We start from the raw sequence: 144179 nt of genomic DNA, 5'->3' as shown, positions 1-144179 counted from the left end.
GACTACACTGCAATGACATGCAAGGAGGAAAGCTGTCAGACTCATTTCAAGTGAAGATTGTTGTCAAAAAATGCCGCTCGCTCTCTTCGTCTTCTGGTCGTTGACAGGATTATGAAGACCTCCACATATCAGGGAAGGAGCTGTATACTGTGGACAATTTGCATAGAATTAGAGGATTTTTACTTCGCAGATGATCTAGCTCTTCTATTCCATACACGCCAACAATTCTGGGCAGCGTCAGCCTCTATTATATCTAGAACTTGAAATTTCACCATGCCGCGTAAAATCTGAGCACTCGGATGCTTGAACACTTCAAATCTCAAGCTAGAAGATAGAAGTCAAATGGAAAAAGTTTTTATTTCAAAGAGTGTTATGTATGGTACACTTAATGAAGGATCTCTGAAAGAGGTGGAAACTTTTACATGTCTGGGTAGCATAATAAATAAAAAGGAGGATTGTGTGCAGAATTAAAGGCGAGGATCGGCAAAGAAAGAACAACAGTCCTATAATTGAAGAGCATATGGGACTCAAAACAACTTTCAACCAATATCACAGTCAGAATTTTCAATACGAACGTCAAGACAGTTCCACTGTACGGAGCTGAAACTTGGAGAACTACCATAACCATCCTCAAGAAGGTACAAGTATATATAAATAGTTGTCTACGCAAGATACTCAACATCCGTTGACCGGATACCATCAGCAACAACCAACTGTGGGAGAGAACAAATCAGCTTCGAGTTTAGGAGGAAATTAGGAAAAGACGTTGCAAGTGGATAGGACATATATTGCGGAAATCACCAAACTGCACCACGAGGAAATCGCTAACTTGGAATCTTGAAGGGAGACGAAAAAGAGGAAAGGCAAAGAATACATTACTTCGGGAAATGGAAGTATATATGAAAAGGATGAATAGCAACTGCAAAGGATTTTTCCAGACAGAGTGAGATGGAGAATGCTGGTGGGTGGGCTGTGCTACTCCAAGATTAGTAACAGGCAAAAACAAGTAAGTATTTACCGATCTAAAAAAATATGTACCTTCAATTAGTTAAGAACAAATGGATAGATTATAATGACGTTTTTCCTATTTGCAACAGACCCTAAATCGAATTATCAGTTCAGGGATTGTGGAGATTGTTAAGTTCTTGATTGAGATCATGAACCGATTGATGTTAGACCACCATTGAAAGCCTGAAAGCAGTGGACGGCCGTTTCGTCCTACTGTGGAACTCTTCAGCAGTTCGCATCCACGAACCCGCTCGCGGGATTCGAACCCGGGGCCTTCAGTCTTGCTTAACCAACTGAGCCGGCATCCAATGGTGTTAATGTCTAACCTCAACCAATCCACCACCTTCCATTGTACTGAGGTAGATACCCGTTTCTACCCGACACGGATTAGCTCCACTGGTCATGGCTTCTCCCCAGAACGAAGCTAGTCACTAGTGAGCACATAGTAATTATCAGTTTTGGCGTTGTGGAATTAAGTAAAAATAATTTCATACATATATGTAAGTAAATTACGATATGTACCTAAGAATTTTATGCTGTTTTTTTAAAAAATATGCATCAATGTAAAAATTTTCATATTTCTAGATGAAAACAATTAGAATGATTTTATTTTAGTACAGTTTGATAGTGGAAATGTTACGATAATATATATAGTCGTTACTATAATTTATTGAACATACTATTAGTCACTAATTTCATAATTTTCGTATCCATCCATTAAACATTTCATAAATGGTGGTTATAATTTGAAGTAATAAATTGGAAATTAATATACAAAGAAAGTTAATTTAATGTTCATGATTTATCTACATCTGATCAATCGAATTTAATATTTTTCACCATTTAGTTATATACAGTCTTGTATGTTACTTGTTATTGGAATTTATGTAATAGCTAGTCTAATATTAATCTAATCTTTTTTTATATTCATTTACTTATAATTAATTTTATAAGTCCAATAAAACTTAGCATGAGCATTATACGTAACCAGTTAAGTTCTGTTCATTATAAATGTATGCTATTCAATTAAAAACTCTTAACACAGAGATATGAATTTATAGGCCAGTTTTTCATTTGGAATAAGACGTTACTATCACCAATGTATATGGGTTTTTTTAATGATATTAATTAACTGAAATAAAATGCGACAGAATAAAGATTTACCAAAAGGAAATAAATGTTCATGTGTTTTCAAATATATAAGATGATTATGACAACAATAATATATTGTAATTCGTGTCTAGCCAGAAGTAACTTTGTGTATTAGAGAATAATACAGGATAGAGTAAGAAGATCTGAATAAAGCAAAGAACAAAAAAAGGTGAGTCAACAACCCAATAAGCGCACAGAATGTACTTACAAATGCCCTGGTACGACCGAGGGTGGGGCGAGTCAGCTCTCCCTCTCGAAGTGCTCCCACATAGCCACGCGTATACAATAACTGACAGGGAAGTTCTATTCACTGCATTCTCGTGGCGGGGGTGTTGTTTATGAGATTCAGAGGACGAAAACCGAATGTCCAGTGCTTTAACCGGGTTGGTGGACACAGAGGGTTCACCTAGAGGAGTTGGAAAATCCTGATTCCAAATCAATGATGCACACAGGCTCCAGTACCCTGAGGGAACAAGTGGTGTATAAACTTATCGTTGGTCGCCAGCTACCATGAGACTGCGTCTCCCGACGTTGCTCCATTACGCTGTGGATTAGACCTTTAGGTCGAAGGTTCCGGGTGTGGCTCCCTAAGGAAAACACCTACTTTAGTTTGGGCACCCAGGTAGTATCACAGCCCTCACACAAATCAGTGGTAACTAATACTGGCCAAATTGTTACTGTGTGGCGCATATGTATTTGGTGCCCACTTGTACCAATATTTATGTGTTCAAATAGATAAACAAATAAGTAAACAATAAATAAGGAAGATAATAGACAATAATCAGTAGTAACACAAGACTCAGATTAAGGTAATCTGGAAACCGAAACTAGAATCATATAATATGAAACTTTTAACACTACAAATGATCATGATCGAAGAAAAGACATTTTATCATGTTGATTTGAATAAATAGATGGTATTTCAAAAAAACTACTTCAACATGGTTTTGTCAATATTAACATTAAGAATAAAATGTCAGTGATATATATAATATAATTACAAAGAGCAAATTTATTGTAATAAAAAATTTTAAAACGAATCTGGAGAAACTGAACTTCATTTAGCTAGAAACGGGTAAATTCGTAATAAACAGACAATGTGGATAACAAAATAGAGAAAATTTTGATGCTAAGTAAACAAAATTAGGCAAACAAAGAGTACAAACATTGTTATTGTTGAATGAATTTATAAACTAAGCTACAAAGTTATTAATTATTGAGTAGAGTGTATATCATTTTGATTTGGCCTAACATTGTTGCCTGTTTTTAGTTCAGCGAATGATCGATTAAAGTTTTGATTTCCCTAGATTGTGTAATAAACATATTAAAACTGGTCAAAAAATATCCATTATTTTACCAAAATTGGGATAATTTAATCACTCTATCCATTCACTAGATATACTCCCTTACTATTTTTTGATCTAGAAATATAAAATGATCATGTGGAGGCAATATTGCGATGACATAGAGATGATAAATTCTGAAAAGCTCTGATTTTCAGGATTTTCAAAGATTAATTTATTAATGATAAATTTATGTAGATTGCGAATTTAATATTCGTCTATAAAGAATTAGAATTCAGGGAAAACTGAAGAAGTGATTACTACTGTTTTTAAACTTTAGTGTTCTTAACTAAAAATGACGAACCACAGTATGTTTAAACATTATTTCTGTATGAATCCCATAATTAATTGATACATAGGAGTATAAATTAGTAATTCTATAGACGACATTTTACTCTGTACAAATTTGATTGTTTCAGTATTAAGATCTCATACAATAAAGCTGTATGTCGATAATCAATACATTGTCTCTTGTTTCAACCGTATATTTGATTTTTGTGCAGTACATTTGCATACTGCTTCACCTTTATTTCCTGTCATACTGTCTGTAGATAAACTAATGCCTTGTGAAATTAACTGCATCGAATATATGTGTATCTGTTGATCGTAACTCACTTGATAAGAAAAGCTATGTGACGATTTTTATTTATTTAAACACAGCAGCCGAACATATGATCTTGAAAGCTGAATTTAAGTATGTTTTAGTGCTAATAGCACTATTTCTATGGTTAACAAGTTTGTTTTGGATTCTGTGAGTTTTGTACCATACCACAGGTATTCATTGAGTAACCTTAAACTAATTAGATGTTCATTTGATTTCAGAAATACTTTGTTTTTAAATCTCTAAGGAATTCTATGATTGTTTTTGTTAGTAATTACTTCCAGTTCTATATATCTTCATAGAATTCTCTGTCGTATAAAGATTTCAAATTATCTCAAACTATTCAAATTCTTATTTATGGTTGATTTAGTGTGTAATGGTTATCAGCTTATAAAAAATAGTAGACTACAAATTATTCAGCCATATCACATCAACATATAAATTATTTCAATAGTTAAGATCATGAGTCAATTGAAGCTAGATCACCATGAAAAACCTGGATGTGTCGCTCAATTTCGTAGATGAGTTGAATCTAGACATTAACACCGTTGCATTTCGGCTCAGTGGTCTAGTGATTAGGTGATCACACGCGGGACCAGTAGGTCCTGGGTTCACATCCCGCGAGACGGGGTCGTGGATGCACAACTCTGAGGGGTTCCACAATAGGACGAAACGGACGTCCAGTGCTTCCAGGTTTTCCATGGTGGTCTAGCTTCAACTGACTCATGATCTTAACCATTGAAATTACTATAATATCCACAAAAAAACCATCTGAAAATAATTAATCATTGAAAGAAAACAAGAATAATTTTTAATAAAATAATACAATGTATTTCAATCAATTGTTTATTATTATTATTACACCCCCCCCCTCGAAAAAAGAAATCTAATCAATGGATGTACTTGTTTAGGTACTACTAATTATAGAGTGATAAGAAAAATATATTTCAAAAAAACTATTTGGTTAACTTAGTATTATGTCTTAAATTTAATTGGTTTTCTATATTTATACTATTTGCACTTGATTAATTTTTTATTTTTTAATAATAAATATAAAAAGAATGATTGTTTTCAGTGTATGTTTTATTTTTTTCCCTCATTTTATAATCAATATTTTAATGGTTATTTAATATCAGAAGGAGTTTTGTGGAGATTTTAGTAATTTCAATAGTTGAAATCATGAGTCAGATTGAAGCTTGAGCACCACGGGAAACCTGGAAGCACTGGACAACCGTTTCGTCCTATTGTGGGACTCCTCAGAAGTGCGCATTCACGATCGCACCTCATGAAATTCAAACCCAGGACCTATCAGTCTCGCGCTTAACCTCTAAACCACTGAGCCGGTATCCAGTGGTGTTAGTGTCTAACTTCAATCAATCCACAAAATGGCGCCACCGTCCACCATTGTCATCAGTGAGTTACTATCTTACAACAGACCCGGTTGCACTCTACTGGTCACTGCTTCTCGCTAGAACTCCAGGATATACCTCTTGAAGCTAGTCACTAGTGAGCATATGCTTTTGTGAGATAGTAACTCACTGAAGACAATGTTGTATGTGTCACTCAATTTCATGAACTAGTTGAGGTTAGATATTACCACGGTTCAATGGATGGTCTAGTGGTCAAGCGTTTACACACGAGACTGATAGGTCCTGGGTTCGAGTCTCGCGTGGTGGGATCATGGATGCCAACTGCTGAGGAGTCCTGTACTAGGACAAAACGGCCGTCCAGTGCCTCTAGGCTTTTCATGGAGGTCTATCTTCAGTTAAATCATTTTGATGGAGTTTTGTTCTTGGTGGTGTTTTGTTCTCTGAGCTGGATGGTTTTGTTCTTTAAGGTGGATGGTTTGGTCGTGAGGCTTTCATCGTTCTTCTGAACGACATCATCTCCACCGTCACAGTTAACTGATGATCTCAACTATTGAAATTACTTAATAAATAATATTTAAAACATAATTGTTTATTTATTTAAATAGAATGAATTCTATCCTACCTGATTAAATTACCTTTTTATTGTAAAACATACAAATTTTTTAAAAATTGATTTACAAAGTACATATTGGATATTTTGATTAAATACTTACTTTTAAATACAAAATATATTTTAAAGTAGTTGTTTAAATGAATTCCTAAATAATATAACACAATAACGCCTTTTTAATGAAAAATCAATAAGTTCACTATTGTAACTACATTTATCAAGAAAATTTAAATAAAGGTTAATAAAGAATGAATACATTTTATATTTATTGGTTACCTATAGTAATATTTAATTAGATATATGAATTTGTTCTGTCTTGTTGAATGATATAGAGATGAATTTGTACTCAATATCATCATGTTTTAAATGAAACATTTTGATGTGTGAACAATTTAGTTATTAAAGTTATCTAGCTGGGAAACTGTGCTTAGTGGAGTGCCCCAGAGTACAGTTTTGGGGCCAGTGCTATTCCTCTTATATGTAAATGACATTCCTCGTCTCCTATCATCATCGGTCTTGCTATATGCTGACGATGTCAAGATATGGAGAACGATACGATGTAAGGATGATAGCTTAGATCTCCAAAATGACCTGAAGAAATTATCTGAATGGTTTCAAACCTGGCAGTTGCCGATAAATACTTCCAAGTGTGTTGTGATGCATATCGGTCATCAAGGTACAGATACATACACGATGAATAACACTGAGCTACCTGTCATCCAGACACATAATGACTTAGCAGTCATCGTTAGCCAAAACTTAAAGACTACTGCACACTACCGTGCAATAGCCGTCAAAGGTTTTAGAACCTTGCGGTCAATACGTAGAGTCTTTAGTCATGTCGATGCTAAAAGTTTATTGACTTTGTATATGGTGTTCGTATGTCCTAAACTTGAGTACTGTATACAAGCGGCTAGCCCCTGCTTTAAAAAAGACAGTGAGCTTCTGGAAAAGGTTCAGAGATCAGCAACTAAGCTGATTCCCGGAATAGCGAAGCTTCCGTATGATGCTCGACTGGCCAATCTATAACTACAGGCGACTTGATTACAGTTTTCAAATTGCTTAGTTATAAATTTGCACGTGATTTGCCCTCATTTTTCTTATCTTCCAAAACAGAGAATTTACAAGGATACTCCAAAAATGTTCACAAGCCCAGAACAAACTGCTTGTCAGCTGACTATCGACTTTCCCATCGAATCATCAACGAGTGGAATTCATTACCTCAGCACGTGGTTGAGGCTCCATCCGTCAGCTCTTTCTAAAGAAAGTTGGATCAACTGAGAGACCACCATTGCCAGGACTAACACAGGCCATCAAGTCTCCCGTCCTTTCCAAACTGAAACTTTTACTAAAGTTTCTTTGCATTTCTAATAAACTATTGTAAAAGTATACTTCGAAACTCCCTGGTACGGCTGAGAGTGAGGAGAGTTAGTTCTCTCTCTTTCTCTCTCGAAATGCTCTCATATGGCCACGTGTATACAATCACTGCCAAGGAAGTCCTACTCACTGCCTTCTCACGGCCGAGGTGTTGTCTATGAAGTTCAGAGGACGAAAGGTGAATGTCTGGCACATTAGCCGGGTTGGTGGGTATGGAGGACCCACCTAGGGAAGTTGGAAAACTTTGACTCCAAATCAATGGTGCACACAAGCTCCAGGATCATTAAGGAACAAATGGCGTATGAACCAATCGTTGGTCACCGGCTACCATGAAACTGCATCTCCTTACGTTGCTCCACTGTTTTGTGAAGTAGACTTTCAGGACAAAGGCTCCGAGTGTGGCCCCTCATGAAAATCAACTGCTTCGGCTTGGGCACACAGGTAGTATCTTAGCCTACACACGTATCGAATGATCTATGTGGCTCATATATTTTCTGTGCCTCCTTGTACCAATGTTTATGTGTTTGAATAAATAATAATGGTAAACTTATAAGAAGACAAGATATCAGTACATCTATTGATCTATACAGTATTATTAGTTAAATTCATTCATTATATCTGAAACAGTTGTTTAATCGTGATAGTTACATTTTTGTAAAAGTCAGCATTCTCTTGAGTTAAATGGATTTCATCAGTTTGGACAGATAGAAATTGAACGCGATCACATATCCCATTTAAAATGGATATTGAAGTTTATTTGTTTTATAAGCGAAAACGAAGACAGCTTCAAGATCAAAGCACCTCTCGAAATATGTTTAGTCATTTCAAAACTTTATAAATTTCTAATAAATATATTTTTCTGTCGTATTCTAATTAGTAGAAATTTTATTTCTAGTGTTCTGTGATATTGTTTTACAGAGTTTCATACTTATAATATCAATCATAATGAAATCACCGTTTCTCAACATTCTCAACCAATAAACACTTTCTTTGAACACAATTTCTACTTATTAGGATGTCACAAAATTATATCTGTTAAAAACTTTCTATTCAATGTTCAATTTATTTAAAACTACAAAGCTCAGTCTTGGTATTTATAATTTTCTGTTCTATTTATTTCTATAGCTATTTGATAGCTCACTACTCTGGTGCACATTATCAAAACTTTCATTTGAATAATTCTTGTCTATCATTTATTAATTCGTAGATTACATCTGATGGATTTCTTTATTGATTTTCAAATAAGTCCAGTTTACATTATTTCAACTTTTGTATCATAACAACCGATATATTAGATTATCTATCGGTCTAATTGTCATACTTTACATATTTGGTAGTCACTTTTATTTTGTGTAAAACAATAATTGTAGATATTTTGTATATGTAATTGAACGGCTTGAAAAGGTGTAATATTTCCAAATAATATTTGACCGTATAAAAATCATGGTGAGACTATAGTTTATGGACGACCTGTAGTGACCTACTTTTATCAAGAGAACGTGATTGGTTTAATGGAAACAATTATTGTTATAACCAATCGTACCAGTGTTTGTTTTACTGTACTTGTTTGTTTAACTGTACTAAAGACATTCATTCTTCCGTTGATTGTGACCTTGCACGAATTCGGTTACGCTCAGTAACCACACTTGTAACCTGGCACGATCTCGGTATTCTTTTGATACCACGAGATCGCCAACAAATACATCTCGACTACAGCCATCAACTGTCTTCTGATACTTGGCTTACAGGGGATCTTATCGGTTAACTGGCACGTAGTCTTTCTGTAGTGGTGATCATAGTCAACCGCGACTCGACGCCACACTACAGAACTTTGAGCGACGCCAAAAAAATCCTTGAGAATATCTACATACTACAGCTAAATCAGAGTTATGAACCAGTGTGAGGAATTATAATTAATATTTACAGTTCATAGTTAGGGTTAGGAATTAGATTTAAGGTTCTCATAACGAACTGACATCAGCTACAATGCCAAAACTTTATTTAGCCAAATAGACATGTTAAATTTGCGCCAAAATTCAATACCTTTTATGGTAAATCCGGTTGGTTAGTTCATAAATTTTAGTCTCGCCAAAATCTTTTTATGAAAAAAATTTCATGAATGAATAATTAGTGCATATATGACAGCCACTTTCATTACATAAGCGTCATTTAGAGTAAACTGATTAGTTAGATGGTGGTTGGAGGTAGTCAACAGGAAACCCTGGACCCGGGTTTCATGCTACTTGGCACTCGTCAGCAAGGTGTACCTGTAATCTTGAAGGGACTGGTGCTCCCTGGCGGATTCGATCTCGTGTCACCCAGCTTCACAGTCAGAGATGTTACCACTGAGCTATCCGAGCCGTGACTAACCTCCTGTAGGACTGAGATGTAATCACAATTGATTGATCACTGGGTGGTGATTAATCTCATGCTTGTCTAGTCCTTATTAGTGCAGATCGAATGCTGACGAGTGCCAAGTAGCACGAAACCCGGGTCCAGGGTTTCCTGTTGACTACCTCCAACCACCATCTAATCTCAATACATAGTGTCCGCAGTGTCGAGTCACCTAGACTGGTGGCCACATTGCAACATGATCGATAGCATTCGATCTGCACTAATAAGGACTAGACAAGCATGAGATTGATCACCACCCAGTGATCAATCAATTGTAAACTGATTAGTATTTAAGACAGGTATTTTTTAAAAAAAAACAATATCTCTGCTTTTACTTTCAATATGCATCCATTTTTAAGAAACTTCTTGGATGAAAAAAATCGCATTACATTTTCGTCTATCATTCCTCTCTTCTTCACTGAATTTATGTTAAACTACATCCATAGGACTAGCATTCATTTCTGAATCATTTTAATGGTTTATTGAAATAAAAAAATAGAATTTAGTTCTGATGTGAACAGAGAAACAAGAAGCCTTAACAAACTACATAAGCTATTTTTCCGGAACCAGATAGGAATTGGGAATAAATCGTATCGTGTTCCAGTTGACTTGTCTTCTCTTATTCGCATACCTGTCAGCCAATCAGGTGATAGAATAGTTTTCGTCTCGCCACCCCAAGCAATTGGTCTCACTTCCAACTCACGCATACTAGCCTCAATGTTAAGCCACTCAGTCTATCGCATCAAGGTCTTAATCTAGATTAGACAAGTTATCCTCTATACAAAAATGGATAGACAGGTCAAGGATGTAACAAGTTCGGTATTCATACGAAACATTCTAAAAGGTTTAAACAATTTAGTTTCCTGTTATATGACACCGCATTTGAAGTGTCTACAAATCAATAAACAATGTTTTCTGTGTATACAGAAATAAATGACATACTAATAAGTTATTCAGGCAAGATAAAATGCATTTTAACTTAAATTTGTATAGTTTTATTTACTATCTCTACCCCACTTCAATTTGTCCACATGTTATTTGTTACATATTTAAAAATTAAAAATAATTAAAACTTTAATATAATTTCATGACTAGGTATTTAAAATTAACTTGGCCAATTAAAAGTTACAAAGGTCATTCAAATATCAACTAAAAATTATTGATTAAATTTGATTGATGAACTACTTATATTTAATTTTTATATAATTTAACGATTATTGTATATAAAGAAAATAAGAACAATTTGAACTGACTTATTCATTTTGTACAGTGAATAGATTGGTAACTTCAGAGAACTGGTCAATTTAAAATTATAATCATCATTTATTGAGAACCAAGAGACTATTTGTAACTGTTTTCTTTAAATTTTTTTCTTACTCTTCTGTAATAACTAAAATCGGTTTCATTCAATATTTCCAATTAGTGTTATACAGTTAGATTAATTGGTTAGAATTATCGAAATCCACTATATTAGTAATAAAAAACATTCGTAAAAGGAAATGCAGATTCATTCAGTCCCTCTTAGCTTCTATGTGGTTTTAATGTTTTAGTTATTTTTATATCAAATCAGAAGAGAATATTGAGTAGTACAACACAAACTACTTATGTATTTATAAGTTGTTCGTCCCTGAGTTAACTGTGTTTAAAGAGATTGTGAAGTACGTGTTTGCTTGACCTTTCCTAGAAAATTCCAAACAACTATGATACATTTTAATAGTTGAGATCATCGAGTCAATTGAAGCTACACCACCATGGAAAATCTGGAAGCACTTGACGGTCGTTTCGACCTAGCATGAGGCTTTACACCAAAGCGCATTCATGATCCCGCCTAGCGAGATCCGAACACAGGACCTATAGGTCTCCCACAATAGGACGAAACGGTCGTCCAGTGCTTCCAGGTTTTCCATGGTGGTCGAGCTTCAATATGACTCATGATTTCAAATATTGAAATTACTAAAATCTCCACAAAACCCCTTCTGATATTAAATAACCATTAAAATATTGATTATAAAATGAGGAAAAAAAATAAAACACTGAAAAAAATCATTCTCCTTACCGCACAAATTCCATAAAATAACTGGACTAATGGTACATAGTGGTCTCTACGTTTAAATAAGAGGTTAGGCATGAATTATGTCTAAAGTTTCACTTGATTTGAAGTATTAGTAGAGATTCTCATTTTTCTGCTGTTGATGTTGGGGAGTACAGTTGATCAGTTTCTGTTGCCATACAAAAAACTTCTGCGAATGTCACAATATTGCCTTTCAATCAAAATTTTTAGTATTTTTGTACTGCGCCTATTATCAGAACTAAAGACACACGTCCCTTCCCGTTTCGGACTCGTCTGATGGATGTATTATTATTTATTTCAACACATAAATACTGGTACAAGAGAGCACCAAATATATATGCGCCACACCATATTTGTGTGTGTGGGTTGTGATACTGCCCTTGTGCCCAGACCGAAGCAGGTGGTTTTCTTAGGGGGCCACACCCCGAGCCTTTGACCTAAAGGTCTGACCCACAAGGCAGTGGAGCATCATGAGGAGATGAAGTCCCATGGTAGCAGGTGACCAGCGACTGGTTCATATGCCATTTGTTCCCGCAGGATACTGGAGCCCATGTGCACCATTGGTTTGGGATCCGGTTATAGCGCCGGACATTCGCTTTTCGTCCTCTCATTTTCGTAAACAACACCCCCGCCACGAGAAGGCAGTAAGTAGGACTTCCCTGGCAGATTATCTATGTTTATACTGCGACTCGAACCCAGTACCTATTGCTTCAAACACCAATGCGTCTGTGTGAGCATCAAAACTGGGGCACAGGCATATCTAGTAGATGAGTCCCAAAGAAGAGAAAATTTGTCTTGAATTCCACTACCAATAATAATCCGAACATAACAAAAAACCATGTAAAGTGCGTCAGAAGGCTAAATTAACACCATAACACTTTATCATCTCCTACATTATGATGAGATAATGGTCTTGAAGGATTGAAACAAGACGTGATGAAAAAATTCAAATAAGCTCTAAACAGCGAATAGGATGAGTGAGAAACTTCAGCTACAAAAGGGCAATAAAGTGTGCACAAATAAAATATACACTCAACAAATAATATTAGCTTTCGTTGAATAATTCATGGAGGATTATTTCGATAGTGAGCTACGCAAACCTTTAAAAAATTTTCAGGTCACTAGTTCATGCGGATATTTTGAAAGCTCTAGCAGTAGTAACTACAACACACTAAGTAAACCAGGGATTAAGAACAAGAGAATCACACCAAATAACCATCACTCGTTACGTACTATAGTTTAAATTCCATCCAGCTCTAACTTCCAAGGCAATCAGCTCTGTTCAATGACTACTGCAATTTAATAAGGTGAAAGCGGAAAATGTATTGCTCAGTAAATAATCTGAACTCTTATTCTGACGCTCACGTAGTCGAGTGACTTTCTCGACGTGCTATGTTCAATGGTATAGGAGTAGGTTGGAAGAAAGCTAGAGGCGGACAAACCAAAACATGGCACAAGTCCATGAAGTCACTGACAAGTGAACTGAGTCATGTTGGTAGGTGTAGACTACCTGGTTGGGGACCACGAGATGATAGCAACCGATGGTTAGAGACCTAGAATGACATGGCTCAAAATCGTTTGCAATGGCGAAGGTGCATCCACTCTTTGTGTTCTCCCAGATTCTAATCTTCTGAATTCTCCATGTCCCTTTTTTCCTCTTTCCAAATTTATTTCACTGGATTATACCCTTTAAATAACATCTCCAAACCCTAATCTTCCCGATTACTGCTTATACTCTTGCTACCTCTACCACTACGGGATTCGAATCGACAACTGCATCTCTGTGCTAAGGTGGTGTGGCAACTCGAAATGATGTACATACGTACGAAGTTCTACGTTGTTACTGACTGACTGACTATTTATCAGGATAAAAGTTTGAGTGCTTGCTTTATCACTACCCACTCCAGACAATATATCAAGTCAGGGTATGTGAACACTGGCAAAATCTATGTCATCGGAAGTTCATAACCTTACTAACTTTAGTTTGATTTCACTTGTACGCCAAGCTACAATCATTGTCACTTGGAGGCAATGCAACACATCTTTTTATAACGTAAAATGAGATACTTCTGTAAGCCATGTTGCAATCATAGAAGCTTATTACATATGGTGGTCTTGACTTATAGTAACATCCGATAAGCTCAAAACCTATATAAATATCTCCAAGTACGTCTTCAATGTTCTAAGATGATTTTACATAGCTAGGATAGGTCACCTTGAATGTAACATGAATGAGTTAGTTTTAAACGTCAGAATTAGACAAGTGCATACGTGAGAAAGGCAGACGGCAATACTGGTTGCAATTTTGACTTTTCTAGAAGTCAAACAAAAATTTTTCTCCGAACGACTAGAAAGTAATCATGATCTCGAAGGCAAACTGGCCACATAAATAGATTACCAAGGACACAGATACCGATCAGTTTACAGTCAATGATAGTCTTACTACTTTACTTTTCAGCTCTTTTACTTTATAGACTATGTATGACGGGGACCATGCTTGGCTATTTAATAAAAATATAACTACTAAAAAATTAGTGCGGATTATTTTTATTTTACAAGGTAGTTTACATAAGTGTTCCCGCATAATTTGATTCGGGCGTTCCCCGGAATGTCAGAAGAGCTATCAGTATTTTAAATGCGCCATCACAAAGTGATTAATAAGATGTTGCGAATTTATAGTAAAGTTAACCACAGTTACAAACTCAGAGGATTAAGCATAACGATGGAGCGAAGTAGCATTTTCGGTTTCTCAAACTTTACATACAGCGTGCATCGAGTTTCAAATTTGGGCAATAGGTCTCAATACATGAGATAATTGTATACAAGATGAACGACAAGTATATTTAATATTCAATAAGATAAGATTGATAACAATGACATACTTTATTGATCAAACTGGGTCAAACTGTTTACCTGACAAGAACATTACAGTTCGAAAAGTGATAATGCTGAACACAAGAATCATATTACAAAATAATGGACATTATGAGACAAAAAGAAAGACAAAGCCGACGACCGAATCTTGATTCTAGTATCTGACGGTTATTAAATCCCAAGTGATACAATACACTAGTAAATATGGAACTTGATTAATACGGTTTGTATAAGGATAATGGAATGAAAAAAACAAAAATAGGATAACAACAAAGTAGGCACTTGTAGAAATCACAGGGGATATGTACACTTCGTATGTATGGAGACCTCATTGTTTCACCGTCTTGCGCCCCTTCCTTGAGGGTCGAACCTCATGCCAATCACCATCAGATTCGAAAACAGCCGACTTATAAGTCGGAATTTGTGGAACAAGTGGCAATTTTTTTGATGCCTTTAGAGGTACAGGATCGACACCACTTTCTGCACTCGCAAACTGATGCTTTCCACCATTTTCGCCTTTCGAAGTGATGACCTCTGAGATAATTGTTTTAGGCTCTTTAATAGTTTCCTTATATTTTGGACGCTGATCTGAAATCTTCTTTCCTTTTTTAATAGTAACCCAATCATCGCTCTTTTCATCGTTTCCAGGATCATCCTACAGCATTATTTAGCAACACAACACTATTACTTTTGCAAGATTTTGTAACATGGGCGACACTTCAACGGTTGTACTCACAGGAATACGTGATTTTTGAGCATTCACGATACTTGTGTTGCATGGTGGGATCATAGGTTTTTTAATTTCTGCGTGATCACAATCCTGAAATCGAAGTTATATTATGAACTTAAAATACCGATGACGATGTTCTACCATCAGACGATTTCGTCTTGCTTTTCTTGATGCGTGTTTTAGACTTTTTCGTGTTGATTAAGACTGGGTCTTTTCCGAGGCTTCTTCGTAACAAGTAGAAAGACGTAGATGTCACCAGAAGAGCAGTTATAGCATATTTTATAAAGGATATCTGAACATCCGTAAAATACGAATATAACTCAGCGACCACATTGTTCACACCGTCTAGCATTGTAAATGCTGCCATGTGACGCTAAGCTCAAGTCACGCGCTGATTCAAATGGTTCGAATGGTTTTAGACGGAATAGAAGAAGCTTTCGCTTAACGACCTTCCGTGTCTTGTAGCAGTGGATCACCAATACCTCCAGGCGTGAGCCTAGGTATATTAACGATAAAAGAGGAAAAGGAAATTAGTAAATCATAGTAAGATACTATCCTTAGTCCTTAAGTGAACGTTCAAATGGTTCAAATGGTTGTGGACGGAATAGAAGAAGCTTTCGCTTAACGGGCTTCCGTGTCTAGTAGCAGGGGATCACCAAATCCTCCAGGCAGGAACCTAGGTATGTTAACAATAAAAGAGGAAAAGAAACTGGTAAATCATAGTGTGATGCTGTTCTTGGTCCTTAAGAATAGGTCAAGTTGCCTCTTGAAGGACTCCTGAGAAGTCGCTTGGACTAGCTCGGCCGGCAGCGAATTCCAGCTTTTGACAACTCTTAAAGAGTAGAAGTTGTGTCTACATTCTGTCTTGCTATGTTGTGTTTCCAGTTTCTGGGTGTTACCCCTTAGGTTATTATTCGAACTAAGCTTAAGTAGGTGTTTAAGAGGATGTCCAGAAGTGTTGAGAATACTACAAGCCATTAATAGGTCACCTCTAAGACGCCTATACTCTAATGAGTAAAGGTTAAGTGATTGGAGGCGCTCTCCATAAGGTTTAAATTTGAGTCCTCGAACTGATTTCGTGGCTCGCCGTTGGATACGTTCCAGGGTGTCCTTATCCTTTTGAAGTGAGAGAGGAAATACCATTTTTCTGTACTCTAAATGGGGACGGATAAACTATTGAAGATTACATGGAAAGTTCTTCCGTCAACCTGGCCAAAAATGTGCTTCAATGTTACCAGTGCAAGGTTTGCTCGGAAGGCATTTTTGTCACAGTTAGCGTAAGACTTTAAATCGTAGGGCACCAAGACTCCTAAATATTTTTCGACTTGGGATACTACTATAGAGGAGTTACCTAAGTTATAACTGTAGTCTGCAACATGTCGCAGATGGACTACTTTACACTTTGAAGTGTTAAAAGTAAGTCCGTTATCGTCTGCCCAACTTTGAAGTCCAGTCAGATCCTCCTGAAGTGCCTGTATATCCTCTTGGTTGCGTACCTCTTCCCAAAGTTTCACGTCGTCGGCAAAAAGTAATAAGTCTGACGTTACCTGTTGAGGAAGATCATTTATGTAGATCAAGAAGAGAAGCGGCCCTAGTACTGAGCCCCGAGGGACCCCACTAGGACATTCCATAGCCTGAGATAAAGTGAAATTAACCCTGACCTTAAAATGTTGATTTTTCAGATATGAAGTGAGTCAATCGATTAGAGGTGGTCTGATGCCCAATCGTATGAGCTTATTGATAAGACATGTATGGTTAACCTTATCAAAAGCTTTCGAGAAATCTAGGTAGATGATGTCAACCTTTCCCTTGTGATCAAGGATGCTTGTCCATCTGTCCACCGCAGTCAGCAGGCTGTTAATACAAGAGTAACCCTTCCTGAAACCATGTTGTTGGGGTGAGAGGAAATTTAAGGACAGTAGGTAGTCGTTTAAACCGTCGCATATCAGGGACTCCATGAGTTTTGAAGGTAATGACAGAAGAGCCACCGGCCGATAACTTGAAGGTTCATTGCGTCGAACTCCTTTGAAAATTAGTGTGATGTGAGACAGCCTCCAATTTTCCGGTAGTTTTCCTCGACTTAGAGAGTGCGAGAACATCACGTTAAGAGGCGTTGCCAAGATTGAGGCTGCTTCCCTCAGTATAGCGGAATGGACCATGTCCGGGCCAGGAGAAGTGTCTAGTCTTAAGTGCTGCAGTTTCCGGAACACCGAGTCAGCGCTTAGGCTCACTTCGGAAAGTCCTGTGGAATTGCAAACGAAACTGTCATCAGTAAAGTTAATGTCGGTCGGTTGAAATGTCCGGGAGTAATGTTCAGCCAGATGATTAGCAGCGTCGCCATCGTTGTTGGTCGGGCCGTTAAGACCCACCAGTTGGGAAACTCCAGTTTTGGCTTGAAGATGAGAGGCTGCATACCGGAATAAGCTTTTAGGATTAGAGGCAAATTCGTCCATAAGCTTTGTCTGGTACTGAAGCCTGTCTTCTCTTATAGCCTTCGTGCATATGTTCCTGATATGCTTATATTGCCTGTACGCTCCGTCGTTGTCAGTTCATTTGTATTCCGCCCAACAGTGCCGTTTGCGGCTTAGCAGGCGAAGGGTAAGGTTCTTGATTATTGTAGGTGACTTGCAGCTTTTGGGAACCGTTTGAGGAACTGAATGGTTTGTAGCACGTAAGAGCATGTGCAGTAAGAAGTCCCAATGACCGTCCACATCGAGTTGAGGGTAAACATCCCAAACCATCTGTTGTAGATAGTCGTGTAGAGCTGGCACATTCAACCGTTTAAAATTCCAATGCAAGTTATTGATGGGGTATCTTAGCTTAGTTTTGCTGACAAAACTGAAGGCTATGACGGCATGATCGCTTTTTCCCAAGAGAGCCAGGATTGGGAGGTTGTCAACTAGAAATTCTTCGTTTTTGAATACACAGTCTAAGCGCGATGGTGTCTGATCGTTTCTCCAAGGAGTTGCCAACCTCACATTTTCGTATAATCCCAAGTCATCGATGAGGTTGAAGAACCGAGCTTCATTTGAGTTGTCGCCTCCAGTACACGTGTGTTCCGCGAAGTTGACTCTAGGGAGATTAAAGTCCCCTAGAATCAGGATGTGTGTGAAACCGAGACGAATAGAGCGGGATAGTCCTTCCAGCATACGACTATAGTACTCAATGTCGGCAGTTGGCTTCCTGTAAATGACTCCGACTAGACACCTCGAAGTACTTGACAGTCTTACAGAGCACCATATAGATTCCTCAAGATTGTTAAACTCGAGGTTATGAACTTGATGCACCTCCAAGCAAGAACGTATGTAAACAGCTACTCCGCCCCCAATTCCTGGTTTTCTGTCGTTGCGGAACAAAGACATCCCAGGTAATGCTAACTCTTGGTCCGAGAACTGAGAAGATATCCAGGTTTCAGATATTCCTAGCATTGCTAAGTTCACGTAGTTCATCCAATTTGCTTGGTAGACTCGCGGCGTTCATATATAAGCAGTTTATGCTTTCAATTTGGAACGCGTGAGCTTCTTCCTGTTTGTCTGTATGAGCCTTACGTGAATGGACAGGTAGCCCACCTATATGAGCTTTGCCGAGGTGGTAGGCCCTATCCTTTACACGTTTTTGTATCGTCTATACAGTCCACAAGTGGAATGGTCAGCTCCAACGTGCCTTTGTGTTTGGTCCTAGCTTCGTATGGCCTATCCGGGTGCATGTGGATTCCAGGTGGCAGTCGACGTCTGTTGTCACGAAATGCTTCCAGGGTTGCAGCCGCCATATGTGAAGATGGGAAGGTTATCTTCATTAGACGGGGTCTAGAATCACCATCCTTCTTGGCTAGTCTCGTCACATGCTGAGTCAGTATGTTTTTGAGCCTCAAGGACTGTTTGATGAATTTCCATTCCCCGATGTCAGTCTTTGATTGAGTAGGGTCCGTATTTTCCGGTATACCTTGCACGATTATATTCCACCCGCGGAAAAACTGATCGCGAGTTTCTTTGGGGATGTTCCAGATGAAATCGCACTCAGAATACGGTATGTCAGGCAGTATTCTTACATTCCCATCTGACTTCAGTAAATGACTCGCTAGTAAGACATCCTCTACGTCGGTAGCATTCTTAAGTGTTACTCGAAGAAGCCTCGGGTGATTTTGATGCTTAGATTCCTTTCCCCGAGTGAGCCGTATAACTGTCAAAATTTCCCTTAAAATATTCCTGGGAAGTCGTTTGGACTAGCTCAGCCGAAATCGATTTCCAGAATGACTTCTCTCAGGGAGTAGATGTTTTGTACATAGTCCGTTCTGCGAGCTGTGATTCTAATTTATGGGGTGTTTCCTCCCAGGTTTTTGTTGGGACTGAGCGTAAGTAGGTATACAAGGGGAGGTTCAGAAGTGTTCACAGTACTATAATTCAATAGGAGATAACCTCTGATACTCTTATTCATCAAAGGATAAAGATTCAGTGATATGAGGTTCTTGTCAAAAAGCTTGAATTTTAGTCCATGGACTGATATTGTTGCTTGCCGTTGGATACGTTCAAGAGTAATCTTAACCTTTTTCAGTGAGAGCTGAAACACTATATTCTCATGCTCTGAACAGGATGAAACAAAACGTTTGAAGGTTAAATGGAAAGTTCCACCGGTGAACTGGCCAAAAATGCGATTCAACATCACCAGTAAAAGGTTTTCTCGAAGGATACTTTTATCTCAGCGTAAGACTTCAGATGATAGAGTACCAACACTCTTAGATATTTTTCAACTCGTGGCACTCTCGTAGGAAAGCTACGTAATTTGTATGCGTAATCTGAAACATGTCTCAAATGGACACTTTGAAGTGTTAAATGCAAGCACTTTATCATCTGCCCAACTTCGAATTCCAAATCAGATCCTCCTAAAGTTTCAGCTTATCATCTTCGTTGCAAACTTCTCTCCGAATTTTCACATCGTCAGCAAAAGTTGATAAATCAGACCAAACTTGTTGAGGGAGGTCATTTATATAAAATAGGTCCTAATAATGAACCTTGAGGGACCTCACTATGACATTCTGTAGCCTGGAAAAAGGTTTTGTTTACCTTGACCTTAAATGGTCAATTATTTAAATATGAAACAAGCCGATCAATTAAAATTGACTTCATAACTAATCGCCTGAGCATAGTGAAGATAGATACGTGATCGACCCTAACAAACGCTTTTGAGAAGTCAAGATATATAACACCAACATTCCCCTGCATGACGGAATTAGCTTTTAGAATTGCAGACAACTTTGTCGATTAGCTTGATCCGATATTGGAGCTTATCTTCTCTTATCGCCTTCGTGTATTAGTTCTCTGCTTGCTCGAAATGTCTATATGAGCTGTCATCACTAATTCATTTGTATTTCTCTTACTAGTGATTCTGTGTCTTATCAATCGGAGACTGCGACCCTTTAGGGCTATACGTTGCCTACAATTCTTGAAGACTGTTTACGATATATACTAGTTTTCAGAACGTACGATCTTGTGAAGTGGAATGTATAAATGACGGTTTACGTTAAGTTGAGGATGGCCCCCCAGGTTGCTGTTTAAATTGCAACGCTCGTTGTCGTTAGCGTGTTTTTAGCTCAGTACTGCCGATAAAATCAAGGGCTATGATGACATGGTCTCTTCTATACAAAGGAGTAAGAACCGAAAGGTTATCAATTAGTAATTCCCCGTCTGCAAATATGTAATCTAAACCTGACGGCGTCTGCCCGTTTTTCCACCGAGTTGCTGACTTCACATCTTCGTATGGTCCCAAATTTTTAACGATGTTGAAGAATCGAATTTCAAAAGAGTTAACGCCTCGAGTGTAGAAAAAATGACCCTAGGAAGAAAAAGGTTATCTAGGGTCTGGATATGAGCGAATCCCAGACCATAAGAACGCGACAATCTCTTAAGTGTATGGCCGTCGTACTAGGTGTTAGCAATAGGTTTCCTGTAGATTTTTCTAACAAGGACCCCTGACGTCTTGGACAATCTTAATGGGCGTGATACAGATCCATCAAGACCGATTAACTTTTGCGTTTACAACAGACGTGCTGTCAAGCAAACTCATAGGTACAGGGCTACTCAGTCCCTGTGTATTCTGTAGTTGTGAAACAAAGACGTACTGAGTACTGCCAGCTCCTGGTACGCAGTTTGTCAAGAAACCGACGTTTCATATATTCTTATCAAAGGAGTATTATTGGCATCCACACAACTCACCCGTTTTGTTCGGCAAACTCCTAGCGTTCGTATATAGGCAGTTTCACATTTCTACTTAGAACGCATGAGCTTACTCGTCTTGTTTAACACATATGTGAATGTTCATACGAAGGGTTTTCCGAGTTAGTAGTGCCTTTGTTTTCTCCTTGTTCTTTACAATCCACGAATGAAACAGTCAGTTCAAATTCGCTTTCGTGCAGATTCTTGCACCATATGGCCCATCCGGATGTGTGTGAATTTCAGTTACTAACGGGCGTCTTCTGCCAAGACTGTCTTGAGAGTGGCAGCCGGCATTTAGGAGGATCGGAATATCATCTTCACTACCCGGGGTCTAGAATCTTAGACCTTCCCAGGTAATTTCACCACTTTTTGGGGCAAAATTTTCTCAAACTTCTAAGAGTTCCTGAACTTCCACTCCAAACTATCGTATTTTCTGTAACCATGGTTTGTGTTTTCTGGGACATTTAGAACATTGATGATTCTTCCGAGAAAGAACGACTCTTGGGATTCTCTGGTATGGTTCTGAGGGAATCGCGCTATTAATACTGTGTATCAGGCAGTACCCTAACATCCTCTATTGATTTAAGCAAGTGACTATCCAGTTGAATACCTTCTATGTCATCTGTGCTAGTGTGTAGTTGTACTGGTTTCTAACAATACGATGCTTGAAGCTGAAAATACTTTCACATTCGACATTTTACACCATAGGAATGGTCAGATATGGTGAGCGCGGGAACACTTAGCTGGTATAGTATGGCTCGGCTATGCGGGCGTGGTCACCATATGTAACTTCTTCCCTTTTTCATGAAAAATATATCATTATATATCCAGCCCAAAATCGTTCTTCAGATGTGCTAAACATCATATTGCCAGCTATCACGGTAGGACGAGTTAGTATAGAATATGATGTCACTTCCATGTAAGGTCAGATAGATTAGATGGTAAGTTCACAGTTTTGATGAGGTCCATTAACCCAGTAGCATGGATAATTGCACTAATATCGAATAAGGCCATAATCCCACAAATGAATGTCATCAGTGTCTCGGATTATTTTGTGGACAACCGCGTATACAGCGCCTATTCTAGAAGACACAAGTTTTCTGAGAGTCTGCAGAATTATGGTCTACTTCGTTATTAGTACTTCTCTAGTAATAGACCTAATCCCAAGATTGTAGGCTTGTCATTATTAACTGCCTAATCTATAAGATCTGACGTGGAAGTCACATAATTGTCTAGACTGAATCATCGTACTGCAACAATCATCAATATATGATGAAGAACACACTTAGGCTAGTGATAGAACATTATATTTAATGCGAATAAGTGATGAGTTACATAAGAATGACGACGACTGTAAGGCCGAGCCATGCCATCTGATTAATTGAATTTCGAGTGAATGTTTACGCGTTCACCATTGTTGACCTCTCAGTGACATATGTTGAATGTCTAATTTCCCAATTATCTCACGTTCAGCTTTGAGGATTGTGGTTAGGACCAATACCACCGTAAGTCTAACAGCTTCGGTGATATGGCGGTGTTGATTTTCAGCATATCGTCGATGGTGTTGGTGCATGTTCTACTGAAGATGCCTCAGTTATTTGGAGTTTGACGACACTTTAACCAGTAACGCCTTCTAATATGAATCGTACCTACCAAGTGAAATCAAAAGACAGGAGCGAGGAGGTTCGAAGATATATTTGATAGGTTATCAATATATCGAGGATCGACTGATCTAATCTGGCTAGTGATTGCAGGGGTTGTTGAACGCGGCGTTCCCACTCGTGATCTGGTGAGGATGCATAACCGAGCGCCTTCAGCTAGGTAAGTCCATTAAAATTAATGTGGTCAACATCCAATATCTAAAACTTACAGAGCTATTTATTTTGGGGATTCATTTACCGCCACAATGCCACAGGTATTCGGAGTTCGACACGTCTACAATTTAAGGATACCAACCCGATCTGATCAGAAGTCAGAAACAAAGTGGTCGAAAGATATATTTTGAAGGCCATCGAAGCGTTTGATCTAAGCTGGCTGACAGTTGTAAAGGATGTGCAGCACCCACTCGTGATCTGGTGCGAATGCGTGTCTGAATGATTTTAGCTAGTGTGTCTGGTAAAACTAAATAGGTCAGCGTCAATACTTAAGACTAACAGAACTATTTATTTTAGGGATTTATTTACCGCTACATATTCATAAAACAATTTACATCAATACTGCAGAATAGCGGTGGAGCGAAATGTTGGAATTTCTAGCTTATGGAAGGTAGAAATGACAAACATACAAAAAATACTTATCAATATGTCTAATTTTCATTTTCTTGACCAGCCTCAACATAAAATTCCTAATACTGCATTTGTCAAATCATTTCCATTACTTAAGTGACGTGAAACTGACGTCTACTTAAACTAAAGTATAATTATCTAAGCGTTTTTCCTCGCCTTGTAATTACTCCCCAAAGTTCTCTTCTAGCTAGTAGCAAAATCCTCAGCAAAAAGAATATATGCATATTACTAATCTGGTTTACTATGTTCATTACGATCAAATTTTGTGCAAAAAAAGTATTTGCAAACTTCCTCTTAGGGGATCGATAAAAGTACGACATGACGATTACTACGTATTAATATCTTTGACTTTTTAAATTACAGCGACTTCATTCTACATATTAATCACCACACTAACAAATATTTTTTCAGTAACTTAAACTTGACTGAGATGTGATGTACGATAGGCCACCGGAATTTTATACACGATTACAGACCGGAAGAATTTCATTGGTTTGAAAGATAAAATGGCGTATACCTCGACGATGATGACGGGATTAAGTGACAAAATCACATTTCTAACTCATTGATTTCTTTTTAACACTACTTCCGCTTTTAATTCAATATAATGGTCACTCAATGTAATATTTGTTTTATTTCCAGTGAGATAATCTGTTCAGTACAACATTGACATATTTTAGTATGATGCTTATTCAAGATAACATTCTTTGCATGAATTCAGGTTAGAATTCTAAGCTTGGGATTTCGAAGTAATACTGTGTATTTCCCCTATACATGATAATTGTTAAGAAATCACCAAGTATGAGTAAAATCAATGCTGAGGTCAATACAGCTACTTTAACACTTACGGCGAGATTCCGACCGTAAATCCGCCTTGTTGGCGACCAGTAAAATCAAGAATTGGACGTTCGACGACCAACTATGGATTACATACCAACTCATATATTTATAAGCTTCCACTTATAATACTATCGTAGGGATATCGAATCACTATGCCTAAAATCTTAATTGACTTATGCTCTGAAATGGAAGTATTTCAAAATACTAGGTGCACAGTGCATGCATTTCTAAATCACAATATTCTTGACTTCAAATCCTAATGTAATTTTCAGCTAATATGAAACTAGATAAATTTGTTTCGTATAACAATTAAAAATGTAATAATTCCGAACATCAACCTGTCCTCCACTATACATGGTTATTGAGACGGTAACTGACATTCTTGTGGCTACTTTTAGACAGTAAATATCGTGATACACAATATGACCGTTGTCGTATTCAGCAATCACATGATTTCTTGTTGACAATGTATAGAAAAACACTTCCTAAGATAGATTTTATTAGTGTTATCGACCGACACACACGTTCGACGATCATTACAAATCATAGCAGAGCAAAAAAAACTTGCAGAATATAAAGAATTGTATTGCTTAGTTATACACAAAGTAGCAAAAACTAGCTCCTAAAAACTGAAATATTTCGAATTTACTGGTGAGTGGTGAAACAGCTACATAACACAAAGTCTCCATGTAGGAAGAGTCATAATATTAGCGTTGGAAAAAATAATGCATATGTGAGACAGTAGAAAGGTACTTAGGTGCAAATAGATTTAACTATCATGGTTGGACAGATAACAAGAGAAAAACATGGTTAGTTATATTTTATTAAGAGATAACTTCGTTCAATAAAAAGTTAAAATGTGACTTTTATGAACGAGGTCGACGACCGAAAATATTCTCCAAAGCATCTGCTAAATCAGGATAAGTGAACTCGAACCCTGCATTGAGGAGCTTCTTAGGAATCACACGCTGACCGTCTACAGCTAAGGAAGCACGATCACGACCAAGGAGATAAGTAAAAAGAAACGATGGGACTGGAACATTGGAAAGGATATTACTCGGAGCACCAAGTGACTCAGACATGGCTTTAGCAAAAGTAACCTGTTGAACAGATTTAGGTGATGTACAATTGACAGGTCCGCTTGAAAAAACTCGTTTAGAGTCAGCAACGTATTCAATTATTCTAACCATATCATCTAAATGAATCCAAGATATCCATTGACGACCAGTACCAATCGGATTACAAAACCCCAGGAGATAAATGCGGTGAAAAGTACGAATGAAACTCGAGTCTTGGCTAAGAACTACACCTAAAGCGAAGGAAAGAAATGAAAACTTAGGAAAATACTTCATGTAATGAATAAGAATGGTGGTCAGTAAAATTACTAATGAAGAATTTCAAAAAAAAGAATCTAGAGAGTTGGACACTTTCCAAGACAATCATACCGGTATCGTTTAGTGGGTCCGTTAAAATAGTTAAAACCAAACCTAATTTTAAGAAGCATTCTCGTTCCAGTTATTTACCTTCATGTGTTGTTAGTTATTCACGTAACTAGAGGAATCAACCAAATCTTACTGTAAACATCAAGCCACTTTGTATCAGTTTTATCTGAGAGTGGTCTGCATCTACTTTACTATCAATCATCAAAATTGTACTCTCCTCATAAGTATGGCTATTTCGAAAAAGTAGAAATTGTTGGACTCCCCATTGCCGTGTGCATTACCCTCGTTTTTTCACAGACGATATTTACTAAATATATGAATTTACGTTTTAGAAACACATAAAGTATCGATGATAAAATACAGTTTGTTTCGACCATAGTTACCACCCAAATTCTGACTCGACAGTTATGCAAATCGTAACTAAGATATATGCAGGCGAAATAAGTCCTGCATGCACTATTTTTGCTTCAATGCTATCCTTAGTCATTATTTTTTTGTCAGCAACTAGTCGTAACATAACATTTGAACCTACTTGTAATTTGAAATAACTAATCTAGTAACATTTAGTTTTACTAATTTTCGAACGACATCTAAACTAGCGGTCTAGATTTCCCAAATCATCCAATTGTGAAAAGCCAGTCTTCTATAAATTAGTTAGCTAGTCACAATCAACGCAGAGTCTGAGACAAATGTGTCGGCTTAAGGTGCTATACTATAGCAAGGTGTAATGAAGTTAACAAGGTGAATGGCTAAGGCGTCGAGATAGTAGTAATATTAATGATAATGAGATGGACAAAACATTAGGAAATATCTCGAAAGAAAAGAATGGATTTCAGGGATAAAAAGTACGGGATAATATTGAAACTTAAGAGCTAGGAGAAAATAGGGAGTGAGTATATCCACACCAATGTGACACACTCTCAGTTATATCACCTAGCTCCTCGAACCACTAATTACCATTAATTACCTGATCAAGTAGTGTGAAGCAGCCAGTAGATGGTGGAGACGGAACTTGAATATTTAGAACCGTTGACTTGCCCAAACTACATACTTAGTATAATTGGCTTTTTCGATGACAAATTTAGCCTATATTTAACAACACCAATAAAAACAGATATGAGCGTAAATCATTAGTGTTATATTCATTTCCTGATGATGGATCACATGACGATAGTAAAAAAATAATGGTAATCAGAAATATCGGCCATGAGCTAAATGATAAGAAAACGACCTTGTTTTCAGATAAACCTAATAAACAATTGGGTAACTACCCCTCAGACCATTAACGTTTACCTAAATTGCGGTACATCAGTGTTAACACCGAAATGATTTTAAATGCTACCATTTGATGAATTCCATGAATTAACCGCTTACTCAGTGAACAGAGAATGTGTAACTTGGAGTAATCTACAGTGATAAACCATGGCGGTCAATCATTCACAAATTTATAAAGTGGAGCAAGACATTTGTTAGTGTACTTGGTGAACTCCTCTGAAAGACAACGATGTTTGCCGTTTAAAAAGTATTGTTAAGTAATAACCTCACGGAAGCAGGTTAGAAAAAACAATGTCCCTACGAGGTAGCAAAGAAAATATGAAATAGGTAGTTATGAAACCTGACAACTTATGTAAACGAATGCTAAACTGACCAAGTCTCCCAGAGTTGATCATATATTGAAAACTAACTCCCCATGAGCAGTAAAACGCTTAGTAAGAAAACAAACTACGCTTACTCGACTGTAAAGTAGAGGAAAGATTGAGTCGGCTAAGGAATTTGTTTTTATTTAAAAGTGTAAAAATTGGTGGATCGACAAACACCAGAAAAGAACCTGGCATACATATGCTGTCACTATTTTATTAGCACAACAGGACTAAAATAACAAAAGAAATCCGAATAGTCAATCGGCAAAGGTAAAAAGAAAGACTAAGTCTTAGGGAGTATGATTTAAAAGGGTGGAGAGGTATGTAATAAAGGGATACTGAAAATCAAAATCGAAAAGAACATAAAGCGTGAATGCAGCTACGCCAGTGCGATTGATTGTAAAAACTATATCACTTAGTTTCCAAGTACTGATCACAGTGATCACGCGGGCTCCAACCAAGTAGATTAGGTTTACCGAAATGGTTTAGACCAACAGTCAATGACTTCATGAACTGATGCCACATTTTAGTTTGACTACCCCTAGCCTTCATAAAAACTTCTGGACTAGCATTCAACATTCGTCAGATTAGGCAAGAAGTACTAGGAAACTTCAAAACTCACCTATTCGCAGTTGAATTTGACGAATATCAGGTCTAGAGGGTATTTGAGCCGCATCTTCCCATCGTTTAACAAGATTTGTAATAAAGCCACAGTCTCTGAATGGAGCAGATTCATCATATGTGATTTGCGGATCAGGAGGGTAGAAACCTACCAAAAATATAATAGAAATAAGCACAAATGTACCACAGTGGAATATTGTGCGTACATAAACTATCAGGATGGTTAGATCGAAAAAATTCACAGGATGCTCATATATGAACAGTGATTAGTTCTCCAAAAGTGTCAGTATTACTATTCTATTTGTGAATGTTTTACTATTTATTTGAAGGAAGTTCAGTAAGAATTATAACTACAAAAAGGCTAACGCATAACTAATTCGAACAAATAAAAGATGGAGAATGAAATGTCTAACACTTTTCAAATTAGGTAGGATATATCTATTGAGGAAATAAAGGTAATTTTAGATCTTCGGTTTATTTAAAAATCATCAATGAAACCTGGTATCAACCAACATTTGTTTTTAACAAAGAACATTGATATCGGGTATGTGGAAGACGACGTATTGATAGTAAAATTGATGTCTATGAACCAATGTGATAGACACTTAACGCCAGTTAGAACACTCTTCAGTGATGCTTTGAAAGGTAATTTCACTTGTTGGTCATTTTAGAAACAGTTCAGAACCACCATAGACATTAAAATTATATTAAGTTATTTTAAGGAGCCAATATCAATACCACACAATGAAGTACAATGTTATCACCTATGAATGTAAAATCCGTTGTGGTTATAACCTGAAAGAAACTCTAAAATCGCTTGAATTGAAAATCAACTCAATGAATCAGCTCCATACGTTAAGTGCGAAACTAATCCAGTCATTTCTCGACTAATTAGTAATTGTGAAGTTTTCAGAGGAAGGCAGGAATTCTACATATAATTCTTATCTAAACGCTTACGTCATAGCTTCTACAAAAGTGTCTTGATCGTTGTCTCGAAATATGTATTATGTACAGATTCCCTTGTATTCTTAATGGTATAGAACGGTGCTGGTTGGAAAGTTGTGGATAATGCAAACAAAACCATCGCTCATCAAGATTCTTTCCTTTTGTTTTATGACAATAATTTGATGTTAGCTGACATTGAGAGCCACAAAAAATGTACAGTACTGGACTTACAGCCTATTCTAAACTTGGTCACTTACTGAACTCGACCATCGATCATTACACAAAACCATTATGTGATTTGGAACTTACCAACTAATATAACTGTCTTACAGTTCACTCAAAACATGATGTGACCATCATTAAATGTCGTATCCGGGAGCTTATTGTTTACAAAGTAAGCAAACTAATTAATTCAACTTTTACAAAAGTGAGTAGTTAGGGTGTGAATAATCGCACATTTGTAAGTTGTCATATGGCACAATTTTTAAATTCATAGTGAAAATCAATAACGGCATGAGCAAAGATGTATGTCCGTTTGCATGCGTAATAATTACAAAATGTGCAAAACAATAATTTGTAGAGGGCTATTCATTCGCTGAGAGAATACCTTGATATGTTGAATACTGACCAGTTTTTTAAGACAATATTAATGGTGAATGTATAATACAGTACACTTGATTCTCTCTTGGTATATTTATTACTTCAATAAAACTGTAACACAAAGCATATCATAACTTGGAATCCTGAGGACAAAAGGAAAAAAGGCAAACCGAAGAAAGGATTGTGTCGGGAATTTTAGGCAGACACCAGAAGAAAGAATAACAGTTGGGAACAGCTGGAAAGGACAGCCCAGAGCAGAGTTAATTGAAGAATCCTGGTAGACGCTGTATGCTACTTACCGTTTGTTCATATAGTTACACAGTCTTCCTTATAATTATTCTTAAAAAGTTTAATAGAATTACTAGAAGCTGATGATCCCTGTAAATATAACATTGTTATATACGCAAAACAGAAGTTGTGTTTATGGCTTATTGAACTCACCAATCGCTGATGCATTTATGAATGCTTTAATTGGGGCAGATTTTGATAAATCAACAAGAAGCTTGGTTGTATCTAAACGACTGGAAAAAACTTCGTCAATATATTTATCATAATTCCTGCGATTCATGAAAATAAATGTAAGTGTAAGTAAAGTTAGCTGACTGTTTAATAAGAAATAGTGGGTTAACTTCACCAACGTTTCGACCGCTCAAATTTACAATAACATCTACATCTTTTGGTAAACCATTCTTCTTGATAGAATCCTAATACGTAAGCCCTTTATATTTTAAAAAGGAGTCTACCCAGCTCAAATCATTTCTTTCCTTTGGTCTGCGTGTGATAACTTGTACATTATGTCCAGTTGATCGAAGTGATGAAACAAGGGATCGACCTATTAATCCCGTGCCACCACCTGAAAAATAAAGGTATTGACTTTAGAAGGGCTATGAGATTTAATGAGACAAATGACTAAACACTAATTGAAAACAACGGGAGTATGACCAAAATGATCCGGAGATATTGAATGGTTCCAAGTTGTTCGATAACCGGATATCTAAGAGCTGCTACGATACCTTTGGACCAGAAACTGTACTGCAGTTACATTCCCTAATAATTAAAGGTTAAATATGATATAAGTTGGATCACAGAGCAATAAAATCCGTTACATATAAGACATACAGATAGCTGATCTGTAGGTGTACTAGGTTAGCAGAAATTATGAACAATATCCCCATTAATTACGAAGTCATCTCTCAGACATTCTATCAGTGAGGTTTTGGAAGTAAATCTTCTTAACGTAAGATAGTTCTGTAATCTGGGTTGAGTACTTTTTGAAAACTGAAAACAGTCCAGCCGTTTAGAAAGAAATCTGTTTACGACTGCTCCAAAATGCCAAACCAATTGATTGATCACTGGGTGGTGATCAATGTTAAGCTTGTCTAGTCCTTATTAGTGCAGATCGAATGCTATTGACCACGTTGCAATGTGGCCACCAGTCTAGGTGACTCGACACTGCGGGCACTATATATTGAGCCGCTGCGGCTCGGATAGCTCAGTGGTAACGTCTCTGACTGTGAAGCTGGGTGACACGAGATCGAATCCGCCAGTTCCCTCGAGATTACAGGTACACCTTGCTGACGAGTGCCAAGTAGCACGAAACCCGAGTCCAGGGTTTCCTGTTGACTACCTCCAACCACCATCTAAATACCGAACCAAGTCCGATGGTCCATATAAACTTCGTTGTAACGTAATTTCAGTAGTAGAAGACAACATATTACATAATTTATTGCATTATTAACCACTGGATCACTTAAAAGTTCTCGGGCTGGATATCACCCTTATTTTATCACTAGGTATTAGTATAAAGAAAAACCTTGATAAGTTACCTCCAGAAATTTCAAAGAATGGTGATTCAGTTTAACGACCACATTGATTAACGTATTAATTATAGCCTAGGGTTACGATGCTGATCCATTAAACTAGGAATGACCACTGAATATTTGAGTTTGTAAAAAAAGTAATAAACAGAGAACGAGTCTGTCACAATTTTGCATTATTTCCCATAATTACTCGATACTTAACTGGAAATTGAAAACAGCAAACCAGTTATGAAATAAATTATGTGTTATGGTTAATTCGTGAAGCCTCAAAATGCCTTAATGATGAAATGTCTCGAATGGTATATCTTGCCCACGTAGGATCTCATCTAGGTTACTGAAACCAAGCGGTTGGTCCATGACTAATTTAATTGTGCTCTTTAATGTCCAGAGTAGATATTAAGTTGGTACAAAGACTTCCCGACTTGTCAAATGAGGGGTAACTGAAACATCTGGATTCGTTTCGCCTATTTAGTCGTTTTTATTTCATTTGAACACATAAATATGGTACAAAAGGGCACCGAATACATATGCAACACACAAGTCACTTGATTTGTGAGTGGGCTGTGATACTGCCCGGATGTCCAAACCGAAGTAGGCGGTATTCTTAAGGAGCCACTCCCCAAACCTTTGACCTAAAGGTCTAATCCACAAGGCAGTAGGGCAACGTAAGGAGATGCAGTCCCACAGTAGCCAGTGACCAACAATTGGTTCATACGCCGTTTGTTTCCTTAGGATCCTAAAGACCATGTGCACCATTGGTTTGGGATCTATCGGTGATGTCTGCTGTACATGTATCTCCGATAACTGTGTAGACAAATTAATAAATGTCTTTCATAGACTCGGTACCCAATTATTATCAAACTGTTCGTTCAAATATTCGTAGAAAAGTAGTAATCCTTTCGTTGGTACATAAATTTCCGTAAACTGTCCATTCTCTAACGAATGTTAGGAATTTGAGATTAGTAAAGCGGGAATAAGATTTCCTGCACAACTCCATTGACTCGGATTTTGCCGGAATCCATACTGGATGCAGTCGTATACAATATTCGCAGTTCAGAATGCTCCCATATTCCTTATTTCAAAGTAAACCTGTTATCAAGATATAAATAAACCCAATCAATGTTAAACCGGTCTTATACTTCAAAGTCAACGCTTGACAGTAGTAGCATTGGAATTGAGTAGCTTGTATTTGAGATTTGCAAAAGTACGTGCAGTTTTCCAAAACCTAACCTTAGCCGTGTCTTATTTGACTGGTAACTTTCTCTAGCTTGTCACACTAAAAACGAAATGTACGTGATAATTATCCCTAAAAGTTTAGCATGAGACTACCAACTGTACAATTCACTGTTAACTGAAGGGGAATCAGGAGAGTTGTACAGATATCTCCAACAAGATATGAAGGATAAATTTGTACGCTTTTTCACTTAATGATTATCAAAAATTTCGTATAGCAATGATGACAAGAGTGGTGAGTGATGATTCGAAATCGTTATAAAACCTGAAGTAGTCATCTACTTCACACTAATGGGCACTAATCAAAATAGCTCTTCAAAGGTGAGAATTTTAAACGAGCACACAAAGTAATACTTTTATTGTCATTCTTAATCACAAGGCGCATTAGCATTACGACTCAAATTTATTTCCATGACATGAAGGATAAGCTCGGTATGCATTATCATAGAAGGAAAGATAATGCATGTGAAATTTCTCTACGATAGCTTTTTGTTTCCATTCTTTAGGTGCATGGTACCATTTTAACATTACTTACCTTTTGTGGTAACGTACTAATATTGCACATATTGAAATATAACTCCACTATACGGGCTGACTTTATTTTAGAAATCATCCAATGATATGTACGGTTCGTAATGAGGTTTTGTAACAATTTACGAGCAATTCAGTTAACAGTTTATTGTACATGCGTTTACTTTTCCACTTGGATGTTTTATAGAAACAAAGTAGACATAAGTAAGAAAGGCCTACACGTCATTATCTCCTGGTAATTTATTTTATAAACCATGGACTTATTGGTAGCTTTTCTATCATTCCCAGATTTCAATTTACAACAATCAAACTCGCGGCTTACATCGCAGATGTTATTATTACTTCCGTGCTGTGAATATTCTTATGAAATCTGATTATTCAGTAAACACGGCCTTTTAACACATGCGGCGTAATTCTAAGTCTTGTAAATTGTGTTGAAAGTTGTCTCTTTGTAAAAGGCTAACAGTGAATAATTTCGCATGCACTGAGTAGTCGGAAAATCAGGCGAAATCTGGACCAGTCGATGTAAATTTCGAGACATTTTCCCTACAGAGAAATAATTGGGGCTGTTTCACTAGTCCCACCATGCAACAAAGACATTTTGACGCGTTTCACCATTATCATCACCAAACTTTATAAAGTAATGACGCATTTATTTTCTCATTTAGGTTAACACGGACGAAGACTGGATTCAAAACCTCCCACTAAACCTAATCTTGGAGCGTAGCTAACTTAAAGGAAGGATAATGAGAGTTCATAAGTATATAGGGAAAAAAGTATATACTTGTAAGAACCTATACAGAATACGGTTTTATTATACAATTATCTGGTTTCACTAAGTAAATTATTTTTAACGTAAGGTGAACAAGTTTACAACGGGTCGATTGGGATCACAGCTATTTCAAAAGTTAACATATTACACGAAAATTGCTTTGTAATGAAAATGATCCTCCAAGACTGAAACCGACAAGACAACAGATGTCTGGGGACAAACTCCAGGTCAACATATTGGTCAGTAATTACGGTTATGTCTTCGTTTATTTAGTCACTCAATTGTAAACAATTTGGAGTACCTTCTATTGTAGAATTAATTGAAGGTACGACTTTTGTTATATTGTAACTTATGTTCTATCACGAATGACTACAAAACACTTTACACGTCTACAGCATGATGGAGTGTTGCTTTTGTCGTAGAAAACGTCTTTCACGTAAGGCAGCAAAAACGACAGAGAACGAAAAAAATCCTCGCATCATGGTTTATGATAGTGCATATATTTAACTCCGCTTCATTCTGGTTGCTTGGCAGGTGCAGAGTCGAAACTGAGAACAAGAATGAAACCTATCGCCTTTCGCCTTACTCAAATTTACCAATTAAAAAGTTCATTTTCAAATTAAATCTTACTAACGATTCAAACAACTTTTAATTAGTAAGTCACTCAATATATTAAAATTGATGTGAAATTATATTGCTTCTTATAATATACTCTCTGTTTTTAACCTTATGCAAACTTTAAGAACAAGGTTTGCATCTCTCAACGTTTTACTGAGTCTAAACTCAAAAAAAGTGCCACTTGTGACTTCCTGTGATTAAAGTTTAGTAGACTACTTTTCATTTCGAGTTTTGTTCAAGTTAATAACTAAGCGTAATTTTGTCTCAAATAACCGTTCGGCTTTTTAAGTTTATTCTCACCATGAGGCTAGGTTTAGTAAATCCTAACTTTTATACTACCCGTTTGTTTCCATTTCATCTGTTTTAAGCATACTATTATTTCATTGTCATAAGAGTTTTAGAATTTGTGTAATAACCTATACATCACCGTGGTGACTAAGATCATACGTATGCAACCTATATGCCCTTGTGGTATGCAGTGTGATAAATGCGAAGGTTGATTTCACCAGACATGGACAGATCTCACAACAACTACTTACAACAAAGTAAGTCAGGTCTATAGTGACATGTATATTTAATGATATTTGCGAAGACAAAATGGAGACATTTTTTCTTTATTTCTGGAACCTTCAAATGGTTCAAATGGTTCAAATGGTTGTGGACGGAATAGAAGAAGCTTTCGCTTAACAGGCTTCCGTGTCTAGTAGCAGGGGATCACCAAATCCTCCAGGCAGGAACCTAGGTATGTTAACAATAAAAGAGGAAAAGAAATTGGTAAATCATAGTGCGATGCTGTCCTTGGTCCTTAAGAATAGGTCAAGTTGCCTCTTGAAGGACTCCTGAGAAGTCGCTTGGACTAGCTCGGCCGGCAGCGAATTCCAGCTTTTGACAACTCTTAAGGAGTAGAAGTTGTGTCTACATTCCGTCTTGCTATGTTGTGTTTCCAGTTTCTGCATAGTCACATTTATATTCAGTATCTATTGTTTTCTGTCTCAATTGTAAAAACGAACACAACTGTGATTGCACTAACACATACTACTGCCTTTATAAAAATAAACATTATCTCTATCATTTGTTCTTTTACTTTACTGGACACAGCCTTCGAATGAAGGTCATAACGGGGTTATTACATCTTTTTAAGTCATTGTACAACACGGGATTTAGGCCCGAGCTACTATTGGATGACACTGCTGCATTCAAGTTTTCTCATCAGACAGTTGACACCAACACGTGTAAAGAAACATTCGTCAACCAAGTGAACTCATTTGTGGTTGTTGCCTCAAAAGTTCACAAGTAACTTTTATTTTATATCAATTTTAATCACTTTGTTATTTAATATACAATATTTTGTGTGTTCGATTTGTTACCATTTTGCTTTATTCATAAACATACACGTCATTTTATTGTGTAATATTTTAGTAGCTTTTCCTATAGTGATCTTTTGAGTACACTTTTACTGAGGTCCACCACAAATCCCAAGTGGGCATGTGGCACGCGAAAAATGAATACTGACAATTTGCTGAGCAACACATCATTCTACTGACAAGTCTATGTAAACATATTCGACAATCCTGTAATAGGACGGTACCGAAACGGAAAAACAAGCAAAAAAGTGCAGTAATTTGAAGATAGGGGTCTCATAAAATATTAGTATTATTAATGTAGCGGTAAATAACTCCCCAAAATAAATAGCTCTGTAAGTTTTAGATATTGGATGTTGACCACATTAATTTTAATGGACTTACCTAGCTGAAGGCGCTCGGTTATGCATCCTCACCAGATCACGAGTGGGAACGCCGCGTTCAACAACCCCTGCAATCACTAGCCAGATTAGATCAGTCGATCCTCGATATATTGATAACCTATCAAATATATCTTCGAACCTCCTCGCTCCTGTCTTTTGATTTCACTTGGTAGGTACGATTCATATTAGAAGGCGTTACTGGTTAAAGTGTCGTCAAACTCCAAATAACTGAGGCATCTTCAGTAGAACATGCACCAACACCATCGACGATATGCTGAAAATCAACACCGCCATATCACCGAAGCTGTTAGACTTACGGTGGTATTGGTCCTAACCACAATCCTCAAAGCTGAACGTGAGATAATTGGGAAATTAGACATTCAACATATGTCACTGAGAGGTCAACAATGGTGAACGCGTAAACATTCACTCGAAATTCAATTAATCAGATGGCATGGCTCGGCCTTACAGTCGTCGTCATTCTTATGTAACTCATCACTTATTCGCATTAAATATAATGTTCTATCACTAGCCTAAGTGTGTTCTTCATCATATATTGATGATTGTTGCAGTACGATGATTCAGTCTAGACAATTATGTGACTTCCACGTCAGATCTTATAGATTAGGCAGTTAATAATGACAAGCCTACAATCTTGGGATTAGGTCTATTACTAGAGAAGTACTAATAACGAAGTAGACCATAATTCTGCAGACTCTCAGAAAACTTGTGTCTTCTAGAATAGGCGCTGTATACGCGGTTGTCCACAAAATAATCCGAGACACTGATGACATTCATTTGTGGGATTATGGCCTTATTCGATATTAGTGCAATTATCCATGCTACTGGGTTAATGGACCTCATCAAAACTGTGAACTTACCATCTAATCTATCTGACCTTACATGGAAGTGACATCATATTCTATACTAACTCGTCCTACCGTGATAGCTGGCAATATGATGTTTAGCACATCTGAAGAACGATTTTGGGCTGGATATATAATGATATATTTTTCATGAAAAAGGGAAGAAGTTACATATGGTGACCACGCCCGCATAGCCGAGCCATACTATACCAGCTAAGTGTTCCCGCGCTCACCATATCTGACCATTCCTATGGTGTAAAATGTCGAATGTGAAAGTATTTTCAGCTTCAAGCATCGTATTGTTAGAAACCAGTACAACTACACACTAGCACAGATGACATAGAAGGTATTCAACTGGATAGTCACTTGCTTAAATCAATAGAGGATGTTAGGGTACTGCCTGATACACAGTATTAATAGCGCGATTCCCTCAGAACCATACCAGAGAATCCCAAGAGTCGTTCTTTCTCGGAAGAATCATCAATGTTCTAAATGTCCCAGAAAACACAAACCATGGTTACAGAAAATACGATAGTTTGGAGTGGAAGTTCAGGAACTCTTAGAAGTTTGAGAAAATTTTGCCCCAAAAAGTGGTGAAATTACCTGGGAAGGTCTAAGATTCTAGACCCCGGGTAGTGAAGATGATATTCCGATCCTCCTAAATGCCGGCTGCCACTCTCAAGACAGTCTTGGCAGAAGACGCCCGTTAGTAACTGAAATTCACATACATTCGTATCTCACTTGGCATGTACGATTCATATTAGAAAATGTTACTGGTTAAGGCGTTGTCGAACTCCGAATGCCTGTGGAATCTCCATTGGTGAATTCAACGTGATCTGGTACACCAAATTGCAAACTGTGAGTCTGTTGCTTTTGGAATTCTGTATATGGTTGCCTTATATTAATTTTTATATATTGTGATATATTTTCCCGTGTTTTTGATATATTTTTTCACTCGTTCATTCTCGTACTTGACGTTACTTGATGACGTATTCGACACCCAATGTACTTATTTTGAAGACTATGTCCCCACCTCGCTCCGACTAATGCCCTTCTGGCCAGTCAACATCGAAGCCTGGTTCTGCTACGCAGAAGCCGGCTTCTATGAGTACGGCGTGAACGACACACGTGGACAATTCCTCACAGTAGCCAAGGCACTACCGCGCGAATTCAACAGGTACGTAACACCTAGTATGTTTACTAGTGATGTTTCGAAATCCTACGAAACACTGAAACGATCTGTCCTTAAACACGGAGACATAACCGATCGACAAAGGTTAGACCAACTCCTTAATAACATCGACCTTCAACGCGGTTCTGTGACAGACATGTTGCAAATACCGAGAGGTTATTGGCCAAAGAACCTTCGATGATGATCTATTCAAACAACTTTTCTTATCCAAACTTCCTCAACAAGTGCAGGCTGTGTTGGTCTCGTTTGAAAGCAACGCCATAAACGAGCTGGCTGCATCTGTCGACCGCATCTTAGAAATCACCAAATCTTCTAGCATCAAGGGTTTTCAGTCAGAGAAAAGCCTCAAGGGACACATAATGGCATTACGGAATTGTGTCATACACTTACACCTTATCTTAAATTTTGTAACGACCGTAAATGATCACATACCCCTCGAAGAAGCACTTCACCTAAGCGATCTGTCTTTAGACCACGAGAGACTGATAACCCCGACTAGTGCTGGTATCATAACCAATACGGGTAATCTTCTGGAAATTGCAGAAAACACTGCAAGTTTCCAGACTCAAAATTGACTGACACGAAAGACAATTCGGGAAACATCTAAGCCGACACGCGTTAACGGCAACCGTAGCCAGAGAACATAGCCATTATTATATGTCACAGATGTGACAACGAGAGTTCGCTACCTCGTCACTACTGACGCAGGAGTTAGCGTTCTTCCAGAAAATTCTAACTATCAGATTCACGAATCGATTTTAACCTTACAGACGGCAAACTGAAAGGTACGTTCACCTTAACGCGTGTTTACGCAAACCCATACACTGGGTTTTCGTTGTTGCAGATGTTTCTGTGCCAATCATTAGTATAGACATCCTACAGCACCACCATCTACTCATCGACACGCTCAAATACAGGCTAATAGACGGAAACACCAATCCATCTATTTGCATAATTTCTTTTTCCGTTTGTAGATTATCTCCTGTCACAAACAGACACATGATAGTTTCATTCTATCAACAATTACTCGATAGGCATTCTGGGATATATCAACCGCAGCCGAAATTGCCGTGTCACATCACGACTACCGGACCACCCGTATTTTCGAAAGCGCGACGACTAGCCCCCGAAAAGCTGAGATTGGCCAAAAACGAATTCGATCACGTGGTAGAGTTAGGAATCATTCGACCGTCAAACAGTCCATGATCATCTCCCTTGCACATAGTCCCTAGAAAGGACAGCAACGATTGGCGTCCAACTGGTGATTATCGGCGATTGAATGCCAAAACCATTCACCTGTTGCCTCACATTTACGACTTGACAGCTCCCTTAAAAGGTACAACTGTCTTTTCAAAAATCGACTTGGTTAAGGCGTATAACCGAATTCCTTTGGTCATTCACGACATTCCAAAAATCGCTATTATAACTCCTCTCGGTCTTTACGAATTTTCGCTCATGTCTTTTGGCCTAAGAAATGCTGCCCAAACAGTCCAAAGGTTCATGGATGATGTTTTTCGAGGTCACAACTTCGTACATGTGTATGATGATGACTGCTTGATAGCAAGTCTAGACAGAGAATCCCATCTCCAGCATCTGGACCTTGTTTCCGAACGACTGCAAAACATGGCATTACTGTAAACATTCAGAAATGCCAAATTGGAACTGACTCCTTATATTTCCCAGGACACACCATTGATGCACAAGGCATTCGACCTCTAAGAAGCAAGATGGCGGTCAGTCTCGACTACCCAGAACCGACCACCATCAAGCAATTACGCACGTTTAACGGTCTTGCAGTTTTCTATAAACGGTTCATGCCGAAATGCGCGTCACTTATGAAACCTCTAACCGATCAACTTCGTGGAAATGCGAAATCTATCAAGCTGGACGACAGCACGCGAAAAGCATACTCCACAGTTAAGGAACTTATCGCTCATCAGGACACTGAAGCACCCATCAGTATCGCAGTAAACGCATCCGACTCAGCAATCGGAGGAGTCTTACAACAATGGGTTAAACACGCCTGTTAACCCTTGGCATTTCTCTCTAGACGGTTGCTAGACACTGAATCGAGGCACAGCACATTCGGTAGGGAACTCCTAACTATGTATCGTGATGTACGGCATTTTCAAAACTATACAAAGGCCGTGAATCCACTCGTTTTACCGACCATAAACCTCCTACTTTCTCTTTAAGCTCCTCTTCGGACAAGTACTCACCTCGTGAGTCTCGACAACTGGACTACATTTCGCAGTTTACTTCAGATATTCAACACATTTCTAAAGCGAACAATGTAGTCGCAGACGCCTTGTCTCGCATAACTTCCTTGAACAGTTTCCAAGGCATCGACTTTCTTAAAATCGCCCAGCTTCAAAAGGGAGACGCTGATCCTCAGCACGAGTTAACGTCAACAACCCTTAAACTGCGCATTAAACAGATGAGAACAGGTAAGGAAACCATACTGTGTGACATATCTACAGGTAAGGATCTCTCACTCGTGCCGAATTACTATCTATGCAACGTCTTCAAAACGTTGCGCAAACTTTCTCATCCAGGTGTTCGTGCAACAATCAAGCTCATAGCAGAACGATTTTGCTGGCCTGGTATGAATAAAGACGTGAGGGAATGGGCACGCTCCTGTAAGTTGTCACAACAAATGTCTCTTAGGCTCATTTAAAACTCCTGATGCTCGTTTAGACCATGTTAATCTGGATTTGGTAGGACCCTTACTAGATTTAAATGGATACTCTTATCTCTTAAACTGAGTAGACCATTTCGCTCGGTGGCCAGAAGCAGTACCTATCAAAGACATCACTGCTAAAACAGTGGCCCGTGACTTCGTCGAACAGTAGATGGCAAACTTCGGCTGCCCTTCAACTATCACTACAGATCGCGGACGTCAGTTCGAATCTGAACTTTTCCATTGTTTGACCATACTTTTAGGAATCACTCGCTTCCGAACGACCGCCTACCACCCACAAGCAAACGGGGTGGTAGAACGCTTTCACCGACAACTAAAAGCTTCACTATCAGCTGCAGACGTTTCACAGTGGACCGGCGCTCTTCCACTCGTCTTACTGGGTATCCGCAATGCAGTGAAAGCTGACATTAGATCCACTACAGTTCAACTGGTTTATGGAATGACACTTCGACTTCCAGGAGAATTCATTGATCCTTCATCTTCTTCAATGGACATGAATCTAACCTCCTACACGACCAGGCTTGCAAACGTAATGCGTTCAGTTAAGCTTGTTTCCACTCGACCGCAATCAAATGATGTTTTCCTCCAACCTGACTTACGATATAAAACACACGTCTTCGTTTGTCGAGACCCACATCGACGACCTCTCGAATCATAATAAGAAGGACGCTTCAAAGTTCCTCAGCGCAAACTTAAGTATTATATAGTCGATAAGAACGAAACTAACGATAGCATCAGCATCAACCGCATCAAAGCAGCGTATTTAGAAGGAAATTCTTTCTACGTCGGTTTTCCTTCGTTATAATCAAACGACACGACTACGACACTTATAATACCTCATCCAACAACCAACACGCACAATGTTACTTCGACAGTATCTGAAAATAAACTTAAAACAACACGTTCTGGTAGAAGAGTAAGATTTCCAGAACGTTCAAACGAATATTGCACGTAAGACGCTAGTTAACATTTTACTTCATATCGATTTTCCATGGTATTGCATATAATATTTAAAAAATCAGTTTTCATGCGTTTGTATTTATATATATATGTATCATTTGGCTAATATGTATATTAAAAAGACTTTTTTAAAAAAACAAAAAAAAACATTTTGTAAAAATCGCTTTTACGTTATTACCCTTTTTTCACAAATTTTGTGTCCCAAATAGCTTACGAGTTTATTTCGACATGCACTTACATGTTCTTTTCCAGGGCGGCTGGAAAAGACGATAAAAAGAACGATGAATTTTACGATGAACTGAAATTTCCATCGTACTTTTTCTTTTTTTACTGTTTTAATTCATGGTCCCTTATAGTATTAAAGACACTGCTACGCATAGCAAACTATCAGAAGTATTTACCAACGACAAACTAGTTGGGTTTAAACTTTTAGCTGGCCACGTCTTAGGGTCATCAATATTCCACTGCGTGGAGTGATCTGTAGCGGTAAATAAATCCCCAAAATAAATAGATCTGTATGTTTTCGATATTAATTGCTTACAACATTAATTTTAATGGACCTACCTAGCTGAAGGCGCTCGGTCATGCATCCTCACCAGATCACGAGTGGGAACGCCGTGGTTCAGTGGGGAGGTCCGCATCCTTCTCCATAAGAGAAGAAAAATGTGGGATAGATTTAGCTTACTGGGAACTGATGAGACAAAATCTCCATCAAAAAGCTCGAAATATCTGTGCCTCGGCCCTCCATAAGTCTAGAAAGTTGCACGAAGAAAAAACTGTCAGTGAATCCATAGAATGTCCTAAACGCTTGTATTCCTATGTAAACCAAATTACAAAAATAAGAGGAAATATTCCTGAACTATGGGGAGACAGTACTGCCGTGCCAATTGAGTACTCTGGGTCTATAGTCCAATCTACTAACGATGCTGAATGCCTAATATCTGGTATGTTTGCTTTCCAGACGTTAGGTCTGAATTGAGCTAACGCGTGCTCGTAATTGACAGTTATATGGAAGTCAAAAGTTAAAACTGCGTGATCACTTTTACCTAGGGGTGGCAGGTAGTGGAGGTTCTCAACATCATCCTCATAGTGGGGCAATATAAGATCTAGTAAGGATGATTCAGTGTCCAGGTCGTACGTAGTCGCTTCTTTCACATGTTGCACTAGGGCACATGTAATAACCGCATCAACTAGTTCCTGTTCGAAGGAATTTCCTGACGATTCAGTTCGCAAATTTTCCCAGTCTACTATAGGTGCATTAAAGTCCCCTAGGATTAGACATCGACCACTTTGTGATCAAGTATTGAGACTGCTTAACAGGACAACATTTACCTCACAGCCTTAACTGCGATAGACCAAACCAATCAACAGCTCTTGTCCCTTGCATTTCAAGCGAAGACTAACTAATTCACACGCCCCACTCTCATGGGATACACCCTACGATAATGGCAAATGGGATAGTATTCCTAAAGAATAGAGCTACTCCCCCTCCTTTACGCTTTTGCATTCCGTCGGCCCTTACTAACGTAAAACCCTCGAAATCAAGTTCCATACTATCTATGGCCAGTGTCAGCCAGGTTTCTGTAACTGCGATTACGTCTGGCTTTGTAGAGTCAATCTGTACACCTAGTTCCGATCGCTTATTGAGTAAGCTTCGGGCATTAGGGTAACAGATCCAAAGCCTAAGTGGCTTCGTGCTTCACCCAGAGCAGCTTCAGCATTATTCCCTGTCGAAGCCTTACAACTCGAAAATTTACAATTTTTATGTCTTTCTTGCCAGCGGCTAACCTAAGTTGTGGTTCTTTGTCGGCCCCCCAACTTTTTACACGTTCCGCCAACGACAAGTCCTTATGAATAAAAACTCCTGAACCCTTCAATTTATGTCCATTCTGTAAAACTAAGTCGCGTCTATTCCAAGATTTGAATACTACTTTAAGCAGTCTGGATTGATTAGGTTTCAAGTTCGGTAGACTACCTAGTCCGTACACCTTTAGCAAGGTGACTGCGGGGATATTTAAGCATATGCTTTAATCTGTCCGTAAAGCAGAGTCGTTTACCAAAAGACTGGAAGAACGCCATAGTAAGTCTTGTCTTCAAAACAGGTACGAAACATAAACCTGAGAATTACCGACCCGTTAGCCTAACTAGTGTGTTTGTTAAAATCTTAAAAAATATTATTCGGAAGGAGCTGTTTAAGTACCTCAATGAAAACCGGGTCCTTTCGGAGAAGCAGCACGGTTTCAAAGTAGGTTATATTTGTCTCACTAACTTATTAGTCGCTCGTGAAAGCCGCTGCGCTCTTAAGGAACAAAAGTTACCTGTTGACGTAGCCTACATTGATTTCTGCAGAGCTTTTGACAAAGTTCCGCACAACCGGCTGTTAAATAAGTTAAGAAATGTCGGAATTGGAGGCAATCTATTGATGTGGATAAAAGACTTTCTAGTTGGGCGCCAACAAGGAGTATGGGTGAACTCAACGTTATCTAGCTGGGAAACTGTGCTTAGTGGAGTGCCTTAGGGTACAGTTTTGGGGCCAGTGCTATTCCTCTTATATGTAAATGACATTCCTCGTCTCCTATCATCATCGGTCTTGCTATATGCTGACGATGTCAAGATATGGAGAACGATACGATGTAAGGATGATAGCTTAGATCTCCAAAATGACCTGAAGAAATTATCTGAATGGTTTCAAACCTGGCAGTTGCCGATAAATACTTCCAAGTGTGTTGTGATGCATATCGGTCATCAAGGTACAGATACATACACGATGAATAACACTGAGCTACCTGTCGTCCAGACACATAATGACTTAGCAGTCATCGTTAGCCAAAACTTAAAGACTACTGCACACTACCGTGCAATAGCCGTCAAAGGTTTTAGAACCTTGCGGTCAATACGTAGAGCCTTTAGTCATGTCGATGCTAAAAGTTTATTGACTTTGTATATGGTGTTCGTGCGTCCTAAACTTGAGCACTGCATACAAACGGCTAGACCCTTCTTATAAAAAAACAGTGAGCTTTTGGAAAAGGTTCAGAGATCAGCAACTAAGCTGATTCCCGGAATAACGAAGCTCCCGTATGATGCTCGACTGGCCAATCTATAACTACAGGCGACTTGATTACAGTTTTCAAATTGCTTAGTTATAAATTTGCACGTGATTTGCCCTCATTTTTCTTATCTTCTAAAACAGAGAATTTAGGAGGATGTGTATGCATTCCCTATCGTACCACATATCTCCAACATATATTGATCTGACTATAAATATCAGTTTATGCCTGACTAGATCGAATTGGCTCACTCTTCTTCTCTATTGCGCATCATTTTGTTTTGTTCCGCTTCCCGATCAACAATTGTACGAAAAATACGTATTCGAAAATTTATTCTCGTTATTATTATTATTATTATTCACATCTTATGGGTACATAAGTGTTGTGAAGAAACCATTTCGGGTTTCTTCAAAAAATGCAATAATACACAATTTTCAACAATGTTAGCATTATACTTGCCATATTTAAAAAAAAATTAGAGTAATAATAGTAGAATATTAATAATAATAAATCGGGTCTGTGTAATTGAGAAGAATATTGAATTGAGTTTAAAGGAGGAAATGGAGAAAATAAGGGAATAGAAATAAGGGAGACGTGAAATACGCAAGCAGTTTAATTGCTGTGTTTATGAACATAAAACAAGAACAAACGACTATGTATATATCGTCAAACTAGTAACAAAAAATAATTAAAAAAACTTATTATCGCAGTAAGATACTACGCTAGAATAAATGTTTGCGCAGTTATAGTTTGGAGTAATGCGATGAAAGTCTCAATTGAGTGAAAAGGATGATGAAATATCAATATGTATGAGTCATATATGCATAGTGAAGACAAAACGGGTCTGAGAAGTTATTTGACTCATTTAATTCTGTCACTGACGCGATTTAATCCGATAATTTTGTACGAGAATTGGTGACATCCATATTTCAATAACAATCATTCAAAAGATCAGAATGGAATCAGGTATTTGGCCACTAATAAGTCAAATCTGTGTTGCGGCGGTAAAGTTTGATTCTTTGGAAAACCACCTCCAGTATACTTGATGCGAATACCTCCCTCGTCTCCTTCCGTTAGGATTCTTTTTACTCCATAACGTCTCACCAAACATTTTTTTGTTCCATCTCGGCAGCAGGTTTGTGTTGTGCTACTGCCTCTAGATCATTCTCGTCATCTGTAGTGAAAATCAGAGGCTGATTCTTGATGACAAGTCTAAATCTTGCAACGAAAGTTTTGAGACACTCATAAATAAATGAGTATAAATAATAACAGACAGTAAATGTTATGGTTATTAACGTTTCTTAACAACGTGCTGTCTTTTGATACACTTTCAACTTTAATTAACATCCTCTCCGATTCTAACTTCGACTTTACTTCCATCATGTGAACTCACTCCACTTTCTTACACATTACAATTGATTGTTTTTTAATACTGTATTCCTATACTTGAAGACTGTGTTCATATATTATTCTAGTAACACCAACTAGTGTGAGTTTTATCTATTAATTAGCTATACCTTTGTGTAACGACCGAAATGCCAGTATTCAGTTTGAACACAGAACTAACAAACCAGAATTTATTCGATTAGACCAGACTACGTTCTTCTGTGTAGCATACAAATGGTTTTTGAGTTACTTGAATCAGAACAAAAGTAAATGACGGTACTGTCTGACATAGCGCTTTGAACGGATTTTCAGCGTTTTTTTCCGTAAGACCTTGTTCCGTCACCAAACGTTTAGCATTGTTGAGGGTTTATATCCAAATGCGTCGCAGCCTCGTTGTTTCTCTTTTTTCAGCAACGCGTTCTCAGAGCGTCCTACGCCTGAAGCTACGCATTTTTCAAGGTCGTAACTCTTATCAAACGCCCTTTGTATGAACTTTATAACAACCACGAACTTCCCTAACAGCCCGGATATTTATAATTGTATTCTTCCTATCAGCACTGGTATGGGACTTCATTCGAAATTTTTGAGACAGTGCAGCCCAATGTCCTATTTGGTGCTAGGTAGATATCCCTAACTCCTGTCAGTAATCCACATCTGAGATCGCCAGTCCTTTGTCCTTCAATACAGATCCTATGTTTGTAGTTATTTCGATGTCATTAGGTGAAGCCTGTACGTTCCAGTCTTCATGCCCCAGTAAATCAGTTGACACACACCTCGCACTCAGCGGTCACTGCTTAAAAGAGCCATATGTTTTTATTCTAATAGGCTGCTATTGAATTGGGACACGCCTCTATACATACGAGTAACCAGGTTACAGAATTCCATGCCGACTGATGTAGTTCAAGCAACTGACAATGTCACAGAAACACGTAAGCTAACAACACTGATTTCCGAAACCCTTTCAATAATGAGAATCTAAGAGCCAGTTAGGCCGGAATTCGCAAATGAAGGGATGCGAATGTATGCCTGAATAATGGCCTGTGTATCGAGGTGTATGCAATCTAAGCAGACTGGTCGTCGTAGGAGATGTTCAGCAAGGCGTGCTCAATCTTGATCCGGTGTAAGTGCACGTTGAACACACGTATGCATACGCAAGCAAGGAAATCATCCGGAAAATTAGCATATATATATATGATTGCGAAAAACGCTACACGCATGTAAAGGTTAAGTTTTTGCAGATACGTATATATAGGCATAGTTAATATATATTGACTTCGGTTTGTTATATAGATATGTACATGGAAATTAAAAAAACAGACCTCTTTGTATTTTTTGTTCTCGTCGCAGTAAATATTTAAAATGCGACTAATAAGTTGCAAAAACACGGGAGATGTATGAGAGTGTCTAACACAACGGTCATTTTGGCATGCTAGTGACCCCGTGGTTTTTCAAAAGTGTGCCGTTTCAAACAAGTTATCAGATATCAGCAAGGTGTCTCTGCGATCGTTTATTATCGGAGGTTGCATTATAAATCCATGGACTGTGTCTTTCAGTTTTCTCATGTGTAAACCATTGGAGAGGGCAATGCCCTCTATTTTAGTGGCTTCCAGACGGTTTGTTTCAACTTTACCCTTTGTTCCATCCATGTCGATGGTATACGATCTGGATTACGATGCAAACCTTCATAGGGTCTTTCATAAGAAGGGTGAAAGGGTTATTTTTATGGACCACAACGTATATAATATGTGTATAATGATACAGGTCTTGGTGGACGAATACATTGACTGATTATTTTTTGATATGTTTGGGCTTGGGCTCAGAAAATTTGCATGCGGGCTCACATGGAAGTTGAAATCATTTGTGTGGTCAAAGTGTTGTGCCATAAACACGGTTTGATACAGTGCATCCAAAGTTGGCTTTACTAGCATTCTAAAGTCGGGGAAATCATATATAAGATCGTTTGTTCATTGTAGTAGGTTTTGAGCCAAGAGTACGGCCTTCAAATATCTGTAACTTTGTCCTCTCAAACGACCAACTTGTTGGTGGTAGACGAGCTTACGGGTTCATGTGATGATTAAGAATGTAGGAATGGAGTGGAAGACTTCAGATTCAGACTGGCGTCCATGGTCTGCAATAATGATCAAAGACGGCCAGATTTACTACTCATCTTTCTACCTGTAATAGTAATAGTGATAGATAGTACTTATGACTACCGTGTGAAACGGTTCACACACGATGAGTTACGACTATCCATTATTCAATATGTTGAGTTTCGCGTACGTCGAAACTCTGTTCGCCACACGGTTGGCAAGCCGCTAAATCTCAAAATAAAATACTAAAAAGCTAGATGAATGGTTACAAATCACTGTTGTTGTTTAAGGTCATGAATCGCTTATGATACAGTCAAAATACAATGACTCACCAAATAATTATAAGGTCTTTATAAAGGTGAGTAGGAAATATGTAATCAAATGACTCTTACTTACGAAGACCAGTAATCACTGGGCCAAAAGATAGAGTATAGTCAGTAATAAGTATCAATACCATAAAGTAACTGTTCGACCATCATATATATTAGTAGTAAGATGTGGCTAGCAAAGCTTGTATTGGTTCTGTTTTAACGCGCGGACTTTGAAGGTTATAGCCCTTTAAACGTGGTTTTATTTTGTTTTCCTATTAGTTCTTCCCTCTACTTCACAATATTTATTAGCAAAAAGTACTTTATTTCTGACAGGTCTTCTACTAATTGAAATTACGCCCAGGCAATCAAAAAAAAACCTACAGTATCTCTTGATGCCTATAGCGTCTGCAAAAGATCTAAACTCACCACTAAAGCGAATAACATGAGGCATTATAAACACACTGAACAGTCTGTATCGTACTCTGGCCTTCCTACAGCTACGCTAGACGTGCAAAACGTACTTAAGTATGACACGTCACTATTTCGCATCTTGCTTGTACATATAAATTAGTGTAGCCACAAACATTTTGAATCGACATCACCTGGTCACATGTTGCGTTGGCGAGATATAGACTGGAATAAAGCATGTTCCGTGCACGACCGTGTTGGTGCGCGCTGATCGGCTGTTTCGTATCTAATTAACGCAAGTCGATATTTGGAGAGGACTCTAGAATCCTCTCATGCAAAAACTGTGAATATATACAAACGTTTTTCTTATTGTGCTTCTTACTTCCATCTACCTCTGTAATTTGGGATATAATTTCTTGCCTGCTCAACCGTGTTCTGATTTGGGGACTTGTCAATAGGAATAGCTGGGTCGTAATAAGAGAAATCACAACATTTTGTATATAGTTTACTTACCCAGACATATGCTCCATCCCTCAACTAAGTATGCGCAAGGCGACCAGCCGGTAGACACTTGCAACAAGTCTGTATGAAACCATGTCGACCCTATCAATTTTGATACAAACCGCCAATGGTATTTCTAAGAGCAATCAAATGGAACTTAGCCTCACGCAAACTATTCAAGACTTACAACGGTAGAAATATCTAATAAGTATTCCGGAAAATCCTAACCTCGAAATTGCAAAAAACACTGAAAAAGTAATCGACCATATATCACCTGAAGCATTGAAAAGACTACAGTGTATGCAGAATACCATTATGCGTGATATACCTGACAGTGCGGACCTAAAGTTTGTTAAAAATACTCCACCACAAGAGTGTGAATTGTCGCAAACTTGGTGTGTCACAAGTAGATTATGTAAATTACAGACTAAAGCTTCCTGTCCCATTCTCCTTCAGTTTGGCAGTATCACAGAAACTATTCACCTTGATGATCAGTCGTTACTGAGTAATTTTCCAACATTTAAAAAGATTAGAATCATCCATGATAGGACTTTTATTCGTTGACGGATCTTCAGTTAACTGCAAACCAATGAACAAAACCCACGTACTAGAAACAAATACAACGTTGGTCACTGCACAAACCCTAAAACACCATTCCTACCCCTTTCAAAAACGAAGGCACGTTGCATGCTGCCACTCATCTTAAGAACAAGATTGCACATAAAGCAGCCTTATCCATTCATTCTAAGCCCAAACATTCAACTATTCCCCAATCTCAATCCATTTATGCCTCTATAATTCCCCAGCATTGACTTAGCAGCTTCGATAAAAACCCCAAGAGCCGAAAAATGATCCTCCTAGCAATTGCTCCAAGGATTATAGTAATCCGGTCACCGCAATACGAAATAATGCTAAACCCTCTGTAGAAACCCATAAGTACTCTAGCGCCCTTAACCCACAATATGCACCTGTCTACAGCAATAAAATGCTGTGCAGCAAACATAATGGACTAACAGTGCCCATTCATCTCAACGTCAGACTACATCCGACTAAAACCACAGCTACACATGACACCAGCAAGTCTTAGAGTGTGAAGCCTATAAGCTCTAGGAACCAGTACGCAATCATAGGCAACACGAACACCTCTCTTGACAACAATTTCAGGCAATTCCCCATTTCCAACCTGAAAGACATAACCTTCCCAATTAGCCATAACCAGACTAAAATTGCACACCGCACACATAGGAGCCAAAACGTTGGCCTACTTGAGAACCCATATAGTGATTCTAGATACTATCAAAGTCAAGCCACCTTACAGAAATCTTTGATCCATCTAATTCGATGTATACACCACCTCATCCTTTTTATATCTCTCCCACTTGACAGTGCTGCTATGGAGTCCCCAAATCTCGAAGGCGGTAATCCTACTATTTTGAGACCATCCTCTATTTGCTCCGACCTGATGGGGAGTGACACATTTTTCACTTCAGCGATGACTGTCCCTAGTCCTAAAAGCCCCTTAACTAAACCTCCTGACCACTTCCGAAATACACTACATATCCATTCAACCAACTCTACTCTGTCCGTCATTCCTAAACATACTTCCTTCGTCAAACTACCCTCCGACCATCTTTCTCCCACCAGCCATATTGATAATATGTCAAACGAACATGTATATGGAGCCGGTACTCCTAATTCTTTGTCTTCTCACAACAAAACAAATATCGACTACGTTTAAATCACATCCTTCTACCAGACAAATACTTACCGTAATTGATATTAATGTTAATCAATGCTCGACCTGTACAAGATAAGATGCCTCATCTACACATCCCATTACTTTTAAGTAATTCTTCACTCGTTTTGATAACGGAAAGTTATTTGTCCTCCGATGTAACACGTTCATACCTCCATATATACACCTATGAGCTTTTCCGCTGTGATCTAGTCACTAAGAAGGATGGTAGTTGTCTTGTGTATATAAATCTAGCACGTTCGGCTATTTTTCTATTCATTTAGTGGTCAAATGCTCCACATAAGAGGGTACTTTCTATAAGAATTTCCATATTAACCACCACATTTCAGTACGTTTGTGTTTTTTATTTTCATTAGAGGCGGCTGTAGCGGCAAACAATTCTGCAAACTGGATGTTTTAATACGTCTTTGAGATTATCGCTGGCCTGATTCACTTTGTTGGACAAACCAAAATTGAAGGCTCTTGGTCACGCATCCGCACCCAATCACGAGTGAGCACACCGTGCTACTCATCTTTTGCAACAACTAGCCAGCTTAGACCAAACGCCTCTCGACATATCGATAGCTTTTCAAATACATCTTCGAGCCCCTTCGTTTCTGACTTCTGATTTGACTGAATTAATATCCTTTGGTTACAAATTTGTGACGTTTGAAGACTTTTGAACTGAATACCTGTGGCATCATTACGCTTATATATAAATTTAGATGTTTGAAATGAAATCACTGAAAAGAAAATTTCCAGCCCTCGATTTCGTTAGCACTGTAATTTTTAATTCCCATCATACTTGGCCTGTTCAGTAATTTTATAGTGTAATCTTCACTTTCACCGCCTAATAATTACTTATCATCATTTTCACAGATAGTAAAAGATACATTTATATCCATTTTGAATTCCCAATATTATTTAGATGTGAATGCTTGCATTAATTAGCGGGCCATGGGTATTATTCTATTTCAAATTTGAAGCGCTACGTATCAGGCTGATTATTATGTTTGAAAATTGTCTCACCACCGTCTTATTGGTATAGACTTTCTACTCATTTTAAAACATCTATATTAGTCTACAATCTTGATAAGAAAGAAATATTTTGTTGCTCAACCTGTCTTTTAGTGTGTAAACTACGCTTACCCAACAAACTAGTGGAAAAAGAACTGGGAGTACTGTATACGGCACACTCATTGATTAATTTTCTCTCCAACCGGGTATATGAGTATTTGTAAAATTTACAGGAGTTGGATTTATCTCCAAGCTGGAAGCAATGAACAGTTTATGTTATTCACAATGATACTTGATATTTCGAAATCAGACAAAACAATCAATAAAACCTACAAAGGTCGAAACCAGTGTTTTATTACGTAAATAGTAGAGGCGGTTGAGTCAAGTGTGTCAGTTTGACCTGTTCCGTGCTAATGTTTTATGGGAAGTAGTATTAGTTGTATCACAGAGATAGATATGGCTAATAAACTATTACCTGCTGCTGTCATAGCTTCTCGCTCAAAACATTCTGCTACAGTAAGTTATGTTGCCATATGTTATTGACTCTTCATCATATATAACAAAATCATGTAATAAGATTCCCTTTTCAGTTGATGAGAAACATCCACAGTCCACTCATGTTTTAACGATTCTATTTCAAAGGCTAGGAAATTGTCTATATAACCTAGGTCGAACTTCCTCATTAGATTTTTGTCTCAACGAATGATTCGAGGATAGTAGTTTCTGTAACTTTTGTCTTTCCTCCTCAACCCGCATTTTAGTTACAAAATTTTGCAGTAAGCAGCCCTGCAGTACACTCTTTGATCGAAATCCGGACATCTTGTAATTCAGTTTGATGGATTATTGCATCCACTCTTGAATCGCACTAACCTGAAACTCGCGTAAGGCAGTGCAGTTCCGCTAATAAAGGAACCAGTAAACTTAAACATTTCACTCCCAACTGTTACGTCAGTCCATATCGTTTTATTACGACCTTTCACTTATAAGGTGGAAGATTAAGTAATGCAATACCAGATGTGTTCAGAAGCTATTCAAGGTGTACAAAATAGTTTTTGAATGACGGGGACTCATAATCTAACTTGAAAGATTTTTGCTTCATGTACAACTTAGAAGGCTGTACGTACTTTAGTAGCTGACTACAGTGAGTTTCAAGGTTTCATCAAAAATATTGTGGAAACCAAAGGAACTATTTTACTGCGTAAGCAGTAAATAGTAAAGCTTTCCGGGTACAGTGAAAGAACGGTAGCAAGAACATAACTGCACTGCGAAGTTTCTCGTCACATATGATCTCTTCCCTATTGTACTTTGCATCAAATACCACTTATCATACTTATTGACTTATATATTTTTCAGTTGATTTTCTTACATGGATTGGGTGACACAGGGTAAGTTTCCCTAATTTAAAGGGTTGACTCGATAAGGCATGGTTGGTCGGACACTTTAAAGGAATATGTTCCGGACTACTTCAAGATTATATGCCCTCATGCGTAAGTTTGTATTGCTTGATTTGTATATTTCGTACAGGAATTCAATACCAGTCACACTCAATGGAGGGATGTGCATGCCAGCATGGTTTGTTGTGGTTTGTTTTTCGATTATTTGATGACAAGGTATGACATATATGCTCTAAGTGAAAACGCTAAACAAGATGAAGCAGGAATAAAGGAGGCATCACTCGAATGTACATTCCATTTATTTTTGCTCTTATTATATTTTAAATAAAGTAGGAAAATTCGTTGAAGCAGAAATAAAATCCGGAGTCCCCATCGAGAATATAGTTATCGGAGGTTTTTCACAAGGTGGTTCAGTGGCCCTCTATAATGCACTAACGAGCACTTTACGGTATGGTGGGGTTGTTGCTTTCAGTTGTTGGCTTCCACTCCATACAAAATTTATGTCCTCACCTACAGTATGTTTTTTTACAAATTATTATTGCTTAGCTCTTGACTATGCCCAAGGACGTCCCAGTTTTCCAGTGTCATGGATTGGAGGATTATACAATTCCTTTTGCCATGGGAAAGTCAACTCATGAGCTTCTAAAAACTTTCCAGTTATCCAAATGTGAACTCAACTGTTATCCTCAATTATCTCACTCGTCATGTGAAAAGGTAAACTGGTAGTAGTGATTATTTTTACCGAATTGCATTTCAGGAAATGAGAGATCTCCGAACATTCTTGTCAAAAAACATACCTGGTACACAATAAATTTGTGTGTGTTAGGTGTTACTAGTTCGTCGTTGCCTAAATGATATATATGTTTTTGAAGAATGAGTCCCAGTTCTGAAATTTCCTCCTTCACTTCCAATGTACTATTTCCTGGCACATGTTTGATATGTGTTTTATGACCCCATTACATGGGTTTTTCATACTCTTAATGTTTACAGCTCTGTTATAAAAATACCGTTACTAGGTATCATTTATGTATGTCTTACATACTTTCTTTAATTCACTAAAATATAACTTTTAATGCTAAGTTTTTAGTAGCTATTGCCAATTTTCGTGTCTACGAGTCCCATGTTTTTCGATTATAACGATGTGTTGTCCTATAAGTTTGTAACATAAATTCATACCTTGTGGTCCAATTAGGTTGTGTTGCATTTGTTAGTTGTGCATTTCTGAGCTGATCATGTTCTGAATGGAGTGTGTCCAACATTAGGGGGTTTCTATTTAAGTTCCTCTCATACTAAGTATATCCGACGTGTCAAGATTTCATTTATCTTATTTACAAGTCCGAACTCTCTCCACAGAGGTGAAAGGCAGAAGCCAGTTTTCGAACATTGAAACTGTAAACAATAACTCAGGTTTTTCCTAAGCCAATCAAGAAGTTCTTATTGGATTTGCTGATATTTATGTAGTGGGTTTCTTATTGATACATACTGACCACCGACTGCCGTAAATTATCGACTATTTAGCAGCAGGTTAAACAACAGAAATTATCATTCTAGCTAGTTATTGGTAAAAATCTATGTACGTAAAAATTTCCCTTTAAAGTTGTACTTAGTTTCCGAGCACTGACTTTTTAGTAAATAGTTATGAGGAATTTCCAATACAAGTTACTGATCAACGACGGGTTTAATTGCTAGGTTTTAAGGAATTAGCGGAGCTAACACAAAAATTACCCATAAAAAAGTCGTGTGTGACCGACCTCAAGCAGTTATCCCTTGGGCACTGCGGTCACGCTCTCAGGTCACTAGGACCACCTCCAATCCAATTTCCTTTTCAGGTACCTCCAGAAGAACCCTTCCACGGTGTGGGCAACCGGGAAGTGATAACCGCCCTCATACCTCTAACAGTACTCAAGGCCACTGTATTCATAATCAACCTCCCTCTTCAATTCCTATTATTCCTCCTACATCGACTTTCAACGCTAAACTTCCTCTTTCTGCTTCCCCCTCAAGTGTCACCATAGCCAACGATTTTAATGCGCGAAAAACTGTCCTAGGTCTACTGAAACCTCGCTACAAACTACACATTGGAGCCTTCAACGTACGCACCCTGTGTCAAATGGGCCAACAGGCCTCTTTGGTCAAAACCCTAGAATCTTGTACCATTGATGTATGCTGTGTCTCAGAAACACATACAGAATCCTATTGTGGTCACTCACTTGACTCCACCTCACCAAAACTGAGGATCGATGAGATACACCCTCCATGTACCTGGCGACCCGATGCCTAGTTTTCGTGGACTGGCAGATGTAGGCATAGCACTAGGCGCGAGTACAAAACAAGCACTATTAGAGTGGATCCCCGTTAACAGTCGCCTATTTGCTGCTGTCGTTTCTGTCTACGCTCCCAGTGTCTGCAGCTCGGATGAAGTGAAAGAAGACTTTTACAGAAAGATTTCTGAACTTCGGAAAACTAAACGTTCAGACATAATACTCGTAACAGGTAACCTTAATGCCGAATTAGGTAGCTTAAACCAAACAGAAAGACATTTAGGTAGGGATTTTGGCATTCTGGGGCAGCGAATAGGTAATGGTGATCGTCTGTTGCAACTGTTCTCAGATAATCATTTATTTTTAGCGACCACTAATTCCAAGCATAAGGAGAGACATCGTCTAACATGGCGACCCCCTCACCAAACCATCGATGGACTCAAATAAGCCATATTACTATCAGTCATCGTTGGAGAGGCTCGATAGAAGACTGTCGCTCATTCTGGAATACCTGCTTGGACTGTGACCATGCTCTAATATGGGCACGCATTTGCTTGCACCTCACTGGGCGCCGAAAAGCCATATTAAGAAGACCCATTAGAGTAACGAGAAAACCAAAAATAGGTTCCAGCAACAAGTGAGGTCAGACTTAAGCAGCTGACCAAGATGTTGCTTGAGAGGATATACAAGCAGCTGTGGAAACAGCAGTGACATCTATTAGTGATTTAACCCAAAGAGTCACAAAAAAACCAATGGATTTCTTCTAAGTCTATTGCACTGATAGGTTCTTGTAAACTCATCCCATCAGGCTGTGAACACGAAGAGCGAAAACGAATCAGATCTAAGTTAAGCGAAGGTCTAAGGAACGACCGTGAGCAGTAGTGGGCAACGAAAGCAAAAGATGGAAAATGCGGCGGCTGTAAGTAACACAAGACAGCTCTTCGGACTAATAAAAGAAACTGAGATTAAGAAGTCAAGTGTGAGACGATCTTGGAAAAGGACGACACTATTATCTGCTTCCGGTCTAGACGTTCTGGACGATGGGCGGAACACTTTAAGGAGCAGTTCAACTGGCCTTCAGCTACTCTACAAGTACCCACCATTTCCGGACAGTGAGAATGTAACACTGAAGTAGGTCCCCCGACTCTAGCTGAAGTTTAGAAGGATGCAGCTAATCTAAAACGAGAAAGAGCAGCTAGTCCAAATGGATTGTCTCCAGAGGTCTCTAAGTATGGTGTTCCAATTTTAACAATTAGGTTGGCTAATATTTTAGCTAAAATCTGGGAGTTGGACGTAATTCCATCTGATTGGTCAGAATGATCATGTGGTAGCCATAGAGGGATTAGGTTGACTAACAGCATCTAAAATACTAGCCTCAATAATTATCGGACGCTTAAGACTCGTGAACTGCAAACACGAGAAAATCAGGCTGGCTTCATCGACCGCATACTCACCATTCGTCAGGTTCTAGAACACAGGCATGTTTATCGGCGTCCGACAATGGTGGTCTTTTTTTCCTTTAAAGTAGCATTTGCAACCTCAAGTGGTGTCCGTCAAGGCTGTCCACTTTCTCCATTTTTGTTTAACTTCATCATCGACCTATTGATGGAAATAACATTCTCGTCTACTGAATTCTCGGGCATTGATCTCCTATCAGTAGGTCTACTTATTGAATTAGAATACGCAGATGATATAGTCCTGTTTGGTGGAGACGCTGATAAAATGCAGAATCTTTTGGTAACACTGAGGAACGATGCCAGAATGTTTGGGATCCGTTTCTCTCCCTCTAAATGCAATTTGTTGCTTCAGGACTGGTCTGCGTTAACACCTGAAGTAAGAATAGGGAGTGAAGTAGTCGAACCCGTTGACAACGTCACTTATCTTGGAAGTCTGATCAGCCCTAATGGGTTGGTGTCTGACGAAATCTGCACGGATTCAAAAAGCTCGCTTGGCTTTTGTTAACTTACGTCACCTATGGCGAAGGCGAGATATCCGTCTATCAATAAAAGGACGAGTATACTGCGCGGCAGTTCGTTCTGTTTTAATTTACGGCAGCGAAACATGGTCATTAAGTGTAGAAGACACTCGTAAGCTACTAGTATTTGACCACAAATGCCTCAGAAATATTGCTGGCGTCTGCTAGGATCACCGGGTAAGTAATAGTGAGCTTAGACCCAGGGTATTAGGGAACGATGGTAAATCAGTTGGTGAGGTTGTGAATCTTCATCGACTGAGATGGTTGGGTCACGTGTTGCGTATGCCTGAACACCGATTACCACGACGTGCAATTCTAACCGGTGTTGGAGATGGTTGGAAGAAAGTTAGGGTCGGCCAAACCAAAATGTGGCATCAGTGCTTGAAGTCACTAACTTCTAGTCTGAGCCATGTTGGGAGATGCAGACTTTGTTGGGGTCCGCGTGACTATCGTAACCAATGGTTGGAGACTCTGGGTGACATGGCTCAGAACCGATCACAATGGCGTAGGTGCATACACTCTCTGTCTTCCATCAAACCGTGAGATTAAAATTGCTTTACCTTTCTTTCTGCGAACTAATTCTTTCTCCTTGTATCATATCATTATATGCAATATTTCTTTTATACATTACTACTATTGAATTAACTACTATGAATTTGGTGTTCATATTGTTGTGCTAAAAAGGTATGGCAATTTGGACTGATGTATATATGTGCCTGGTCCTACGTTGTGGCTGACTGATTGCATCTATCTCTTCTGTAGATGCCGTCGAAATTCACTGACTTTCCCTAACCTTTTAGTTTGAGTTACCAGTAGATATTACTGCTGTTTCCACAGTTTTTTGAACATCATACCAAGCTACCTCGGGTTGGGTATCAATTTCATGGTTGACTAGCTCCTTCTCTAGTTCCTGATATATATTCTGAACCTTGTCATCATTAAGTTGGACTCTAAAAAGTTTTCTTGCTTTAGCTTTCCTACGTCTAGAAAGACACGGACAAATACGTGCTCCAACTAGAGCATGATCCGAGTCTAAACATATGCGACTGTCTTCATTTGAACCCGTTCAACGGTTGGTAATGGCAACGTGATCTATTCGAGTCCATCGACGAGTCTATTGTGGAGATCGCCACGTCAGATGATATTTCTCCCTATCTTTTAAAGTTAGTGTTTGCCGGAAATAGCATAGCTGCAACACACGGTCGCCATAATATGTTCTGTGATCCGCCTTAGTTCCTCTCGGTTTGGTTTAGTTTACTTACTTGAGCAGTAAAATCACCTGCCGATATTACTACATCAGAGAGTATTCTTTTGAAGGAATTAGGATAGCTTCCTATAAAATTCATTTTAACTTCACCCGAGCTGCAATCAGTGAGGGCGTAAGCAGACAACGAAATGGAAACGGCTTGTGTCCCAATCTTTTCGAGTTATTACTGTCCCGTTTATTCGAAAAGCGAACTAGCGACTGTCTATTGGAATCCGTTCTAGGGGAGCCTGTTGTGCTTCAGAACATTATTCCATACCTACACCAAAGAGGCCGCGGAAAGTAGCAGTGGGATTTCCAGATACTCCGAGGGTGAATCGTGCCAGCTCTTTATATTAACAAGGTGAGGTCAAATGAATGACCGTACTTGGATCTTATATGTGCGTTTGGGAGACTCAGTATATATCGAAGGCGCAAGATTCTGGAGTCCAAACTAGGGAAGCTTGATGTCCTGTCTGACAAAAGGTTCGGGCACTCAAAGTCCCAACATGTAGATTAGAGCGTGGTTTCAGGCGACCAGTAATAACATTTCATGAACTCAAATGATTAACATTGGTGGCTCGTGGTGAAAGAGATAAACAAGAACGGTTAGTCATGGGGTCGGAAGAATTGTTAATAGGTGACTGAGGGATTTGATCGTCAACAAGATAATCTCGGGTGCTGATAAAGATATGAGGGCAGTTGTCACTTACCAGTTGCCCATGCCATGAAGAAGAAGCTGAACCAGTGACAGCCCTAGCGACCTGGGAGCATGATCACAATAGCCCAAGGGACAACTGCTTGAGTCCGATCACTCACACCCTTCTTATGGGACGTCTTCAATATTTTATCTCCTCAATTCCAAAGGCCTTACCCCCAGGGACAGTGATCTGGTGGGGTGATGTGAGGTGTGATACTTTCAGAATCGATCCTTTATGACCACTTCTTTCTGTTGTGAGAAGGAAGCATCACTGCAGATGTTGGTTGTCTGGGGGAAACATCTTACTGCTGTTGTAATACCTCTCTACAGTCAGCAGTACGACTTTTCCCTCGTGCCTCAAATTACTGATTCCAGCGTTACCGTTCTCCAACCTACCTGGGTGACATGGTAGAACCTAAAGTAACATGTGTTCCAGTCAATATAGGTCAACTGAATCGTCACGATAGGCAAGCTCGACACCCACTTCAATGTAGCAGCTACGATTAGGCTATAACCAAATAGAAATAGTCTGAAATGATCATACCGTCAAATGACTGCTAAGCTCTTTAATTTCCACGATTCAAAGTAGGATAGTTTGTTTTAATGAGTATCGGAAATAATGCACAACGGAAAGTAGTTGCCATAACCATTACACGCTTAATTCTTCGCTGGTTGGAAACAATTCCACTCATCAAAATTTGGGAATATGTATGAATTTATAGATTATTAGATTTCAGCTTGTAATTCCGTTTACATAGACTTGCACATTTTAGTGAACTATTTATTAGGTTATACGATTCATGTGTATTTATTAGTAGTCTAATGAATCCATGTTTCAGGGAGATCTTTATGCTTTTCAAGGCCAAGGAAGTGATCTAGTTTTGTATTGAATTCCACTGAACGTTTGTTGGCCGAAAGAAATTGAATTGGCATAGATTTAGCCAACCATGGTATTAGGTGACAAGCATTCACATAATTAGCCAACTTTTGTTGATTTTTCTTTTGTTCGTTTATCGGAAATCGTGGATTATAAGCTGTTTTTAAGACAAAAAAATACACAGAATGAAATAGAATTCTGTACACTACTAAAGAGATAAATACCTACAGATGTTAAGGTGTTGACTATTTCAGTATTTCTTGAACTATTAAAAGTTTTATCCATAAGGTTGTATACCTAGTCTTAGTAACTAAATGAGTGAATAAGTTCTTACATCACTATTCGTTCTCAGTTCTACTCTCATGCATTATGCAACATCGGAATCAAATCAATACAACAACGTTATTCATCTGGTAGATTCCTCTCATTTTTACTACAAGGAAAGCACTAGAATTGCGTCAAGGAGCTAAAATTTCTCCCTTTAGATTAATTAAAGTAGCCTAGTTTCATTGTCGAAAGTTTTGGAAGCTGCGTAATGGTAATAACTCATATTTGCCTCGTTTGATATACTTTTCAAATTATATTTTCCTTCGTTAATATATTTTATTATTAGTCTATCATATGTTAATACAATGTTTCAGAAAACTGGTTCTCGTACAACTTTTCATTTTTTATTACTTTTAAACGGGAAGCTGTCAGTTAATACCTAGTTATTCTGATTAGTTAAATTTTCGAATATCGGATCAATATTCGGTAAGGTACATAGACAAATTATTTTACTGGCTGTTTTACCACCCAAATTCTTTGTATCAATGTGAAATGAGTTAAATAAACCTTTTCTATCCTTATCTATGGCTTTTAAGTCAGTGATTTGGTAGTACAGGTTTTCGAATTGCGTTTGTGTATCAATCTCTTGTTGATATTGTTCTTCAGAATGAGTTTTAAATTCACGACACGGTAATTCATTATAAACCTTGTTTCGCTTTATGTTTGACAGACATATGTTTCTCAACAGATTGGAGAAACTCACTGTAGGGAATATGATTGTAACCATATAATTGTTCTCTTATGTAATCTCATTAATACTCACAGAGCAATTTAATTTCGTTTTTTTAATTATTTTCATCAATTATGTAATCATTTGTAGTTATTATTATTTTCGGCTCTATTCCAAAGAAAAAATTCTTTTTAAATCCACTAACTAAAGTGTGTCAGACATTGGCCCCTAATTATACTACTTCTTGTAATTCTAGACTATTTGCACTTGATGAAAAAATTTGAAATCTAATGAATTTATTTGATTGTGGAAGGACCGTTTTTATTAATGAAGTTGTGTCTAAGTTTTAAATTTCTTGATATTGTGCATTCTTCGTTTAAAGATGTATCTTTGCTCAGAACATATCTTGATCAAATCTAATGATTAATAGCTTTAATAAATATTACTACTAACAAAATTAACTCTTTCAATCGATCAATTTTTAGCATGTCTTACAATTCAATATTCACTAATATTTTAATATTTTATTGTTTACCTTTTAAATGTAATCCCATATAAATCAGTGCTGATCGTTTAATTGTAATGAATGGAAACTTTGGCCTTTCTTGACTAATAGAAGATAATGCCCTAAGAAGGGCTACAGATAATGTTTGTTCAAGAAAACCAGGCAATGGTAATGATTTCACTGTGATAGGGTTTGCAACTGGTGGCAATTTGTGGGGCAGTTGTAGATTAGCAAAAAGAATAGGTTTTCTGTATAAATAAAAATTATTTAAAAGATGAATATTTCCAACGATATTCGGCAGAATTAAAAAAATTGTTAGTCTCTGAGATAATTGGTGTCAGTAGATGAGCATAACTATTGATTACCCAAGGGATATCGAACACCGACTGATAATGAAGATCATACACTTAAACCTATAACAGATTCCTCATTCAACATGAACACTTACCGTTTGGTCGATTTTGCTTGTTTCCCAAAGTAAATAAACAAATACAGTATGAAGAACGATTATATCGAATAGTGTTTATATAATTGAAAGTTAATCCTAAGCAGAAGCAGAATGTGTTCTATAGTACGCACTTACAAGTGGTAGGCCACTCGTGTAACTTAGCCTCATATATGTTGTAAAGGCAAATAATTTTCAAGATCAAAACGCTTAAATAAAAAAGCTCAACGAGTTATACATCATTTCTCAAATTTCTGCTAATTACTATCAAGTGTGGTCAAAACAAAAAAGTTATTTGTAAATTCACGGTAGATTAGCTTAAAATCGGTCACAGTAGTGTATTCGCATTAATTATTTATCTTTAGATTTTGAGCTTAGGACCACTCTATATTTGGGATTTGTTGATCTTACGTAGTCAGTCCTTTGGAACTATGCTTCTTACATTTAGTTTAAACTTGAACTGACACCTATTTTCACCCCTCTGTTCACGCTAGGAAGTGTTTAGTCCATCTTATTAAATGGTATTTCTGACGTATAAAAGGTCAATGATAACTTTTTTTTAGCTCATATCTCCCCACTAACCTTTGTTGATTGATTATTCTCGCTTTTAGTTTGCTGATTTTTGTTACTGTATGGCCATAATTGTCGATATATAAAAAGTTGTTCTGCTACAGTCCTAACTTCGAATATCAATCTTTTCACTGAGTTTTTGACTTCTATCTCTTCTATTGCTCGGTGTACTTTGTATTAGTCGTCCGGTCTGTCCAGTTCGCGTACATCCTGTCTCGTATCTGAAGAATTCGCCAATTATTAGTAATTCGGAATCACCAGATGCTATCTTAAAATATAACCATTTCTCATTTCGTTAACTGTTACATTGATTGAGTTGAATTGAAGTGAAGTAGAATGGATTGACACAAATTCGTTTTAGACCCTACTTTGTCTTTAACTAGTTGATTATGTTTTCAGCAATTTTAATTGGATAGCATCATTAAATATTCACAATATCCCACTAATTAATTTTCTCTCCAATAGACTATCAAACAGTAAAACTTCATGATAAAACTGAGAAGCCAAGTTTTATGAGTGTACCACTAGCCTGTAAAATAGCTGACTTCAGACAATCAAGAGATATCTGTTTTAAAAATGGTTTTAATTTTAGACCAATTTTGTTATTTTTTCAAGATTATCTATTTGAATGATATTTTCGTAAACTTCATTTTATTTACATTAAGACTTATGACAATTCTATTTGGGTGTTTCTTCTTTTCCTGAAAAGAAACAATTTCTGGGCTTGTTTTCTTCCTTATTTCTTCTTGTTACTTACTGATATTTTAAGTTGTCGAATTTTCACAGAACTCACTCTCTAATCAGTCAGTTCGCAACTTAGCAAAATTTGATTACTTATGCATGAATGATGTATGTTTCAATGGATCATACTTTGAACTGAGCATCACTAACTAGGATTTTTCGCAGTCTTTTATAAGCCACTATAGCTATACTGAAGTGAATATCTGTACGCTATGACTCAATTATTAACCATATTTTTGCTGCAGAGCAATCAATGTCGAGGTTAGACATAGAGTACTAGGCGAATATAAAAAATTGATTGATGAGGTAGGAAAACTGCAACTGAGTTGGTTAAAGCGTGTGTTACGTGAGCCCAACTACTGCCTACCTCGATGGGTCTTTTTTGGTGCAATAGTAGACTGGAAGAAAGCTAGGGGTGGCCAAATCAGAACATTGCATCAATCCACGAAGTGACTGACAACTGACATGGTAATAGATCCAGATTACCTTGTTGGTGTTCGGGTTATTATCGTAACTGATGGTTAAATACTTTGCATCACTTGGCTTAAAATCGTTTGCAATGGTGCAGGTGCATCAACTCCTTGTTTTCCTTTTATTCAAACAATACCTTGTGAAATTAGTAGTTGTAAATCATTCTATGACATATTCGATACTTATTAAACCATTTTTCAACAGTCACTGTATGATTTTTATGAAATCTTGAAGTCATAAATTATATGATTTAACTATGAAATGAAAACAGTTATAGAATAATTTCAGCCACCTTTCTCTTGTTACGCTTACCTGAGAAAATTCAATAGACAATTATTTGAACAGAAAGCATATATTTTGTGATCGTAATTAGCCAAATATTCCGGTAGTCCTAATTTTAATCCTTCATAACGTAATTTACTATCATAAAAACAAACCGGACAATAGCCATTTAGGGCTAATTGTTTGGGGAATGAATCATGTATTTGTTTTAAATTATCCCCCTTCAGTCGTATTGGTATTAGTTCATTTTCTGGTAATGCATTAATATTATTTGATGAAACATATCTAGTTGGATTTGCTAGAAATGCTTGTAGTTCACTTGGTCCAGCCATACGATAATAACGTCCTTCATATTCAGCGGTAAAACGCATTGATGTATGGATATAAATTAAATTATTCAATTCATTACCATTATTATTATCATCATCAATGGAAGTGGTAACATCACTCTTGATATCATTGTTTTGATTATTCACGTTGGGATATTCATTTTCTTTACTACTGTAATGACCATTATTATGTAACATTTTCTGCAAATTATGTTTTGTTGAACTGATATGATATGATTTATTTATTTGATTGTCATTGATATTTAACTTAACAATGAATCGTTGTTTAGGTTCATCAATTGTATCTTCTAATTCTTGCCTTTCCCTCAACGCGACAGGACAATACTGACGGAATTCACTGGTTAATTTATCATATTCACACTGTTCAATTCCTAATTCAGCTATAGAGGCAGCTTTATCTAAGTCATTAACATTCAGTTGTTTAAAAAAAAGCAGTGAAGAAAACAAAATGAATTTCAGTAAATGAAAAGTCTCATAGTGTATTGTCAACAAGATAATCCCGCGTGCTGATAAAGATGTGAGGACAGTTGTTACTTACCAGTTGCCCATGCCATGAAGAAGAAGCTGAACCAGTGACAGCCCTAGCGACCTGGGAGCATGATCACAATAGCCCAAGGGACAACTGCTTGAGTCCGATCACTCACACCCTTCTTATGGGACGTCTTCAATATTTTATCTCCTCAATTCCAAAGGCCTTACCCCCAGGGACAGTGATCTGGTGGGGTGATGTGAGGTGTGATACTTTCAGAATCGATCCTTTATGACCACTTCTTTCTGTTGTGAGAAGGAAGCATCACTGCAGATGTTGGTTGTCTGGGGGAAACATCTTACTGCTGTTGTAATACCTCTCTACAGTCAGCAGTACGACTTTTCCCTCGTGCCTCAAATTACTGATTCCAGCGTTACCGTTCTCCAACCTACCTGGGTGACATGGTAGAACCTAAAGTAACATGTGTTCCAGTCAATATAGGTCAACTGAATCGTCACGATAGGCAAGCTCGACACCCACTTCAATGTAGCAGCTACGGTCTGGCGAAGGACTATGGTTTTCATTTCATGAAAATGATAGGTTGGTACTGTGTATTATGCAACATATAAGATGAAGCGATTTAGATATAACTTACGAGCAGTTATTCTTTCCATATATTCTTCAATATGTCTCATCCTATGCTTAATTAAATAAATCACTTTACGCCATAATAACCATCGATTTTGAACTGCTTCTAATTCAACTAGAATTCCATTACGAGATAAATACCATTCTTTAAGTTGTAAGATGATGTTATCATAAGCTGCTAAACGAATAACTAACTCTTGTGCAATATCCACTTCTGGTTCAGGCAATTTGAATCCTTCACTTCTTTCTGGTTCATTATCTGAATAGTGTTCTTCTACAGTTCCATTTGTCGTCATATGTTTTTCATCAAACGTAAGAAATGAAAGACTTGACTTGGACAGTTTTACTTGATTTGTGTTTGATGCTTGTGTAATTCCTCGTAAAATTAATTCTTCTCTAAATTAATGATATCAAATTACTATTAATTATGTTAACAAATCCAATTGTTATTGTTACAACTGTCGTACTCCGAATAGCCATTCCCAGAAATAATAATAATAATATTATATAATAATAGATACTACTGATATTTTATGTGTTGTAACATCCTTTAAATCCTATACCGTTTTGAAATCTTCGTTAATATTAACACATTTGACACCAAAACTTCACAAAAAAGATAATTTCATCATGTTGTTTTCATTTTATGGGTTTTCATAAAAGTAGAACGATACTGAATAAGAAATATCCAGTCATCAATCTCATCTTTTTATGAGAGATAAACTGCTTGTTGAAAAAAACCTAAATTCAGCTATTCTTCCAAACTATATAATTTGTTTATTATATGCTTCTAGCGCAATGAATTTTAAAAGACCCGAAAAAACAATCACTATGTGATCCCTAATAAATAATTTCTAGTAATTCTAGTATGAATTCATATCATGTAGAGTCAAACAAATAAAGTGTAAACTAGAAACCCAACAAAGATATGGCTTGGGAACGTGATTCGTTAGAAATTAGCTGAAAGTTTGAACAGCTCCATTTGATCTAAGTTATCCAATGTTATCGTGTTTATCACAAGACCTGGAGATCTTGTTTTCAATTTCGTGTCAAGTCATTGAATGCACCCTGCATGCATTCTCATAAGAGGATAAAATATCTATCCGAGACATCTTAATTACCAACTCTTTTCCAATTGTTTTTAATTAGACATGAAAATTACTGTCAAAATTAAAATAATTTAGTTTTACAAAACTATAGAAATATGTAATGTTATAAGTATTTGATTTGAAATATGTAGTTTGAACTTATCACTTATCTAGTTGAAAAATAAAACATTGTTTTTACTAATTATTACATGAAATGTAAGTGTATGCAACGAGAGGTTATTTTAAGGGCACTTGCTAATCAGTTAGTACCTTTCATAGTTTACGAGGTCAGTACTTTTCAGTACATATATAAACGTTCTTCATACCAACCAGATATTAATTACCAAATTTAGTGAACACCAAACATTGTCAATTAGATGTTTCGTTTTAGCCTATATACTCTATTATTATGTCATTACAAAATACTGATTTGAAATTAGAACGACAATAGTGACTATCAATAAACGCACGGTGGTTTTGTGTTTTTTGATTTAATTTTTTCCCACCCCATTTTATAAAATTGATTTACGATCAACATGCTAAGTGATTTTGATCTTTATTTGTACCCCAGGACTATATTTCATTGGTCGATATTATCAAATTTATTAACTAATGACATGGATTTTTGAATGATCATATAGGGCAGAGTTATCTTTGAAAACCATTCAATAGTGGGATCATTTTTGATAACTATTGTCGGTTGAAGTATAGTCTTGGGGTACAAATGAATATCATAATCACTTAGCATGTTGATCGTAAATCATATCTCAAAACACGTTATGGTTACATACTCATAAAATGATATGGAATGTATAAGACCGTTTCTTTTTACTTTGGTCTGTCTTTTTATTGGTTGGTTATTAGGCTGATGTTTATAGTGAGAAATATCACCCTCATCAAGAAACTTAAAATATCTAACATAACTCTTCATATAATAACCGTTTGTACGGATTTTGTTAAAAACTCGACTAAATGTTAGTCATTGATATTTAGACCAACATTTAAAACTTTTCAAATGAAAGTGTTATGAATTTTCATTACATTACTTTTTGAAAAAAAACTTAAATATTAGGATTTTCATTATGATTTTAAACTTAACTGATATGCTCTAGATTATAAATGAAATCAATGTCGTACTTACTGTTAGAAACTATATATAGATAGTTAAGCACAGATATAATCATCTTCATACATGAAGTTGTTTCTCTGTTTTATTGCAGGAATAAAATATTTTCTAGTAAACGGAATAATGTCTGGTATTGATTTATAATTACTAATAAGGGACCGCATTATATCATAAGAAAAATAATACCTCATGCATTAATTATATCCTGGGGCCACCGAGTAAGTAATACAGTTGTTAGGAAACGGGTATTAGGTAAGGATGGCAAATCAATTGATGAAGTAGTGAAACTTCATCAGTTGAGATGACTGGGACACGTGTTACGTATGCCTAACCACTGACTGCCCCGACGTGCAATGTTTTATGGTGTAGGAATACGTTGAAAGAAAGCTAGGGGTGGCCAGACCAAAACATGGCACAAATCCATGAAGTCACTGACCAGTGGACTGAGTCGTGTTGGTAGATGTAGACTACCTGGTTGGGATCCGCGAGACGATAGCAACCGATGGTTAGAGACCTAGAATGACATGGTTCAAAATCGTTTGCAATGGCGCAGGTGCATACACTCTTTGTGTTCTCCCAAATTCTAATCTTCTGAATTCGTCATGTCCCTTTTTTCCTCTTTCCAAATTTATTTCACTGGATTATACTCCTTGAATAACATATTCAAACCCTAATGTTCCAGATTACTACTTATACTTTTACTACCTCTACCACTATGGGATTCGAATCGACAATTACATCTGTGCTAATGTGGTTTTGATATTTCGAACTGATATATGTACGTACAAAGTTCTACGTTGTTGTTGACTGACTGATAGTCAAAATACAAGAATAAAATATAAAACTATTTCTCATATATAAAATCTTATTACATAAGTTTATGACAAGATTTTAATTCTGTCATTGGTTGATAATTAATATTTATTAATAATGTAAATCAACTAGTAAAACATACTTTTGTTTTCCATTTTTTACAACTAATTCAATGACAAGATTTGGTCGAACACCAAAAATCGATAATAATTCACCTTGTTCTTTAGTTAATGGATAATTTTCTAAAATATATCTGAATTGTAAATAGTGAATAAAATAATTTATATATGATTAATATCTAGTGTAATAATGAATATTACTTGTATAAAAGAAAAATGTGTAGTAAAACAATAAAAACAAAAATAAATGCTCAGAATAGTTGACAAATGAGAATTTTTGTATCATTTTCATGACTATCTATGATTGAGATTGTGTATTTAGATTGACTTAGGTAGTTTTATTCCGGATAAGGGCACAATGATTAGTCAATTTTCCAAATTGATTGATCATTGAGTATTGATTAATATCATGTATTTCAAGTCATTCTTTGTGATGATCGAATTCTATCAAACGAGTCTAATTGACTTGACATCATGTAAATTATGCTAAAATGTAAAGTGGTGGTTAGAGGTAATTGATAGGAAGATATTAACTTAGATTTTGTGTTACTTGACACTTGTTAATCTTGAGGGAACTGGTGCTACCCTGACAAACTGGGTTCGGTATTAGTCAGCTTTGTAGTCAGGAAAGTTACCATTTAATTATTTGGGCCTCGAATAATCTGTAAGACTGATTGATTGATCACTGAAAAGTAATCAATTTCATGTATGTTAAGTCTGTCTTAATAATCCTAAACCTAGATCTTGCAACTAACACCTTACATTATTGGTCAGTATTTATAAATAAAATAGTTTATATTTACTCTCAATGAAAGTTATTCCACCCAATAAAACTGTACAACTATTTCAAAGATCTGATTTGTAGATAATTAAGACAGCATTTGCTAATTAATCATATACATAGTTCTCAAAACCTAAACAATAAATTACTTTTATCATAAATCATATAAAATATTTAAATGTTTAGTCGTAAGGTACTGAATTATGTCAGAGAACTTAATATTATTATTCGTATTTTTAGTTATTATCACTTTTAGATAGGTTACTTATATACATGTGTCAATCTACAATCTTAGGTTTATTTCTCAATAAATGTATTTGTTATTCGAAATCAAAATTTCTACATAGCATTAAATTGTTCATTTATAGTTACGTAACTTAGAAATTCTCTTATCCTAATTAAATCACAGACATATATGGTGAATTTTAATAAACCAATCAAGTATAATTGAATTGTATGAGTTATTTAATTTCATTGGTATGCAATAACCTTTAAGAATGAACTTCAATTTATCTATCGTATAGTTTTCAAGATATAAAATATAGGAATTATTAACATGAAGTCAATACTTTGAAAGGTATACAACATAAAAAGAGGGATATTGAATGAGTCCACGATAAAGATTTATTTACTCACTATTTCATTATCTTATATAATTAAAACTAAATAGAAGAGTACAAGCAACACCACAACTCAGGAATGCAATAAATGTGTTGATGATCAAATACCTATTTCCTTAAAGAAATATTTCGAAAATAAACCTTTTATTGTATATTACATTTGACTTCAGGCATCATGTTGGTTTTTCTGAATAAACTGTAGGCCGAAATGATAGTCTCTAATACCATTTTTGCTTTAATACTGTGCTAATGTCAGTCCTATCAAACCTTCTTTAGACCTAGTTGATAAAACTGACAGTTTTCCAAAATTTATTTAATCCTTATTTTTCGATTCAGTAGTGTATGAATTTACTTCTCAATTCATTTTGATCATTGCTATTCTCCAAAGCTGATCAAACGTCCTGAAAGTCATGAGAAATATGTTGATGAAACTTCGTTTTATTAGCATTTATATTGAGCAGAAGGTGTTGACTGAAGGATTTCTTGTGTTCGTCTATAAGTACTCACTACTAAACTTATTTTTTCAATGTGTCTAAGTATGTAGTTTAAGTATAAAATGATCTATTTACAATAGAGTAATTCACCTTCCCCTTAAAAAAAACAACACTGAAACTAGTGTATGAAAATGTTTCTAAGTTTATATTAGTAAGAAAATGTATTATTCTTGATGCAATTTTTATTTACATTAAAAATTAACTTACCCACGTGTGAAATAAATACCATTCATTAATAATGTTTGAATAGCTTGAGCTGTTAGTTCATCTGAAATACATTCACCTCGATTAAATTGTTCTCTAATTCTAGTAGCTAATGATGTATGCATATGACTTGGATCATTTAATATCCAACGTATTGAATCTCCAGCATTAATTACAGGTATATTATATTCTTTAGCTAAACGTTGAGCAACTAAATGAAATTTATATTTTATAAAATAATGTAGATTCTTATTAGGAAAATTTGTTTTAATTAAATCATGATTTGCATACATTTTAAATAAAACTAACCTTCATAGTTCATTTTAATTTCATTAGTTGACATCATGAGTCAATTGCAGCTAGACCACTATGGAAAACTTGGAAGCACTGAACGGCCATTTCATCCCAGTATGAGACTCCTCAGAAATGCGCATCCACGATCCCGCCCCCGCAAAACTCGAACCCAGGACTTATCAGTCTCACGCGCCAGCGCCTAACCATTAAACTATTAAGCCTGTATCCAACGGTGGTAATGTCTAACTTCAACCAATCCACGAAGTTGCGCCACCGTATTTTAATTGTCATTTAGTTGAAGCTAAAAACTACCCTATTTGATTGATTGGTTTTAGTATTATAGAAATATGAGAAGTTTAATTTGATAGCTTTTCTTGTAAAATAATATAGTTTACAGCTCTCAATGACATTTGCTAGACAACTATTATGAACCAAAAAGGACTGGACTGCTGTTTTTTCTACGATTAAGTCTTATTGCAGAACTTGAAGGCTCTAAGTTCGATCTGCGGTGTGGTCATGGATAGCAAGTATTGATGAGTCTTTTACCGGGATGAAAAAGCTGTTCATGTTTCATGGTTTTCAATGATTATCTAAGTTCAGTTTGTGATTTCTATCATAAAATCCAACAATCTTGAAAGATCCTTTACACTAATAAAATTTATATCTATTCATTTTTCTTGTCTATGAAACCATTTCAATTATTCGCGGTAGACATTTAAAAATCAGTATACTTTGAATGTACATCTTAACTAATACAATTCTTTCATATCATTTTTGAGAGAGTTTGAGCTATTCTATTGTTGGTATTTCGGACTGAAATATAATCAGTCTTTGTTGCCATGTGTAAATCCTGGGTGGATTTCCTCGATCTACTATAATAAATGATATATTGAATAGAAGGATTATCTGTAGCACTGTAATCATAGATTGGCGGTTCGTCCTAATTATGACTCGTCAGCCTTATGTAATAGGCGTCCTGGATTCTACTACTAGTTACCATTCTTCTTTTCTATATACGTCTTCCAGTAATTTCCTCATGAAATTGTATCACTGGATATTTAACGTCAACATTATTTAGGTTATTTACTGATCAGCTTTCATGTATATTATGACTACATAAGACCAAGAAGGTCATCGTTTAAAACTGATCGATATTGAAAAAATCACTTTTTAAACTGACGTGATACTATGGTATGAGCTACGTATATATCCACATAGGTGGTATATAACGATAGTCATGAATAGAATGTATTCTAATAAAAGATCGAGAAGGAAAGAACGGGGACGGAAAACAATTGGTATGCAAATGTAGGAACAATAAAATCTGAGACAATGGGCTGATATTTGCAGACGAAACAGTCAAGTTTGAGACAATTGATTGACATTTTGCAAATTAAATATTTACTGTATGATTCTCAGATTTAGTGAGATACTCTGTAATTTTGCACGCGAATACATTCGATTAGTTCCCACACGTATTCTTGTTCTCTACAATGCCATTTAACAAGTCTAGAAAATTTGATTTTATGTGAAATTTTTATATGAGAAAAATTCACAAAACTAATTTTTACAGATTCACTTGGTGTTGTTTTACTTGTATCTTTCCATTGTCCTGAATTCCACTAATAGCCAATATCCATCTTTAAGTTTCACAGAATTTTTTTAGAATCTTAGCATGATATCTGAGTAGATAATTTAATATTTCATGATATTTGTTTTTATAAATAATCAACAATTCTTATCAAAAATGATAATATCAACCTTATATTGCATATCATACATAACATTTCAATTTAGAAAAAGAGGTTTGTTTAGTTTAAAGATTTGTTACATTCAAGATTGACTTTAACTATACAACCATTCACACCACAAAACACATGGTAACTTTTTCATCTTAGTATAGGACTCCCTTGCCGTACACATTCAATACCTTGTAACATATTTCTAATGTGTAATATCTGCAATATTAAACAATCTTCACAAAAATTCATTCTTAATAATAATCATTTATTCACAAGCTACTAATCTGGGGGAACATCGCTGAAATCTTAATACGAACTCATAGGCAGTTGGGTTCAATATTGTCTAGAATGGACAAACATTAGCGTCGGCATTGGATGACGACTACAGAATGTCACGAAACAAGTGGAGTTTAAAATTATAACCATTGTATTTCAATTCAGTGATCTGAAGACAAGACACTTGCCATGTGACCTTATGAAGTCATGAGTCCCCACTGCTGATGAGTTTTGTTCTACGATGAAACAGTCAATCAATAATCTCTAATTTTCAATGAGTACTTGTCTATAATCAATTTACTATGCAAACTACTTTTAAATTGTAAGATGTTAACTAATTCTTTCCATTTGTTTTTATTGAAAATATAAAAAGCAAGTAATTCGGTTTTACTCATATTTAGTTCCAAATGTAAGATATTAAATACGTGAATATTTAATTTGATTGAAAATGTATAAAATTGTAATTTAAATGTAAAAACTGCAGTAAAAAAGCAGTAAATACTTCTAGTACCTGACTTCACAAAAGATGACATCCAAATCCCTATGCATAAAGTAGAGCCCTGAACTTTCATGTATTGTGGCGAGCACGAAACCTTCTAGTCACTAAGATCTAGTTATTAACAATTTTAATAAGTGGTTCAACATTTAATACTTCACTACAGTCACAATAAAATATTTATCTACTGTGTAAATAAACAATACTCAATGCCAAATATTTACTCAAATAACTTTCAACAATCGAAACAACACCAATTCTATTTCTGGTAATTATCATACCAAAGTATTGTTTATCATAAGTATTTCCAGCTAATGCCGGATATGATGGAATAATATAAAATAATCATTAGTTGGTGTATGACCTTTAACTTTGTCATAGATTAATTATTTTCTATCTAGTAAAATAGCTTAGTTACACTATTTGAGTTGTATACTTTAGATTAAATTATTAATTTACATTCTTGAACAAAGTAATTAGTTTGCTAGTTGTTTTGTCTTCTAAAATTTACTTAGTTTGAATTTTGAAATTAAATTAGCAAATAAAAACAAAATAAACTTGTATTAGTGTCAAATAAAAACTGAAATTGAACTTGAATTCTCCAACAATGTTCAACTACAGGATCTTTCGATTCGACCTTAAAAAACACTACAAAATTTATTGTTTCTGTAGAGTGTTGAAATTATAAGAAACAGAAATTGTTTATTTACTCATTCCGTAAAATGAGTTAAACATAATGAAGTATTGTACAATGTTTTTGAAATCATAGCTTCAATTTGTTCAAATGAATGAATGAATGAGCAAATATTAGTTAATATACATTAACGTACATTATAAATGACTTGATATTTATCTGTAATATGTTTAAACCAGCAATAATAATATAATATACTGGTTTACGGGTTGGTAATGAATGGAAATAAAGTTACTGAATATTTCTTATTCGTACTTACTTATTATTACTTATTCGTATTAAGTGAAAAACGTTGATGAAAAGAATCATAACACATGTGTAATTTCTAATGATTCAATACTCTATATAAAAGGCTTAGAGTATGTAAATGTAATTATAACTCATGTACTTTATGCAATATTCTAGACTTCTATATTTTTGACACATGAAAATAAATTTATTACAAGCGAATTCCTTCCTAACAGAAATCGTTTCACCCATTAAGTCTAAAGTTTACATTTCCAAGGTTAAAAAAAAGTACTATCTCATTTGAAGTATTATTGCTACGGGGGGTCCATAACAAGTATTTGCAAAAACAGACTGCGATACAGATTTTCGGATGTTGTTATATTACACAATAACATCAGCTGATAAACGACTGAAATCGAGAAAGTATAAGTGAAGTGAATGTGTTGTGTTAAAAAAATGGGGAAATTAATTCCTTTTGTAATAATTAATAACGAATGGTAAAAGTTATTAAGTTTTCGTTCCCTATCCACTGAATAGTTTCTTTTTAGGGAACAACACATGGATATAAGAGATTTAATTCAGGTTAAAAAACTGAAAATATAAATTTATGTAATAGTAAAACTGTACTAAAATATATACTTAGACATATTAATCTGAAAAGATCGTATTGTTTACATTAATTAGTAACCAGATTTTGAGTACGGCTCATTACTGCTTATTTGACAACTTACTGTATAAAAGCGGTTTATAGATGTTTCACAAATGAAATGTCACAATGAACAAAGATGAAAGACATGCTCAATCCTAATAATGATCCATTCTCTAAAAAAACAATGTTTTATGACCGAAATTCAATGATAATATCATCATTTTCCCGCTCAACTGTAATTAGAAATCTTAACTATTGAATTTCTAAAAGTACCATACTCATAGCAAAATCCGAGAATGGTTTTAAACTCGATACCATTTATGGTCATGGGTACGCACAAATGCTGAACCTCAAACTAAAGTGATACAATTGTCCGTTGATTGTTAGTTTTCAGCAATTTCCCAAATGATGTCAATATATGATGAAAACTGTTAAATATTTTTTACAGTCTCGAGGTTGTTTTAAATCTCAAACCATCTATTTATACTTTGACACAAGTAAACTTATTTCAATTTTCTTTATTAAAAAAACTATTCATCTGTCATTTTCATGTTGATCTCCAGGCATAACTTACTACATGCTTTATAAAGTAGGACTATTCGTTTAATTTCACAAGTGGAAAAAGTTTGGGCATTTATATATTGTAACCTAATTTTGGACTCTGTCTAATAGAATAATCAATTGTAATTCTAACTAAATGAAGCAAATGTATTCAAGAATTTACAACAGCTGATTTTAAAAACACTTATTACAGGTAAAATGTAAATCAGATAACTCATATCTAACGGCGATGAATATATGTAGTTAATATGTTAAAAAGTACTGGGGAATAATCTGTTTGCAAGACAATGTCATACACTTTAGCTTCAGTTAGAATTCATGAGCCAAAACCTGTTTTCTGTGTACTTGGACCATAGGCTTTTGTGTCCATTCATATTCATTAGTTGACGCGCTAATGTGATGCAGAGTGAATGAACCATATTTGGCATTTACAACCAATATATAAACAAGAACGTATTTAAGCTTAGTTTTTCAATGATGTAAGGAAAGTAAATATGACTTTGCTGCTTCAACGCCTAACTCATTGTGATCTCTCAGCCGACTTAAATGCTGACTTTCAGGTTGTTAATGGAGTTCATTCAAATCTCCTAGCATTTCTTAGTTTCCAAGTGTTTGAAACAAAAGTCTGTTTCTCTATCAATGATATAAAACTGGAATATTGCAATAAAACAAATTTCACCTCAGCATATTGTTACCGTTGTTATTTTCACTGCCCATACCATTAAATTGGGAATGTGATCATTTCGTAAAAATATTTTCCGATTTTCCTTAATTTTCATTATACATTAATTTGATTCTAGTTTTTTTTTACTAATACGACTTAATTATCTTACTCAATTCACATTATATACGTCTCTAATGTCACTTATTTAGTAAAGTAAATCATATTGAAGTTGTGAAACATCGTCTAGTGGCCATCTTCGCTAAGTAATCTAGTATTATGATTACTCACGAAATGAAATAGTATGCAAATTTACCGCTTCATAACGAAATCATTGAATTTCATGGTCTTCATAAAGTTTTAGCCAGTTGCATATCAGATAAAAAAAAGTGAATGCAACTCATGTGCTCATTAAATATCTCAGAAACTTTCAAGTTGGTTAACAATATCTACATTAAAAAAACGTTTGTTCCATTACATTATCGTTAAATCTTGAGAAAATACCATTTTAATTACTTGTTATAACTGAGGACACAACTGGTTACTTGCTAATCAATAACTGAACAAAGATTACTACGACTATATGTAAGGAACAAAGTAAGAATGTAGATTAAGGTTTTATTATGAACCTATGATAAGTTCATAGTTGATCCAACCACTTATAAGAAGTATATTTATTAAAATACCATACTTAGATATTATTTACTTTTCTGGTCAGTATTCGATTATGATCATACTGAACTAAACAGTAATTTTTAAGCAAAGATGAATAGTGGCTAACAATGGAATGCAGGACGTGCGTTTCGTCCTATTTGGAACTCGTCAGCTGGATGTGCCTGCATCGCAGAGTTGACGTTCATTCCGGGATTCTTAAAAGCTTGTGACTTAAGGCTATATCGAAGCAATCCGCACAGGATGCAAATATGCCAACATGAGACTGATCAATTACAGTCCTAAATAATAATAGGAAGATACAAGTAAAACAATACCGAGTGAATTTAAACAGTAAGTGACATAAATTAATTAATAACTAGAAGCTTATATACAATCTACAATATTAAAAGATTTAATTGCATTAACTAAATATATAAATAAATTACTAAATCTCTTATTACTCGTTCCTAACAATTATAAATATGTCTATAGAAAGAAAACAATTTCTTTAAAACTAATTAAGAAGCTAGACCACCATGGAAAACCTGGAAGCACTGGACGGCCGTTTCATCTCAGTACGGGACTCCTCAACAGTGTGCATCCACGATCTCGCCCCCGTAAGATTCGAACCCAGGACCCATCAGTCTCGCGCGAGAAACCATTGAGCCTGTATCCAACGGGTGTTAATGTCTAGCTTCAACTAATCAACGGAATTGAGCGACACATTCACCATTGTCATCAGTGAGTTACTATCTTACAACAGACCTGGTTGAACTCCACTGGTCACTGCTTCTCACTAGAATTCCAGGATATACCTCTTGATCTCAACCATTGAAGTTACCATAATATTCACAAAAACCCTTCTGATATTAATTAAGAAGTATTGATTTTTAATTGTATCAGGTGAACAAATTTAATTAATTTATTACTAATTAAAAGAATATTTACCAACTATCGAAAGAAGTTATATCTCTCCGGTTTAAATAATAAATAACTTTCAAGCATGAACTGATTCTTCAACAACTTATTACATAGTCGATCAATAATTAGTCGTACAGTTCAAAATCTATATAAATCTCAGATTGTTTCTTGACATAACCAGAAAAGAATTAAATAAATAAATAATGACATAGGACGGGTCAGTTACTTCATTAGTTAGTTAGCTATGACAATAAAAATTATCCTTAACTATTGTAAAATAAGACAGGTTTTATTATCTTAGTAAAGGTATCTTGTACAATTAAAAATCACTTGATAATATCAGAGGAAGTACAACATAACCATCAAATCTAATTTGATAAAATAGAATCAGTTCGACTTTAATATTCAAATATTTAACTAGAGATAAATCAGTATTTTGATAAAGTAGATTAACCTTAAGAACTTGTACATTAAATCAATTTAACTTACATATGTTTAAGTTATGGAATTTAAATAGGTCTGAATACTACGATGTCACTGGAATGATTTATGATTAGTAGAACAGTTTGAGTACAAACTATGAAGTGATTGGACATAGCTTATTTTCTTCAGAGCTAGGAACATAACGTTGAAGCATCTGTTATATTGATTAACTAATAGCTGAGTTTCAGTTTCACTTCTTATAAGCTAATCAGTTAAAATCTAAGTAACTGGGAAAATACTTCAGTTCAATGGAAGGTTTATAAACAACACTAATCAACTCTCTTGAAAAAACATAATCTAACAGTCAGTATCATTGTTTCTAACCTCCCTATTCTGATTGTCAATAAGTTCTTATGAGTTGGAGATGTTGTATAATTAATGTTTCATTAGTTGTAATGCGTATACATGTACCGAAAATTATTGAAAAAGAAAATTTATAGTTATTTTGTGGTTACACATATAATATACCGTCTAATATGATATTGAAAGCGATCTATAAAAAGCAAAAAAATGAAACAATCAATCTATACAATAAAATTGAATATTTTTAATCTTAGTAGTCACTCATGCATATCACCAATAAAACAGTACACAAGTCACCGAAGAATAGTTGTTTGAATTCCTTTTTTCATGATTATTTGATAGTACGATTTGATGACTTCATAAGTGCCAAATTCGGAAGTAAATAAAAACAATCTAATGTTATGTATCCGTTAAATTACATTGTTTTTCAACCGTGAAATATTTTATTCACGTGAAATTTCGATCTGATCAATCATGATTTCAGTTATGGAATATATATATAACGATAACGTGGATTTCCCTGTGTGTATTATTAACCTAACTGTACTACTCCAACAGTCAGTGGTCTCATAGACTGATTCTTAATTCGGTCTCCAATAACTTTCATCCAGTCTACTCTTTTATCAATTAATATCACACATCAAGGTTGGCGGTGGAAGGACATAAGTGGTACTCATCCTAAGCATTCCAGTTGATGAAACCTCACTGTACCACCAACCGATTTACCATCTTTGCCTGGTACTCTGTACTTAATCTCGACGTTGCTTACTCGGTAATCCCAGCATACTTAAACAGTGCTTCGAAGTCATTTATGATCAAATACTAATGATTTAGGACTATCCTGTACTTATTGCTCTTGAATATTAATTCATCGATAATCCCCGTAACAATTCGATATTACTGTATACTGGTGGTTCTAACTGTTGTCCAATTCTCGTCACTACCGTTCCATCTGGAGATTGCCTCTGTTAATGTACATGTTGACTTTGTTGAGTCCGCGGTTTTCCTGCTTAAACTCGACAATCGGGAACTACTACAAATCCTACGACCCAAAGAAGAACTAGAAATACTTATCCACTGAAGATTTGGTGCCTCCCAAAAAATAACGTCTCTAAACATGTTCCAAAATCACACCGTCATTAGACCAAAATACAATCATTTATATAACAATTTTGACACGTTAATCTCATATTTTGAGGAAAATACATACAGTGAAAACGCACTGAATGTGGTTCACATAAACAGATCAAGGAAATACAATTGTCACACTGAAAGTTCATACTTGTCATATTAAAAGAGTTTGCACTGAAATAATCCAAGAAATATTGATCTTAAAACGCCACGTTGATTGAAGTTCATATATGTCACCATGTTGGAAATTCATAATTAATTGACAAAAAATTATTGATCTCTATAATGTCATCATCTTATCTCGTCATATCGGAAATAATTTGTTTATTTTTACTAAGAATAACAAAAATAAGTCAAACAAAAAATCATATCTCTTGTTTCAAATTATATGAATTACGTTCCCTGGTTAACTCTATTTCGAAAGCGTATGACAATTAAAGAGACCAGGAAATAGAATTCAGACAGTTTAAATTAATGAGTAAAAGGTGTGAAGGTTTAAAATGCATTTATTAATGAACTAGAATAGTTTGATCTAATTACCACAAACCCATTTGGTGGTGAACTTTCTTTATATAGTGAGGACGTATCCTACAAATAGTATATTAACTGATTGGTTGATGGACCTCTAGCTAGTTGTTCAAAATCAAATTTATCTAATAACATTCTCAAGATTAAAAAAAATTCTAAACTGATCTTAGGTAGACTGCCATTGAAAACTTAAGAGCACTGGACATTTGTTCCTTCCTAGCATAATACTACTCAGCAGTACCCATTCATGATCTCATCAGCGAGAATCAAACTTAGGACCTATGACCTCAGATGTAAACACTTAACCTTAAAAACTTTGTTTATAAAACGTTATAAATCGTTAAATGAATACAAAAAACAGTTTCACAACGCGAATGTCTTTATATATATACATATATATATATAAGTAATTAGCTCATATCAAGTACCCTCTTAGCCTCATTTTTCTTTAACTGTTCACAACAACAACAACAAACAATTTTATATCAGCCCTTTAATTAACTAAAAACTCTACAAGAAATAAACTAAAAATAATTTTTTATTTTCAGTAAGTTGAGATTTTTCTGTTAATTTTATTCTACTTTCATAAAAACTACTTTTCTGTAGAATAGCTAAAACTTCTTGTCATTTTATCATGAAAACGTTTTTCATTTAATTAAATTTCTTATTTGCAAATGATAATCTAATCAAACATTAAATTGTTGTTTACTTGTATCTTCCCGATTGTTATTTAGGGTTGCCATTGATCAGTTTCTTGTTGACATACGTGCATCATGTACGGACTGCCTCGATATTGCTTTAATTCACAAGCTTTATAAACAAAGATGGATAGTAGCTAGCAGTAGAATTCAGTTTGACGCACGTTTCGTCCCATTTGAGACTCGTCAGCTGGATGTACCTGCATCTCAGAGTTGATGTTCAGTTTGAAACTCGAACCCAGTACCATATAGCATGCACATATGGTCAATAGAAGTCCTAAATAACAATGGGAAGCTACAAGCAAACAACATCAAGTGAGTTTAAAACTTCACCCCATTCCACAAGCAGGTGGCTATCATAAATTAGTATTTAATTGAATAACGTGATGATGTTCGAAGCGAACAGCACTGGGTTCGAGTCCCAGAGTGAGCATCAATTCTGAGATGCAGGTATATTTAGCTGACGAGTCCGAAATGGGACGAAACGCGCATTCCGGATTGCACTGCTAACCAGTATCCGTCTTTGCTAACCAAACATTATTCTGAATAGATAAATAAAAATTTTTGATATGTTTTTTATCATTTCTTTATTATATAAGTTGAAAGAATAAATCCGGCTTATTGATTGTTTTTCAGTACATAATAATAATTATTAAGCAGATAACTCCGCCTGTAGTTGTTCTATGGCCACTGCCGGTTTCAAGCCCGGGTAAAGGATAAGGGTTTTGTATGGAGTTATCAACTCTATTCCGTAGAAAAAAAAACCTTGCTAAAAAACGCTAGCTGGAATTAAGTAGTTAACAGAAAAGATAACTATTGAGAAATGAAAAATCAATAAATACTAACTAATTTATTAGAAACAACATTAATTTTGATTAATGTAAACTTACTAGTTGTTTTGCCGCTTTTCGGAGGTCCTATAATATGTAATCTTAGTGGTACTCTAAATGGTGGATCTGTATATTTCTGTGTATACTTCAAAGGATTTTTCATAAATAATCCACGAGCATTAGAATTCATAAACCAATAGATATGTTGCTTATAAATTGCAGCACATGTTTTAGCTTTAACCATAGGCAATGTTTCACCAATAATCCCAGGTAATTTACTCAAATATTTCGGATTACCAACTTTTATATTAGGCATTGGAATAGGTGGAAGCCATACATTTTGAAAGTATAATGTAACTGGACACCATCGACCATATGAGCTTGGAAAATAATAGCCATTAATTAATAAACGTTCCGCAATTTTTGGTGTAATTGGATAGACACGTTCAAATAGTGAGTTACGGTTCTCTAATAAACTATGCAAGCGCTAAAGAATGAAATACCGACATAAATATGGCTTTGTATAAGTTATCAATAAATGTTTATCATTTTAAATTAAATACTGTTTATTTAGTCATAAATAATGTATGACGTAGCTCCAGTTCCGACAATTCCCAACGAGAGTAAATTTTAAAAAATTAAAAAATCAAAGTCGAAATAACAATACTAATATCGATGATGAGCCATAAGTAAAGAACATATTCCGAGAGAAAGAATAATTTTGAGAAAGTAAAATTTAGAGAATAAAAGAAATTGAATAAAATTACTCTACTGTGATCGACTTTAAATTTTATTATCTAAGATCATTAAATATAGTTAATAAACATTCACTAATAAGTCTGTATCCTTCCAGTATGCTTATTTCTTAAGTCAGTAAATTTGTAAAATAATAGCAACTTCGCCTTTTTGACAACAAAGATCAAATATTTGGATAATAGGTAGGTAGATAGGTGTGGGTAACATGTCATATCTAATTTATACCGTTTCTGTTCACAGCTTCATTGACCAATTCACTATTTTTACTTACTATCTGACAACTGTCAAGAACACTAATCACTATGTAAATCAATTACAAGTTAGAAATACCTTGAAGGTATCTGAGACCACATATTAACCAACTACATATGTCTTTGTTTTCAAGTAATCATATTTTACAGCCGTAGAGATTTAGTGATACATTGTGCATAGTATTTAATATCCAAAAAGACACCTAGCTTGTACTACATAAGGAATGGGCTGATAAAATCCTACTAATTAACTTATTTTCCTGTTGATTACAGTTTGTCATTGAATCAACAGTGCTAATAAGACTAAAGTTGGTGGAAGTACTCAACAAAATAATCTGTTTAACTCAATGGAGTGAAATAAGGATTCATAAAGATCTGTTCATAAGCAGAATTTAGATTTTGAAGGTAAAGAGAGACACTCAAAAACTTCTCTCACTTTGAAACAATTTATTTAGAAGAATTTGTGTTTTGTCGACGTCTTTACTAGGTAGAATGTTATTAAGTCAAAGCTTCAAGTCGACGGAAGGATCTCCCAACAGGAAATTAATTTTCGGAAACTCCAATGATGAAATGTTACTCATATCAATGACAGAATATAATAAAAATGTTCATGTTGGTATTAATCATAGATATTATTCAAACAAGCCAGTTCGGATGATAGTTCACAGTAAACCCTTAAGTATTTGACAATGGACCCCAAATATTGAATTTTACCACTTTTTAATTGATAAAGGGTGAACCACTGTAATTATGAATATAGAAGATTATGATTGGACTTATCAAATATATTCAAATCTAAAATAGCAAATCAATGGTATTATTAGACGTCTCACCCATACTTATTTTAGTTGAACCAACACTGGAAGTATAAATGTACGTACATATATACGGTATTCCTGTTATTCAAAATTGATGAGAATCATTCCGATATTAGAAAACGTTAAAGTTTGAGATTAACTGAACTTAAAGATCTACTTCAGACAACATATTTTTAGTTCAGCAATATAATATACAAACAAACGAAGAAAACATCTGTGGGATCATCAATACGCGGAATGATTATAGAAGCAGGAATGAAAAGACTAGATTTTCTCTCTCTTATTAGACATAGAGTCACAAATGTGGACCCAAATATCAAGCTGTCCTTAGTAGGAAAGACAGGATAAAAGATATTTTAATTTGCTCAGTAGCATCGTGATTTATGTACCCTATACACCAAATGATGAGTGAAACAACCAACTATTATTATGAACCAATACAATACAACTAGACGACTACGTTTATCGAAAGTTATAGTGTCAGTTGATATGTGACACCACATGGTTTATTCTAGCTCCCGGACAGGTCAATTTATTCACCATTCTGGAGTCACATTTTGACCTTGTTAATTATTCGCTTATCAACCTTTACTGTCTTTTATGTAATTGTATGTGTGTGCATTTCTCATCTTACTCATCACATGTCTGTAACTTATTTTTATGAATATAAAGATCGATTCACGCTTGACTAATGTGAATTGGCTCAGTTCCCTCTATTGTGCGTCATTTCGTTTTGCTTCACTCTCCGATCAACGACTGTATGAAATATACACATTCAAACTTCATTCTCGCATTCGACTTATTTAATTCCATTATTCACTGACCCGATTTAGGTCGACGATTATATGTGGTGATTGACGATATGTATCTTTCAATAGCAATCATTCCTACGATCCAAATGGAGTCAGATCTCGAGTCACCAAAAAGTCAATCTAAAATAATAAAATTCTTGATTATAGTAACAATAACCCAGTGATCAATAAAATCAGCTGTCTACTAACCAAAATAGAAAATATCTAGATGCCCTCTTGTTAACGTTCGTATTAAACATTCTGACTTTGATATTGGTTGACAGTTGTTTTCCGTGTTGTATTTCAAGGTCTTACTTTTCCTTTGTGCATGTTGAGGCCTACTGCTGCGGAAGCTGCTGCTACATTGGTTGTCTTGACCGGCATTTGTTGATGTATATAGGATAGAAGGGTCAGGTCATCTGTGAAGTTCAAATTGTTTAGTTGCATACAACCTGTCCATTTTATTCTGTGCTTCCCCTCAGATGTCGAGGTCTTCATAATCCAGTCAACCACTAGAATAAAGAAAAAAGGGGGGAGTAGGCAACCTTATCTGACACCAGTCCTTGCTTAAAATGCGTCTGTCAGCTGTCCTTCATACACGACTTTGTAGTGTGGTCTGTCGTATGAATTCTGTATGACAATAACGATCTTCTCAGGTACACCATAGTGTCGGAGAAGGGTCCATGAGATTCTCCTATCCACACTGCTAAACGCCTACTCACAGTCAATGAAGTTGATTTATAATGACGAATCTCATTCAGTTGATTACTCAGCAATGATCTGTAGTGTTGCGATTTGGTCTGTGCACGGCCGATTCTTACTGAATCCGGTCTGTTGATCTCAAAGTTGGGCGTCTACTGAATATTTAATCTACATCAGCAGTTCTCCATTGAAAACATTTCCTAGTACTGACAGTACTGTGATGGCTCTATATTTCTTGCATTTGCTCAGATCTTTCTCTAGATCTTGGTGAGGTATCTATCTTTACAGTCTGTTCTTCCTTTCAAATCTTACTGAATGGAACGTGGAGCATGTTTGCAGTTACTTTTATGTCTGACTTCAGTGCTTCAGCTGGTATATTGTCAAATCCTTCTGCTTTCCCGCTCTTGATTTATCTGATAGCCATTCTGATTTCTTCGATCGTTGATGGAATGACATCTATAGAAAGGGCTGTGTGTGCTGCTTCGATCTCCATTCCATTCAACGGAGCTGGTCTATTTAAGAGTTCCTCGAAGTGTTCCAATCATCTGTTCCTCTGTCCTTGAATTTCAGTGATTGGTTTATCTTCTTTGTCCTTGACTGGTCTCTTTGTTTTACTATATTTCTACGCTAGTTTCTTCGTTGTGTCATGTAGTTGTTTCATATTCCGTTCTCTTGCAGCTTTCTCCGCTATCATTGTCAGGTCTTCTACGCACTTATGATTGTCAGCTCTAATGTTCTTTTTTACTTGTTTATGTGCAGCTTGTGCCTTGACTTTCTATGCTGTTGTTCGACTGTTGTTAATGGCTGTCTTCTTGTTCTTCTTTTCTTGAATCTCGTCTGTGGTTTTGGTAGCGATCCATTTTGTATGATACCTCCAGACACTTTGAAGTAAGTGCTTCATTGATCCCCTTCCAATTGTCGTCCATAATAGTTTCTTATACTCATTTCACTTAGTATTCAATGTACATATTGAAAAACGCCTAATCTATTGTCCAGTAATAAAAATAATAGACATCTATAGTCTCAGTGATTAGGTCAACAAAAAAGAAAATTAAAATAAATCTAACACGGAAATCTAATTGGATTCATCTTGACAAAATTGTGTGTAAGGATAAAAATATCAAGTTGAGAGAATTGAACACTCCCCAAATAAAGTTCGTGACATTATTTGTAGATGATTTACTAGGATAATAAAGGAAGAACTTACAAAAAGCTTAGTCAAACATAACATTATTAGAAACGATTTGAATTATCCCGTTACCGATAATCATGACTGAATTTGAATCTGCTTTTGTTGGTATTTGTGGGTTTTGTACGGATTGTCTTGATACACCTATGTTTTCATATTTTTACCCAAGATTATCAGCAAAGGGGTAATTCAAAGAGGTTCAGGTAGATGTTTTTGGCTGCGCTTCATTTTCTCAGATAGATAAATCAGTTAATTTAAAAGCCTTCACTGTCATTCAAAACAACACTATGATATCTATTTAATTGAGTAAGAGAAAACATGAAATAAATAAAACTATGTAATGTTTTACTCACTTTAACAATTCGATAACGAGCCCATGTAATTTTACCACCAGTATTAATTTCATACTTTGGTATAGATAAATCATCAATTTGTTCAGATATTTCTGTAAAAACATCATTCGAATCATTAAATGTTTCAGTGATCTCTTCAGTTAATCGTTCTACAACATCAGCTTCAGTCTCTTCTTCTTCATCATCCATTTCCTCTTCATCTTCCTTGATGAAATTAAAAGTATTAAAAAGCATATAATAACCCATGAATAAATAGAAATCCTATTTTTAATTCATTTTTGTAGTGTTTGTTTGAATCTTATTGACGTTCAGGATTGCGATTGATCGGTCTCTTATTGGCATATGTCCATCCTGTGTGGATTGCCTCAAGTTACAAGTATTATCAGAAAAGATGGATGGTGAATAGCAGTAGAATCCAAAATGCGCATTTTGTCCTATTTGGGACTCGTCAGTCGGATGTACCTGCTTCTCAGAGTTGATGTTCACTCCGACCCAGTACTGTTCACTTCAAACGCCATCATTTTGTCCACTTATCCACTGGGTTCAAAATAGGACGAAACGCGCGTTCTGAATTTCACTGTTAACCACTAGTTATAATCCTACTTTCGTTCATCGATAAGTTATAGTATGAAATTCATTTTTATACTATCAAAACTGTTATTGGACAGATGTTCGGTGTTCTGTGTTTTGCACAATTCTCCAACTGATGTTAGTTTCAAATGAAAACTACTATCCAATCCTTTATAGAATTACAAAGTGTTATAAACATTGTATTTTAATAGATTAAAATAATAAAATGCTTCGTTTTTGATTTTTTTGATTTTGGCGATTTATCCTCTAACTTACAGTGTCACATCCAATTTATTAAAAAATACCTTAAGCAAAATGCTTTAAAACTGTACTACTCAAGTTTATTTATGTGTTTGTTTACTACCGATTTATTTTATCCATCACAAACCTAATCGATGTGAGGATGGAAGTTTTAACATCTACAGATTTGTGATAACTCAAGGATAAGTAGTGGCGAATACTGTAGGCTAGCAGTTAGTTGCTTCGACAATGAATTCCAATCTTAGTTTACTTATTTTTATCAATTTGTTTGCATAGTTTTATAGCGACCAGTATTATATGTTTAAAGAAGTCTGTCAGTTGCGATCAGTGACAGACGATTCAACAACCTTAACAGACAGTTTTATAATCTAATGAATTCATTTACGTTTACAATCAGAACACTAGTTTTAACCCTCTCTCAAATTATTGTGCTCATTTCACCAATAGTTCGAAAGTCTAACATTTCCCATATATTTCCGTTTTCAGTGTCCATGTTCCATGTGCGGATGGTCACATACAAGGCTGACGAATAATATACTTGCTCTTAGTATGTTGATGAACAGCGGAATGGATTACATTCGTACCGAGGCTTTTCTTATACACGTTTTTTACTAGCCAAATGCTATATCATTAACTTCAAGTAAAATAAATAATTAACCGTTTCACTTATAAAAAACTTATGCTAATAAAGAAACATTTCACATAAATTCGTGACGTATTAATTTAAAGACTTAAGACTTGATTTCATTTCAGATGTCACGGGTTCAAAACCTGTTGCATCTTTTTTTGGACAGTCACAAACACTGTAGTTTAGAGCTGGGTGCATAAACCTGTACTTCGTAAATGAAAAACAATAAACGAAAACATAGGAAGGTTCAGAGTATATTAGAAATATTAACATGATAACCAAACAGAAATATCTAATTAATGGATTTGTTTCGCTTTACAACTTTAAGGGAAGTAAGAACGACGGTCAGTTCACTATATTTCGTTGCTTTCTCCTCAGCCACATACAAGCTAATAAACTTCATTGTTTCCAACTATTACCATAATGTTGAATAAAAATATCGAATAAAATGCGATATATCGTACAGTTTGATTTCAAATACATTAATCAACAATCATGAACTGATCTAACCAAGGCCGTCGTTTTAAACCTATAAGCACTGGACTGCATTCACGATCCTTCACATTCGGATTCATAAGTGAATATTAAACCTCTAAACTGCTGAGCTCGCATCTAACGATGTTAATGTTTAACCTCAATCATTTAAAAATCACTCAACGAGTGGACAGGTTTTCTAATTTGAAAAAAGGATTATTATTGAATAACGCTAATACTTGTAATGATGAACTTACAGCAAATTCTTCTGCCAGCATTTCATCAATATCAACCTCATCCTCCAGTTCTTCATCTTCTCCAACATCCGGATCATCGGAAGTTTGTCTCATCTACCAAAAAATTGAAGAAACTCAAACAAACTTATCTACAATTCAGTCAATAGAAAAAAGTAACTCAATTGTAATATGCACTTCATCCGTAGTGGAATAACATCATGATTATCGTATTTAAGAATTCAAAATAGTTATGGAATGAAAAAATTTGAAATACAAAGCATTTTTTAAAATCTTCAGTTGAAAATTGAAATAACGCTTGTTCTTCTCCCCTAAACTAATGGAACACTAAATTGTTTGTAACAAACAATGAACTATTTATCTGCGTGCACAATTCACATGCTTTATACTAGCTACCTAGCCAGAAATCAATACAACCCAAATCAAGAACGAGTGATCCACCCGACTAGGACCTGTACTATTAACAATCGACCATCAAGTAAATACAAGGAAATATATATGACATATCACATACCTGTTAGACTATTTACTAGTCTCTCTAGGAAAACAATCAATCCCTATTTCCTCTCATCCACCCGACAAAAAAGAAATCAGGAAGAAGCGCTGGAAGTGGATAGGACACACATTGAGGAAAGCACCCAACTGCGTCACAAGACAAGCCCTCACATGGAATCCTCAAGGCCAAAGGAAAAGAGGAAGACCAAAGAACACATTACACCGAAAAATGGAAATAGACATGAGAAAAATGAACAAGAATTAGATGGAACTAGAAAAGAAGGCCCAGGACAGAGTGGGTTGGAGAATGCTGGTGGGTGGCCTATGCTCCATTGGGAGTAACAGGCGTAAGTAAGTAAGTAACCCGACAAAAGTAATGTTTATGTGGAAAATATGATCAGTCATCATCGAAATGTGACTTATGCAGAATATTGTTCTATATCAAGACAGGAAGTCAGTAATGAATATGTTACATTGTGAATCAACTACAGTTTATGAATACATATTCACAATAAACTACTTTACAGAGGTTTTTCAATGAACAGTGATTATTATGAAAACTTTAAAAATCTTCATATTATGAACTAGAAAAACATATATGAGCGAAATATATTGTTTTTAATTAGATCTTCATCAAGCTTTACTCTAATATACTTTGAAAATTTATAAATTTACACCAGTCAGCACTTTTGTTAAACATATTGTCCATTAAAGTAATGTAATATATTTCCTTATGAGTGTTACATTTTAAGAATCATGTTGTTTGCTTTCCTTAACAACATTAAATGCATTGGTAAAACTAGAAACACTTAAAAACGTTGAATGTTGAAACGTAATTCTTCACTCTTATGAACTCTCTCTCATAAAGTAAGTGCATTTTATCAAAATGTGGAGTTTATGGTTTGTACTGTAAATCGAATAAGGTGAGGATGAATAGAAAAGAAAATTTGAAGGAAGGCGTCAAATATAATCGTTATATACCAACTCAGTCAATCAATCATTCAGTCATAATGTATAAACTGGTACCTAAGTACATCATTTCACGTTGTCATACTCCATCAAATTAGCGAGATAAAATTATTAGAGTAGATCTCAAAGTAGCGAAGGTACTAATAATATTAGTGGTAAAATTAAGCATCTAAGATACGACTCAAGAAAATATAAATTAGCGGAACTAAAAAGGTTTAGAATCTGGAAGAAGACAATGACTCGATACACCTGCGCAATTCTAAATGATTTTGAGTCATATCACCCGGTCTCTAATAAGTGATGACGGTAATCATGCGTACAATGAACAATTAGTCTACACCTGATAACATAGTTCAATCCGATTATCAGTGTCTTCATAGACTGATGCCATGTTTTGATTTAGTCGCCCTCAGCTTTCTTTTAGTTTACTACTACATCAGACATCTCACATCGAAGTAGACAGTGGTTGGGTATATGTAACACATGTACCAGACAACTCAGTTGATAAAAATTTACTATTAACAAGTCATGTAATTTTATTTTTCATGTTGAATAATTAACTGTACTCTTCATTAGAGTCAAATATGTGTACATACGTATATAACATAATTACAATTTGGTAAGACTATTAGAAAGACTACATATATTGTAAAAACCGTGAAACTAGTGATATTACAATTTCAACCAAATACCTAACAAGATAAAATGGATTCTTGAGATTTAACCAGATTCTTTCAAAAAATCAAATTATTGATTGGAAGAAAATCAGATATGAGAAACCCAGATGAAGTTATAATATTCTAAATGAAGTTATTCTTATACACTAGTGGTATATATATATATATATATATATATATTCACCAAATGAGGATTAATCGTATTAAGAACGAATTCACATGTAAATAAGTTCATAACATGTAATTAGAGATCTTACTCTCGCATTTTCTCTCTTCTCTTCTAATTCCTTAAGTATTTCCGATCGTCTTTTGTCCATGGCCAATTTCTGTAAAAATAAAATAAGGAAAAAATTAGTTTTAAAGGAATCTAAAAAACGATAGATCAATAGAAAAAAATATATAAGTTTCTTATAGGATACTGGTCATGATTAAACGCTTAACTGGAATGAATGATATGTATAATAAATGATATTTCTTGGATAAATGTCTAAATCGATCGTTATGGAGTAATAATTTTCATTCATTTATGTGAAAGGTATTGGGTTACTTATGTGATAGAAATTAATGGATAAAGTATTGTGGTACATGCTACTTATACTGACAGATATAAGTAGTACTTAGAAGTAATCGAAAGTTGGATGTCTGCCAGTAGAAGATTCATTTGAAAAGAACAGTAAGGGAAATAGAGAGTAATTGTTTTAAAAAATAGAATTGGAAGAATCATGAAGTACGTACAGGGCAAATAATGTGTTTAATGTATGGTTATCATATTTTACGAACCCACTCTGTAAACATTAAATTGGTTTTACCCATTTGAGGTCTCATTCACAACAGTATATCCCTAAATATTTAAAAGCAACTGAAGATTTATGCCATCTTTTCTTCATAAGAGTTTTAAAGTCCATGTGGTATACTTACGTATAATTATAACAGTTAACATTGATATCTAGTCACTGGAATATTCCCATCATATTAGAAACACAAGTTTATGAACAAAGAATAACTTTTCGCAACAAATTCTTTTCATGTTCTGCAACTGTATATATATATATATATATATATATATATATATATATATATATATATATATATATATATATATCCAAAATATTAATCCAAAAGGTGATCAGATTTAAGGCAAAATAGATCCATGTTAATTCGGAATTTTTCTAATAAACATAAATTTGTTAATGTTGAGATGACGAACATACAATGTCAACTTGAGCAAGTTTGTATGATATTGTAGGATATAAGTAATATGGTTCGAGAGAGATAATTGACATGATATAATATATTAAACGATGTATTTACCTTAAACCTGATCATCTTTTAGATTATGAATTTGGATATATAATTGTAGAATTTGAAGAGGATATATTCTTCGTTCATAGTATTTGTTTATTTATATTTAGTCCAATTACTGGGACATTAGGTAATATTTTATTATTCTGTTTTGGTTTCAAGTGGTGATAAACTTGTTATTTAGTATTAAATGTCATGAAATGAATATTATTCATCCATGCGACTATTCCAAACCGTGATTAATTCGAAGTTCATATGAATGTCGAGTCATTCATCAGATATCCAACAAAGTATTCAAATGAATATTGTTCATATAGGAAATCGATCATAAGTTTATACCTAATTCTTTACTTATTTATGCATACAGTGGAGTAAATCCTAAATTTTCACCTATATCTGGTCACAGAATGTAACAGGTGATAGCATTTTGACAATTTGGAAGCAACATATTCATTGGTCAGAGACGATATTCAGGAAACAAACAAGTCTAAATATGAAGATGAAATAGGTCAACTGGATTTGTATGACAATCAATTTGTTTTAAATTAAAACTAATAGTTTGTAACAAGATTTGTTATCAAAGTAAGCAAGCGGTAGCAGTCCAATCCAGAGGACACAGAATTTAGTAAAATTGCTAGTTTAGATAGTTTATATTTGTTTAGAAAGCACTAATTTCTCATACTACTAACTTTTTTGGCAGTTTTCCATTCCATCAATTTAGCTGCATTCTCGGCTTTTTTTGCCATCAATTTACGCCATATCTCCAGTCTAGGTGGTAATAATCTGGAGACAACTTCGTCAGCTTCAGTGGTTAAAAATATTGCATGATCAAAAAAATAGTTTGATGTTACTAAAAACTGAAGGTCTTCTACACTTTGAGGAAAACCATCCAGTATGAAACCAGTCGATTTATATGGTTCTTGTTTCCAAAACTTCCCAAGTAACCATTCTAATGTATCATTAGGTATCGATGTAGAATTTAATAGATATTCATAAACATTTGTTTCATGTTCATCTAACAAAAATGATTTATCTGACTCGTCTGTTATTTCTGTTAAATTTGGCTTTTGTATTACATTCCCTGATGCTTCTCGTTTCTTATCATTTTCGTTTGCTGACTCTTCAAGTCTTTTATAATCAAGAGAAAAAGAATAAATAGAACAGTATAAATCATAAACTGAAGGACAATATATGTTTGTTTTACATTAAAGTGTGTGGTGCTAAAAGAGTATAGAGTCTCCTGACTTTTATCCAGATCGTTAGGATGAAAGAAAACAGTCAAAAGAAACTATTGCATTTTTCTATGAATTATTATTGCGAGTAATTAGATAACTAGTGAATAACATGCTTTGTCATTCTTCTATTTAGCTTCTATATACCGGCAAAATAATTATTCTCATTTTATGTAAAAAATGATGAGATTATAATTTATGGACGACCAGTAAGCGATGCTAAAGTGACCTTGAGAGTGCCTACCTACTTACTGAGGTTAACTGATGGTTATAAAGCAGTTTGAAGAATAAGGATTATGATTTACAGTTGAGAGTTAGGGTTAGGAATTAGATTTAGGGTTTTCATCACGAATTGACATAAACTATAATGCCAAGATTCTATTTAGCCAAATGGGTGAATGAATTTCGCGGCGAAATCTAAGATCTGTTATCCTCAATCTGATTGGTTCGTCCATAAATTGTAGTCTTACCCTAAAAAATTATGAACCCTTCAAAATGACCATTCTTTATACAATCTCAAGCTCACCGTAACAAACTATTATATAGTCAATGTTTAAATCAGTTAATCAGTAAATGGATTCAGAAAGCAAAGTGTATTCTATAATTCCCGGTTATTTTGTTAACAAAACATCTTTCAATATGTTATCCATCATATTCACGCAGTGTAAATATAAAAGAAGCGAAACTATTAAATATTTCATGAGAACATATACACTAGTTCTATTATGACACATTGTCTATGTTTATCATCTTCCTAAACTGAACTGAATACAATTTATTGTTTGTTTGATGATTATTATCTTTATCAGTATCTATCGTAATCAAAATATTTACTTGATAGATGAAATAAAACAGAGAAAACTTCTTAGATTCATCTATTTATTAAAAGTGTTGTGGAGATCCAGAAAACTCCTCGAAAAAAGCCAAGAAAGACTGAAAACACTGGGAACCATCTTATCCAGTCAGCGTCCACTAGAAGTTTTGCCAGAAACATCTAGAAGTTGAAAAGTCACATTTCGAGTTCCAGATTGGATGATTACTACATTGCTACTATGTTCAGTAGCATTCTAGAATTTTCGGGAATACCCAAGGACATCTTAAATACTATAAAAACCCTATATTTTATGTACATAAATGAACCTTCGGAATAAAGTGTTTCTTGCATATTTTGCGACTTTTCTCTTGTGTTCAAGTCGTTGTGTATTTCCAGCTTGGAGGTTACTAGAAGAGCTTAGGAACCGAATTTAACGTTCAATTAGCAAGACTTATCAAAAAGTAAGAATAATATTTTAAAGAAACTAAAAAGACACTGTAAAAAAAATTATTGGTAGTGTATTTTTCAACTTGTAATATTTAAAATAAGCTTAAGTACAATGATACTAAACATGGATGTAAGCAGGCATATACGAATTTGTTATTAAAATCAATTTTTATGAAATTTCATGTAAGTACTAATAAATACTACTCATATAAATAAATGATTATATAAAATTTATAACAACCGTATACATTCTATATCTTACGGAGGCAATACAATATCCGGTATAAGTTCTTGATCTGCATACTGTTTACCAATCTTCTTACCAAGTTTTGGAAATGTTATCTCTTGTAATAAACTTAAGAAATCAATATGTACTAGATTTAAATTCAATGCTATTTGACGACTGTGCAAAGACTTCCCCGTACCAGTTGGTCCAAGTATTAAGATTCTTGGCGGTGGAGGCTAGTGTTTTGTTTGTAGAAAACAAACATTTATATAAATTCTCTCTATCATTTTCAAATTAACACATATATTATTATAAACTAAATGGATAATTGGAGAAAAAAATAGTTTACCAGTTCCTTCAGAATTTCAAGAATTCAAGAATTATACGTTTTCTCGTGCATTGTTTTTAAATTACCTTAAAGAATTACTTATCTACTTCTGTCTTTTAACTCCATCTTTAGTTCTTCTAGAATTACTGCTGGTCCCAAGCCCGGGTAAAGGAGGAAGGTTTAGTAAAAGTTCAGCAACCTTATCCCGTAAAAAAACAACCTTGCTAAAAAAAACACTTCTGTCTCTTTAAAGGAATAGTGAAAGTGGCGGAAACAATTTACTTTGTTAATGACTCATACTTATTAGTGTTTAATAAACAGACAGTTACATTTGAAGAATTTTTGTAGCAACACTTTTCAATGATCATCTACAATGCTAATCAAAAATTTAATTGTAACTGTGGGTTTTTTACTAAAATTAATCCTAACAATCAGAAACGAGTTCAAACTGACAAGTTAGAGTTCATAAAAGTTAATGAATATATCAGTTAGACATCTGAATTGAACCAAACATTTTTAGCGTATTTATTCTAAAAAGATTGGAAACTGATTAGCATCTACTTACTTGACCTTTGTCAGAAGTAGTAGCTTAGGCGTTGAACTAATTTTCTTTTAGTAAATAGCTCAAATTTCCAACTTCTGTTTCATCTAATTTCATTTAAGCGATACACTTTTCAAACAATATGTACTGGATATACGAGTTACATTATTTATTGATTTTATGAATAACGTAATCAAAAGACAGAAACTAAAAAATGTTAACCTTTCTATTAATTAGAAATCGATATAGAAAAATAAAATATAATGTCATGTCCAATATATTGAATAATATTGTTCAGCCAGTGATATTCATCATCCAAAAACATACATCAACGATTTTTCAACATTTATCGATAGCGAGACTATAATTTATGGACGAGCCAATCAGGTAAAAGATAACAGGTCTCGGATTCTAGCGCGAAATTCACCCATCTGTTTGGCTAAATAGAGTTTTGGCATTGTAGTTGATGTCAGTTCGTGATGAAAACTCTAAATATAATTCTCAACCCTAACCATAAACTGCAAATCATAATTTTAATTCCTCACGCTAGTTTACAACCCTTATTTGATCCTAGTTATTACGTGAACACTCTCAAGGTCACTTTAGCGCCATACAATGGTCGTCCATAAATTATAGTCTCACCTCATTTTTGTTTAAATAATAAGTAATCATATTTTAATATTGAATATCCTTGGTTGCACAACAGATGCATATTTTAGGATAATCAAACAATATAGTGTAGTATTTAGTTCTGTTGAAATAAGTTTGCATTGAAGAAATTATCAAAGATCTGTTTCTTCTCAGTTAAAATTTTCTCAAACTCAAAACACTATTACCATTATTTCTGAAGTTTAAACAGTAAAATGTTATAAGATATTATAACACGTATGATATTCCTGGTTAGCATTTTTTGGCGAATTAGTTTTCTACGGGATGGGGTCTCCAATTCCATGCTCAACCCTCCTGCTTTACCCAGGCTTGGGACCGGCAATAACTCTAGAAGAACTACAGGAGCTGAGACTTGAAGAACTACTACAACCATCATCAAGAAGTTACAAGCATTTATAAATAGTTGTCTACGCAAGATACTTAACATCCATTGACCGGATACCATCAGCAACAGCCTTCTGTGGGAACAAACCAGCTTTCAGCTTAAGAGGAAATTAGGAAAAGACGATGGAAATGGATAGGACATATATTGTGGAAATCACCAAACTGCATCACGATGCAAGCACTAACTTGAAATCCTGAAGGGGAGCGGAAAGGAAACAGGCGGAAGAACACACTGCGTCGAGAATCGGAAGCAGATATGAAAAGGATGAATAGCAACTGCAAAGGATTGCCCAGGACAGGGTTAGATGGCGTGTGCTGGTGGACGGCTTATGCTCCTACACCAGGAGTAACAGGCGTAAGTAAGTAGTGATATTCCTGATCACCCATCTAAAAGAATGGTTTTAGTGTAGTTTATATCTTTGTTAAGCAATCCCAGTTTATGAAGTTTTTAATTAGTTGTACTGTTACCAGAAAAATTTCAAAAGAAATATTCAACTGTTTGTTGAAATATATCAATATTAAACAGAACAAATGAATCTATTGAATAATCACTGATTCTGATGGGTCAGTAAATTAATTTCATGAACATGTAAATTAAATCACAACATAACACAATGATTTATCAAACTGACCAAATATGTATTATATTGGTTAATATTCAATAACTGATTATTGTAATTAATCTAGAATATAAGTCAGTGAATAAATGAAAAAACCAATGCAAACGCCTACGATCATAGTAGTTAATGAAATTTTTTTCTGATCTAAATGCATTTTCTAGAATTTACAAATATGTGATGATAATAAAAATGCTAAAATTCAATGAGCAAAAATTCAAAAATGTTGTTGTTACAACTTGTCAGTTGAATGCTACTTGTTATATCTGGTCATCGCTGATTGTTGTGTCAGAAACGCTTATCACTTATACTCGAAATGAGGGACCTCTACAATTCCCACGACGCGAAAGTAAGAACACAAAGACTGGTATAAGTGAAGATTTATTAATTTCAAAACACAGCGACGACAACCGTAGTCGAAAGCACATTCATTTATATATTGATTGTACACACACTTTGATGATTAATAATTAGGATGAAGTCACATATATGGAAAATACTCAGTTATAACAAATCGCATACTGAGCATAGTTCATGTCAATTGAATACAAGAATATCATATATTATACAGAATAAAATATCATACGAGAAAACAAAATCGAATATTACTCTGAGGAATCATCACATTGAATTAGAATGAAAGTAATGTTGAACGAAGCTCATAACTATTGAACCAATCGAATTTTGACTTTTCTTTCCATCTTATCAGTTGTATCAATATTTCACGAAATATCCTAACAAATTGACTTGTAGTAATAAAGCCTGGAAGCACTCAATGGCCGTTTCGTCATAGTGTGGGACTTTTCAGCAGTGCGCATCCATGATCCAGCACGCGGGATTCGAACACAGAACCTTCGGTCTTTCACTCGAACGCTAAACATCTAGACCACTGAGCCGGCATCCAACGGTGTTAATATCTAACTTTAATCAATCCACGAAATCGCGTGACCATCTTCCATTTTCTGAGGTAGATATATGTTTCTACCTGACATGAATTAGACCCCACTCATCACGGCTTCTCACTAGAACTCCGAGAATTCCCTCACGAAACTAGTCACTAATGAGTGCATGATAATTATCAGTATGGGGTTGTGGAGATTGTTTGAGATCATGATCATACTGATTATATTAATAAACAACAAATCAAAGAATTCTGTTAGAAAACAGAACTCTAACTTAATAATAAAAAATAAATGTTTCTTGTATGATTATTTTCATAGATGAAAATGTTTTTCTTAAATACAAATGAAGTCCATACGTCAAAAATATTTATTGATTAACGTGGTTGCTCCATAATCTGTAACTTATTGTGATGTATACTACTTATGTTTGCCGATCTAATTAGTATTAAACACCAGTCGGAAGTGAAATGCTTGCAAGTAGAAAGTTAAAAAGATTGAAATGAAGAGAAGAGAGAAGGGAACTGAAAACAACAAAGACAACAACAGGAATGAAGGATTAATGAAGCTTGTAAGAGACAATTCAAAGATGTACAAATGATGTATTTGATGCATGGTTTTCACATTTTTATTAAACCATTGTGTGACTGTGCACTAAACAATGAATTGGTTTTCCTCACCTGAGTTCTCATTCATTCCATCATTACAAAGTAAAATAAAAGCTTGTTAGTTGAAAAATACCTACAATGAAGGGTGTATTTTAATCTGTACATTTAGTAAGCTATAAAAAACATATTTAAACCATAATCATAGTAATATCATTCACAAAACCTAATTCAAGAGGTATTCTTGTCAGTCACTATGAATGATTTGGTAACAGTAGTGAAAAATTCACTTGGTGTTGTTTTACTTGTATCTTCCCATTGTTATTTAAGACTGCAATTGATCAGTCTCATGTTGGTATATGTGCATCCTGTGCGGATTGCTTCGATATAGCCTTAAGTCACAAGGTTTATAAGCAAAGATGGATAGTAGCTAACAATGGAATCCGGGACTCGATGCAAGTACATCCAGATGATGAGTCCCAGATAGGACGAAACGCGCGTCAAACTGGATTCCACTGCTAGCCACTATCCATCTTTGCTTAAAAAGTAGTGAAAAAAATATTTTAAACACATCTAATATTCTACATAGAGATAAACGGTAGGCTAAAAAAATAAATTTTCAAATTATACACTATTTTTTTTATAAAACTAACCTTTAATAATCCATTTGAACCATTTAATATGACATTTGGATTTTCCATAAACTTTGATCTGGCCTCTTCATTAGAAAAGTAATAAATTAAATTTTGATGAACAGCTACAATTTCTGGATCACCAGCACGCAATACACCATATTCACGTAATGTTACTGGGCAGAAATAACTTGTTAAGCCTAAATTTTTCTGTAAATTTCTACTTGAATCTGATTCCTAAAACACCAATATAGATGAGACTTTTTTAAATTTAACTTGGAAAAAAAGGAGAAAACAGTTATTTCGTGTATATAAATATAATATCAAAATAACTTTCACCGAATACCGATATCTACTAGAGAACATTTGAAAATTCGAAGTCTCATATTGAGACAACTCAAAAATGTGTATCGTTAGGTAACAAAATTTTGAACCTTATGACCCAACGATGAATGTAATAACTTGAAATCACTGATTCAGACTGCAAAATTCCATATTTTCCAACCTCAATGTTTTACAAGAAATAAACCGCTGAAAATATCATCCATTGTCTGAAAGCATCTTATTGATTGAAACCATCGGAGAATCCGGCTTCTTTAATATTTAAAAACGTGAGTAAACACTGATTATTAGACCAGACTCGAAATGAAACGTTTGTCCATTGCTTTCTGATTTTTAGCTAATCTTTGTTATAAAAATGGTCATCAGAATAGACAATTATCTCTATTTTTAGATAAAACTAGAAGCAGAGGACAGTCGGCTGGTTTTAAGCATTTTCAATTTATTATGAAATACACTGAGACTAACAAGTGTCTAATGCTCAAGTCAAATTTACGGATATTGAGTCAAAGGATGTTTTTGTTTGGTAAAATTGTAACCTATATTGAATAAGATGATTGAATCGTGAAATAATTGCGTTAATCCATCACTTATCATGAATGAGGCCTGAATCGGTTAAACGAAATATGATTGTGTTGTATGTTACTTATGTCTGTCGACACAAGTAGTAGGTAACACCAACCGTAAGTAGAATGCCTGCCAGAAGAACATTGAGGAGATTCAACTGAAGAGAGCAAAAAGTGAAACAAAAAGCAATTTTATTAACAACAGAATTGAAAGAAACATGAAACACGTTCAGGACAACTGAAGGAAGATGTGCAAATGATATATTTAATGTATGGTTATCATATTTGATGAAAGCACTCTGTAGTGTTACTTTAAGAATAAATTGCTGTTCTTCGTCTACCACAGAATGACAAAATAATCCTTCTTTTGTTATCAGAGAAGTGCGTGTAATGGAAATACTTAGCGATCAAGCCATTTAGACTGAATAGGGGTTAAAATAAACAAGAAATCCACAGGTATGTCCATAAGTAGTCCTGAACTTGTACAAGATGTTCAGTAATTCAATAAATCGTGTGACGTAATTGTGCAGAAAAACTATTTCCTAAATATATTTTTCCTTCATAATGATAATATCACCGATACTATTTATTTACTAATGAGATTGTACATATAACTCAAATAAGTATATTTACAAATAAATAAATATCAACACATTAAAAAATTATTTAAATTCTTTCAATTACTTCTTCTTCTTCACCCTCTTCCTCTTCTAGTTCTTCACCTTCTTCCTTTTGTTCACTCTCTTCTTCACCTTCTTCTATACCTTCTTCATCTATACTAAACTCTTCATCAATTGTTTCTTCAAATGCACCAGCATCTTCTTCTTCTTCATCATCTAAATCCTCCTGTGTCTTTGCTATCGGTTCTATTTTAAATTGGTCTAATTGAGGTTAATTATGATAAGAAAATTTAAATCATAATTAACCTAGTGATTTATTGATATTCAAGATAAAGAAAGTAAATTTGTTGATCTATATGAACGACAGTACTATAGTATAAGACTGGAATTTATATTTTCTACAAATTTTATATATCACTTTAAAGAAAAAAGACTATTTTCAGTCAGGGCTATTTTAAAGAATCAATTCACTATTCATTATCAATTGAAATCTAGATTCAACTTCAAGATTGACGTGATATATGAACATAGTCAAATTAAATTGTAAGCGAAGAATATCGAAGATTTTTTCGTACTATTTATTTATTATCCTTGTCTATTGTTACCCTGCATTTCTAGTCGAGTTGGTCTTTTATGTTTATATATATTCTTAACAAGTATAATACGTGTGATTAGATTGTTCGAAATGTATTGCGCTAATCTATCACATAGTTTTGATAATCTTCGTCATATTATTACACTATTAAAATTTATCAAAGGGACTAATTGCTTTGAAATTTGTTTTGCCATTTTAACCAATAATAAGTTGTCTAGAAATTACTATTCTTAGTTTTTGTATTAAAACAAATGTTTATTTATCGTTTTTGTTTTGTATTTTCTTTACTTTTTTTAAAAAAATTTTTTGCACTATTGCTTTTATTTCAAATAAAATTTTGTACGTATCCAGGATAACTGTGGTGTAACAAAATGAATGAACTTCAGGTAGAAGTTTGTGTTGATGATGTCGTTCAGAAGAACGATGAAAGGTCCACGACCAAACCATCCAGGTCAGAGAACCAAACTCCACCAAAAATATTTATTATCACTAAGAGTGCTATTGACTTATAATATTGATTTGTTTTTTCAATCTTTTTATAACATTTAATTATATTTCAAAAAAAGATAATCATATTAGTTATATTTGTTGATTATAGGCTGTCAAATTTATGATATAGTATATTTATGCTTAGTAAGTAAATTGTAGATTAATTGATACTAAGTACTGTTCACTTTGATGTAAACAGATCTAACAATAATAATAGAAGATGGATAGCACTAGAATCCAGGACACACGTTTCGTCCTATTTGGAACCCGTCAGCTGGATATACCTGTATTTTAGACTTAACGTTCACTCCGGGACTTGAACTCAGTACTACTCGCTTCAAACGCCATCGCGTTATCCACTTAGCTACTGAGTCTTGATAGCCACTTGCTTGTGCTAGCCATTGCGCTCAACGATTCAAATCAGTTATCTTATCTAAATATGTTAAACAATTGACTGGAACATTAAAAATAACATAAACGTTCAATTACATATACATTCCGCTTTGAATTCAGTCTTTTATTTTATTTTGTTTACTTTTCTTATTGATTTATCTTCATTTAATGTAGGCTGTGGCATTTTTGATTCATTTCATATATAAAAATGATATGTTTTCTTAATATACACAGACCAAAGTCAATATTTAGTTGATTGAAATTTCTTCTCACATCACTTACGTACACACACATTCTGTTATCTTAACACTTTTTCGTTTCATATCACTTGCCCTGTCCTTATGTGTTCAATAACAAGTTGTCTTAACCTTGAATTCACCTTGTAATCCTTAAGTCATTCTATGGCCTAGGATAACACGACAATTTCTTATTCTTTCTCTACCCTTGATTATTTTTAATTGAACTTTTATTTGGTTGACCTTTATTATTTTCATATAAACATGTCTCTTACACATTAATGCAAATACCTATTTATAAAATCCTTCACGTTGATCGGATGACTTATTCAGTATACAGTAAACCGAAGAACCATGTACCTATTTATATTCGATAATTTTGTTGTTTGATTATATTTTCAGTATGGGGGTTGTGGAGATTGTTAAGTTTTTGGTTGAGATCATGAATTAATTGATGTTAGACCACCGTTGGAAACCTGGAAGCACTGGACGGCCGTTTCGTCCTAGTATGGGACTCCTCAGCAGTGCGCATCCACGATCCCGCACCCCGCAGGATTCGAACCCAGGACCTACTGGCTTCGCGCCTGAGCACTTAACCATTAGACCACTGATTATATTTTCCTTGAAAAAGCTTGGACCAGATTGCCAGGCGAAACGTTGGAATTACTTCAAATTCTTCCGCTGAGATTTTACAAATATGTATTATTCCTCTTTTAATGACTCACATTAACTCGGCGTCCAAATATTGTGAAACTATTCGTTCAAATTTAGACGAAAGTTCTTATTTATTATCCATCTTTGCTTATAATGTTTGTGAATTAAGGTAATATCGAGGCAATACGCACAGGATGCATATATGCCAATAAGAGTTTGATTAATTTCAGTCTTAAACACCACTGCGAAGATTCAAGTAAACAATACTAAGTGAATTTAAATCTAATATTTAATCAGTGTAAATTATATGAAAATTCAATGCATTTAAGTATTCATTTTTGATTTATTGTGAGTGATAAATGAATTCTCATTTATCGTTTTTTATGCGTTTACTTGTATCATCAGATCCACAGTTTCCAGTAACAAAGACTAATTTATCCGCAGATACAAAAATGTTATATTAATAAAAGATTTTTTATCACTTCTCACCCCCCCCTATTAAACCAAATACAAAAAGTTAAGTAGCACCAGTTAGTTATTTTGTTTCAATCAAATATCGTTTATTATGATATTTCATAAAGTTTGACAAATTAGTTAAACAACTGACCGAATTATAAGCAAAGATGGATAGTGGCTAGCAGTGGAATCCAGGACGCGCGTTTCGTCCTGTTCAAGTAAAACAATATCAAGTGAATTAAACTGACGGAATTGTTATTAGAAATAAAGAATTTTTTGATAAGATGAAACTGATATCAACGATTAATTTTAATATTCGTTTATGATTTTAAATCGCTTACAAAAAAATGTCGACACTTAACTCTTTTACGTTGTAGAGGTAGATAATTCCCCAAAATAAATAGCTCTGTAAGTCTTCGATATTGGATGCTGACCACATTAGTTTTAATGGACTCACCTAGCTGAAGGCTCTCGGTCACGCATCTGTACCAGATCACGAGTGTGAACGCCGTGCTCAACAACCCCTGCAATCGCTAGCCAGATTAGATCAGACGATCATCAATATATTGATAACCTATCAAATATATCTTCGAACTTCCTCGCTTCTGTCTTTTGATTTCACTTGGGGGGTACGCTTCATATTAGAAGGTGTTACTGGTTAGAGCGTTGTCAAACTCCGAATACCTGTGGCATCTTCAACGTCTTATCCATTAATGTAAGAAATTTAGTTTATAAGTAATTTGATCCTAATACATTTACAGATCAACGTTAAAAACCAACAGAATATTTGCTTTCAGAACCCTTTTTTGTAAAATTATGTAAGAAATAGCTTTTCAAACTAAATCTAAACTATTTATGATCAATTTGGCTAATATAATGAGATTATTTTCATATATCTATTTATATAAAAACTATCTTATTAATGAGCGTGAAGTAACTTGCTCTTCACATTAAATAAATAACATTGGGAAAATTCTAAGTAGAGATGGATGGTGGCTAGCAGTGGAATCTAGAATGGGTGTTTTATCCTATTCGGGACTCGTCAGTTGAGCGCACTTACATCCCGGAGTTGATGTTCGTTCCAGGACTTACTGATAATGTAGTGTGCTACTTATATTGACATAAGTAGTACATGATGTTAGTCGTGAACAGAAGGTCTGGCAGCAGAGAATCAAGAGGATCGAACAGTAAAGAATGAAAACAGAATGCAATTTGTATGAAAATGCAAGAACAATGAAGTCTGAGTCATTTTGAGACAATCGGTGGACATTTTACAAATTAAGCATTTACTTTATGATTGTTAGATTTTATTAACAAGTCCTGTAAGTTGTGTTAAGTACATTCGATTGTCCCCACTGGTGTTCTTGTTCACTACAGTAATACCGAGGTAATCCGCATAAAATGCACGTATGCCATAATAGGGACTGATCAATTGCAGTCCTAAACATCAATGAATAAATCCAAAAAATGAAGTGAAATTAATATTGGATACAGTTTTGTTTCCTCAACAAAATATAGTCAGATATCTTCATAAAATAAACTTACTAACTAAACGATCTAAAACTTCATCTCTCATTTGATCTATTGTCTTATCAGTTATATTCAATTCCATAACATCAACAGGAGCACCTAGCGGTTGAGTTGTACGCTTTAACAAATCAAAACTTTCTGTCCATAATTTTTCTGCCTCTTTAAGTTTCAATAGGGCAGCTTGACCATGACTTCCATTTAGAAGAATGGTTTCCTCGGATATTTTTGGTTGTTCACTTTCAAGATCTTCAGTGATTACACTCTCAATATTCTCGGTTAGATCAACTGATTCTATGCCTGAAATGTTTTTTTGCAAGAATAAAGGATTACATACATTTTATTTCGTATTGAATTAACGGGAAACTATTGTATGATAATGCTTGTCGATTGCTTAACATCCAGCATACTAAAGTCTAAGTGACTTGTAAAAATTATCTTGTTAAATAAACGACTGTTTAAAATAATTATGAATGGTAAATATTAAAATAAAACCTAAGAAACTGTTACATAGTAAATAGAATTCCCAACCACAATCTAATTGATATGCTGTTGAGGAAACAGTACTAACCAAATTTATTAAGATACATTCTGATTTCATTTCCTGTTTTCAGTGATAATATATATTTCCCATTGTCTTAGACAAATGGCAAGTAAATTCGAATATTCATACAATCATTTACTTTAAGATCTAAAATAATTTCGTTTCTCTTATTTAACCCAGAATGGTGTGTTGATATATGAGACTGATAAAAATATATATTTCATTCATTGACTTGACACACATGACATTGATCACCACCCAGTGATCAATCAATTGTGATTAAATCTCAGTCCTACAGGAGGTCGGTCGCGGCCCGGATAGCTCAGTGGTAACGTCTCTGACTGTGAAGCTGGGTGACACGGGATCGAATCCGCCAGGGAGCACCAGTTCCCTCAAGATTACAGGTACACCTTGCTGACGAGTGCCAAGTAGCACGAAACCCGGGTCCAGGGTTTCCTGTAGACTACCTCCAACCACCATCTAATTTCATCCATTGTAAATAATGAAGCAAGAAAGTACTAGTTACAATAAGCATTCAATTCCGATATGATGTAATTCATCTTATGGCGTCATTAACATGGAGTTACTCGGTTAAAATCATTTGATTCTTTTAAAACTTAATTATCATATTTTTATCCGGGAAAATAAATTACTTGAGATAGTTAGCATTCAATAAAGTTTCATTGTGTTATATATATGGAATTTTACAAATTAGTACCCTATTCTTATTGAAATACCTCACTCAGAGATATAAAGAATAGAAAATAAATAGTCAATTACGAAACCTAGGTTATTCAAGGTTGCATGCTTACTATCTTTATCCACCCAACAATCCTAAACTTTTCATAAATTAGTAGTTAGTATAATAATTGTCACGGTATGAGTTATTAATGATATATACTGGTAACAAATTTTATCCTGAAATCAAATCAGCTAGAGAAATATTAAAAATCATGAAACATTAGACAAATGTTTCATCATAGTCTGGATTCCTAAGTATTGAACAAATCTTGAAAGTAAGATGATAATCACTAAATGGGAGTGAATTTCAGAAAATCAGATAAGCTGAAAATGTAAGTCATTAGATTTCAGTTTAGTGACCTAAACACATCTATTTTACTGTTGAATCTGATGGTTTTGGGATTTCATCCAGTGTGAGATCTTGAGTTCACAATAGCTTTAAAAATAATCAGTAGTTACTGTAAAACTATTACAAATAAATTAATAACTACAAAATATTTTACAAACCACTGAATTCTTCTATTTTTAATTGAATCCATCGTCGAAGTAAGTACTCTGAATTTATACTTGTATCTTGTAAGTAAACGATTAAATCAGGCATTAATTCTGGAGCATTCTCCGTGAAACTTCTCCAAACATCTGGACGTACAGGAAGACCATCAATAATCCACTGACCGTGACTAAAGAATATATGTCATATGAATATGTCATATAAATAATGCTTATCTCAGAATAACCTGAGGTTAATCAGGCAGAAAAAAAATTGAAATTGTTTCATAATCAAATGATACATGCAAAGTCGAAGCGCATTGTCAACGATAGTAACACTAAAGTTTGTGTTTATATTTAAGAAGCTCCTCAAAAGGGATTTTAATTCTTGTGTATCATGATTCCACTTAAAACACTCAGCTTGGCACATGAATGTCTTTACTTTCATATATATTTCAAATAAGTATCAGTCACTTTAATAGAGAAACTGAAGAACTGTTAATTTTTAAACAATAATACCGTTAGGTGTAAAGTCAGAGGTTTAGATGTTCGATTCCTGTGTTAGGGATCGTGGACACTTACTGCTGAGTAGTCCCATACTAGAACGAAACGGCCGTCCAGTAATTACAGATTTTCAATATTGGTCTAACACTGATCTATTTGTGATTTCAATCAAAATTATTTTAAATAATAATAATTTAAAAGAGAATCTGTTCTTAACACAAAACTACTTAAAGTAATTTAGTTTTACTTACTATGGACCACCTGGATTATTATTACGTAATTTGGTTTCAGCTTCATCAACTGCGGCACGAACAGCATTTATGTAAAAATCTACTTCAATTTCAATTGACTCTTGTTTGATACTCTGAAGAGCTTCTGCAACACGCATTTTAACTTCTGGATGATCTTTATCTATTGGTTGAAGTAAATCTATGAAGTGATTTACAAAAAAATAGCTATTAGGTTGTTACCATATTTTTGTTTATGTTTATGATGAACAAAAACAGTTTTTTTTCTAAAAAAAAAAGCATTAATTCGAAGTCTGTTTTATCGTTGCAGTCTGTTAACCTATTCAATGAAGACGAAAATTCTATAGACATTTGCTTTGAATTTTCTAAGATTTCACTTAAGGCCATTTGCAGCTTCTGGAATAAAGAAAAATACTTATTGAGAGTTAAAATAATAAAGGAAAAAGAAAATGGTTTGAATAAGAAATCTCTTTGATGATCAAATATCATATATGATAACAAAAAGAAAAGAAAAGAATAAATGTACAAATAGTATTATTTTTATTGAGGAGTGAACATTAAATGGTTTAAAGCATAAGAAATTAATTGAGAATCTCATAGAAAGTAGATATGAGTTCATTATAATGGAAATTTCCTTGAAAAAGCTTGGACTAGATTGTTAGGCAAAACGGTAGATTTACTTGAAATTCTTTCGCTGAGATTTTTCAAATACATTCTTTCTCATCAATTATGAAAATTGTTCAAATAAAATGATAATTTCAACTTAAAAATGGATTGTAACCAAAATGATATGGAAATAGGTATTAGACTGTGATAAACTTATGTAACTCGAAATTGTTATCTTGGTAAGAGGAGACAATAAATGGGTGTATGTAAGGATACCAGTAATGCATAGAAGGTGTTCATACTCTACTCTGAAATGTATTTGTTCACCATGTACATATTTCTCAATAAAGCGTTTACCAAGTTTTGAAAAGAGGCTTTATTATTCATATCGACAGATTCCTGTTTCTTTTTAACCATACTAAATAGTGTGATTTAATCCTACTTAAAATAACACTCGTCGAATGGCCAATATATCATATTTTTGAAAACCAAGTTAACCGATGAACGAACACTGAGGTTGTCATATAAGTAAACTTATCCTCTACACCTTTAGTAATGTGAGGTCTGCTGGAGAACATTAGTATCAGTGGAGGTGTAATGGAATTCCCTATATCGAGCTTGATATCTCATACATTAGACAACTCACAATCATATTTCGTTTAATTCAATAATGCAATAATGTAAAGGATATGTAAAACAAGTCATGTAGTAATATTTGGTGACCCTATATCTAACTTCAATTAGATCATATGAATGATTGTTATCGAAATATACATATCGTCAATCCTCGTATATTATTATCGATTTATTTCGCATTAGTGGATAACGGATTTAAATATGTCAAATATGAGAATGAAGTTTTGAATGCTTATATTTTGTACACTCAATGATCTGGACAGACAATTAGTGGAACGAAACGAAGAAAGAGAATCATAATGACGCGTGGTGGAGAAAGAGTGTGAGCCAACTCAATTAAGTGTTAATCGATATTTATAGCCGAACAGAAAATAGTTACAGACATGTGATGAGTAGGGTAAGAAATACACACACATATGCTTACATAAAAACAATCAAGGTTGATAAGCGAATAATTAAAAAGGTCAAAACGTGACTTAAGAAGGATGAATAGATTGGCTTGTCCGGAAGCCAGAATAAGCTATGTCGGTTTACATAGGTATTGACACTACAAATACTCTTGTTTTTAATAAGATTGGATTGGAAGTAATGCTTGACATATTAGTGGAATTTTTTATAATAAAAACTACATTCTACATTGTTCCTCGACTATGTTCATTAACAAAATAACATAAAATTATATCCTTTTGTTATTGAACTATGTGAAGGAACGTTTTTAATGTAGTCATGAAATCATGTAATTCTGTCTAAAACAGTAACTTTCAGACATGTTTAAGCATTCTCAGCATGATGGCTCGTTATAAATAGTTCTAAGTTATTGGAAATTTGTTTATTTATTATTATTTACATAAATGAAATACAATACTATTTTTATTATGACAAAATGTTTTTTTTAGTTTGCACATAGTTTACAACACGAAATTACTTCAGTTAGACAGCCATCGAAACATTGAGCTACGGCTAATGGAATTCAAGATGAATAGTAATGAAACATATATCACTAATGCCACTGGATGGTCGTTGAAGACTATCGTAAACTGATTGAAGTTAGAGATATTGATCAATGGATTCTAATCAAATGGTCTGATTAAATACTGCTGGCCCTGATCTCTGAAGATTCTAGGTTTGACCCCCAGGTGGATCGAGATTGCCCATATGAAAGGATTAAAGTATTACATGTTTAATTTAAATACAAATACTTGAATTGATGGCTCCAATTCATATAACAAAACACGTTCGTCACAGCACTGGAAGAATATTAAAACACTCGACAAATAGCTCTAGACATCCCAGTTTTATTCATCACGTAATATGCATTGATCAGATTTGACTAAATAACCCAATCTAAACTTTGAGATACTCTGAAAGACTACTTTACTGAATTCTGACCAACTTTCAGTATCAAAATATATTTTTGCTTATTTTTATCATTACTACTAGTACACCAGTTATGAGTATTACGACGGTATTTTATTTAATTTATAGCACTAACTCATGTGGCTTTCTGTAATGAGATTATTAATTACTAATAATGCTATATCTTTAATCGAACAGCATTGGCTATTTTTACTTTAAAATTATTTTAATATATTTTCCATGAAAACAAAATTTGTATGTATTCTGGTAAAATTATTATTGATATCGTGTATAAAACGAACTTCGTGTAACTCATCATTATCTATGAAGTTGTAGTTTAAATGATGAATTGTTTACCTGTCTAACGGATTTCAACAATCCATTCAGTTATGCGATCATCACCGAAGATATTGTATAATGAATGGTCTCATAAAACCCTAAAACGACTGAGATTATAAGCATCAAACATGAATGGTGATTCACTGATATAAACAAATGGAGCACACAGTGAATACTAAAGATCCAGGGTTACAACGCCTTTGTGGTCATGGGTGTCCAAATGGTAGGGAGTACCGTTTTAGAACCAAACATCTATCTGGTGCTACTTAGTTATCAATGGTTGTCTAGCTACAGCCAATTTATAACGTAAACTATTTTCAAACAGTAACCAAAGTATTCTCAACCAAATCACAACCATTTGCTTACTAATGTCTATCTTCAACAAGAATTTATAAACGTCTAATAAAAAGGCGGAATCCATGAAGTTTAAACATTTGCTTATATTTTTACGAATACGTTTTGTAAAATTCAATCACTTACATTGTGGAATGTCAGACGATGGTGATTGTTCTTTCTTTTCATTCAATTCACTTGTCTCTATATGAAGAAACAAATTTTATGCAAGTAAATGGAGTAATTTACACAAACTAGTCAATTAATTTATAAATTACATAATGATTATGTAGAATCATTAACGAGGAAGAATGTATTTGTAAAATCTTAGCGAATGAATTTGAAGTCAATCCAACGTTTCGCCTGGCAATCTAGTTCAAACTTTTTCAAGGAAATATAATCAAACATCAAAATTATCGAATATAAATAGGTACATGGTTCTCCGTTTTACATTGGATTTACTTCAAATTCTTTCGCTGAGATTTTACGAATACATTCTTCCTCTTTATTGTCTCATATTAACTCGGCGCCCAAATACTGTGGAACTATTCAATCAAATTTAGGCGAAAGTTCTTATTAATTAATTAATTATGTAGAATGCTATAAACTTTTAACTACGGAAAGTAAACTATCATACTCCATTAGATTTGATCACTTCATTCCTACAAATCACATTAGCCTAACCAAATTGAGATAAAAATAGTTTTCTTTGAGTAATCAGATCATCATTTGTTTGTTTGTTTTTTCAGTAAACTTAATTGTAGGCTAATAATAACGGTTTCGTACCATGGAATGCATAGATTTAATTACAAATAAACGCTAAAATTCACAATTATGACTTTTCGTTCATTTTTTTTGCAACAAAAGGTTAATGTAAATGAGTTATACTTTTATTCTTTTTTGTAAACTAATATTCAAATGTTATGCTAATTATGTATCATTTTTTTGCACTAAACAAAAGAATTCACTTTTCATTTGTTAATATAATTAACAATAATTATCAATTAAGTATGTAATTGATAACACTAAAGTTTTCACCATCTTATTATTTAATAGTCGAATTCATTAGTCAATTTAAACTAGATCACTATGGAATACCTATAAGCACTGAACAGTCGTTTCGTCCCAGTATGAAACTCCTCAGCAATGTGTGTCCACGATTCCATTATTATTAAATAATATTAAAATAAGATTTATATATTATTTTTCCATCTGCTCACTTTCTCCTTCTTGTGAATCCTCATCATCTTTGGTGATTTGTTCTTCTGTTTTATTTGTCACTATTTCTTCAGTTATTTCAGTTGTATCCTCAGTCACTTTCTCTAGGGAAAACAAAAATTGTTCAGTTTTAGATGGGTAATATATTTTCGTTAAAGAGATAATAATAAAGGATTATCAAGTTCATCACAAATTAATAAATTTTAATAATACGAATTCTTTTAATGAGGGCTACTGAATGTAATCATACTGTTGAGTTGACAATTATGTATTAATACAAGAAAAGGTCACCATGAAATTTCAATTTTTGTTATGTTTCCTCTGTATGAATGACTATGACCTACACCGGTACTTCTTGTTAAGTAGTGTAGAGTATATGATTTTAAACTTCATACTAATCGAGTAAATCCATGCAGTAAATGAATATCAGTAGAATCCAAATAATGTTTCAAATGTTCCCTGGTTTATTGGATGCGATTATATGCGGAAATCGATGGTTAGGTGTAAGGGAAACCAGGCGGCGTGTTTCATTCTATTTTGGACTCGTCATCTGAATTTACTGCACTCCAATGTTGATGATCACTACAGAATTCGAACTCAGTTCCATTCTCTACAAACGCCATTGCATTATTCGTTAGCTACATGTAGCCACTAGCTTGTGCAATGGAACTAATATGAGACTGATAACTCCGGGCTCCAGGCACATACAGCTGACGAGTCCCACTTAGGACAAAACATGCATCCTGGATTCCAACGGTAGATATCATCCATCTTTCTTTGTGACGCTTCCAACTTATGGTGATATAGAGGCAATCTGCATAGGATGAACATATGCCAGAAATAGACTGATCAATTTCAGTCCTAAACATCAATGAAAAGATTCAAACCACCAATACAAAGGAATTTTTCAGTGAGATATTTAAAACCAGTGATTGCAATCACCAATAATACTGTGTGAATTAAATACAGAGATGTATTTTGCTATACAGCTTGTTGCGCCTCAAATGATTAAACTTTATTTTATTCCACATTCCTAATTTTCTGTTTTCCACACATACTTCATGCAATTAGTTTTGTTGTATTATTTTCGTTTACTTTGTTATTATATGCATACACATTTAAAATGGTAAGTCCCCTGTAACGCAACTTAAATTACTCTACACCAAACTAATCATTTGTAAAAAAGACTCCGTAGTCTTCCTACTAAGTGAGTGTCTGTCCCTTTTGGAACATATGTCATTCCAAATTGTCTATGACATGGTAGCTCTGCCACTGTTTAGGTACTTCCGCTCTTCTCACATTGTTTACTAAAGACGACTTTACTTACCAGACTGATGACTGTTAAGGTGTATGTTTCTATGAGATCATTGTACTGCCTAAATCTACCGATAATACCTCAATAATATATTCAGAATCCAGGGAAAGGTTTACAAAACTGACAAATTATATACTACACTATGGCTGGATGTTTACTAACTCTGTTTCTAAATTTACCAAGCTTCCAGAAGTTTCTATATGTCAAAGATTATCGGTATATTTTTAAAAACTATTGTTTTCTGTACGTAAATTAACCCTGAAGTAAAGCTTCTTTTGTTACTTCGCCCCCTTCTTACACTGTACTGGGATCAAGTGTGGCAGAATTACAAGAATCTAGAAAGAGTTCAAGAAGTCATCATCATGTATACAGGCAGCAGATCTATCACTAAAATACTATCAGCAATGCTTAAGTATTTCCTCGCATCAAATGTTTCACATTATTAAGATCTTTTTGACAAGCATTTGATGAATCACATTTTTGCAAATTAAGGTAGTGCATTCCTTTTGTACCAAACCTGATCATGCTTGTAAATTGGTGTTTTTTTGTGATTCTTTTAAAAATAGTTATACCTTGTTATTGTATCGTTGCTATAAACTTCATTCTTACCTGAGTTTAATGACTGAATTTCTAACTGTTGTTTTTCCGTTATTTCTTTGATTACAATTGCTTCAGTTTTCTCTTGAATTTCTTTCAATTTTTCACTTATTCTTATATTATATTCTTCTTGAAGCATTCCAGCTATATCAATAATTTTTGCTCTATATGATTCGGCTAATATATGAATCAGTTCCGTTTTACCAGATGCTTTAGGACCAAGTACAACAACACGAAATGGTGGTCTTGGTTGAGGTGGTAATAAATAAGGTCTTGGATTTTTCATAAATGATGTAAAATTTTCAATATTTGCTAAACAAAATATTTGTCCAAGATAACTAGATAGGAAATTATTCGGATAAAAGAAAATTTGAAAATATGATAATATTGAAAGTGTTTTAAGAGATTAGCAACTATAATGTCATATATATATAATTACTACAAATCTAATCATTGACAACAGTAAAATTGGTCTAATTTTATCAAATACATTGAATAAAACTATTTTTTTAATCAAAATGTTGTATTGAAAACTTTGCTAAAGAAATATATCAAAATTAAATGGCTACAATAAATGCGATGATAATGTTTTGGCATATAAGTAAATAACTGTTGAGCTATTTGAATCTATGATATAAATGTTAAACAGGTCATAAGATTGATCGTAACTTGGCTTTTGTGGTACTGTACAAAAGTATAAAAGGGTGTATACTAAGGTTTATTGAAGCCTTAGCTATACAAAAATTCAAACCCCTTTTGTATATACAAAAACAGTTTGTTCTCACCTTAAACCTACCCTGGTAATATTAGCTTATTATCTAGAGTGATGAGGTATCAGATTGTTTCCACATTATTTTCTTAATTATCCTTGTCTTTTCTTACCCTCCATTTTAAATATAAATGTTCTTAACAAGTATATTATGTGTGATCAGATTGTTCGAAATGTATTGTGCTAATCTATCACATAGTTTCGATAATCTTCGTCTTCTTATTATACTATTGAAATTTATCTAAGGGACTAATTGTTTTAAAAAGTTTTTGTCACTTTCATATGCTTATAGCCAGAAGAGCATTCGCATTCGAGAAATTATTAATTGTGTCATTGAAACAGATTCTAGAATGTGACTGTAAATTAATGTGCCTGACGAAAAATAACATTTATGGATATTCTATTAACAGTTAATCACCGAAAATTATGCAATCAAACGTATGATCTAATTTTTACTGAACACAGTTCATGTTAATAAAGAGTTATTTTCATATATGACCAGTTGATGTCAGTGAAACTTACCCAACTGTAAATTCTGGTTTTCCCATAGACAGCTGACCTTCATATAATGCTACAGGGCATAAACGTTTCCGCGGGCTTTTATGCCAACGAGCCCTTGGACCTGGCATTTTTTTAATAGCTACTATTCTAAATAACTCTTCAGTATCTATATCTTCAGGTATGACTTCTTCTTCTTCCTCTTCACCTTCCCCAGTTGAACCGAAAAATCTTATTGGTGCTACTGATGGATATAAATTCATACCTTGTAATTTAACCAGCAGATTCTTAAAGGAAAATGAATAGATTATTTAACTCGTAAATATATGAGTCGATAAAAATTTGACTTGTTAAATATATAGAAATTGTTCAAGGATAGTTTTCTTCAAGGAATTTGTTATATCCCGATGAGAATAATCAATGGTAACTTTTGGGATTCATTTATGGACTAACACTATACGTATATTTTTATCGTATAATTGTCAAGTAAATAAACTATTCATATTCGTGTCCCTCTTATTATGAGCTTTATTTCGACCTATAAACTGTTATTATAAGATTTACCATTCTTGAGTTACGCCCAGTCTATCAATTACTACCTCCCATATTCACAGCCACTTTTGGCTAAATCTTGTACAAATGCTGTTTCCTATTTTATGGCACGATGTGGTTTGTCCGGTTAGTGTATAAACCTAGTATGTTTGAAATAAATGATTCATATCACAGAGGCTGAAATTTGTGTTCTGGAGTTAACAGGTAGGGTTAGGCAAGAAGCAGGACCGATAAGAACTCTAGACTGCTCGTACTTGTTTTATGAGTCATTGGTCCGGTCGATAATTCACTATTTTCTAATTGGCAATATCATTACGTTATACACTAATACGGACACAGGGCACAAGATATAACAGAATTATGAAACGAAATCCTGAAAATCAAAGAATGGTAGTGCTTATTTCCAGACCCTCTGGGCTGTACATTAATATATAATGGAATCCAGACTATTCAGGTTTTGAAGTATACACGTTACCATTAGAAAATGATAATAATCGATATCCAACTCCAGGTAGTGTATTACGTATTTAAAATCTATGAAAATTACTCATTCCTATACTTTTCTTAGTTGATTTCATGGATCATAGTTTATCATTAGAACTACAGAACAAATTTTTTTACAGTGAGTTTAATTAATCATACCTGCATAAACCATTAAATCATATATGAAATTACTGTTTATTGAAAACATTTGCAGTAGTTATCAACAAACATATTTTAACAAGAAATATCTGTACAGTACAGATTATATGGTACAATTTACCTAAACAATATATTATTCAGATCTATAGTAAGGGTGAAATAATAAACAGCAATAGGAAAAAAAATGTTTAAACAACTATTGTAAGTCAAAATGTAAGTGCTTTTGAAATCTCCAAAATTTATAAACATAAGTGATATATGTTTAATCCATAGATCATGAGATTTCTTATACAAAGTCGCAAATAACTAATTACTTCATTATTGTTAATTGTAAAAAAAACAGATGAATTGTAGTATCGGTTGCTATGTTAAGCTCATATACCTTATTGTAGCTTCTGAACTGACTGATTAATCCATTCTTCATGAGTCAAGTTTTGACCTTATTAATTATTCACTTATCAATCCTGACTGTTTTTATATGAGCATATGTGTGTGTACACTTCTTACCCTATTCATCACGTCGGGCTCACCACTTTAGTGGCCCAAAATATGACTCCAGTTATATCGAACAAATAATCGTTATTGAATATTATTGAAATATATATACCGTTCATCATCGCATAGTTTGTAAGTAGTATGTAGCGGAACTTAGCATAGAATTTACAACAGTTGTCAAACCATGTGAAGAGTTTCTGTGCATCGAAAACGCACCTTTGGCAGAACACATCAAAAGATGCAAATGGACAATTGAAGACTATGTATATGCTTTAAGTAAATGCCTTGTAAATTCCCGCAACATATACACTTACCTCCTGCCTGTCTCCTTCTACACTATGAATTGATTAGATTTAAACACGTAAGCCACTGGATGCTTGCTGAGTGATCTAGATGTTGAGCGTTCATAAGAAAGAATAAAAGTTCCGAGATCGATTCTCAAGGTTTGATTGTGGATGTGCACTACTGAGGGGTCTCATATTAAGATGAACTGACTGCTTAGTAATTCCAGGTTATCAATGGTTACCTAACTTAGATTGGTTGATGATCCCGATAGAACATAAGTACCTCCACAACCTGATATTTATTCTTACATATACGTGTACCATCTATCATACCGTGAAATGTGATGAGAATAATATAAATTATCAAATGATCCAAATCTCCAGTAGGTAAAGGAAATTTAGATATCTCAATTTAATGCACCCCTCTATCCACATAGTTGGATCCATAAATAGTAACTCCATACTAGGGAAAATCTTCTAAGTACTTACCTGCAACTTGGTCACCAATTGATACAAGACTACTACCTAGTCTGTTGATTTGAGTAGGTTTGTTTAATCCAAAACTAGTTTCCTTTACAATGTTTCATAATTTTCAATTGTTTTCCTAGCCGATATCGATATCCTATAGAAGTGATCTTCCAACTGGACAAACTAATAATATAAATATTTTCAGTTTGTTTTCCATCAGTTCTGACAGATATTCAGTTAAAGTTCTCAGGTTTATTCTGGGAAAAAATAAACATTCCAATCACTGTATTCATCCTAGTATTTCTATCAAGACAACTATGTCGTCGGAATACATGTGGTTGTCATTTTCAATTCAAATAAAAAAAAACCGCCAGTATCCTAAACACTAAGTATGTATTTGTAATAAGACAGACTGAAAAGAATTTATTTGTTGGATTAGATAAGAAAGATAAGAAAATCGAACTGTCTATTAACTTACATAAAACAGTTCAGTTGGGGTTAGATTTCCATCTAATTCAATGACATTGAATGGATTAAACATTTTTATATAAGAAGTTATGTGTGATGCGATATTTCTGTCATGATATTCTAAATCTGATTTCATTTTCTCTGGATTATCTTCCAGTCGGGAAATTAAATATTCTAATTTATTCTTATTTAACTTTTTGAAATCTGGATGACTTTGTCCACTAATTTGATCTTCTTCTTCATCAACTTCTTCCATAGCTTCACCATCTTCAAGTACATTATCTAAACTATCATCTGTATCCTCTTCAGTTTTATTTTGTTTAATTTTCGTTGTTTTGTTTGAAAATTTTTCCTCAGGTTCACAAAATGATTTTAATTCGTCAGTATAATTTTTACTGGAATATACAGTTCCATCTTCCACATCAATTCTCAGTCCTTCACGTCTTCGTATGATATCCTCTTGAGGAATCTAATTGGACAAAAATATGAGTAATAAACATTTATATCAAGTTATATGGAAACTAATTTACTATATATTTTAATTATTCTATTAAAACTATTTGTAAGAGACTGGAAAGAAATTCAACTCCGGTTTGTAATTTGGCAGTCTACTTGGCGAGCAATCAGAAAGAAGCAGGAATCATCATTCCACCATCTATGTAAGCAATGCCCATTGGCTTGCCTAGTTCTGTGTTCTTCCGCTGGCTTTTTCGCGTAGCTGCAAACTTTAATCCTTTAGTGTGCTGAAATTCCGTAATTCATGTGGTCCTCTAAATGTTTGCTCTAACGGTTTTGAATCAGTTTTGTTTCCCTGTTTTTCGCTACCACTAGTCAGGTCAGTGTATTCTTTCTGGTATGCTAACGTGCTTTATGTGATAAAATGTCAATCTGTTTCGTTTTAATAAACCTTTCTCTATTATTTACTGACAGACTACTTAAAAACAACAAAGGATGTCATCCCAGAATGTAGTGCATGTGTCTAGTGTAACGCAGTCTGACATGGTTAATAAGAATTACAGTCATAGAAAAATTCATGACGTAATCTACTTTTTAATAAAAATTACATCATAAAATGACAAATTCATTGACTACCGGGACATAAACATGATTGTCGTTCCCGCCTACGATTCACTTAGTTGACTTGACGACGTTGAGTATATTTCCACTTTTTATAAGTCGGTCAATAAAATTAAAAATCCTACGCACTATTTTAAATCTCATCAATTAGAAATCAGAAACACGTAGCAAAAATAAAGATAACTTTGGAACTGTGAGGACAGCCCACAGATGAACTCAAGGAAGCTCTAAGAAGCTCAGAAAGAGCCGAAGATATTCCATTCAATCATCTTTTGGGAGAATATTCCAGAATCTCTACGTGTAGTTTCTCTATTGGACAAATGCTAAAAATCTCAGTACGTGGATTGGATGAATATAATAATAATTTCGTGTTTACTAAAAACTATAAATATCTGAGACTTTTGTACCACATTTGATATTGTTTGGAATAGCATTCCTTTCACTTATCTTCTGTTTTCTCATTTGTGACTTAGAGGGTTCTACCGTATATTAAGAACCTAAGCTCTAGATATAACAGAAACTCATTTATTATATCTTTGTCTACAAAACTTAAAATGTAATATTTAAGCATAAATACCAGTTACACAAAAGATTGTGAAATATCCGGATCATTCTGACCATATAACTTTGAAATTTAGGACTAGTTAAGTAAAATAACAAAAGGAGAACACTTACAAAAAGTTTATGTAATTTAACACGGAATTTAAATGATGTAAAAACATTATCTTGTTTTGATTAATAAATGTTATGAAATTTAACTGAAAATCAAAAGGAAATAGGGAAAGATCTTATCACAACGAAATCAGATCAATAAACGTTTTCTTATTACAAGTCGTTTATAAGCCTTTTAGGACAATGATACAGATATCTTAAACCCTGGCCGACTTACGTTCATTTATTTATGGATGAATCAAAACTATTTGCTAATATTTACCATTTATAAAAATTAAGACTCGTCACAAATGATACGTAACACTGGCGAAGTTAGTTTAGCCACTTCTCTGTTATTTGTTGAAACTAATACACTGTACCCAACCGTTCATAATATAACTTACTGAAGACATTAGAATTTGTACTTTCAATTCCATAGTTCATATTGAGACATTTATCCAAACACCTGATTCCCAGTTTGTAGGTATCAGTTTCAAGGTTAGACTTGATAGTTTCAAATAAATTGAGCGTTGAGTAGAAAGTTAATAATAAATAAATCTTTTGTTACATTCCAGTGAGTAGAAAAATTGTATTCCTGACGTTTCGTAACTTAATGTAGACCACTTTTTCAGAGCAAACAATACTCTGAGGAAGTAGCTTACATTAAGTCACTAGACGTCAGAAATACAATTTTCCTACTTATTAAATTCTAACAAAAAATATATTTATTATCACCGTTTAATATTACCGTTTCAGTACGATCTCATTGAAAATTAAAGACTGGATAAAGTATTCTAGATCTTAACTAAACAACAAAAAACATGTTTGTCATTCGACTAAAAAGATGAGTGTTTATATCCATTACTATCAGCTATACAGTATCACATAATTCTAAACTCAAAACTTACAACTGTTTAATATTTCCCGAACTCTAGTTTTTGAAGTTAACTTCTTTATATCGGCATAGATACTGTTTGAATGTATACAAAAAATATGAACTGTTAAACTCATACAGTAAAAGGGAAGATTTAGCTTTCCATCCGAGTGGTCACTAAGATATTTATGAACAATATGTTTATTCTTAAATGTTAATTTGGTTTCAGAAGAGCTATTAACAACCCATTCACAGAACTACAATTGATTGCTTAAAATACCATTTCAGTGAGCAAATATTATACTACTTACACACTTTTAAATAGCTTATTTCGTACGCGCTGAATTTTAAATCATATAACTTGGAGATTTATGCGATGACATTTAATTCACTTCACCATCCAGATTAGTTCTAAGGTTCTATAACCACCTGTATCCAGCATGTGAACATTTTTTACTGAGCCTTATTACGTGTTGACAGAAGAAATGTTTTTAGTAATATATACCAGTATCCATGATCCGAAAAGAAGAGTTACAACATGTCACTTTAGTATCAACAAACAGAAACATTATGTAACGAAACTTTTCGGTCTACTGCAAACGTTTTATCCTGTTGTTAAACAGACTTACCACGTAAAGTCTCAGCAATTTCGCTAGGCATTACACTCAGGAATTACTCATTGCTTCGATATTTATGTTTACGTAAACAAATTTAGACATACTGTCATTATTTCTAGTAAGTGATAAATATTTTGCCTTCACCATGCCTTAACAAGCCCTAATTATTTCATGCAACCAGTGTTATTGTAGACCTCGAAATCCCTTTTTGACTATATACCACCTCTTTAGAATACACAAGACCATTTTTCTGGCATAACTGTCTTATGGCAGAATGACTCATCAATGAATCAATCATCTTGAACACAAACCCTCAGAATTAACTGTTATCATGAAATACCAAGACGACTGGGAGAATAAGTTTCGTGGTGAAGAAGAAGTAGTTCACTTCTTACTTCTAGTTCATCCACTGCTTGCATTCGATTCCAATCTCTGAATGTTTAAACAGATACTACAGATGGATAATAACAGAGTTTAAAACTAACGACATGACAATATGTAGAAATATGACTGACCTAAAACATTTGAGTATTTTAGTGATAGAAGAATCAACTAAGTAAGATTTTAGGAATGTGGGGAATATAATGTAGTATCTATAGAAAAACGTGATAAGCTTGGTTGAAGTTCAGTGTCCTCTATAAATTATTTACGTCGTAACTTCGTTGCTACCGTTGTATCGGCGGTTCGAACGCTTAAATTTGAAACAGAAATAACCATAATTTTACGACGCAAAGAAAGAAAAATAAAACTGGTACAATAAAGATTGGTCGTCTTTAAAAAATTATGTTCCCGAAATACGTCAATAGACCAAAATACATTCATTTCTTTAATTATTTTGCATACATTTAATAATGTGACATATAAAAACACGTTAATTTACCGCAAAAATACATATGCTGCATATAGATTACCCACAATTATACGGAAAACTTAACTTTTACACTAACCAAAAGTTCACACCCCTCACACTGAATAAATTCCATACCGAATTGATACAAAAAGTGTTAATCATAAATAATGCCACCTTTTCATTTTTTCATATCATTTTATCTTTCAACATAACTCGAATATTTTATTTTTAAAAAAAGGTTGTACTTGACTGATGACATCTGAATGTACAACACATTTTTATTTTGGGTTTTTAATGACGAAAGATTTACTTTTACAAATAAACGCATGTTGCAAAACTTGTTTTCGGCTTGGAAGACTAAGAACTTTTTGTGATTTACTTGATAACTTTTACGCTTTATTCCGTAACTTCGTTTTTGCAACTCTGGCCTTAATGTTTTAAAATTTTGTTGCTAGTTTGTGAAATTACATGAGCATTGAGCTCAAACGTGGGAAGTACTCCACGATTGTACCCCATTTTAGAAGACTTTTGAAATTTCAAACGCCTTGAATACTTTTACAGCCACTTGTCACAATAACACATCTCATGAATAGCTTAATTACTCTTACTGAGTATTCGAAACTTTATCATTGCGCATCATTCGAAATGTTTGTCGCTGGTTCAAGAATACACTGCATTAAAGTCCTTTTTAGATTCTTCAATTTTAATTTTATGAAATAGTAAATTTTTTGTGTTCATAAGCAAACATATCTAAACAAAGATTTCATGTAATTCGAAAATCCGTTAATTGATCATTTTCCGAATTACACCTACATAGTTAGTCATCACATACCTATGAATGAGCAACACGCATCTTGACACAAGGCCAAACAACTCAAGATACAACAAACCCAAAATTCAACTAGGTTTAACAAAAAAATAAAACTACCGAATAAACTAAACAGAAGTAATGAGTTAAGAATGATGTCTGGTTCAAAATACAAGGCAAAAGCGTTTGGTTAACAATGATTACTATTAATTTTTTTAATATTAGCCCCAGTATCTGGATTCTGTTGCCTTTTATTCACCAATAAATATATTTGTGACTCATTACTTTGCTTTAACAGAAATTTTCTGGCTTCCTAGACTGAAATTATTTGTAGCACTTTATATTTTTCTGTTTTTAATATTAAAAAAAACGCCGAATCGACAGAAAACTATAAATCTATAGAAGAAATAACGTACCAGCCAGGCAAGTTTTGAGCCTTCTGAACCGAGTAGCTCAACAGATGGAGCCTCAGTGATTGTAGAGACAGTTAATAAATTTGTGTGTTAGTGTGAATACCAACGCTAGAATTCCAACCCGACAATTTCCACACTTCTATAAAACTCCGTTATTTGATCTGACAAGATTTTTCTCGTCAAAAATGACATACTCGTGCACCTTAGATAATAATGCCTTCTGTGCTCAGCCACAGCAAACTGGTTGACGCTGTAGAGAGAAGATTCTCATTCACGATCACTTTTAGTTGAAAGCACAGAACCACCCACTTCAAACATTTCTCAAGTCCTACCAAGCGTTTCGTCTATGCATTTTAACTAACGTCTTTGATTCAAAGTCAAATTTACCTGGAGAACTTCTGGAGATTTTTACCTGTATCCGAATATCAATGATTAAACGTCTCTAAAACGTATCCTGAAAACGTTTGGTATTGCTGTTCCGCTTGTATTTTGCCTAGAGATTTTTCGATGAATAGTGTGGTTGAAAGGTATCGACAAACAAATGCTTGATTTCGTACGCCTCACCTTCAAACCCTTATTGCTGTTTGGATCGGCTGTATGATATTTCAGTAAGGATCCCGATTTTACCTGTGTCTATTGAGCGAAATGGAGAATAATAAATGACCGTTGTACCAAAGCATACTAAGTCAGCGCAAACTGGAGAACTGGTTTTATAAGTTTTATACTTAACTGTCTTTCTGGAAATATGTTTGAGAACATACATGAAGTGTCCAACGAACAATTTCCAAGTTTGATCAGCAACTAACTGAATGATATACATATTTCTTCCTCGAATAGTAAGCGTGTTTATAAGCTATATTAAATAACAAACTCAGAGTGCTTTATTTCGGAATTCAGTCGGGTTATAACGAAATCAAAGAAATTTGAAACAAAGTAAGCTAGAATTTAGAATTTGTATATGAAAACGATTCAAAAGTGAAAAACCATAAATTTTAACATAACTAAATTATGATGAGCTGGAAAATAGCGATTTCATACTAACCTTGATGTGAACAATGAAGTCCGGCTTCAGATTCAGTGATGTAATACAGGCGATTTGATCTTCGATAGTAATTATTGACTCAGAGAAAGCTGGTAAATCATCCAGTACATATCCATAATGAGCACACTCAGGTGACTCAAGTTTCTGCGTGATTAAATTATAAACTAGTTTTTCATCCAAAGGCTGACCACTACCCATTACTTCACTAATAACCTTTCCACTATATGTTGCCCTATCAATATTCTCCGTTATAAGTTCCATTGCTGTAGGATAAACGTTTCTAAATGTTATTTACCGTTAACAAGCTGCAATTTCCATTTCGAGCATAGTCTTTTGGCCAATTCAGTCTTTCCTGAACACGGTTTCCCGAGTATAATGATACACACAGGCTTTTTGTTCAACGCTTGCAATACCGCCTAAAGCATAATTCATAACGATAAAATGACGTACACTATTATCATTATATAAAGTATTATTGTCGTATAATTTTTGAACAAATCGTTTAGAAGTGAGCACATCTTCTGGATAAAACGTAAGCTGTTCGTTCATTTTCAAATATTCAGTGAATTTTTGTCATGGTAAAATTCTCTCAAGGACATTTTCAAGTTAGAAAAAGTAATTACTGAGTAAGTAGAAATCATTGATTTCAATCACTGTAGTGTATAAATTACTTCATTCACTAGGTTGCAATACAATGACTGCATAACTACAGTATAAATTCCGTATCTGCCGTCTTACGACGGAGTGAAGGTATTTTGACTAGACAATTCCTTTGTATCTACTGAGAGCGATACACTATATCACGATTTTTAAGTACTCGTGTTTGTTGGCTAACATGGTTCTTAGTCGATCACAAGGTTGAGCTATCCCATTTTCGCCGTGAGGTTTCAGTATGCTCTAATAATATGCTTTGAAGGAGAATTACAGCAATTCATAAATAAGTAAAAAAAACTAACGAACTTAAAATCTCGATTTCTGACAATACGATGTAGGAGAGCAGACAAAACATATACATTTCAAAGTCAGGTTTTGTTGCGAAATCGATTAGGATGATAAACTTTTTTAATCTCTCTTTTAGTACGAAATTTAAATCGCTTTTCTACAACTTCGGGACAGTTTTAGAGCCATTACTACTATATATCCTTGGCAAAGTTGACATGCATTAGTTATGTATTTCTTGTAGAGATTAAAACATGTCGGCTGCACAAGCAAAGATGTGCATTTATCTATGTTTCTTCAGTAACCACAGAATGGTCATGAGTAATCATAAATTTAAGGGGTTACTAATTCAAAGTTACACATAGCTTTTCGGTCAGTATTTACAGAGATCCTTTCGTTTAGGAAGCCATCGATTGTGAACTGGGTTGTTCCATTACAATTTTCCATAGTCTTATCTCAAGTGTTTGTCCCGAAACTAATCAGTGAAGAAGTCATGGACGGTAATATTTGAAGATACACTTGGACTTTAGGTTGGAGTAAAACCTTCTATGCAATACGAGATGGCAAGCTGTCGTCAAATTTCCCTAACATGGCCTAACCAAACGTAATCTGGTGCGGATTCTTGATCAACAAGTAAGATGCACAGTGAGGATGTCACAGGTATTCAGTGTTTGACAACGCTTTTACCAGCAACACTTTCTAATATAATTTGTACCCACCAAGAGAAATCAAACGACAGAGTCGATGAGATCGGAAGAGTGTATTTGGCGATTACCAATATATCGGAATTCTCTGATCTAATCTGGCTAGCGATTGCGGTAGATGTTGAGCACAGCGTTACCACACGTGATCTGGTGCGGATGCATGGCCGAGCGCCTTCAGCTAGATGAGTCCACTAAAACATATGATCAGCGTCCAATGTCGAAAACTTACAGAGCTATTTATTTTTGGGATTTGTTTACCACTACAGATCACTCCCCCCCTAGTGGGGCAGTGACGACCCTAAGACGTGGCCAGCCAGAAGTTTAAACCCAACGAGTCTGTCGTTGGTAAACACTCTTCTGATAGCTTACTAGGTTTAGCAGCGTCTGGTCGTCTTTCCTTACTATATGGGACCGAGGTACAACATAGTAAAAACAGAAAAAGTACAATGAAAATTTTGACTCCTCGTAATTTTCATCGTCCTTTTCCAGCCGTCCTGGAAAAGAAAAAAGAAAATGTAAGTGCATATCGAAGTACACTCGTATGTGCGTAAAAACACAATGTCGACGAAAAAATGGAAAATAAACTCAAGCACACGTAATAGCGTTAAAAAAATGTTTTTTTTAATGTTTCGTTTTGTTTATTTTTTTTTAAAAAATATAAATATATAAGCATATTAAAATTGTTTTTTTTAAATATTATAAATCGCAAGAAGAAAGATCGAGATAATATAAAATGTCGAGTAGTGATTTACGTGCAGTAGTCGTTTAAATGTTCTGGAAATCTTACTCTTCTTCCAGAACGCGTCGTTTTAAGTTTATTTTCATACACATTCGGAGTGTCATCGCTAGTGTTGGTTGTTGGTTGAGGAATTATGAGTGTAGTAGTCGTGTTGTGCGATTGTACCGAAGGAAAGTCGACGTGAATAGGATTTCCTTCTAAATACGCTGCTTTTAAGCGGTCGATGCTGATGCTATCGTTTGTTCCGTTCTTATCGATTATATAGTACTTAGATTCACGTTGGAGAACTTTGAAGGGTCCTTCATATGCTGATTCGAATGGTCGTCGATGCGAGTCTCGACGAACGAAAACGTGTGTACTATATCGTAAGCCAGGTTGAACGAAAACATCAGTTGATTGAGGTCGAATGGAAGCAGGTTTAACTGAACGCATTGCGTTTGTAAGCCTGTTCGTGTAGGAGGTTAGATCCATGTTCATTGAAGAGGACGAAGGATCCACGAATTCTCCTGGAAGTCGAAGTGTCGTTCCATAAACGAGTTGAGCCGCAGTGTATCCAATGACAGCTTTCACTGCATTGCGGATACCCAGTAAGACGAGTGGAAGAGCGCCGGTCCACTGTGAAACATCTGCAGCTGATAGTGAGGCTTTTAGTTGTCGATGAAAGCGTTCTACCACCCCGTTTGCTTGTGGGTGGTAGGCGGTCGTTCGGAATCGAGTGATTCCTAAAAGTGTGATCAGACGACTGAAAAGTTCAGATTCAAACTGACGTCCGCGGTCTGTGGTGATGGTTGAAGGGCAGCCGAAGTTTGCTACCCATCGTTCGACGGAGGTGCGGGCCACTGTTTCAGCAGTGATGTCCTTGATAGGTACTGCTTCTGGCCATCGAGTGAAACGGTCTACGCAGGATAAGAGGTAAGAGTATCCATTTGAATCTGGTGAAGGTCCTACCAAATCCAGATGAACATGGTCGAAACGAGCATCGGGAGTTTTAAACGAGCCTAAGGGACATTTATTGTGTCTGATAACCTTAGATTTTTGGCAGCTTACACAGGAGCGTGCTCACTGCCTCACGTCTTTATTCATGCCAGGCCAGAAAAAACGTTCTGCTATAAGCTTGATGGTTCCACGAACACCTGGATGAGAAAGTTCGTGCAATGTATTGAAGACGTCGCATCGACAATGTTTCCGCACGATTGGGCGATCCCTACCTGTAGATGTGTCACAAAGTAAGGTTTCCTTACCTGTTCCCATCTGTTTGATGCGTAGTTTAAGGGTTGTAGACGATAACTCGTGCTGAAGATCACTGTCATCTTTTTGAAGCTCGGCGAGTTTCAGAAGGTCGATTCCTTGGAAACTGTTCAAGGAAGTTATGCGAGATAAGGTGTCTGCAACTACATTGTTTGCTCCAGAGATGTGTTGAATGTCTGAAGTAAACTGAGAAATATAGTCCAGTTGTCGAGACTCACGGGGAGAGTACTTGTCTGAAGGAGAGCTTAGAGAGTATGTGAGTGGTTCATCGTCCGTGAAAAGAGTGGATTCACGACCTTTGATGTAGTGTTGAAAATGTCGTACAGCACAAGACACAGCTAGGAGTTCCCTACCGAATGTGCCGTACCTCGATTCAGTGCCTAGCAACCGTCTAGAGAAAAATGCCAGTGGTTGCCAAGAGTTGTTAACCCATTGTTGTAAGACTCCTCCGATTGCTGAGTCGGATGTGTCTACTGCGATGCTAAGGGTGCTTGAGTGTCCTGATGTGCGAGGATTTTTGCCTTCGCGATAAGTTCCTTAATTGTGGAGAATACTTTTCGCACGGTGTTGTCCAGATTGATGGATTTTGCATTTCCACGAAGTTGGTCGGTGAGAGGTTTCATGAGTAACGCGCATTTCGGTATGAATCGTCTATAGAAACTTACAAGGCCGTTAAACGTTCGTACTTGCTTGATGGTGGTCGGTTCTGGGTAATCCAGAATTGCCGCCACTTTGGTCCTAAAGGGTCGAATGCCTTGAGCATCTATAGTGTGTCCTAGGAAGTTTAGTGAGTCAGCTCCGAATTGGCATTTCTGAACGTTTACAGTAATGCCATGTTTTTGAAGTCAGTCGAAAACAAGACCCAGATGCTTGAGATATGTTTCTCTGTCCAGACTTGCGATTAGGCAGTCGTCAACATACGCGTGTATGAAGTTGAGACCTCGGAAAACGTCGTCTATGAATCTTTGGAATGTTTGAGCAGCATTCCTTAGACCGAAAGGCATTCGCAAAAATTCATAGAGTCCGAAGGGAGTTATGATAGCTGTTTTCGGTATGTCGTCAGTAGCCATAGGGATTTGGTTATACGCTTTAACCGAGTCGATTTTCGAAAAGACAGTTGTACCTTTCAAGGTACCTGTCAAATCGTGAATGTGGTCGAACGCGTTTTTCGCCAACCTTAGCTTTTCGGGGGCTAATCGTCGTGCTTTAGATAATACAGGTGGTCCTGTAGTCGTGATGTGAGTCGTAACGTTGCTGGTTACACACGGTAGTTTCAGTTGCGTTTGCTGAATCCCAGGATACTTATCGAGTAGCGGTTGATAAAATGGGTCTATCGTATGTTTAATTATGACCGGGGATAATCGGCAACCAGAAAAAGAAGTTACGCAAACGGATAAATGAGTGTTTCCGTCTACTAGCCTCTGTTTGCGAGTATCGATGATTGGATTATGGCGTTGTAGAAGGCCCATACTAATGATTGGCATAGAAACATCTGCAACAACGAAGATCCAGTGAATGGGTTTGCGTAAACCCACGTTAAGGTAAACGTACCTTTTGCCATACGTAGCGATAGGTTTTCCGTTTGCCACCTGTAAGTTTAGAGCCGATTCGTTAGGCCGGTCGTTGGGATTCGCTGGGAGAACGCTAACTTCTGCGCCAGTGTCGATGAGGTAGCGAACTCTCGTTGTCACATCTGTGACGTACAACAGACGGCTATGTTCGCCGGCTACGGTTGCCGTTAACGCGTGCCGGCTTGGAATTTTTCCGAGTTGTTTTTCGAGTCAGTCGGTTTCGTGTTGGGAAAATTGCAGGGTTTTCTGCAATTTCTGGAAGACTTTCCATACTGGTTATGATACCAGCACCAGTCGGGGTTATCTGTCTCTCATGGTCTAGAGACAGATCGCTTGCGTGAAATGCTTCTACGTGGGGTGTGTGATCGCTTACGGTCTTTACGAAGATTAAGATAACGCGTGAGTGTATAACAGAACTCGGTTATGTCATTCTGAGTCGTGTGAGGCTTTTCTTTGACTGAAAATACCTCGGTAGTAGAAGATTTCGTAATTTCTAAGATACGGTTAGCAGATGCAGCCAGTTCGTCTAAGGCATTGTTCTGAAACGAGACCAGAACCGCTTGCACCTGCTGGGAAAGTTTAGACAAGAAATGTTGGTTGAATAGACCTTCGTCGAGAGTTCTTAGGCCTATAACCTCTCTCATCCTTCGCAACATGTCCGTCGCAGAACCGTGCTGCAGGTCTATGTTATTAAAGAGTTGATCTAAACTTTGTCGGTCGGTTAGATCTCCTCGTTTGAGAATCGAACGTTTTAAGGTTTCGTAAGGTTCAGAAACATCACTAGTAAACATACTAGGTGTTACGTACCTGTTGAACTCGCGCGGTAGTGCCTCGACTACTGCGAGGAATTGTGCACGTGTGTCGTTCACGCCGTGCTCGTGGAAGTCGGCTTCTGCGTAACGGAACCAGGCTTCGATATTTTCGGGCCAGAAGGGCATGACTTGGAACGAGGGTGGGGACATGGTCTTAATCTTAAATACCTTAGGAGTCTGTTCGGTCATGGGGGAATATTAAGTACGAGAATACGAGGGAAAAATATAGATATCCTGAGACACGGGGGAAAAAATATCACAATGTATAAAAATTAAAAAATAAGGCAATAATATATAAAAATCCCAAAAAAGAACAGACACACAGTTGCAATTAGGTGTACCAGATCAGGTCGGTCTCACCAATGAAGATGTCACAGGTATTCAGTGTTTGACAACGCTTTTACCAGCAACACTTTCTAATATAATTTGTACCCACCAAGAGAAATCAAACGACAGAGTCGATGAGATCGGAAGAGTGTATTTGGCGATTACCAATATATCGGAATTCTCTGATCTAATCTGGCTAGCGATTGCGGTAGATGTTGAGCACAGCGTTACCACACGTGATCTGGTGCGGATGCATGGCCGAGCGCCTTCAGCTAGATGAGTCCACTAAAACATATGATCAGCGTCCAATGTCGAAAACTTACAGAGCTATTTATTTTGGGGATTTATTTAGGATCCAGTATTTCCCGTAGATCCCTTACCAGTAAGAACAACACCTTTTACTGTTTGTCGAATTTATTTTTCGTACCAATGGTGTTTGCGAGGCAGGCTGTCCGGTGTGGTGTGATTCTTGAGAGTGTAGTAATGCAGTGAAAAAATTCGGGCACAAACTGGCGTTCTCGGCTTGTAGTAATGTCTCCATAGTGTGAGATTTTCTATACACAATAGAATGGAGAGCATCCAACTGACTACGGAAAGGACCTTATCAAATCGAAAGAAACGTGTTCAAAACGAGCGTCATGAGTAATGAGAAAGTTCAGTGAGTCATTCGTTATGTCTAATTACCATAGATTTCTGGTGGCATACGCAGCAGCGTCCTCACCTCCCCACTCCTTAATTCATACCAAGAAAGCGAAAGTTTTTTCCTATGAGATCAGCGTTTGCTTGTGCAATATATTAGAAACAATGGGATGTTTCGTTCATGACGAAACATCACAAATACCGTAGTTGTCTCACAGTAAATTTCCACAGCCTGTTTTTGTTTGTTTGATTTATAGTCTGATTCGTCTAGAATACCAGTGACTTCTAGTTGTCAAGACTCTCGAAGAGAGTTCTTGTCTGAATATTAATTGAAAATAAAAGTAAGATGTCCATAGTTGATAAACGGGGTGAATACCAGGCCTTCCACAGCTTCTAGCTTTTTACTCCACGGTTCTCAGCAAATAGGATCTCATAACCAACCGTGAGATTTTTTTGAAGCATCTCACATATTAAATAATTTTTCGTACTGTTAAGAATCTCGTTTCATTTATACACCATACTAGAAATGTAAATGGCATCATCGAACTTCGTGTTTCTACCAAATAAAATCAAATTTTCGATCGCACCACATCAACACGTACCCACTGGATGGATCGGTTTAGGCTACAACCCATTCTCTCTAACACATAAAATATTCTTCATATAAGATGTTCTCTATGCATGCTATGATAGCAGGATAATCAAATCACCAGATTAGGGTGAGTGGGGCCAGGAAATCGTTAGGCGGCGTGAATTCAACGAAGGTTAGATTATCCAAGAAGTTATCCCACAACAGTTTAACTCAATTGGATGGAGGCTTTCAGACTGACTCAAATAGCATACACATTGGGACGACGGATACCAACTATATTCCGTTCATTCATATGACAAATCTTAGTTGATATAGTTCCACAATACTTTATACACTTATATATGTCTTGGTTGGATATTTAAGTTTACAAAGGAATAAAAGACGATATCCAATATACGTAGCAAATTAAACGAACACGGACAATTTTAAATCTGCACTCCATCAACTGAGAAAATCAACATATTAAGTGAAGAACTGAAAGTCAGCTTGTCGGTCTTAATCCCGCTTCAGCCACTAAGTGTTTTGACCAGAGACACAAAAATGGGTCTGACCACTTGGAGTAATCCAGATAAGAGAACTGTCACATATATTGATTACCACAGTAATCTCGTAGCTTTGCACACGGGACCATTGCTTTGGAATCAGGATCTTCTAACTCCCACAAGTGGATCCACCAACCCGGATAAATCGCCAAATATTCGCTTTTCGACCCTTCGATTTCGCAAACAACACTCCCGCCGCGAGAATGCAGTGAGTAGGACTTCCCTGGAAAGGATTGTTTAGTGACTTTTATGAAGAGACTGATTGGTATAATGGAAACAATTGTTATTATAGTAAACTGTACCAGTGGTTGTTTCAATGTTTAAGTGTACCGAAAACTCTCGTCATTTGTGGCCTCTCACGAACTTTCGTACCCTCAGTAGACTCGCTTGTAGATTTTAGCATGATCTCGGTATTATTTTGATACCACGAGATCGCCAACAAACACAACTTAACTATAACTTTCAACTGCCTTCTGATTTTTGGCCTACGGAGGGGTACTACCGGTAACTGGCACATAGACTCCCTGTGGTGGTGACCATAGTCAACTGCGACTCGACACCTATGCACGTGGCCATGTGAGAGCATTTCGAGAGGGAGAATCGACTCTCCACTCTCAGCCGTACCAAGGCATTTAGATGCCAAATAAACTATCAAATATAAGTTTCCCGTTTCATTCCTCATATTATACTTAATCTTACGTTGTTTGGGGAATGATGGTAAAAAGACCAAATACGAATTAATCTCGGGGAATTCATTCCAAACATTCATTTATTTAGATAGATTACAGTACTCGTAACGTGAAGAAAAGGCTTCTTAGCCTGCTCAATTTAATTAAAACGTAATTCGACGCTTGCAGTCATGAGACATGCAAGCAAGAACAAACACAAACTAAACAAAGGCATTTTGAGATTCATATATAACGTCCTCCATGAAAAACAACTACAAATCTTAATCACCATTTTATTTTTGAACCGAAAGATTTTTCACTTGAACAGCTAAGCAGGACCATACAGTTTTCTTAGATGACATAATTCTTCAAAGTGACAATTAAGCAACTAGCTACAACCAATTCGATCAAAAACCAAGTATGTGCACGAGTACGGTTTGTACAAGCTTCCAGAGGCCAGTTTCATTTCATTTGCTAGTAACAGCTAGACGATAGAGAAAACAACAACACGAACCACTTCAAGTGTAGTCACTCCTCTGCCATCTTATTACTTTCATTCAAATATTAAATCTTTCCAATCACTCATGAAACCTTGACCACACTGTGTGGATGAGGGTATGAGTCTGCATAATTACTTGCACCTCCTCCATGCTTACATGTGTTCAGTCACGTTTACTCAGAGCGAGTGGGCCCATGTTGATTGCTTTGATTCGAATCCTTTATCGTGTCTGCATTAATGGATTTATTAAATATATGCACCCAAAGGCACTTTATTCACTAACCCAGTGTTAATTGAGGAACTATATTTCATAATTTCTCACAAAGAAAATGGGGTCAACGACGAGCGCTAAACAAACCTGAATTTCACTGGGTGTTTGATGTTCTTTTCATATCTAATAATTATACCACCCTCGCTTCCATAAAAATACACAGACTCGTATTATATCTTGTATTAAGGACAACTGCTAGTGTAAATACAATGAAATAACTGTAATACTATTGTTAGTTGGTATTCTTAATGTAATAAAAGTAAAATGATGTAGATTACTGAACAAACGTACATCATATCTTGTGTTTTAATCTAAGTCGACAAACACCTCATCAACGCAGAAACAGAACTAAATGATGGTTGGTTATATGGCTACAACTATCATTTAACTCCAGTTATATATTGTAAAGCATTACGAAATACCAATTAGAAGCAAAAGAAACCTTTTAGAAGATATAACTATCATATATTATTAGTACTGATATAGTACGTGAAGCATCAACTAGACACTATTTACAATGGTAAAGCACTTGACGATTGCTCAATAAAATGACAAGTTTGAAGGTTTTTTGTGGCCCGAGGATCTGACTCCTATTTAGATCGTACGAATGTTTGTTATCGCCTATTCTCGTATATAATCGTCGACTTAAATCGCGTTAGTCAATAACGGAATTAAATAAGTCGAATAACGAGAATTGACTTGAGAATACATATATTTTGTACATGAAGCGAATGAAACAGAGCAGAACAAAATGACACGCAGGGAAGCCAACTCCATTTTAGTCAAGCGTTACTCAATATTTATAGTCAGACAAAATAAAGCTACAGACATGTGATTAATGGGATAAGAAGGGCACACACATATACGCTCATATAAAAACAGTCAAGACTGATAAGCAAATAATTGACAAGGTCAAAATATGACTTAAGTAGAATGAATAGAATGGAATGTCCGAAAGCTAGAATAAGATATATGGACTTAAAATAATGAGTGACACTACAGATTTCCCCAACTGACAATGCGATAGTACTTGAGTGTTGAGTACTTAAAATAACGATAAACAGAACCGGATGAAGATTTATGATAAAAGCAGATTCTAAGCCACTTGGTGTATTTAGAACGATCACATTTGATAGAATTATACAAAGCAAACCTAATTAACTGAGAATGAGTTGTCTGTTTGGTTATTTTGATCGAAAAAATGGTTTACGCAATGATCAATCTAATACAGACTTGTAATTTCTTGTGAATGATCTTTTTGGGACAACATATATTATGGAACAACATTGTTTTCAATCAGATCCCCATCAGGCTTACTCTAATATCCATTAATGTCCAAATGCATATATGGAAATATTAGACTAATCAAGACATTTTATGAGTCAGCGATAACAGTGGAATAGACCATATAAATATACAGCAAGTAAAAATTACAAGTTGTTAATGCTATAACAAAAGGTCTAGTTGTCATAAGAATAATAAGGCTTAAGTCAATATTTTATAACAAGAAATAGGTCAACAACTTGGAGATACAGACACTCAAATGAAACTCAATAGAATTACGTGATAAGTACTCAAACAATTATATGTATGAAAAGAGTGAAAATAAACGAACAAGGAGTATGGAAAATAATATGAAAAAACCGTTTGTTACGGTTCATTCAGCCAAGAAAGAAATATGGGGGGTTGCGAATTGCTTATACACACAAAGACTTGGTTTGTTAGCCTAAATTCATATAGATCTACCTATATGACTCGTCGAGATCGAATCCTGTAAGGAACACTAGTAAGAAAACGATAAATCCCTATAAGTGGTTTGTCTATCTATTATATGACTGTTATCAATTATGTATGACAAAACGCCCGAATCCACATTAAATCACTGCTTGATGGACTGTTTATAAACCAAAAGCCCTAATTTAATCTGTCACACGAGCACCACCAACCGAACAGGATAAAACCGATCTACAAATAACCGTTGTTTAACCCTTTTTAAACGACAAAGTTGCTAGCTATGTAACCTATTAGTAGGACATGTGTATTTCCCGTATATGAACAAGTGAGTCACTCTATAAACACTGTGGTAAGACGTCCTTTTTGAACAGTTATGATCGGTAAACTAATATGACAAAAGTTGGTCAGATAAAGTACTCCTTATATGACCCTGGCTGTATTCATGTACGATATTACTAACTATAATATTTGACAAGTGACATTTTAAACACTGATTAGATCAATACCTGTTTAATACTTAACCTCGACCCCATTCGTTTCATTTTATAGGGGCAGAATGTTAATAACATACACCGTTAACCAATTCGCACACCAACTGTGTACTTGCTTTCCATCATAAACAACCAAAATATCTTGAAACTGTTTTTGTCTATACAAATGATATTTCGAAAATTCAGAGCTTTTTGCCCGCATACAAGCTATTAAAAAAAAAAATCATTTATAGGCAACTACCGCAAAGACCTTATACTGTTTCAAGATTTACCCTAGTTGTATTGTTGGGCAAAAATCTATAAAAGTTAGTTTTAATTTATTAGTGGGATGGACAAAACAACAGGTTATAAATGAGAAATAAAAATTATTTACTGGCAAACATGAAACAAACTGCAGAAGTGTTTAACTTATATAGATAGAAACTGATAGACAGCAAGATATACAGCAGCTCGATGTAATAATCACAGAAAATTACGAATATCTACATATCACATGGCCGACCATACGTACATACTTCCTTTAGACTCAGATATGCCATAATTCTGCTTGGAAACAAAAATATTTAAAAAAAAAACACTTTCTAACATACTGGAGACACAAAATATGCTAAGATACATCATACATTAGCGGAGTACACTGACACTACTTTTCTATTATCAAGACATCCACCTTAATCATAATAGATAGTACTAGAAGCATTTGTAGTATTGTACAAAAGCCTTCAAGGGCGTATCCTAAGATTTATTGAAGCCCTGGCTATATGGAAACTGAAATTCCCTTTAGGTATTCACAAACAATTTGTTCTTACTCTTAGCCTACCCTGATAATACTAATTTATTATTCAGAGTGGTTATCACATTTTTTGTGTACTTTATTTTTCTTTGTTACGGCTAACCTTTTATCGGTCTAGTTGACCTTTTAGTTTTTATATAAAAATATCTTAACAAGTATATATGTGATCACACTATTCGAAATGTATTACGCAAATATATCAAATAATTCTGATCAGTCAGCCAGTAACAACGTAGAACTTCGTACCTACGTACATCAGTTCGAGTTGCCACACTACATTAGCACAGAGATGCAGTGGTCGATTCAAATCCCGTAGTGGTAGAGGTAATAAGAGTATAAGCAGTAATCAGGAAATTTAGTGTTTGGAGATGTCATTTAAAGAGTATAATACAGTGAAATAAATTTGAGAAGAAAAAAAAGAGACAAGGAGGAATAAGGAGATCAAAATTTGGGAGAACACAAAGAGTGGATGCACCTACGCCATTGCAAACGATTTTTAGCCATGTCATTCAGGGTCTCTAACCATCGGTTGCTATCATCTCGCGGTCCACAACAAGGTAGTCTACACCTACCAACATGACTCAGTTCACTTGTCAGTGACTTCATGGACTTGTGCCATGTTTTGGTCTGGCCGCCCCCAGCTTTCTTCCAACCTACTCCTATACCACTGAACATAGCACGTCGAGGCAGTCGGTCGTTGGGCATACGTAACACGTGCCCCAGCCATCTCAACTGATGGAGTTTCACTACGTCATCAATTGATTTGCCGTCCTTACCTAGTACCCGTTTCCTAACAACTGCGTTACTTACTCGATAGTCCCAGGATATACGAGCAATATTTCGAAGACACCTATGGTCAAATACTAGTAACTTACGGATATTCTCTACTCTTACCGGCCATGTTTCACTGCCATAAAGTAGGACGGAACGAACTGCTGCGCAGTAAACACGTCCTTTGGTTGATAGACGGATATCTCGCCTATGCCATAAATGACGCAAGTTGGCAAAAGCTAGTCGAGCCTTCTGTATCCGTGATGAGATTTCGTCACACACCAGACCACAAGGGCTGATGAGACTTCCAAGATAAGTGAAGCGATCGACACGCTCAATTACTTCACTCCCTATCATTAGTTCGGGTGTCAATGCAACCCAATCCTGAAGCAACATTTTGCATTTCGAGGGGGAGAATCATATGCCGAACATGCCTGCATTGTTGCTTAGAGTGGTCAGAAGACTCGGCATTTTGTCAGCGTCTTCACCAAATAAAACTATGTCATCTGCATATTTTAAGTCAACAAGTGAACCTCCTGGTAGAAGTTCAACCCCTGGAAATCTAGACGAGGAAACTGTTATCTCTGAAAGTACGTCGATGACAAAGTTGAACAAGAATGAAGAGAGTGGGCAGCCCTGACGAACACCATTTGAGGTAATCAATTCTGATGACAGTTCGCCATAAGCTCTCACTTGACCAGTTGTGTTCGAGTAGAGAGCATTTACAAGGTTAATGTACTTCTTTGGTACTCCTTTCAGTGACAAACACTGCCATAGAACCTCACGATCAACAGAGTCGAATGCCGCCTTAAGGTCGAGAAATACTACCATTGTGGGGCGTCTGAATGTGTGTCTGTGTTCTAGAACCTGACGTAGTGTGAATATGTGGTCTATACAACCACGTCCAGGTCGAAAACCAGCCTGATTTTCTCTAGTCTGCTCTTCACGAACTTTAGTTAGGCGTCGAAGTATTATTGAAGCTAATATTTTAGATACTATATTAGTCAAACTGATTCCTCTGTGATTGTCACAAGAGGACTTTTGTCCTTTCTTATAGACTGGCACAATCAGTGATTGAGACCAGTCAGATGGGATTACGTCCAGTTCCCAAATTCTACCTAAGACCTCAGTTAATCTCACTGCAAATACTGGACCACCATCCTTAAAAATCTCAGGAGTAAACCTGTCAGGGCCTGCTGCTCTCCCTCGCTTCAGATTTCCTATGGCTTTTTCAACTTCGTAAAGAGACGGAGGACCTACATTAACTTGCCATTCAGGTTGACTAGAGATCGTGGAAAACCGAAGTGTGGCTGAAGGCCAGTTGAACTGATCCCTAGAGTGTTCTGCCCGTCGATCCAATCTCCTGGATTGAGAATGCATATGTCCATCTTTCTCCGAGAGTGTTTCGCTAACAGTCAGTTTCCTTAACAAGTCTGAACAATTGTCTGCTATTACCTATTGCCGTTGCCTTTTCCATCTCTCTTGCTTTCGCTACCCACCACTGTTCACGATCATTGCGTAGACTTCTTTTCAGCTTGCGCTTAAGCTGACTCCGCTCTTCATTATGTTCAGAGCCAGGTGGAATGAGTTTCCGAGCATCTATCAGTGAGATAGATGCTGCTGAGATCCAGTGTTGCTCTTTAACCTTACGGGTTACCGTACTAGCAGATATTACTGCTGTTTCCACAGCTTTCCGGATGTCATTCCATGCTGCCTCGGGGTGGGCATCACATACATGACTGCCTAACTATTTTCCTAGTTGTTCCTGAAATATACTCTTAGCTTGACTATCATTAAGTAGGGCCCTAAGAGGTTTACTTACAGCGTCTTTCCTGCGTCCAGTAAGACGCAGACAGATACGCACTCGTACTAGAGTATGATCTGAATCTAAGCATGTGCTCCAGAATGAGCGACAGTCTTCTGAAAAACTTCGTCTTCTCATTGCATTATCGAAAAAGACAAATGAGATAAACGGAAGTCAATTAAAGACAACCTTGGCTCGCAAAGATATATCTGAGCTATCATGACAAGAGTTATCATACATATCTTGAAGTGAAGGAGTTGAATGAAAACCCTGGCAAAGATAACATGTTCTATTAGCTTTTTTTTAATTAACTTGCCAATACGAACCATTTTTTTCTTAGAGCATAACACCAGAAGTGTGTTACAGCTGGAAAGCGAACACATGAAACAAGTTTCTTGGTGTTGAATGACATATTATGATGTAAAAATATACATCTAGAACTTCGCACGGCAGTTAATAAGTAAATACAACCTATTGACTGAGAGGAAATTGCAGAGGATACATTGAAGTTCTTCAAGGTGAACCTCAATACCACTACACTCACAATTACTGAAACACTGTAATAGTGCTGCTTGATCGTGATAGTCGTGAACCAGTGAACGTAACGCTTGTAAATGGTAATCTTACTTTAGCAATCAGTTACGACGACCAATGACAGGTTTTGATTTTCTGCAGTTCTTGGAAGGTATTAAATCATCCGAATCCTCTTGCAATGACGATTTATCTGATGTTTTGTCAACTTCACTTGGAGCATAAGTTGGACATCTACAGACGAGTATGTAAAAACAGGAATTGAGTCTACTACTTATAGCTTTCTAACTTTCTTTTCTTTTCATTCAGAACAGCTGAAAACTTCGAGAGCAAAACAATTTCTTTGTCATCTATCTGAGAAAGCACTTCTTCATATTTCTGAAAACCATTAAGACATGATACTTTTTACCTTTACGGACATATCAGCCAAAGACTTTAGCTTCTCGTTTTCTCTCTCGAAATTACTGCAGCATAAAATCGATTCTTTGAGGCTATTGGTGATTAGACTCGTTAATTCGCAAAGTGATTCTAATGGATTATATGAAGGTTGTAAGTAAAAAGATCCGAAGATGATCTAGAATATCATTCAGAGTGTACGTTGATACTTTAATGCCTTTCTTAATTTCTTTGGACCATACGAAATTTAAATTCGCCCCTTCTTCTCTTAAATTGAAGTAGCTAGATGGGTCGGAAGAACTAAAAGACTCTGAGAGATTCTGTGTATATTGGTTACGCGTTTGCTTGACGAGGTCACAAAACTCATCAAGTTTCACACAATCAACTATCACTGGTCAAGACCAAAAATAATTAACAAACCTACTGCATACCACAAGCCGTTTTTAATGGCTGTGATACAAATAGAGTTTTCTTGATGAACAAAGATAACTGTATAGCCATTAATCTTCGCATCTCCACAAAGCTTGATTTGCACCCCCATCATTCATAAGTAACGCCGACCTTCAATCCTAAAGAATTGAGATAAACAAATGATTGGTGAGATGTTCCTTCATGTTTTACATTTCGGTAACGGAATTTCATATTATTCTGTCACTTGAACTGACGATAAATCATAGAGATAACTACTACTAGGCGGGCGAAAATAGAGTGCATCAACAGTATTCTTCGAAAGACATTACTACGTAAAATTATCTAAACAGTGAAGACAACAACAGAAATTATTCAGAAATCTGCATTTACCTCCAACACAATGTTAGTTTACTTGGACTGGCCTTGAATGTGTTTGTAACAGCTTCCCTAAAAATAGACGTTTAACATTAATGATGACTGTTAGCTTTAAGGCACACCTTAATCATGATGAAGGAGAACTCAGGTACGGTAAACCAATTTGTCTTTCATTCAAATTTACATAGTACTTACGTAAAATACGTTAAGCATATATTAAATACGTTATTTAAAAATATTCCATCACTTGTCCTAAACACACTTCATCATTCTTCCGATCCTGTTGTTATCCAGACTGCTCTTTGTTTGTCATCCTGCTTATGATTAATAGGTTCTTCTTACGCCTGGCAACACCAAGCTGTCTCCTCATTTTTTCAGCTATTTTAATAGCTATCTACATTTTCCGAACAACCTATGTACCCATTTCGATCAAAGCGAAATAGTTTTTCTGGATTAAGACTTTTCAACACATAATCCAGAACCTAAATGGATTATTCTACCAATTCTAGTTGACGACTTTGTGGTGAGAATCTTCTCCGTGGTTTTGAGTTCTTAAGCACGTAAAAGTGTCCGAGTCTGATCATGGACTTCGGGATTTCTATAGCGGCTTGGGAGTTGTGCACCAAATGACTCGGTCAAGTTTGGAATGACCTCCTATCAATTCAGGGCCACTATATCGCCGTTTTCTACGGACTTCGTTATAAATGAGAAAACATAAAATCCCCTATGTAGATGATTGAGCAATATTCTTTTCCACCAGCGA

General features: G+C 35.4%; 5 protein-coding genes across 7 annotated transcripts; 1 reads left to right on the top strand and 4 right to left on the bottom strand.

Moving 5' to 3' along the window:
* Positions 1–13633: 13633 nt before the first annotated feature.
* MS3_00003774 (uncharacterized protein) lies at positions 13634–16120 on the bottom strand (the record flags this gene model as incomplete). 2 transcript variants are annotated; one of them, XM_012939729.3, is made up of 3 exons in its annotated part: positions 13634–15455; positions 15489–15620; positions 15655–15897. In XM_012939729.3, the coding sequence occupies 3 exons, from the start codon at positions 15895–15897 to the stop codon at positions 15129–15131; spliced, it is 702 nt and encodes a 233-aa protein (XP_012795183.2). In that variant the 3' UTR covers positions 13634–15128. The 2 variants fall into 2 exon arrangements, with proteins under 2 accessions (XP_012795183.2, XP_051071723.1); XM_051211638.1 differs by having other exon boundaries at positions 15489–16120.
* Positions 16121–25348: 9228 nt separating this feature from the next.
* Positions 25349–35080, bottom strand: MS3_00003773 (uncharacterized protein; the record flags this gene model as incomplete). Its single annotated transcript, XM_051211637.1, has 6 exons — positions 25349–26173; positions 28569–28715; positions 30554–30669; positions 30716–30816; positions 30856–30965; positions 35065–35080. The coding sequence occupies 6 exons, from the start codon at positions 35078–35080 to the stop codon at positions 25731–25733; spliced, it is 933 nt and encodes a 310-aa protein (XP_051071722.1). The 3' UTR covers positions 25349–25730.
* Positions 35081–53013: 17933 nt separating this feature from the next.
* Positions 53014–57841, top strand: LYPLA1_1 (acyl-protein thioesterase). 2 transcript variants are annotated; one of them, XM_051211635.1, is made up of 8 exons: positions 53014–53560; positions 54398–54429; positions 54466–54531; positions 54569–54616; positions 54655–54725; positions 54769–54953; positions 54985–55152; positions 55196–57841. In XM_051211635.1, the coding sequence occupies exons 1-8, from the start codon at positions 53465–53467 to the stop codon at positions 55247–55249; spliced, it is 720 nt and encodes a 239-aa protein (XP_051071720.1). In that variant the 5' UTR covers positions 53014–53464; the 3' UTR covers positions 55250–57841. The 2 variants fall into 2 exon arrangements, with proteins under 2 accessions (XP_051071720.1, XP_051071721.1); XM_051211636.1 differs by having other exon boundaries at positions 54398–54531; positions 54569–54725; positions 55196–55517.
* A 3172-nt stretch (positions 57842–61013) lies between these two features.
* On the bottom strand, positions 61014–127108 carry AKD1 (adenylate kinase; the record flags this gene model as incomplete). Its single annotated transcript, XM_012939732.3, has 25 exons — positions 61014–61651; positions 63027–63244; positions 65536–66253; positions 66980–67368; positions 70142–70252; positions 72221–72428; positions 83427–83853; positions 88227–88430; positions 90417–90509; positions 92812–92880; positions 94546–94984; positions 96612–96811; positions 101272–101487; positions 102840–103036; positions 107144–107425; positions 108918–109090; positions 109655–109832; positions 113069–113125; positions 114142–114243; positions 116064–116389; positions 117343–117605; positions 120238–120696; positions 126560–126822; positions 126855–126975; positions 127010–127108. The coding sequence occupies 25 exons, from the start codon at positions 127106–127108 to the stop codon at positions 61437–61439; spliced, it is 6027 nt and encodes a 2008-aa protein (XP_012795186.2). The 3' UTR covers positions 61014–61436.
* Positions 127109–136532: 9424 nt separating this feature from the next.
* On the bottom strand, positions 136533–143198 carry XRCC4 (DNA repair protein xrcc4). Its single transcript, XM_035734232.2, has 6 exons — positions 143051–143198; positions 142840–143015; positions 142644–142808; positions 142509–142612; positions 142331–142468; positions 136533–138878 (listed from the first exon to the last, which is right to left on the bottom strand). The coding sequence occupies exons 1-5, from the start codon at positions 143172–143174 to the stop codon at positions 142339–142341; spliced, it is 699 nt and encodes a 232-aa protein (XP_035588972.1). The 5' UTR covers positions 143175–143198; the 3' UTR covers positions 136533–138878; positions 142331–142338.
* Between the last annotated feature and the right edge of the window lie 981 nt (positions 143199–144179).

This window comes from Schistosoma haematobium, chromosome ZW (genome assembly GCF_000699445.3).
Source record: "Schistosoma haematobium chromosome ZW, whole genome shotgun sequence".
In the NCBI taxonomy this organism is placed as follows: Eukaryota; Metazoa; Platyhelminthes; class Trematoda; order Strigeidida; family Schistosomatidae; genus Schistosoma; species Schistosoma haematobium.
Note: the sequence above shows the minus strand (reverse complement) of the source record. Positions and strands in the feature narration are given on the sequence as shown.

What these genes read in the sequence shown, in the direction of transcription:
- LYPLA1_1 (XM_051211635.1), top strand. Translation starts at nt 53,465, where the DNA reads ATGGGAAGTAGTATTAGTTGTATCACAGAGATAGATATGGCTAATAAA. An exon ending in GCTCAAAACATTCTGCTACA is followed by an intron (nt 53,561 to 54,397) that starts GTAAGTTATGTT and finishes TATATTTTTCAG; the next exon opens with TTGATTTTCTTACATGGATT. An exon ending in AAAGGAGGCATCACTCGAAT is followed by an intron (nt 54,726 to 54,768) that starts GTACATTCCATT and finishes TTTTAAATAAAG; the next exon opens with TAGGAAAATTCGTTGAAGCA.
- XRCC4 (XM_035734232.2), bottom strand. Translation starts at nt 143,174, where the DNA reads ATGATGGGGGTGCAAATCAAGCTTTGTGGAGATGCGAAGATTAATGGC. An exon ending in AAATTAAGAAAGGCATTAAA is followed by an intron (nt 142,809 to 142,839) that starts GTATCAACGTAC and finishes ATGATATTCTAG; the next exon opens with ATCATCTTCGGATCTTTTTA. An exon ending in AGAAAGTTAGAAAGCTATAA is followed by an intron (nt 142,469 to 142,508) that starts GTAGTAGACTCA and finishes ACTCGTCTGTAG; the next exon opens with ATGTCCAACTTATGCTCCAA.